The 144,179-nt window shown below is 41.2% G+C and overlaps 3 long non-coding RNA genes across 3 annotated transcripts; 2 read left to right on the top strand and 1 right to left on the bottom strand.

Moving 5' to 3' along the window:
• The first annotated feature begins 12,114 nt into the window (after nt 1-12,114).
• Nucleotides 12,115-25,772, top strand: LOC144583319 (uncharacterized). The gene is made up of 3 exons (XR_013537043.1): nt 12,115-12,447; nt 12,929-15,599; nt 18,113-25,772. It is a non-coding gene; the product is annotated as an uncharacterized LOC144583319 (long non-coding RNA).
• Nucleotides 25,676-47,485, bottom strand: LOC144583317 (uncharacterized). Its single transcript, XR_013537039.1, has 2 exons — nt 30,607-47,485; nt 25,676-27,170 (listed from the first exon to the last, which is right to left on the bottom strand). It is a non-coding gene; the product is annotated as an uncharacterized LOC144583317 (long non-coding RNA).
• A 12,972-nt stretch (nt 47,486-60,457) lies between these two features.
• On the top strand, nt 60,458-126,204 carry LOC144583312 (uncharacterized). Its single transcript, XR_013537033.1, has 2 exons — nt 60,458-67,413; nt 94,710-126,204. It is a non-coding gene; the product is annotated as an uncharacterized LOC144583312 (long non-coding RNA).
• Nucleotides 126,205-144,179: the final 17,975 nt, after the last annotated feature.

The following is a 144,179-nucleotide window of genomic DNA, read 5'->3' as shown; positions in this document are numbered from 1 at the left end:
AGGTTATTGCCTGATGGCGGATTTTCCTAATGAAATATTTTCAGCAGTCACTTCAAATTGTACATGTGGAAGTTGTCCGAAATGGGAAGCATTTCCACTTTTAATATATCTATACTGTACATTCTAGTACATTCCTCATAAAATCCATCTTTTATGTTGTACGGAAGCACTAACATACGCACCCTTTCTTCCTTCATCACCCCACACATTGCAAGTAACATCTGTGATGAAATGGCTGGAATGGTGAACCTAGAGCTGTTTTTGTGTGTGTGCACTCATTCTTTAATTAATTGTGTTACAGGCCGCAGTCTGATTGCACTCACTGATTTACCGTAATGGATGGCATGCAAATTCGTCTGTGTATTCTGAGAATCTCACCTGTTATTTTAAACTAACTGCTAAGTGCCTAGTCCTCATGGGAATCCTAAGTAGGGTGCTCAGCTTTCTTTGGAAGATGGAAATGGAAGCAATATATGAGCTGATCCTTTACATTTTCTGAAGCTGGGACTGATCAAGAATTTTAAAGCAATAGGAACAAGGACCAAGAGTTATCTAAGAAACTCCCCAGTATTTCATTTTTCTGGGGCTCTGCTACTTAGGCCTTCAGCCAAGATACAGTTGATCATGCTCCACCCAACTAAAAAAGAAATCTGTTAAGTGTCTGATGAACCTGGGAAAGCTATTTTTTTAAAACAACTCCTAAAATCCCCCAGGGAATTCTGGGAGTTTTCATCCAAAATGAAACTTTTTCAAGTTCTTGCTTTCTAAAGCCTAGGGGAAAAAAGTAACGAGATGGAAGGAAAAAAAAACTACCACAGGCCTGTCATAAAACTGACTGCAAGGTTTGTGTCAGTCATGCCTCCACAGGGAAGGCGATCGGACCGTTCTCAGTGGGTGTGCCTGAATGTTGGGATGCATTCCTAAAGAGATGCTCCTGGTGCCCACTTTGCCATCTTTCTAGCACCAGCTTAAGATGTTTTGCTTGCTCCTGGCATTTTTATTTGTATAGTTCCAAAGTCTGCCTTGTGATTTTGTCTGCTGCCTTTCCTTTTTGTTGCTAATGCCAATGTTCATTGTGTTACATTTGGTTTTAAATATCATGTTGGCCAGAATCCTACGGGTATTCCTGTAGGGCTTGCATAATTTGCTGTGGCTAATTGTCGAGGTGCTGGGGCATGTCTCGGTTGCACGCCTGGTCATGCACCCAATTGTGTGACTGAGATGCTCTCCAGCACTTGGCAATTAACTTGCGTTACACAAACACCAGGAGGATTCCAGCTGTTATCTACAGTGTATTCATTTACACAGGTTGGGTTTTTTTTAATGTAGAAAGAAAGTATCTGTAATCTTCTCTCTTTCTCTGTCAAAGAAGATAAAAGGGGGACAGAGCCTATTGTTGTATATTATAAAATAGTTAAAGAGAAAGAAACCTTGAAAAAATCACAGCCTGAATATATGATGTTAAATGAGCTTCAACAGTTGTTTTATATCCCTTAATTTTTCAGCTATTCACTCCCCTCTCCTATCTTTGTGGGGCCTCTTTCCTGAGCAGACACTTAGCACTTACGCCAAACTGCCTGACTGTTTTGTGATATGGATAAATTTGTACTCAAGGCATTGAACCGGTTTTCCTTAAAGCTTTAGCTGGATTTTAATGCCCTGCCTGTCCAAAGGTGAAAGGCTAATGAGGACAAAAGAATTCTTGGATGGGAACAGGACATTTGGGCCCAACAAGCCTGCCCTTTTCATATTTATGACAACACACCTCTCTGCATTGTTAGTATATCCTCTGACCTTGCCCTCCCACATCAACATGTGTAGCTGGCTCCTTACATTCTTGCTTGTCTCACTCACAGAAGGCCTTAATATATGTTAAGAACTCTGCAAATGAAACGTTTCTTCTGGAATGTTTAGCTTATTTCTGCATTCCTGAGCTCGTGCGTAGGATTTTAACTTATATAAGGCTTTATACCTGTAACTGACCCTGTTTAACAGGGGACAGAGCTTGGAAAAATTATTTTTTGGGAGGCAGTTCCCAGAATGCTCCAGACAGCATAAACAGATAACGACGGAAATCCTGTCCATCTTCGTGCAATGGGAAGTTACACTAGTGTAAGTCAGGGATGGGAACTTGAGCGATATGACTTGCTGTCGAATCTGATTAAGCCACGCCGGCAACTTGACTTGAACTCAACTCAGGGATTTCGGGGGTGGGGGGCTCGTGACTCGACTTGCGGCTTGAACCCATTTGTCTGAGTTGCGTTGCCAAGTCCCTGTGGGCCTCCCTACCTGCCACCACTCACTGCCATCATCTTCAGCGACTGCTGCCAGCTGCCACAGTCTTCAAGTTCCAGCTCCGGGAAGGGAAGCTGGGCCTGCTGCCTCCGCCCACGCATGTGCCACCCAGCTGATAGTGCAGCGCATGCGCAGAGCCAGGGACCAGCTCCGGGAAGGGAAATTGGCCCGCTGTCTCTGCCCATGTGCATGGGCCAGCTTGGCTTCCTTGTCTGTACATGTGTTCCCAGGGAGGGGGTCCACGTTCTCAAGACTTGGACTTGAAGCTTCGGTCGCAGGAATCCAGTCTTGCACCAAAGACTCACACTTGGGATTGGGGCTCAGACCAGAGGACTTGCCAACATCCCTGGTGTAATCATGCCGAGTATTATGCTAGGCAGTCTGGATTACACAATTGGACTGAGCAATCAACTGCGTGATCCACGTTTCACCTGTTCTGGGCCACCCATGCAGAAATGCTTGGAGCAGCACTCCCACCTTGCTGCTCTTTCCCCCCCAGTTTTGCTGAAGTTTTACCTTGAGCATGTGGAGCTGTGCAGTGGGATTTCAGCCACTGTGGCCACTGTTATCCAAAAAAAGAGAGCATCTTTTCGATGCTCTCAGCATGGCCAGGTTTCAGAAATTCGCTGCCTCCATTTAGACAGGCTCAGAAACACCCTTATCTTGCGTGCTCTAGAGATGCTACTGTAATTCACACATTAGCCTTAAAATTTATCATAGTCTCTACATTGCCAAATGTCACACACAGAGAACATTTTGCAGTTGCTGCTGAAGGACCTGCCCTGTGATCTCACAAAGATCCACCCCATGCGGTTTCATAAAGGGCTTTTGGTCCAAAAATGTTAAGGAACAGGATCCTGCTGACTTTCTACTGAACATACCTGAACTTGTCTGATTCCAGAAGCTAAAATGAAGTGAGCTGGATTAATGCCTGGACGTGGAAACAACTACCTCATGCGAGGGATCTCCAGATAGCTTTACAAAAGCATCCTGGATGAAATCACAGAGAACCACTAGCAGCTTGAGTTGATCACCCACTTGTATAAAGCAGCTTCCTGTATCCCCGTGCCTCTGTTTTAAGCTGCTATATGCTGGAGTCTCTCCTCGCTTTTTTCCCTCCAGATCAAAAATAGGATTGGTATAAATTCTTAATCTTCACTCCCTGAGCTAGATTTCACAAGAAATGTGTGGCAATTTTCTGGCTCTCTAGGAGCAGAATCTTAGGGCATATGGTGGGTTGCTGGAGGAGGTAAAGATTGTGGAAGCACCCCATTGGATTTTGTTCTCTCACATAACTACTTCGTCTCTACTAAAAATAAATCTGATGAAATATTTAACATGGTCAAATGTGAAAATGGTAACATTCTTTCTTCCTCAAAAAAAAAAAAAAAAGTGGTGGGAAGGCTTCATAGATGCCAGTGGGTTGTCACAAAGCAGGAATGGCCACTTTTGTTGAAGTTTTATTTGCAGCCTCATATATTGCTTGTAGTTTGTTTGACCGGGAAGGACTCTCCTGGGCTGGGGATGATTGTCCATCTGGCACTAATTAATCATTCTTTTCAACCTTTTCATTCAAACAGTCCTGTGCGGAGTGTTCCTTTCCCTCTCTTTCCTTGGTTGGACACAGTTGTTTGTTTGCTGTTGATCTCTTCACTTGGTTGCTAAATTTGTGTACAATAAAGAAAGCAGTATACACGAGTCTGTAATTCAAAGTAACTGAAACCAAATGAATGTTCTTTATCCTTTTTCCTACAAATGTCTCAGGGTGAGTTATAAAGATTTGAATTGCCAGTTAATGAGAAAGGGGAACTTGTAGCTATTCTCCTCTGTGTTTTCCCTATACTTCTGTTGTGTTGCACAAGGGATTTTTACCAGAAATTCAAAACTCTGCAATAAATTTTGGGCCTTCTGGAGTTTGGATTGGAACCCTCATCAGCTCTAGCCAGCAGAGCCAGTGATGGAGGATGATGGAAGTTGCAGTCCAGCATTGCAAGCTACCGTTTTCCCACCCACGACCATTCTCTCTGTCATTAGTTCTTTAGTATTTCAGGGACCTACACATGATATGTAAATACATGTTTTCTACACAAAATGTACATCTTTTCTGCTCAAAATGTCTTTTACAATTAGCTCCTCCTGTAGCCATTTAACAACTGGTCATCTCCTTAAAACATTTCCCCTTCCCACCAGCCCTATTAGCCTGGGTTATTTTGACTCTAGATTAAACAGCATCCTGTCACCAAAAAATTTCTTGCCAAAAAACTCCAGCCAGGGACTGATCCTCATGATGTCACAGGGGATTGGTCATTGTGATGTCACAGATGCACGGTTTGAGGAGAACCAAGCACAACAGACATGCAAACATATTTGTCCCACTTGATTTGAGCCACTTGATTCCTGGAGGCAGCTGGGAATGGATGGGGATGGCTTTAACTTTAGATCACATGTAAAAATCAGCTTAGCTCCTTTTGCAGTGCCGTTCACCCTGAGATTTCTCTTTCCTCCTGGAGACTCAGAGAAGCTTAGCAGTTCCCCGAGACTTCAGCCAGTACCCTGAGACCTAATGCTGCCACGCCAGCTGGTTCATCCAGTGTCTTAAGTGTGCTGAATTAACTGTGACCAGAATTGTGCAGAAAGCTTGCACAGGTAAACACTTTCTATGTGGCCTATATTCTGCATAAAAAAAGCAGGCCTTGGCAGCAGGAGGAAGTAAATTCTTTCAAAGAAGGAAATGCCAATAGTTTAGGGGCCAATTAAAAATTCCTTTCATATTGTGTCAGCCAAGTACTTCTGTCTTGTCTGGGCCTCTTGCGCTTCTTTGTTGACTTCCATCTGTGTTGCCCTTGATAAATGCTGTTCCCTGGCTTACTTTTGTCCCTGATTTCAATCTCTGTCCCTTCCTGTTTTGATCTTCCCACCCTCAGCAATGAAGGAAAAGGCCCTTTGTTTGACCAGGTCTGAGCTTTAGCGACCAACCGGTGCCTATTCCCAGTGCTGCTGATGGTGCATTTTTGACACAGATTTGGATCTTGTATTTATAGCTGGCATTAAACCACCACGGCTGCCGGGACCTCTGTAATTCTGATGTTCTCAGCAGCTTCCAGTATCCTACCTTTGATATTCTAATCTGCATGTTTTACATAGATTACACAAAAGGCCCTAACCTGACTGGCAGTCTTGTGGACTTGTGATGATATTCTGCCTGAGATGGTTATCGGTTCATTAGGGGTTTTTTTTTTTTTTGGTTGTTGTTTTTTTTTAATATCCTTACCTGCTACTGAGGTTCTTATCAAATGCTGTTTGAGGATTCTAATCATACCTATCAAGCCAGAGCATTATCCGTGGGAACAGCTGGCAGAAGAATTCCATTTTATAAACCCGGGATGGCTGGCTGGGAATCAGGGTGCTCAGATTAGTTTTTTTTAATAGGCCAGTCCTGGAAAGAGGGGTGTGTGTGTGTGTGTGTGTGTGTGTGTGTGTGTGTGTGTGTGTGTGTGTGTGTGTGTGTGTACCAAATGAAAATGCTCCCGTAATGCACTGCCATAAAATATGACATTACTTTGGTTTCGCTGGCTGATTTTTCTCGCAAAAACACTTAGCATCTGGGTGCTAGCGTGCGTCCTACGTGGTGGACTGCTTGACAAAAGCAGAGGCACTACACACCGCAGTGTGGTGCTTGCGACAGAGTAGACAGAATTCACAAAAAGTGGTTTGTCAAAGAATGGGTAACCAAAGCACATTTCTCCGTTGCTGCCGTTCCCATTAATGCTCGCATTCTGCAAGCACGCCTCACCTGTACGCACAGCATTCTATGGGGAATTATTTCAGGCTCTGTGCTGCTGCTAAGACATGTGGAAAGGCCCATTAAGGCTTTGCCCCAGTCAGGCCCTGCACTGCTGCTTCCAGGGCTGAAGTAACAAAAACACTCATGACTCGCACTGCTTGTGCTCTACTCCCTGCCCAGCATTCACATGCCTTGATGGGCCCAAGTGCAGGGATGTGCCCTTTGGCAGGGATGGGATTTTCAGAATTAATGGACTCGCACTCCCATCATTCGGTTGATGCCTTCCAGGATGAATTATGGGTCCTCAAACTGGTGGGAGGTAGATCAGCTCCCTCACATCTATGCTGTTCCCACATGGCTTTTTTTTTTTTTGAACCATTAGAAAAGTGTCCCTCTGCACTGTGTGAATTCTGAGGATTCGCTGCAACACTTAAAAGGTCCTTGGGTGACAGAGGAAGCCTCCATACACTCTATATAGAGGCAGCCTCCATTGTTCTGCCTCCTTCTCACATAGACCAGTTTCCACTAGTCTGATGTGACCAAGAAGCAGCACCAATGGAAGGCCCCTGCAAAGAATACCACTGGGCTCAGGCAAACTGATCGCACACTCTGGGATACAATAAGTGTGTGTTTGTGTTTGTGTTTGTGTGTGTGTGAGAGAGGGGGGCACTGGAGAACTCCTCCTCATTTCAGGCCTTGGGACAGCCACAGGCAAGGCTATATTATTCATGACTAGACTGAAGCCTAGGGACCCTGCAGAGGCTACTGGTCCGTCAATTTTTATTTTATTTTATTATGATCGTTTTTTTTTTGCTGAGCTGCTTTCCTGAAGCATTCTCATTGCACACTAAAAATATGTTGAAAGTTGTGAATAGAGTTCTTCAGGAGACCCTCAAAATGGAGGTAGGGCTATCTACTGTGGTCTGGTACCTATTGCACCAGCGTCAGGCTGTTAGCTGTAGTAGGGTGAAATATTGAAATGCTAGAGGGGCCTTGAAATATATACCTGAAAGCCTAGGGGCTCAGCCATGGGTTAATACAGCCCTGGCCACAGGGGGATTTAAGATGCTCTCCATGGTGCCTGTTGGCCCTGCAGGTCTTCCTATGCCAGCAAATGAAGTTCATTCATTTTTTGTGGTGTAGGAGATATGTCACAAAGAATTGCTGCAAGAGAAACAGAGACCCTTTGCCAGGATCTAGATGGCTCATCTGTCCCGACTGACGCGATACCTCTTCAACCAAAAGGTAATGGGGGAAAGACAATATGGCATCCTGTGGTGGAGTGGTTAAACTACAATACTGCCGTCAAACCTCTGCTCATGACTTGAGTTATGGTTGGCAACATGATGGTTGGTAACATGAGCACCCAGCTTGCTAGGATGGGGGCAAAATGTTATCTTCATAAATGTATCGTCAACTACCCAGAAAATGCTTTAAGCATTGTCTGCCCCTTCTCATCAGTAATAATCAAAACGTGCCAGTAAAGAGCATTGCCTCTTTCACTTCACTACCCCAAACAGCGGAGTGTGTGTTCATATGGAAATTTGTTATCCACATCAGGGTCTCACAAGTGAGCTTTAGAAATGTAGGCCTGCCCAGTACTTGGGGGAAAAAAGTGTTTTTGCTTTGGCTTTTAAAAATAAAACTACCCAGGATGTGTTGGCCAGGAGGATTCTGCATGTGGCAGTTGGAAAAGGTACCTTTCCCAAGCTCCTTGCTCTGGAAGAAGAAGAGGCTTGATGGCTGGAAATAGTAATAAGGGTATGTGGTTGGACAACAGTCTGAAACCCTCCACCCATCGCCCTCTCTCCATCCTGGTGAGGTTTTCCCTGGAATTAAATGATCAAAACTTTTCCAGGACTTTGAAAAACTTTGGCTTCTAGATGGTCTGCTTTAAGAAAAGAGAAAGAAGATTAGGCCACGTTTTTAAGGAAAGGTTTCTATTTCCATACATTCACTTCAGCATCCTCCAGTCAGTTTTCTTGCCAAGCAACACATGCTGCGCCTTAACTGGAGTTTTTGTTTTGTTTTGTTTTGTTTTTCAAACATAGAACACTGCCTTAAACAAACCTTTGTAGGATCACTATGATCATATTTCATTACTTTCCTCTTTTCATGTGCATAAACATCGGCTTTACACTGGCTTTTGAGTGCTGCTCCCCTAGTTGAAAATGACATGCAAGGTTGGCACAATGTTCCAAACCATACTGGTAGGGCACAGGAATGCTGAGCCGGACCAAAATGTGAGGTCAAAGAAGCTGTTCTCATAATAATAGTGCTTATCTGTTTAATGTGTGATCTGGTGGCGACTGCATGTTGACCATAAGCAATTATGCCTGCTTTAAAAGAGGCTGCCTAGAAAACTAGAGTAGCCGTAGACCAGGCAGAGGACTCAGGCTGTGAGAAAGGGCAACTCTATTTCCTCTTTTAATTATCTCTTTGATTTGATTTCATTCCTTTTAAAAAAGCATCACCAAACTGCTATGAGGAATGCTGCTGAATGTGACAACTGGCCCAAGTTCTTCCCTATATATGGTTGAATGTATGCCAAGAGTATGCAGAAGGCTCAGATCTCTGACAGAAGGAGTGTAAGCAGCAATGTTCTGGCACAGCACCAATCCACTGGAGTCGGGTATGTGCAGGAGAACTTCTTGGCATATAATTTAAGGAGGTAGCTGTGTTAATCTGTTGCAGTAGAAATCAACAAAGAGTCCTGTGAAACCTTGAAGACTTAAGAAGTTCTATGTGGGGGGAGCATTCATGAACTATAGCCCACTTCTCCAGATGCATAGAGGCGCTCCATGCATCTGAAGAAGTGAGCTACAGTGCACAAAAGGCACCTCAAAATGCTTTGTTCTTTCTGATATATCATGGCATCATACTCATCTCTGGCATCAACACTGGCATCACCACCACCACCACCATTACAATCTATTAATCACTCCTTTTGGGGAAAAAGGCAACTTACAACAAGTAAAATATGCAAAATTAAAAACCAAAGTAAAAACAAACAATAGCCAGTGACCTTCTTTAGCTTCCATTAGATGGACTGTCCTGTCAACATGATAAAGATAGGTAGCTCTGCTTGCACAAGCAGGATGAAGCTTATCTTCATCAGGATCCCGGCTTGCGCAATAGCAACACTTATACAGTTGTGCCTTACTAAACAAGGTAACATTCAGCATGATACCTATAACATGAAATTTCATGCACCCTCCCAAAATAACTCCTTATAATGATAAACAATTAGGATAATGCCAGTATTTAAAAAACTGATGAATCACATTGTGCAACATGATAAGCAGTAAAAAGAGTTGGGAAGTCTGGAGTTGAAGAAAGGAGAAGGCAAAAGTATGTGTTGCTCGAAAGAAGCTTTATAGAGAGCATAAGGCAGGTGTAGAGCTATGGAAGTACTGTAAGTAGTTACAAGCAACGTAACTGTACCGAGTTATTTTTGGAAAATGACTAATGTAGTTAATAGCTACAAAGTCACTTTTGGATGTACCTATAGTGCAACATTTGACCGAACTCCAGGAGGCAGTGGAAGACAGGAGGGCCTGGTGTGCTCTGGTCTATGGGGTTGTGAAGAGTTGGAAATGACTTAATGACTAAATAACAATAGTGCAACAAGTAATAGTAAAGTTAATTGTATGTAAGAAATAACACCAATTACTTTTAAATAACATTCATAGTAGCACTTTGATAGGAACTTCCTGGGTTTTATATGATTCTCTTATCAATTTAGACTAGCAAAAGGAGTATTCTTTGCTTTTGTGTTTTTATAAATACTGTATTTCCAAGGTACAACATCAAAACTGGCCACTACGGGGAACCAAAAATATTTCCCATGTATTTTTCTGGCCTATTGGTAATGACAACATGGCACCTTAACAATGTGCAATGAATCATTGTGCAGCTGGAGTAATGATAATGGCAGCTTATCAGTGGCAGCCTCCAAGTAACGAGTAACAAAAGATCCATTTAAAATGTACCATTTGCAGTTAGGGGTAGGAATCAGGAGTGTTTGCTTTGCTGGCAGGAACAAGACATACAAGTGGAATTGTTGCCTGGATCGGCAAGCAGACCAGCAAGCTTGGCCTGCTAGATTCCTTAGCAGTGGTAAAAGGGGAGGAGGAAGAGGAGGAGGAGAAGGAGAGCTACTCTACCAGAATTCCTGAGGGGGCAGTGAAGCCCAGGCTGTGGAGGAGAATGGAGCTTGGAGCAGCCTAGCCTGTTGATATAAAGAGACAACTCCTTCACTGGTTCGTGCCTTTCAGCTTCCAATTTCTTCTGGTTGGGCGTATCTAGGATGTGCTCCGGGGCCATAAAAACAGAACTGGAGAGCTGCATCTTGTGCCTTGAAAGGCATGTAATTCTCACAGGGTGTGCCCCTTATTCTAGACCAGTGGTCTCCAACTTTGGGCCTCCAGATGTTCTTGGACTTCAACTTCCAGAAATCCTGGCCAGCAGAAGTGGTGGAGAAGGCTTCTGGGAGCTGCAGTCCAAGAACATCTGAAGGCCCAATTTTGGGGACCACTGTTCTAGAAACCCTGAGAAAGGGGTGTAATTTGGGTTCAGACTCTGGGATCTGACAACTTAAAGGCAAGACAGCTCTGGCCTGGGTTTTCTTTAAGCCCCATACAGCCTCCCTCAGCAGGACAAAGGCAGGAACGCTCAGCACTGCTTTGCCTCTTGGCTTTTACAGTAGCTTTAGTTTTGTTGCCTTTGTGGTGCAGTAGCAGCAGCTGGGCAGACAGAGCACAGAAAGCCAGAGCCCTGCCCTGTGCCTCCCAATGTAAAGAAAGGCCATCATGTACGTAAATTTGGCTGTCTGGATTTATGTAACACACATCAGTATTCTGTCTCCAAAATGTCCCCAAATTGTGCAAGCTTTTGAGTTAACCAGAACTCTGCCTCAGGCAGTGTGCGTGTGTTCTGTGTGGTCAAGTTGGAACCGACTTATAGTGACTCTAACAGGGCTTTCAAGGTAAGTGAGATATCTGAGGAGTGGTTTTACCAGTTCCCCAGTGAGCTTCCATGGCGAAGTGGAGGGTTCCAACCCTCTTCTCCAGAGTCCTAGTCTGCATTCTATCCACACTGCATCAAGCTAGGTGCTGCAAAAGAGTTTCTGCAAATCACTTAGAAAAAAAACTGGACTTCGAAAGCTGTATCCTTTTCAATCACTAGGACCTTGTGACCTGGTCACACTCACAAGTGGGTTCATTTGTTTATCTAGTGCAACTCTCTCTCTCTCTCTCTCTCAAAATATGCTTATACAGAGAGATCATGGTTGTATTTTCCAGTGCCTGTCTTATGCCAGTTTAGGAGTGTGTCTGCTTTACTCAAAACAAGGCAGGCGCACATCTTTCAGTGCTGGTGAGCGTTTGTGTTTTCAGGAAGTGAGATCAGTTCTTTGTCCGAATACGCATTGTTGGGTGTAATCTGACCCTTGCAGTTTGCAGATCCATTCAGTTTGCAGTCTCCATCTTAAGATGGCAGGCCTCGTGGTCTTCTCAGTTGTGGACTTTTCTGTTTCTTCTCTTATCCCCATCTTTGTGTGTGTGTGTGTGTGTGTGTCACCTAGCAGATGAAGCCCTCTGGCAAACTGAAAAGTTTGCGTACTGTTTGGCATTTTGGATGTTCACTCTGCAGTGAATCCAGCTCTCCCCTCCCTCTCCCACCCCCATGGCCCAGCACGGCTGGCTACCTTTGTTTTTATTCTGGCAAAAATATGCCGTGTGAATGGTGCTGTGACTGTGGTCTTCTTTACCTCCGTTTCGTAGCAGCAAACCTAGGAAACTGCAATGTGGGTTGAGATGTCACCAGAATTAGGCTCTGGTTTTACCTGATTCTGTACTGTATTTAAAAGAACTGTAATGTAATGGAAGATAAAATTGCCACTAATGCTCTTTGTATGCATTAGACTTGGGAGGGTTCAGGAGAGGGAATGGGAGGGAGGGAGGAAGAGAGGCCTGGCTCATTTCATAATAAAATGTAGATATTTTGTTTATTTTTGAGTTGTAACATCTTAGACTAGTAGGTGAAGAGCGCACTTGATTCCCTCGGCTGTTTATGTATTTATGTCAAATCGGTGGTAGCAAATGCACATAAGGATCTATCATATTAGCGCAGGAGAAAATGACTATTATAATACTTTCTCCTCTTGGTTTCCTCTACAGTAATGCCCTTACACCTTTTCCTTTTCAGGCTTTTTGTAGCATCCTAAACAGGAGGATATTGAAGGGGAGCTGATGCTGCTTTGATCCTTACGCTTGTTGTCAAAGCGCTTGGGAATGAAGAGACTGTTGGCTACAATTGACTGTGACAATTAGGAGATGATCAGAGCCCTAGAGTGGAGCACTTAAAGGGTAATTTACATGTCAGTTTGTCGAATAAAAAAAAAAGATATTCAGCTAAGATTTCCCCCCCCCATCTCCCCCTCCTCTCTGTGCCTTGTAAACTGCAATTTGTGCTCTGGTAAAGGAGGGGGGGGTTGAAAACACAACTCTGGCAGAGGAGTTAGGATAGCCATTTCCATTTGAAAAGAGGCAATCATAAGGCCACTGCTGAGCCTATTGTCCACTGAAAATGCTGATTTGCAGGCAGAGAGTGAAAGGTGGTGGTGGGGAAACCCTCACTAAAGGGCACCTAAGCACTCAAGGTAACTCTCTCCTCTGTTTTGGTAGCTTTAAAATGGTGTGTGTGTGTGGGGGGGGGGGAAGGCTTGTGGCACCTTAGTTCCCTCATTTACCTATTATCATAGCAGTACTGCTAGCCCCGATTGTCCTTTATATCCTATGAAAACTGGCAGTGGAAACCTGACCCGTTTATTTGTCCTCTGTTTTACAGATGTGCTCTCTGCAGAGTTTTCAAGCATTTCCCACGTTTAACAACACCAAGGGCAGGAGCTAAAGTAGCTTTGCGTTTGGAGAATCTGCCGCTTCCTAGCCAGCAATGGTTCCGATCCCTCCAAGGTCTCTTGTACCTACCCCCAGCAACACCTGGTGTCTGGCAAATAGCTTGTGAGAGGAGGCTGAGAGGGTAAATATAATCAGAATCCACTTGAGTGATGCTGAACCTGGTTTTGCTTGTTTGTCCAAACTGGTCTCGTAAGAACTTCAGCCAATAAGTGTCCCGAACTGCACTTATTTCTCCAGTTGTTTAAACCTTGTATTATCAGCAGAAACAATTTCTACACTCAGTTTCTTATTCTCGTTTTCTATCAGTCTCCATGTTATGGGTTTCTTGACTTCTTAGCCTTTTGAAAAAAAAACTCAGCTTAGTACTTCTTCATTGACCACCCTCTAAATCTAAGACATCTGCATTTCAAGCGCTTCTAACTGTTTGTGTAGCTGTTTGTGTTAAAGATCCATGATTATGTAAGATACAACAGAGTACATTACTCAATCCACCTTCCTAGAGCAAGATTTAAGTTTATAGGGTTTAAAAAACAATGCATTGTCCATCTGAAGCATTGGATAGCTCAATAGTTTAGGCAGTTGGGAGTTGGGATTCCCCACTGTGCCTCCTTAATAGGGGCTGGATTTGATGATCCATAGGGTCCCTTCCTGCTGTGCAGTTCTAAGTATCAACATCATCTCAAAGAAGCTGCTCCAGACTCTCTCTGTTCTGACTTTTATTGCATGGATTGCATTTTTATTGCCAGGAAGATGGAGACAATGTTCACAAGATGTGAACATTTATTTTGTTTGTGCCAAAATAACTTAACTGGCTCAGGGTTCTGGGCACTTTTGCTTGTGAGAGGACAAACATTTGCTGCTGTGCCTCAGGCAGCAAAATGTCTTGAGCTGATCTTGGGCCGTTCCAGATGAACTATAGATGCTGCAGGGTCTGGAAGAAGTGCACCAGGATCTTTCTATCTAGCAATACCTGGGTTAAACCTGGACATCTGCAGGTGCATGTCAGGCTGAATTGCGACCCCACTCCACTGCATATTGTACCTTGGTTGCCCCCGCTTGGCAATATACAGGGAAATTTCTATGCCTTGCTGGTAAATAGATTCTTGCTATATACCCGCTGGCTACTAACCCAGGCCCTTGGAGATGAAAAGTGTGTCCCTTTGCTGCCCCGGACTAGCCCTCAACAGTTGTATTTGGGAGTGAGACTTCAAGGGAACAAGCAGAAATAGGCTAAAAGGAAGGATTGTGCAGTGAAATGGCCTTGCCGCTTAAAGGGTCAGGCAAAAGAGGAAGAAATGGTTCCTTACAGAATGCCTTTGGAGAGCTTGGAAGAATGGGCAAGGCGAGAAGAAATGGTCTTTGGAGCACACACGGCAAGCCCAGTTCTGTCCTCGGCATGGTAACCCCACGCCACCCTGTCTGCTCAAGCAAAGACACGTTTGGCTTAAACACAGAGACCTTCCAAAAGCATCCTCTAAAAGAGAGCATCATGGGCCAGGCTCCTGCACACTTGTAGTCAGAGCTTGGCGAAGGTTGTTGTTGTTTTTTAACTCCAGCTCCCAGAATTCACCAGCTAGTAAGGCAACCAGCTATTCTGGCTATTGAATTCTGGGAGCTGAAGTTCAGAAATGTAACTCTTCCGAGTGCAGCCTATAAACAGGAATTGGGAGCAGCAGCGATAGAGCAACCCTCTTAATCACCCAGCTCAAACTTGACAAAATGGCACACGGGTTTTGGCCTTCTCTAGGGCTTCTCATCACGCTACTAGACAGTAAACCAAGCCGGAGATGATGTGGCTATGGAGATGGATGGTGTGGCTCTTTCTTTCCTGCCAGACACAACTCAGAAATTGGCAGGATGCTCGAGAGAGCCACTCCAGAAGATTTTAATAATCTGAGACTTCAATGGGAGAAAACAGTCCTTCAGGCAGAGGTAGTGCTGTCTAGTGCTAAGCCATTTCAGGCTTCAAACGCATGCATCGTGGGGCATGTTCCCGCATCCTACACTTGCACTACACTGTATACAATTAAGATGTTCATTTCAGTTGCTTTGTGAAGGAGGGCTTTTTTCCCCTGCTTCCCAGCCTGTGTTTTAACTTTTGAAATACCCGTGTGTCTCCCCCAGCGCTCCTATGCACTTTCTGGATGTTTCATACTAGCAGACAAAGAGAAAATGATGCATATAAAAGAACCAGCAGGCACATTAAGAGCAAACAATATAATGAGGGAGGGAGTATGGGATAGCTTTTGGCTTAACCAGTATCTGCAGAATCAAGGCAGAGTAAATGTGTATCAGAAATCAGCCACAGTAGGAGGTATCCGTCTCCCAGGTAATGGCTAAATGACAAGCAGATGAGCCGCCATCATATTGATTTAAGCATTTTGTTCCAGCCAGTCACAATTAACTTTGATTTGTTTTTACTTTCCTCTTACAGGTTTGCATTTAAAGCACTCTGAGAGCACTAATTGTATAAAATTTTACTAACTGCACATTCTCTTTCTGGAGAGGTAATGAGTGAATGTAAAGGCTGGGATTTATTTGAGATTCTAGGCAGGAGATTCTCCCGGCACTTCTGACACTGTGTGAAACTGGCATTGAAGGTAAGCAGCATTTGGAAATTGAAGGGCTTTATTAAAACACCACCAGCCCACTGGAATCCAGTTTTGGTGTATAGCAGGGGTGGGCAAACATTGGGAAGCCTAGGGACCAATTTCCTGTGTCCCCTCCTCCCTGGACTGTTTGTGGGTTGCACAGATAGCCAAAAATTCCAGGAGACACATACAAAAATGAAACAAAAAGTAGCTAAAAGTCTGCTTCTTGATTGGAAAAATGGTTATTCAGATATGTTTTTGACTTGCACGAGCAGTGGTAGACTGAAGCTATGCTTGCAAGGTCAGAGCCCTGGGACTTTCTGACCAGCAGGAGCCATGACATAATCGGTAGCGCCTTTCATGCTGGCTTGCTGACTCTAAATTTAGCTATAATCTATTCAGTAGCTCTGAGGTCAATGCATTTCCCCAGGAAACTTCTCATTGCATGTTGTACTGACATGTATTTGAGAGTGGTTTATTCTTGAATGGGCAATTGGAAGCCATTAACTTTACAAGATACCTGTTCCTCATTTGTTTACATGAACTGATCCAGGGACCTCCCTTTTTATACCCTCCTGATTGGCTGCAAGATGGGGGTAAGGTGGATGGATGGATGGGAGGGATTTCTTATGGAAGCTCTCAAGAGGAGCATGTACTTAAGGGGTGAATCACAATTTCTGAAATCCCTGGGAATTGTGGTTCTCTCTCTTTTTGCCAGCAAAAAGAGGAGCAACAAGAGTGCCAAGAGCCACCGAAACAACCTTGGAGGGTTGCAGGTGGTCCTTGGGCTGCACTTTGCCCACCTGCTACATAGGTCCATAGAGAGATGTGCCATGTGGGTCTGATTTTGTGTAAAGTACCTTCCTGTGTTCATTGGGAGATGGTTCCTGGAGTCCAATATTGCCAATGCTGGCAGGGTGCAGCTCTCCACGTTTTTTCTTCCCTATCTGGAAATGACAAAGGCTGAATGTAGGACCTTATGCTTACAAAGCCCATGCTCCACCACTGAGCTACAGGTCTTCCCTGAAAATTATATTTGGGAATTGAAAACACTGACATGTCTTACCCATCATGCACCACAGTAGAAGGCAGGGAAGCACACAAACACATTGCCAACAGAGAGGAACCCTGCCTCTGCCTCAAGATTAGGTTCTTCTAACCCATGTTTGAGGGTACCTAGGGAAGGGTCACCTGCCTAGATTGTGTGATCCCTCTGAAAATATATATGTTTGTAAATACAATTTTGGTAAATACATTTGTTAATCTTCCCCACTCATCTTGGGCCAGAGGCAGTTTGTGATCTGTGCCTGCTTGATCATGAGCAACCCATCTCTATCTCTTTCTGTTTCTTCTTACTTTTCTTTCTTTCTCTAGGACTTCCTCTCATTTTCCCAGAAGAAAATTGCTCCAACCTCACTTACCTCACTTAGGAGGTAGGGGAAGAAGCTTCCTACTGCAGCATCAAAAGCTGTTTAAAACCCATCACGTTAGGAGACAGGCCACAGAGGAAGCCTGGCACTCTGGCTCTCTAGCTGTAACCCTGGCAAGGCCCCAACCTGCATGGCAATTAAACCTTGAGGGTGGGTGGGGGGTAGAAATCTGACATTGGCATAAATGGTAACTGCCTCCTCAAAGCTTTATGGCCATGCAGAGGTTACCCAGCTGTAGTCCTTGAAAGTTTTTCTTCTACATTGTCAATGGAACTGAGGAAAACCTCTTTCCATTTCCATCAGTGGATCCACTATTTTGGGAACATGTCTGAGTCTCTGAAAAGTAGGAGCAGTGTCTACCATCCCTGGGATCATTAATCACAACAAAATTTAATTCATTAAAAAAATATCTGTTTTGTGAATGTAGGATATTGTGCTATTGCCCCCACAATTCAAAATGCCAGGAAATGGCCCACTATTGCTATACAATATCATGTCTGTATTGCCAGCAAGAAAAAGAATGCCAAGCTTTGTGTAGCAAAGGGCAGCCTGAATGCTGATAATGGCAGCAGTCAAGATGATCTACAGCCGGGGTCCCCAACCCCCAGTCCGTGGTCTGGTACCGGGCCATGGCCTTGGCAAGATCGGGCCACGGAAACAGATCTCCCACCTCCCCTACAGGTACACCCCCACGCACACACACACACGCCCCTCCATGCATGCACGGGTGCCCTGCCCACTTACTCACCCACCCACACCACCCACTCGTACGCATACCCCGCCCACCCGCGCATGGACCCTTCCCCTCCAACTGGTCCGTGGTTCGGAAAAGGTTGGGGACCACTGATCTACAAGACTGCCCTTTGCTATGTAAAGCTTGGCATCCTTTTTCCTGATGGCAGTGTGGGCACTATATTGTGCAGCAATATTGGGCCATTTCTTGGTGTTGTGAATCAAGGATACAGAAGCACAATATCCCACATTCATAAAAATGAATTCTTTTGGATGAATTGAATTTCCTGACTTTTTAAAACAGAAGTTTAAGTATACATACGCTACACATAAATCCCAAAAGAAACTTTCCTTTTGTAGAATTACCTAGTGCTGGAGGATCCCAGAAGATGAGGCCCCCCCATCTGTACTATGGTTGCTGGAAAAGAACAGAAGCAAGAACAGCTTGGATGTGACTGCAGTCCCTCTATGCTAAAATATTTTGCAGGGCTGTTTTTGGACTTAATGAAATGGTGAAGCAAAGGTGTGAATAAATGCAACATATGTAGTGGATTAAAATACACATCCTTTAACCTCTCAGGTGAACTAATGTCGCTATGCCTACTCCACAGAACACAGATGAGAAAGCTATGTTCCAATTTCCAAACCCCTGCCTTGGGCTAGGTTAACTGAGGAAAAAAACCTATGTTAGACCAAAAGCTCTAAAAATGTCTTGTGTGCATGTTTTCCAAAAGATGTCCCCTTGTCTTTTAAAACTAAAAAAAGGGGTGAACTGGGAGTTAGCAAAGATTGTCACCAGAAACCAAGACCAAAATCATCTATAAATATGTGAAAGAAAGTGAAGAAAGATGGGGACAAAATCAATTCATCTGAAATATAGTGTTGGAGGAGATCCTTACAAATATCACAGGGAGGCAGAAAAGTGGGTGCTCAGTCAAGTCAAGCCTGAACTCTCACTAGATGTCAAAAATGAGTCAACCAAGGTTATCCTACCACATACATAATGAAAAGACAGAATTGACCAGAAAATACAATATTGCTGAAAAGGGGAGAGCAGTAGGGCAGTAGGAAAAGAGGAAGGCCTAACATGAGATAGGTTAACTTAATAAAAGAAGCCACAGCTATTAGTTTGCAAGACGGAAGCAGAGGTTGCTAGGAAAGAAAATATTGCTAGGAAGGGGAGAGGGCAGTAGAAAGAAAAGCAACCTTTCTAACATTTCAGATGTCAGTTTGAAAAGTCTGAGCAGAGCTGTTAATGGTATGACATTTTGGAGCTCATTAGCTGAGTCACCACACATCAGAAGTGACTTGATGACACATAACATCTTTGGAGTTTTTTTCTTAATTACCAGACAACTGTGTAGTGACAGGATGGGTGGAAAGGTTGAAACTATGATAGGATATAGGCATCAAAGCTTTGCTAACTTCAAGTAAAGATCATCCCATCCACAAAGTAAAAAACAATAATTTCACAGTTTAAATGAATGAGCTTTCAAATATTTGTTCTCTTATTCTTTTTTAAATATATTAAAACTATTTTTACAACGAGACACAGAATCCCTTTGCCATCCACAAATGCCTGTTTGGTCAAGAAAGAGTGAAAAAGTTCTTCTGAGAGTCAGCTAATTATGACCAGACTGGCATGGTCAAAAATTCAGATTTCCCTTCCTCGCTCACAAGCTGCAACAATGTTTGTAAGTTTGGAAAAATCTTTGCTTGTAAGCCCATTTCACATAGTTTATATGAATGTCATTGTTTTGCCTTTTCAAACGGCCTTTTTAAAGGATCACTATTTCATCTTCTGTAGCCTGGATTCCTTCCAACTGGAAACAAGCAGCTGGATCCAACCATTCTCTTTCGAGATAAGCAAATCTGTCTTCATATTATTTGATCTGTTTATTTGATGTATTGACAAAAAAAAGATCACTGGTGTCTGCATGGAGGATGCATATCATGCCTATAAGTTAAAAAGTCCTAACGTTAAACCCCATTGATTAAATATCACCCAATGTGGTACAAGGCAACATTATACTGTCTACTCCTACTGTGCCACCTTTGGTGCTGATCTAAAGTCTAGTTTCTAAGGTACAACATTTTGTTTGGGCTGCCTCCATTTTTAGAATTGCCTTGTAGAATGCAGATTTGCTATGCCAGTACAATACCTACTAGTTTCTACTTAGAGCCTAGAACTCTTCCTTTTGGGATACTATGCCCAGAAGCAAGCAGATTGCAATGTCCATACTGGCTAGAAGTTTCTGGGAGCTGAAAGTAATGTTTTAAAGTTTTGTTTCTACTGCCCACTCATGTTCTATGGTGTCTAAAGGAGAAGCCATATATACATGGTCTAGGATGTGGAAATGTTCACCTGGCTACAATTTGCAATACAGAACAACAAAGCATGAAGGAAGGCGAAAGTCTAGTGAGCCGTCCTCACCGATAGAACCACAAAAGGAGGAAGGAGGAATCAATAAGAGTGATGTAAGAGAGATAGAAAGAGTTTTGATAGAGGAGAAAAGGAGTGTGGAGGTTTGTCTGGTGGAGGAAAGAGAGGTAATAAAAGGGGAGGAGCAAAAAATCTATGTGTGGGAGGAGGATATAAAAGAAGAGGGAGAAAGGAGGTTTAGTACTAGACTGGAAAGAGAGAAAGGGGAGAAAAGTGAAGTTGGAGAAAGGAGAGAGTAATGCTGAATATGAGAAAGCACGGGATCTTCTGAAGGACTTCCCAAATTTGAAAGTCGGAGACTTATTGCCAGACCCAGAGACAAAAGGTGTGGATGAAACTACCTTCGAGACACAAGAATGGAAAGTGATAGTCTTTCCCAAGGTGCAAGGGCATGGGAAGAGAGTGATACACCCAGATGCGACCTAACAACCCCACCGAAGGCAGGCGATTGGGCTTGACACCCATGTTGTGGAACAGTTTGTGTGATGTGGAGTCCTCCCCTATGCAAGGGGACAGCGAACGGTTTGGGCCAGGCCCGCAGTGAGTTGAAATTGAGAATGACGAAAAGTCATCTCTGCCTCTTATTCCCTCCAAAAAGGAGGAACTGCCACAACTTTCAAAAGAACCCAATCACACAAAGCTAGAAATACATTGGTGGAAAGAAGCTCCCCAGTGAAATCATAATGAAATCCTGTTGCTATTAGTGTAAATCCACTAAAGTAAGTTACAGCTAGACTAGGCCAATGTGAATAAATGGAACTTAAGGAGGAGTAGACTCACCAAATCCAAAATGGCCCTACTCTATTGTGACTTATTATACTAAGCAACAGGATTCCAGCTATTTATGACATTGGCTCCAGCCCTATTTATTCCCTTCTGTAATTTCTTTCTTTCTATAATCTAGAGCTGTCTTGATCATAATGTCTTCATTCCCTCAGGAATGTCTTCTTCTTTCCACACTGGCAACTGGAAAACTTAGCCTTTTGCCACTTACTACTAAACGCTTCATTTAATTTCTCTGTATTTTCCCCTCTTGCTATATGGATTCCTTTCTGGATTGGAGATGGCATTTCAATAGAGAAACGACTGAGCCTCAGTAAGTGAGCATTGGAAGACGTTTGATTTAAACAGATTAGGAAACAGCTAGAAGCTACTTAAGAACTAGAAAGTTGGGAAGAACTTAGTAGAAAGTCTAACCCCCTGTTCACCATGTGCCACGGTTTCTTCTTAAAATTGAATTTAAGACAAACTTCAGAAACTCCTCCAACCAGTTTCCAGCTGGGACTGGCAGCAGAAGAACCTAGATTGAAAATGGCAGAGCCCTGTGAGGAAAGTCTGTTCTTGTTAGATTTCCAACAGGGACTAGAAGCTGGAAAACTTAACATCTTAGCACACAACCTGTTCTTATGAGATTTCTACCCAGTTTCACAGGCTTGGGTCCAAATGTTCATATACTGTAAAAGAGGTAGAGGGGGCTGCCGTTCCTTTTAGGCCACTGCAACTAGAAAAAATTTACATTACATCTTTAATTCAAGCAAATGGCTTTATTTTGATTGAAACAATTTCAGACTTTGTTTGTTCACTTCTCTTTTAATCCTTACCATCTCTGGTGAATGTCTCTTTTGACCGACCTTACTTACCTCCTGAAATTGTGATTAGGAGTTCCATTTCAGTTTTATAGAATATTCCGGCAAATGACAGGGCTAGATCCTGCTTTTGATTATTTTCTGGTTCCACAAGCCATAATCCTGGTGGAGGCACCAGTTTTATTTCCTTGTTAGATCACCATGACTTTACATCAGATGAGGAAAATGCAGATACCTCAGCCTAAATGGAAAAAAGATGATTGGTAGATGTGTCTGCCATAGCAGAAATCAGGTGATTCTACAATGATGTGTATGTCTTTGCCCTGTCTGTCTGTCCATCCATCCAAAGTCTCTCTCCCTCTCTCTCTCCCTTTGAGTGCAGAATGATATCAGACTCAGTCCTAAATCACTTAATTTTACAACAATATATCAATCATAATATCCATCACTCTTTTCTGGCCAAGTTTACCGGCAGAATGCCAAGCCAAAATGTATAGGACATCTCAGGTTTCACAGCATTCAACCGGCTGCATATCTCCACACTTACGGGTGTTCTTCACACACAGACAGCCCCCACCCAATCCAGGAAGGCCCATAAACTAGAATAACTGGGGAAGAACACAAGACTGAGGCAAGAGAAAGAAGACAATCTATGGGAGGTCTGAGAAGGGACAGAAGGATGGGGCTTTCCCCATGAAGCATTCCCAGTCCTTGGATCAGGGATGCTCATATGAACCTGCTTTCCCTGTGAAACCCACCACCTAACTGCTAATAGTGTCAGCCACATTCTCTTGGTCCCTCAGTCCTAACATAGAGAGCCCAAAATTACAGCAGACCCATGTATCTTATGTTATTTTTTTAAAAAAATATTTATTTACAATATTTTTTCCTTTAAAAAGTGCCCAACGTGGCTTACATCATTCAAAGACAATGTTTAAAAGCTAAAAAGAGTTAGTGTACAAATATTAAAGAGGAATCAAACACCACACTAAAATGGTAAAAAAACAACAACACGAAAAACACATTCAAGGCAACAAAGGCACATACTATTGCAAGTTGCAGGCCCAGGAATCTTGGTGGCATCTTCCATCCATGGTCCTGGGAACCTGTCCTCCTACCGGCCTCTCTAGCACTATTCTTGCTGCTTTCTCAGCCGACTAAAAGTAAAGCCACCCAAGCTGAGAAAGGGGCTGCTTATGTGTTGGACTGCACGCTATGCTAGAGTGGCATTATGTCATATTTCAGAATTGACTAGTGGCACAATGAAGGTTGGCCCCCATTCCATTGTACTAATCCTCTTTTTTTATGCATACTAACATGTGGGGAACATAAGCTGCACATAGCTCACTAAGCTCTGAAATCATGGCGATTCTACTGCATTGGAGGGCTTTGGCAGTGGCACTGGGCTGGGTGGTTTCCAAACCATAGGCCATAATCTTTTCAGTATGGGATCCGCAGAGTCAAAAATAATAATAAAAAATAAAATAAAAAAGGAGGCAAGGACAAGGTTTATACCTTTGAAGCAGCATATGGACATGTGGACAATTAACACATCTTTTAAGAGTATGGGCCAGTATCTTGTCAAAAACAATCGTATCTAATTTTGCAATAAGAATTCAATAACAGGCAGAAATAATCTTCAGTGATAGCTTAATTTTTTTAATATGGCAAACCACCCTGAATTAAGTTTTCTCAGATGCATAGTTCACAGATGACTAAGTGTAAAGTTTAATTTTTGTTTGTTTGTTTGTCAGCTAAATGACAAATGCAACTAAAACATGTTACATTTTCCCAGGCTCTTTAATTAAGAACATATTTTTCTTTTCACTTACCGCACTGAACAAATTAATAATTAGCTGCAAAACAGTTTTAAGGGCCCAGATTTCAGCTGGTGTAAAATCCACTCTTATATCGCGGCATCAGAGCTGTGGCATTATCTTTAAGATGCACTCTGCAAGGGCCAGAACATATAAGCTGTAGTCCCACATTTTGAAATCACAGCTCTGTTCAGTTCTGTGCATAATCCACAGGCCATGAGGGGAGTGCACTAGTCCCACTTCTGTATCCATTTCATTCCTGATATCAGACTGTTGTCACATATGGACATTTATGTCACATTAAGCTAACCTTTAAGGTACCACAGCATTCTTTGGTCTACTTGTAAACACTCGGTAGACCCTACATCTGAGAGTATGTCAGCATGTGTACTTCTGAAAAATGGAAGTGCGGGTTCGGCTTGTCCCCAGCACAGGCATTTCACACATGATTGGGGTGGTTTTCAGAATTGCAGCAGGTCAACAATGGGTGGCTACATATGATCCCAGCAGGGCCATGAATGTATTAGCAATCCCTTTTGAGAGAATTGCTGGGTTGAGAGCGCACTGGATGTATGAACTGGTCTTTTGCCACCATAGATTTTTATTTGTGTAGTGGTGAATCCTTGTAATCCAGGAAACAGACAGCTGGACCTTGTAGTCACTTATATAACTGGAGGAAGCCAGTAATAGGATTCCTATTTTTTGACAAGTTGCATGAAGGTGAGAAGCATTTAAAAAAAGAAACACGATTTCTGCATTTTGAGCAAAATGTTTCAGTGCAGAACTAGTTCCTTTTCCCTGTATGAAAATAAACATTTGTACCTAGCAAGCAAAAATGACAGGCTAATTGATCAGAAAGATAGAAACAACCCATTCAATATTCCTACATCTGCATGTCCTAAAAGAAGGCAACACTTGCCACATTTTTAGTAATGAATATTTTACAGAAACATCTTGAAGTGCACATAATCATTGTGAAATTAACCAAGAAAAATGAACAAACAGGTAAAGGCATGTGGTGCTTGCATAACATAAAAGCAAGGGCAGGTAATGCCTTTGTTAGATCATTAAATATATATATTTTTAAACAAAATGCTAACTTTTGATGTTTACCAGTCTTCAAGCTGTGCATCAATATATTGTGGATAGTATAGGAAGAAAAGCATATAGAAGTCCCCAAAGTCATGACTGATGTCCATGCCAGATCTGTTTCTTAAAAGTGAGTTTCAAAAAGCAGTCTGAAAACATGTCAGGGTGCAGGTTTCAAATTCCACCCCTGGTAGCCATTGGTTGGATTCTCTTTCCCATGTCATCAAACAAAGGGCTGCCAAGTATGTACCATTTCCTTTCCCCATCATCTTGAGTCATCTTGTGGTAAGGAGGAGGGGGAAAACATTTTCATCTTTACTGCATAAGGATATACCAAGTTAGGATTTACATCACTATGAATAAAATGGTCAGGAATTAACGAACTAATCATGGAGATGCTGAACCTTATGTCCGCAAGGAATGTCTAGACTGCACAGCTGAGAAGACCTAGGAATGATTACGTAACACAGAGTCTAGGGACACCTTAAAAACTGTAAGTAACATCATGTTGGGAGAAATGCACTGTCAAACAGTCTGTTCCTCTTTCCTCTCTATTCACACAAGAAGGCATCCAGCAATCCCTCGTGTGAGTGTGAACCCCCTTTGTCATCAACGGAGCAATCACCGACTTGTGTAACTAAAAGCTGAAGACTGCCAGGGCAGACTCTGAACACTCCACCTGAAGAGCTGCTACACTCAGCATTTCCAACAGAGTGCTAGCCTACAATATTTTTATTTGGCATACGTTTCCATGGACACTCTGTACATCTGATAAAGCGGATTAAGTCCATTCAGTTGCAAACCCCACACCTATGATAAGCAAGACTTGTTAGTCTTAAGATGCCAGTTGACCAGTGATGTCCATAGGGTTTTTTTGGTACAACAATTCCAAGAGGCCCTAACTAGTGCAGTCAACAGTCATGACTTCTGGGAATTGTAGTCTAAGAACATATGAGGCCCCCAAATTGGGAATCTAAGTATTAGATACTTTGTTGTTGTTTTTGCTGCAACAGAAAGAAAGAAAGAAAGAAAGAAAGAAAGAAAGAAAGAAAGAAAGAAAGAAAGAAAGAAAGAAAGAAAGAAAGCCAGTCAGTATAGTCACACTGTTGAAATGTAGCCTCAGTTTGTGAAGGTTTGGGGCCCTTTAGTCACCCCTGTTTGCAATTCTTAGTTAATATTTAACTTGAAGAGTAAATTAGCTTTGACATTCTGTATCCATGCTACAAGTGTAAGGTAGAAAGGAAGATTCATTGAACTATTAATAATCACCGAGAGAATTCAAGTATGTAAATATAGTCTTGGAATTCTGAAGTGTTCCCATTATTTAAAGTTTTAAACCTACTGTGGCTGAATTGCTTTTATGTGAGCTCTTCACACTTTAATGTACATTAATTTGTTCCCCTTCTCATTAATAGGTAATTGTTTCTCCATTGCTCCCCATGCAAGGTATGCATCAGAATGTAAAAACTGAAAATAGAGTCTTCATATAAAGCTGTTGAAGTCAAATACGCATGCTAAAAAGGTCAATCTGTAAATTAATTGTATTGTTTATAATTCATGTACAGGTTTTTTGAATTTACCAAGTATCGTATTAACTAAGCTATATGTTTGTTCAGATACTAGCTTAAGTGCCTCATCTTTTTTAGCAGAAAAGCAGGATATTAAAAATAAATAAATAAATGCTTCCATGGGGAATGTTCCCAAGAATGCATACATAGATGGTGCAGGTGAACAATAACAATATGCTTTTTTCTTATTTACATGTTGCTATGCATTTTACCAAAAGTGGTGTACAAATCCGAGAGTATGCTAAGAAAAAATATACAGTCCCAGAAACAGCTAAAATTAATAGCTAATTTATTTATTTATTATTCAAATTAAAATCAATTCACAAAAAGGAAAACTGGGTGCCAAGTACATAATTATTATAATAAAAAAGTGTCAAAAATAGGACAACTATTTATTGAATCAAACATTTCCCAGGGCTTTTCAACAGTAATATGTACACAACTAGATTGAAAGGCATCGTATATACATAACATCTATGAAAAATGATGATTAAAACAACATTTCTAGACATGTAATTATATGTTATTAATTACCAGTGATGTCCTGAACTCAGGACACTTGGATATATACTGAAGAAATAATGCCGCTTATGCTGTTGTGATCTTGTACTGTACTGTCTTTTTGGAGGTGAGGCATGAGGACATGGTGGACTCAATTGCCTCAGAGAGGATGGTATCGTTCAGGATCCATCTGCAAAGTATACACGTGTCGTCGGGCTTTATTTCTATATCCAAACCACTCCCCACATTTATATTTGATTCTCAAGTACATCTGTGCAGTGACTGAAATCCTCCCAACACGGCTGAATGCTCCTGTTTTAAAGTTTGCTGAAGAGCTGCAATCTGCTTTTCCAACACAGTCCCACTTCCCATTCCTCGGCAACCCCAACAATTGTGTCCGAAACACATGGAGATCTATTAAAAAGAAAAATAAATGAGAACACTAAGGTGGTTTGGGTACCTACCTTTAGCATTTGCTGTCATTTACCACCATTCACAGCGTACACTATGCACATGTTTATAGAGCACATTTCAATACTTCTGCTTGAAAATGTTAACATGAGAGTACATACAATATGAATTTCAGGGCAAGAGTTTGATTTGCAGACTCTTTTTAGTATATTTAAGGAGAGAATCAAGGCGTGTGATAACGAAGGACTTCATGTCTTAGAAAATACATATCCACATATGAGTGACTGTGGCAACGGACATTTTTCTCATAAATGGTGTGTTAATTTCCAGTGAAAGTTTGATGGGAGAACACTGTAGTTTTAGTTGCACTTAATTATATGTTTACCTCCCACTCTGCCTCCCTAAGTTTTTTTTTTTCCCAAAGTTACCTTAACTGTGAAGCTTTGCAGTCGTCTTTGCCTGTCATTTTTAATCAGGTTGTTGGAGGTAATTTTTGTTATGCCCCCTCATTACTGCCTTGTTTATCAATAGGTGCGCCAAGTGTCACTAGCTTTTCTCATCAAGCCAGGTCTGACAAAGAGCTGCAGCGCATGGGAAAGAGGCAGCTAGGTGAAACTAATGCCATAGATGTTTGATTCATTAGGAGCTTATTGTTAACGGGGATGTCTGATTGTAAAGGCTCAGTCAAGCAAAAGAGTGCAGAGTAATCAGTCGGATTTATAGTTTGCAGGGCTAAAAAAAAAAAAAGAGAGAGAGAGAGAATGAGAGAGAGAGAGAGAAAAGAGAAAATCAACATAAACCTTTTGGATCTAGCAGAAACACAGGAGGGAAAAAATCCCCTTTGGGCAGCCCGAACCTGAGACCTGCCAAATAAGGTCATGCTACATGAAGGTTGCCTGTTAGGTGATGGAAGATATAGGAGGATTAAAGCCATATGGCACGGCCTATCATACCTTCTGACTTAAGATAACAAAGCCAAGCCTTGTGCTTAGCTGTTTTTGACTGACATCATCAATTTTATTTTATGTTGGTCACCTCCGGTAACAGGAAAAAAAAAAATGGCCCAGGGTTGATAACACATGCTTTTTTTATTTTTGTACTAAGACGCCTTACAGCTGGGAGAGGGTGGTGTTTTTGGTCTGTTTCCCTATACTGTATGTCTCTCTCTCTCTGTGTGTGTGTGTGTGTGTGTGTGTGTGTGTGTGTGTGTGTGTGTGTGTGTGTGTGTGTGTGTGTGTGTGTGTGTGTGTGTGTGTGTGTGATGCATAGTTTCTCTCACACACATATTCTCCGTACATATCTCAAAGAATTAGAGGTTTGTTCTTCTATCAGCCATCCTCCAGCAACTGTCAGCCTCCTTTTCTCTCTCTCCTCCCCACCCCACCCCCGCCCCCACCTCCCTTGTTTTCAGTTTCTACCTTGCAAATGAGAGGCAGACTTATTCAGAACCAGATGTAAGGCTCCTAGAGAATGAGCGTAAGCTGTTGTACTTTAAGCCTAATGGGAAGTTTTATATGCAAGGGCCTTGAACTGATTAGTATAATTCCCTCTTTAATACAGCTGTCCCTCCAGATTAAGGTAAACCAAATGTTGCAATCAGAGATTAGTGTACCTTGCCAGTTATTAACATCCCCGGTTGCTCAGTAAGCACGTCAGACACTAATGCTGTGTATTTATTTGCTACTTCCACCCTGTAACTTGAACTTCTGCACCTGTCAAAGCATTCCAGAGTGGAGAGAGAATGAGAGAGAAAAGCAGGCTGTATATATTACTGGAAAGCAAAAGTTTTATACCTGTACACCTGTTTTCTTTTGTCAGAGTCTGAAGATTCCCCCCCCCCCTCCCGGTTCCTTTTCCCTTTGCCAAAACCACCAGGTGGTTTAATCCGTTGCTCTGCCGGGTTTTTATCAAGGAATACATTGTATGCAAAATTGCATTTGCTACTCTCATATGCCATCACCCCTCCACCTCCCAGTATGGAACTAGTCCCTTAAAAGGGCTTTCTTTCTTTCTTTCTTTCTTTCTTTCTTTCTTTCTTTCTTTCTTTCTTTCTTTCTTTCTTTCTTTCTTTCTTTCTTTCTTTCTTTCTTTCTTTCTTTCTTTCTTTCTTTCTTTCTTTCTTTCTTTCTTTCTTTGGGATTTCTTCTGCGCCTAAAGGATGCAGCCAAGGACTGAAAGAACCAGCATGTTCTCCTGCTGGGCACAAATCAACGAGTAGTGCCTCTCTTTACAAAGGTGGCTCACACAGTTGTCTTATTACATTTGGCAGGATATCCTCTCCATCAGCAACACAGATGTCAAAGAGGACAATGTCTTGGCTATTGCAGAACAATCTTTGCTTCTTCCTCCACCCAAGCAGATTTTGCAGATACACACAATGTTTTTTAAAAAAACAACAACAATGAAAGGGGCTGAGATTAGTCTCTCTCTCTCTCTCTCTCTCTCTCTCTCTCTCTCTCTCTCTCTCTCTCTCTCTCTCTCTCGTCCCTGCCCCCCCACCCCATATATAAAAGCTGGTTGCAGCTAGAGTATCCCCTGTTCTTTTCAACCAGAAAGCAATTTACTTGGCAGATTACATTAAAAATCTGTGGAAACATGAAGAAAGGTCCATGTAAAGAAGAAAACAGGGTGGTTTGTTTGGTTTTTTTTTTTTTGCTTCTTTTTAAACATTTTAAAAAATATGTGTCATGAGTTTGTGTTTATATGTGTGTGTCTGGTTGAGTCTTATTGCAATAGTAACAGTGAGAACAGATGACAAGTATGAAGAAAATGTGCACATGTTTTTTCACAAAGACAACAATTTGCGCTTTTTAGAAAGCATATTAAAATGTACCATTGTGGCTTCATACATTACTCTTTCTGCAGCACACTACATTATTTAAGACATTTGCTCTTGCAATACTATATTGAGCATGCTTCCTCAAAAGCAAGTTCCACTGAATTCAATGGGACTTAACTTCCTAGCATGGCATGACTGAGCACAATCTTGCTGCCTGATCTTATGCATACTTACAGAGAGTTAAACTCAGGGTTTGGTTCATTGAGAAGTAACACCTGGTCAAGGGAGGTTTACCTGCAGACACAAAAGAATATGCTCCTCAAGTGGGAACCTCTCCTGAAATACAGTTAGAAAGGTCCTCCCCCTCCTGCTACATACAGTCTGTATGTTGCAGCTTAAATGCATACTGTACATTCTTTTTTGCTGAAAAGACAAAATTAAAGTAAAAATAAAAAAGGGTTTGTATCTCAGGAATTATGCTTTCCAGGCTACAGTACTGAATATGTTAATGCAGTCCTAAGCAGGGATAAAGTTCTTGCCATACCACCAAACAGTTGGGTGGGATATGTTGCCAAGTTATTGTTAATTGTTCAGCAGCAGCAGCAGCAGTGGGCGGCCGTGGTGGCAGCTTTTACAATCCATCTTAATTGTCATACTTACTTCAGGTTTGGTGATAAGGCTCCATGTTCAGTTTAAAAGTGACAGCGTTGACAAGGGAGGGGGGAGGGTGTGGGCCGAGGCTTGTGGTTCTGGAAGGGTTATGCGCTCTGACCTGCTGCACGTTGATAGGGGCAGTCTATAAGGGGATTTGAGTTGTCATGGGGTCCCTAGGCAGTTGAATAGAGCAGAGTGTCTGTCCTGCTTTTTCCTGTTAGGATCCTGACACGTGGAGCATTGATGAACTCAGCATAACACTGAATAGGAGCTTTTTGGCAGCTGAGACACAAGGGCTAAGCTGCAGGTCAGAGATAACACCGCTGCAGATCTCCTTCTGCACACCCATTACTCGCATGCTGCCTACCCTTCTGAGTGCAGGAAACAGCTCATGTTTTTTAGTGTACTGACTTTCAGAGGGCTCCCTGATCCCAATTTATCTGAAATGGAATTTAACAGACAAGGATGTTCAACTCTAATCATGTACCCCTTTATTGTTGTTGTCGTTATTGCTGTCGTCCTCATTGCCACCACCGCCACCACTTTTGCTTTGTACCTCAGAAATCCTTTCCAGGCTGGAAGTGATTATCTTGATAAGGAAAAGTTAAGGGGACATTTGGATCCCCCCCTTCATTCCTCTTTTTTCTCTTTTCTTTTCTTTTCCATTTTTCTCTCAAGAAAAAACAGAAGGATGTGATTGCCTGGTCCCTTCAGAGCAACCAGGGCCTCTTGAATTTTTTCCCCGCTTAAGGTTTCCCCTTGCTTTTTCCTTTCACATCTCTTAAAGCTGAGACTTGCCACAGAACTACTTTGGGTGTGGGAGATTTAAAACATATACACACACAATTTAAATAGCAGCTGAGAAAGGAAGGAAGTGTTGAGAAGGTACATTGATAAAAACAGTCCCTCTGTCTCCGCAGCACAATCAGGTGAGTTAAGTTGCTAATGTTGAAAAAACAGAAGAGAATTTTTGATGTCTTCTGGTTGGCACAGAGTAGCGTCTTTGAATTCCTTTCATACTCAGCCAAGTTTTTTTTTCACAACTTCCAAATGCTAAATAACAAAAGCGAGAGTGGGAGCATTGTCTTCTGTTAAATGATGTCAAGCCAGCATCCTGTGTTAATGAAGACAATGTAAAAGTTTCTCCCTGGTTTTGGCATTAGGATTAAAATGACATTCTTCCTTCAGATATTTTGGGTCAGTCACTCAAAGAGGCTAGACTGATACTCGGAAACAGAGGGATGAAAACTCTGGTAACTGTATGTGAGAATCCAGTGGGGAGCCAAGCAGCCAGATACAAACAGCAACACTAGAAGACAACCAAAGGGGCAGATCAGGTTGCACAGGTAATCCAGTGGACCATCAATGTGAGTTGCAGCACTTTGATGATATTTGACTTTTTCAAGTCTCTTCAAAGAGGGAAAAGAACCAACCAACCAACCAACCAACCAACCAACCAACCAACCAACCAACCAACCAACCAACCAACCAACCAACCAACCAACCAACCAACCAACCAACCAACCAACCAACCAACCAACCAACCAACCAACCAACCAACCAACCAACCAACCAATCACATTTGCTGACAGGTATGGCTTCTAGCATTGCTGCATCAGTCCATGTGGAAAAACCATATTTATAATTTAGCATCATTCTTAAAGGGTTGGAAATCACCCTGTCCACATCTGGATCTAAGAAATACAGCCTATTTGTCCTTTAGGGATTGGGTTCACTGAAGCAGAATATGTGCTTGCGGTGCTGGAACTAGGACCAAACTAACTTCACAAGGAACCCAAGCAGAGATTTGGAACAGCTTTGTTCTTAGCAACACCAGTTCACATGACCCAGCCAATATTCTTTGCAATTTTCAGTGGGAGGCTGGCAGAACTGCATTTTTCATGGAATGTACAGTGTACCAACTTAGGTCTACCACATGACTTGGGTTGACTCTGATTAGAAATGCCTGTAAGAAAATCTAGAGCACTACCGCAATATGCAGGTGAGGTCAACAAATTTGAAAGTCCTCACTACTTCGACCTAACTAAATACGCATGCCTTCATATTAGATGTTTGATCACAGAAGACTTTGTCCTTGGGCAATGAGGAATACACTGGAACAAAAGAGAAACAAAGGTTACAAAATGAAGAAATTACACAAAGAAGTTTGGGAGCTGGCTGCATTCAGAAAACACTACTTGTGCCCACCACATACATGATTCACTACTTAAGAATGTTTTCATAAGAAACCTAATAGCACACATGGAGTAAATATGTTTACTTTTGTACAAACTCTCAAGAGGAGAAAATCGTTTTGTCAGCTTCTGTGTGGATGCCTCAGTTTCCCTTCTGCTTATACACTTTACCCAAAAGAAACCATTATGGAGAATGGTTAGCCAGAGAGGGGTTGTAATGAGGACACATTTCCAGGGACAGAAAATAAAATGTTGAATGCATTTTTATTACGTTGCAGTGCTTTCACTGTTGACTCTGGATTTCTGGGCTTCCTTAGTGCCCAAGGACCTGGTAAAATATAAACCCTTCCTACTCAGTTACAAAGAGTGCTTCTTTGACAGATGCTTTGGATGAGAAGCTCTTAAACCTAGAAACTCTTAAAGAACAGACACAGATAAACACAAACAAACATTCCTTATTTATATGATATTTGGCTGGCTGTTCATTTAGCCCAATACTGTCTGGTCCACATACAGTAACTCTCCAGGAACCTATGGAAGGAAGAAGACTTTATGTTTGCACTGTAGGCTTCCAGCTCAGCTTTTCGTTTCTTCGTGATGTTTGGCTTTAAAACTCCAGCCAACATGCCAATGGTTGGGACGGTGGGAATTGTATAAAACATGTGGAGGGCTCCAGATTGGCACTGAATATTTAAACTGGAGATGCTAGGGACTGGTCCTGTGACCATTTCCTTGGAAATCACAAGGGCCAGCTCAGTGGCTTAGATATCTGATTGGGGAGCTTGAGGTTGGGAGTTCAGTTCCCCACTGTGCCTCCAGAGAGAAGAGCTAGCCTTGGGCAAGAACACCCCCGGAAGGAGGGAATGGCAAACCACTTCTATATATTCTCTACCTAAAAACAAAACCAAACAAAGAAAAACCCTGGAAAGGGTTGCCATAAGTTAGAATCAACTTGACGACACACAATGATTAAATTACTACTGGGCTGTGGCCTATATGGAAGATGAGGATGATTTTGCTCAATAAACCATGAACTTGCCTACTTGCTATATTACATTTTATTTTGTAATATAGTTGTCATTTTCAAATAACAAAACAAAAAACCAAAAAAAAAACACACAAAAGCTTTGGCTTTTTTTGAACTTCAATTGTAGGAAGGCTTGCCTTACTGTATACAGTATATTTTACAGTATATTTACAGTATGCAGTCTATACGGTATATTTTTTTCCTTTCACCATTAAAACAAGGGTTCTTCTGACTTCCCTGTTGCAATCCTGCCCCTGAGGCAGCACAGTTCTTCCTAGCCTCCATTACATTTTGTTCTGTACTCACATTTTGCCACCAGTGCTGGGAAGGATGGTGGTGGTCAGAAAGAGAAAAGCAATGGCTGTCTCATTTGAGCTCTGTGACAGGGAAGCGTGGCAATATAATGACAGTATTTCTTTTCACTCTTTGCAATCTGTGTCATAGTTATACCATCCTGTATCTCCCGTTGTGCCTTTTCACCATAATGTTTGTTTGCATAGCTCTTCCTGTGTTTGTCTGAGACATCTAAAACCTTACATAAACTATTGGAATGCTAAGAGGCTTGGGTTCTGAACAAACCAATGCTGGACTGACCATCTGCGCTGCTGTCCAGAAGAGGCATGGATTATTTACAGGACAAAGGAGAAGGCCCCACAGAAAAGTTGTATTCGGACCTGGTTTCTCAATCAAGAGTAATGGAAAAGGAGGATGGGCATGTAAGAAAACAGGACAAAAATAACAGCAATGCATTACTATGATTATTATTTCTCTGTGCACGTTGGCAATTAAACAGTACAAAGATAAAGGCAAAATCCTGTTGTGTAGTTATGCTGGCAGAAGGGAAATGTTGTAACTTGCAGCAACTTGCCACTAATTAGCAAGTGCCCATTCAGATTATTCAGCACCAAGACACTGAGCCAAGTGGCTTAGCAAATGACCAGGAATCCAAGCAGCAACTTGTTCTTTAGCAGAAACTTCCCAGTACAAGATATATTGTTTCCCTTCCACCAGTGTAAATGCGCAATAGGATTTTAGCCCCAATTTTTCAGGGCAAAAATTGTGTTCTTTCATTGCTTGATGTTTTAGTGCCCAAGAAGATGGCATAGGTGCTTATATATATATTTCATTTTATCTCCTGTGCATTTATTTATTGTTTCACGGTATGTTAAGTTTAGATTCTTTCAGTACTGTCCAGTGTGCCCAGAGAACTTGAGTTACTAAGTGCACTAAAACATATTAAATAAAGTAGCCACATCTTTTTGAATGAAGATTTTTTGGGTTTATTTTAAGAAGCAAGAGTGCAGTGACTGCCTGGGGCTATTGGTTTTATATGTGTGTGTACATACTGTATGTGTATTTGTGTGTGCTGTGTTGTCGAGTCGGAACTGACTCTAGCGACCCTAACAGGGATTTCAAGGTGAGATATTTGGTTTTACCAGTCCCTTCCCTGTGAGTTTCCATGGTCAAGGGGGGGATTGGAACCCAGACCCCTAGTCCATCACTCTATATTTTTGATTTATTTATTTGCTTATTCATTTATTCAATAAAATATTATTTATTTATTTAATTTGGGAAATAGGAGAGGTCCATGGGGTTTTTTTTTTTGGTTTTAAGTACCCAAATAATTTAACTGCCTTTGTGTACTAAGTGCATCCCACCTTCTTTAAGTGAGGAGAAAGATGCTCACAATGAAATGCAAGGTACCTTGCCCCAAAGATTACTCAGCCGAGTGCTTTTAAAGCCTTCGTTTACCCCTCTATATGACAACACAGAGCTCCGTAGGAATGTAACAACTGTGCATAGCATGGTACTTCTCAAAAGAGTTTGAGGTGGATCTGACAAGGAAACCTCACCCACCCACAAAGTAGAGGTGGAGGTTGCAACCTGTCTCTTAAAGAGATCGCTCTTGCTGCCTATTGCACGACTCTCTCTCTCTCTCTCTCCCTGTCTCTTTTGTTCATTCTATGGGTAGAGGGTGGGTGGCAGAGAGGGAGAGGGAAAGTGACTTCTTTTCCAAAATAGCTTAAAATCTTGGGACAGTCCTGAGAGACCTTACATATATACATACTCCTAAATTAGTAGAAACTTAAAATTGTCAGTAGAAACACACAGGTTTGTATGTGTCATTTTAAAAAAGGAGTTATAGATTCTGCTACTAAATAGAGTTACCGATTTCTTCTCTCTCAGGTTGAGCGGCTTCTTCGCCATTCTAATCCTACCACTAGAGAATCTGGACAAATTGTCCCGCTTGTACACTTTCTGCAGAGAAATGTGCTGTAGCTGGCAGGATACATTTTCCAGCTGAGTGATCTCCTCTCTCCATCTGTGTCAGTTCAGCTGGGTGGCCTGCTTTTCCCATATGCAGTCTGGGCATGAGGTAGGGAACTTAATGTGGCCCACGGAGAACTTGTGATTGGAATGGGAAGTTAAACCCCTAAATGGCACAACACGAATGCTCCAAAATGGCACAACAATGGGAAGAAGACATTTCTAGAGCGGTGGTGCTGGTGTGGAGAGAGGTCAATAGACATACACCCCAGAATAGAATGCTGAGCAGGAGCGCTGCAATTTTGGAGTCTTTCTGGGCTGTCACACACATTACCCTCCTGTGAGGAAACATATGTATTTGATTCTGCCTCGGCCTGTTCTGTAATCCACGAGGGGGGATCATATTTCTTTCCACCAGTAAGCCAGAACAGGCAGAGAGAGAGAGAGAGAGAGAGAGAGAGAGAGAGAGATTGCAGGATTGCAGGTTTTAGCATTGCTCACCATGAGCTCTGCTGGCAGGATCTGTAGTGAGGAGCCATAGCGCAGCAACGTCTGGAGGGCCACATATTGCCCATCTTTGTCACAAAGTCAATGCGCTATAGCCCAGTGTCACACAAGGGGATAGATGACCTGGGTCCTCACTCAGCAATGGCTGGTCCTTGCCATTTAATCTAAAATGCATTAGACTTAAAGGCTATTAAGAGTATAAAATCACAGGAATTATGTGTGATACACTGGAATCCTTAGAAGAAGAATAGGATAGAAATGTAGTAAGCAGCAATAGCAATAAGAATCAGTTGTATCTAAGGTCAGTGCCAACTTATGGGGTGACACTCTGGACTAAATTGGAGGTGCGCAAAGCACAGCCCAGGGCAGCCTGCCAGGACCCCTCAAAAGCCTCTGACCTCTTGTATGTTGAATTTTTTTTCCAAATAAAAATTACCCATCAACTCCTCTGAGCCCTCTGAAAGTGCAGCACCTTTTAAAGGCTATTTCTCATCCTCAAGCTTGTTTTAGGAATGAAAAAAGTCCTGAAAACCCTGAACAAACTAGAACTGACCTGAAAATGAAAGAAAACAAAACAAGTCTGTCTTGTAAAATACCCAGAAAAAATTGAACAGTGTACCTTTCTGAGACCTGGGCAGGCCTCTAGACCTGTGGGCCCCTCCCAGTGAACCCACTGAAATGAACGGGATGAATGAGTTATATTCATATAGGTCCTGTTGATTTCAATGGGACTATTTTGGGTAGGACTAATGGTGGATTTATCCCTGTGTCCATATCTCATAGGGATAAGCTGTAACTACACAAAATAGCATGTGGCCAAGCCTGCCTTTCTCAGTAGAAGTACTGCACCATCCAATCTAATCTGATGATGGGATGGGGAAAGGGAGATAAGTGCTTAGCGCTGCTTTGAGTCAGACATTCATCCACATTCACACACACACACACACACAGAGAGAGAGAGAGAGAGAGAGAGAGAGAGCGAGAGAGCGAGAGAGAGCCCTAGGTAAAAAGGAAGAACATTTAGAACATGGTCAGTGTAGTACAAGATGTAGCACCCTCCCTTGCTGTGCCTGGATGTGAAATGGCTGCTCAATTGAATAGACAAGAATATAGAGAGAGTGTGGTGAGGTTGGACTGAGTCCTCCAGAGGGGCTCTGGGATTGGAGCTTTCACAGGAGATTTTTCGTTTCATTGAGACTTGAGTAGTCAGTCTCCTGCTTTGGTGCTTCTCTCTTTTGCTACAACCACCGGTGCCAAGTTGTTTGTTTGTTGTTTGCTGCTCTTGTTTTTTACTTTCACCATTTCTAACTCCAAAAAAAATACAAGATCAAACTTTAGGGATTTGTAGGAGTGCACAAAAGTAATCCAGGATGACTGGGGACTGTATAGTTAGGTCTATGTAACTAACTGTTGGTTTGGAGCAAGCTTATTTATACGCCTCCTAAAACACTGGCTGTTGCTCAAAAGGCCTCATGGACAAATGTTTCTGCATAACCCTACTTCTCCTTGGAGTTTGTAGATTCCTGTAGGCCAGGGCAAGGCATTACAATGCATGATCCCTAAGGAACAGTCAGAATGCATGCCTATTGTGGACAAGTTCAAATATAAATAGGGAGTGGCAATTTTCTTCATGCCTACTGTAGGTTGTTCAAAGGAGAATTACAATAGGCTAAAAATAATGACTCCAGGTGGCTAAGTATCCAATTTTCCACAATCAAGGAGAGTTTCAGGCCCATATTATTATGGCTCAATGCCATGTTTTGGCATTTAGGGCTTGTCTGCCCCTTTTAGGTTTTGGAAACCACTAGCTATTGAATGACTCTGTGGGAACACTTGTAGGGAATATGTAGGATGTTTGCTCCATAAAATGTCTTTATGATTGTTTATTTAATCAAAACTAAATGCTGTGAGGAGAATTAACTCAGAATTGGTGCTACTGGTGTCTTCCAGAATGATAAATTGGGCTGATCTTCTAGTGCAATGGTTTCCAAATTTGGGTCCCCAGACATTCTTGGACTGCAGCTCTTAGATGCCCTTGCCAGCATAGTAGTGGTGAAGGCTTCTGGGAGTTGCAGTCGCGGTGAGATAATTTTAGACCTTGGATGTAATGGTCTTATAGGGTTCCCCATCTTTAGATGGTATAATGTAGGTAATTTTAGACCCTGGATATGATGGCCTGACAGAGTCCCTCCCTTGTTTAGATGGTAATGTGTATCACTTCACTCAATGCATGGTAAGGTTGCCCTGCTGCCTTTTTGTGTGGGATCCCCCTGCTCATTCTGTATGGGCGGGGGGCTTGGATGTCTGTCCCAGAGCCCTGCCCTGCTGACACTACTGCCAACACATTTTATAGGACGTAAATTGTGGTGTTCATTTAGTATGAAGCAGGTTGTTTCCTTTTTTTATATATGTTTGGCCCTTTGGGGCTTTGATGACACATTATGTTATAAGATAATGATATTATTTTTATATAATCCCTAAAATTTACCTCAGTTTTGTTTATTTACAATGGAGAAAGCTAAACGAAAGTGCAAAAAGAGAAGGAGAAATTGGGGGAGAGAAAAAAATATTCTCATTAATGAAAGATAAACAAATAAGAGGTAGAGGGAAGAATACCCTTCCCTCACCTTAAAAGTGTTATTCATCTTTGAAATGGACATTGAAATATTCTTCTACTAAAAAAATAAATTCTCTACCCAGCTTCTGTGTACAGTGTTAGTTGCCTTGCCAGTCTCAAGCTGGCACTGTGGGTTTTCTGTAAACACTGAGCTGAAAAGAGAGCGAGAAAGAGACATACAGTGGCCCGTTATTTTAGACTTTTGTTGTTACTGAGTTGAACAAGACGTGCACACATCACCCTCCTTGTTATCCTATCAAATCAATCTCTTAGATACAGAATTTAAAATATGTGGCCTCTCATCATAATGCTTGCAGCTTTACAATAGATAGCTTCAAACACCACAGTTTTTGCACACGAAAAGCACAGTAGGTATGAAGTGTGACCTCCATTTAAATTAACACATGCAACAAATATATGTATATGTACTTAGCAGGTCCACTTGAAAAGCCCTGGGCAAGTGCAGCTTACCTGAATGCAGCAAAGCACATGGACACATGACTGTCAACCATAAGAATCTGTATGTTTGTTTAATGCCTTTTCCTAAATGTAGATGCATAATGAATAAGGAGGCAGTTGGATAAGGGAGCAAAAAACAGTAGGACTAGCTTTGTAAATATTACTTGTTTTAAAGTTGTTTTCCAGAAAAATCAAATGTAGTTGGAATGTCCCGTTCCCTGTATCTCTTAGAAAAATTGTGTGATATATTGTTGTTTCTTTGTAATTGTTTTGCCACTGTTGGAGATTTTAACGGATGAAAAATGTACAATGTTCAAAGTCCTGGATATGGCCTGCCACACTTCCCTGCCACTTAATTATCTTCTTTTTGATTTTTTACAAGTGCTTTTTACAATTGTGCAGACATATAAGGGTTACCTCTAGTGCATCTTATAAAAGTGAGAGGTTCATAGCAGAAGTGAGCATCTGAAGGATAGTCAAAGCATTTGGTAGGGTTAGATTTTTTTCCTGCCCAACAATGACCATACCCCCACATACCATCATTAAATAGTTAATGCATAAGGGAAGGGATAATTTTACACAGAGAATTGCAGCCTTTGGCTGTTGAGCAGTGACCTCAGAGCCTCCATAATGATGACCACCACTCTCCAACAAGAAGTTTTAAAAATAATAATGAAGAACTAATCTTTATTTTAAAAAGCCTCTGTTGTCACCAACAGGGTTCTTCTTAAACTCTTATTGTAGGATGTGATGATGGAGAGAATATCTTTTATCTTCATTCTCTAATTGGGGATAAGGACAGCAGGGAAACGGGCATGAAGGCACACACATCTTGTGGACAGTCTGTGGCCCAAATTTTCATCATCTTTGCAAGCCCTGCTCAACACTGTCATCAGCTCACTAGAGATCGGCCCTTTTTGTAATTAAATGAAAGACCCACTGTTCTTTTGGTGATTGCCAAAATAGAGCCTCTAAAACACAGATGATTCATGTTTATGAAAGAGAGGTATATGAAACTGTTGTGCTGCGTAGGTGGCACTGAACTCACATTACTGTTTTGAATGTGATCATATATAGCAGATAATATATAGCAGTGCCTGGATAGGGTCTGATAATGATTTTAATTTTTCACTTTTGCCTGCTTTTGGAGTACTGTAGATTGATTCTCCGTTGCCTTACCTCTTCTTTTTTGGAATATAGTTTTAAAGGATTCTTTTGCACTTTTGGACTGCAAGAAGAAATGAATCGGGAAGCCCAAATGGGAAACCTGAAAGGGGCTTTTCATTTCATGTAAAAGGAAAGGGGTGCTACATAAAAAAAATACAAAAAACAAAAGAGGCACAGCTGAAATGATCCAAAATGGAAAAAAATTTGAAACATTTCACCACATCTGGGGGCTGCTAGAAAGGGAAAGTAACAGCACTTGCTCCCATAAATATGCAAGGTGCTGCCTTTTTTCTTTTTGCTCCTTTTGAGACCTTGGTCATGTGTGCAAGCCCCAAGATTTCTGTGGCAATTGTGGCTTAGTGTATCATTTACCTCTGAGAAGGAGGTGCCACACTGATTCCTCTATAGCAATATCTGATGTGCAGAGTCTTTTTCCACCACAAAATTTGGCAAAAGGTGGTGCTCCACAGAGTGGAATCAAAAAACTGGGAACTCTTCCAAACAAAGGAAGGCCTCACATCCTTAAATCTAGTCTAAGTCTTCAATATCTGAATATGCCTCTTTGGAAGTATTCATGGTGAATACATTGACTTACTTCCAGAAAATCATCCAAAGAATTGTGCTGAAAGTTTATGCTCTGTCAATCTGATTATTCTACTACTGGAGCAGGGAAGAGTAAATTCTCACATAACTTAAGCAAGACAAAGGATTTTATGAACAAGCTCTCCCTGTTGTCCAGAGAATATTGAAATATCATTCATACACAAGCACATCAAAATAATAAAGCAGTATTAACTGAGCTATATAGGATAAGATTCTGTGTTCAACAGAAGATAAGGATCTGAAAAGTCCGTGTTGGCCCATGGGTTGTTAACATTTATTTATGTATGTTTTAGCAGCCAATGTACTTCCATTCTTCAGACGCATTCCAGTCACCCTCAGAGATTATGTCTCAGCGAACAATAATGACCACTGCCGTCCAACACGTTGTTTTAAAAATAATCGTCTAGGAGTAATATTTATTTTAATAACTGCTATTTTTCCTGCCTTAAACCTACAAGATGATAGACTTTATTGGCCTAATTTTATATTTACATGAAGTAATTGGTCGGAGAACTCTCGTGGGTGGAAGAAGTGGTTTTCCTCACAGCAGCTGCATCAAAAGCGGGTGGCGGGGGGGCAGAGAGAGAGAGAGAGAGAGAGAGAGAGAGAGAGAGAGAGAGAGAGAGAGAGAGAGAGAGAGAGAGAGAGAACCATTAGAACACTTTGCCTCACGTTTCCTCTTTGGCACATAGGTTGACCAAAAGTATTGGCCCCTTGGTATCCAGGTCACATTCCTCAGGCAAAGTGAAATGCATAAGGGAAACTCAGTAAGAGGACGCGGTTGCAGCCTTTTGGGAAATGTCTCTTCTTGGTGGAAAAAAGAAAAGAAAAGCCAGTTTGAAATAATTTTACGGCTCTGTCTAATCTAGCTCTCTGAAATATATACTTTTAAAAGTCTCTGTTCCACAGCCTGAGAGACCTGTTTCCTTTCTGCCAGTACCTTAGTATCTGCTTTGCCCAGGAGTCTGCTGATGAAGACTTCCTGTTTGTTTCGAGTCACTGTTGGAGTGATAAATATACTTTCTCCTCTGAGAGGAAAGAAACCAGCTGCCCTGAACAGGGAGACGAAATCTGTAGAAATTCCACCCAATAGCCCTCTTATCATGGAGCCTTTGTGGAGGCCTACAAAATAAGCAATAAAAAGCTATGACAAAGGCAACTGTTTATATATTGAAATGTTCCCAAACATGCATACACATCATTTTCTTCGCCTTTAAACTGGTCTGTAATTTTAAAATAATTCTGAAATAAATAAATTCATTTGACAAAAAGTCTACAAACTCCTGTCAGGCTGTAATACTTGGCTGGATAAACAAACTGTTTTAGTTTTGGTTTCTTGATCTGACCACAAGCTCTAAATCCTGTTTGGGTTTACATGGTTTTGCATGAACCTCTAATGCTTCTGGATAAACTTATATTTATGTTGTCATCAGCATCCAGTGTGGTGCTGGCTAATTTTTCTATATAAGCTTTACTTCCAGGACATGGGACCTCCCCACTCAACATAACATTACTGGATAATATTTAATAAAACAATCCTTCTTTGGAATTTTTCTCCTTTTACTTCATAATTTTCAAAGATGCAATCGTATCTTTAATGTTTTTGCCTTTATCTTTTCATCTCTTTTTATTATCTCTTTTCCTCCAGACAGAGCCCAAAGCATAATCCTACACCCAGTCCCACGAGCAAGGCTCAGATGCACATTTCAGATACAAACTCTTAACAATTAAGTTTGGAATTCAACCTTTATGCTCAGGAATATTGAATTCTGCTATGAGGAATGGATGCATGGTTATCTGTAGTGACTGGGCCGAGATAAAAAGGTTTCACACACTTTAGCTTGGAAAAATGGCAAGCAAGGGAGATATAAAAGAGGTGAATAACATTTTGTGTCTTATGGCAAAAAGGGAGAATTATTTCTTCATCTGCCATAGTACCAGAACCTGGGTTATCCATTGGAACTGAATCTTTTCCTTGGATAAAAGGAAAACCACCCATGCACGTCTTTTGATAGTGCACAGTTAAACTGTGGAATTTGCTTCCACAAAATGTAGTGTTGTGCACCACTTTGAAGGTTTGAAAAGCTTATCAGACAAATTCATGGAAGATATCGTGATCAATGGCTAGTAGTTATGATTGTCAATAGATCATTTCAAGCTAAAAGACAGTATGCTTCTGAATGGCAGCTGCTGAGATGCACAAACTGGAGAGTGCGAGAGCATGCATGACATGTTGTGGGCCTCCCACAGACGCCTGGTTGACCATTTTGGAGACCAGGCTGGAAGGAACCATTGGAAGCAACGAGACCAGACTGGAAGGAATTATTAGTTAGTGCTGTGTAAATAACCACCTCAGCCCAGAAGAGTCTTTCCCAGTCAGCACAGACCATAAGCAGTCTGTGAGGTTGCAAATAAAACTCCAATAAAGGCAATTCATGTGATTTGTCACATGAATTGACAATTTTACAATTGAATGATAAATATAATTTCTCCTCTGAAATATAATTTTGTTTACAATCCAGCTGCTCTGAATGGTAGGCAAAATATGTAGACATTCCATTGAATAGCCCTCTTGTAATGGAGCCTTTATGGAGGCCTACAAAATAAGCAATAAAGAGCTGAACAAAGGAAGCTGTTGATTATATTATATTAATCTAATATTTATTCTTTGGCCATCTCATGAGAAGAGAAGACTCCTTGGAAAAGACCTTGATGTTAGGAAAGTGTGAAGGCAAGAGGAGAAGGGGACGACCGAGGATGAGATGGCTGGACAGTGTCTGCAAAGCAACCAATATGAAATTGACACAACTACGGGAAGCAGTGGAAGATAGGAGGGCCTGGCGTGCTCTGGTCCATGGGGTCACGAAGAGTCAGACACGACTAAACGAACGAATATTTATTCATTAATCTAATATATAAACTGCACCAATATTTAGAAGGCAAACCAACTAATTTGATTAAAAGGTAACCTGAACTAACAAGAGAGGGGATGTTTTGAAAATGTCTATTATCCTGGAGGTATATCCTTAAAAATCTATTTGTGCTTCTGCCTCTTCCTCCTCTTCTCCTACGAAGGAGAATGACTTCTGTTAACAAATGGCTTCTTCTTTGTTAAGAAATCATTCTTTTCAGAAATGAGAGAATGCCTCCTCTCAAGAGACTGTGGCATGCTGTGGCTGTGTCTAAAAATGAAAAAGTTCACTTTATTTTGGCTTTTGATTCACATTTGTCATTCTTTAATTTCTGAAATATGTATACTGCCATGTAGTTTCACAAAAATGTTAGAATGGTTTCATAATCAATTGCACAACAGTAGAACACCATAAAACAAATCTCATATTTAACAATGGGAATCAATTAAAGAATTGAAACCAGGATACAACCCCAATCCTGCGTGAACCTTGAATAAACAAGGGGATAATATGTGAATAACTGTGTGAGGGAGCATGGATGAGGAAAGTGTATCTGAATTTATGCCTAGAGTTCCTGAACATGCATTCATAAGCTTTCTAACTGTGGGATTTCCTTCTGTCCAGGAGTGTCTGATACTATGAGTTTGATGCAGAATTGGTCATACTATGAAACTTAGAATTCAGTGGGGCTTAGATTAGCTACAACTAGGGGAGTTTTCTTTATTATATTGCTGTATGGATGGCATTTTTAGCAGTACTTATCAGATTTACTTTTCAGAACTTGATAATGTTAAGGTAATTTCACTGTTTTCTTCATCAATTTCCATGATACTGAATTCCTTGTTTAAAAAACTTCTTTAAGGTCTGCTGACATATGTCTGATTTTTCTTCACCTACTTGTTTTACTATTGAATGTGCCTTTGATTGTCATTCTGCATATGTGTGTTATGGCGGATAAGACTTTTCATCCCTGATTTCTCCAGAATCCTCTTTTATGCACCATTTCAGCTTCCAGTTGTCCAAGCTTTCTCCCTTCCTCTTCTGTCCAAAGAGATGTTCTCAAAACTTCCAAAATTTACACGGTGGTGCTTTTTTTTTTTTTTGCATTTGATTGATCTAGTAGTACAACATCTTCCTAGAGTAGGGTAAGGTTTCACTTTGCTAAAATGTAAAAGCATTTCACATGGGGAAAGTGATGCTCATGAAACAGTTAGTCTTGAGATGGTCTTAAAGCAAGGGATTCAGTTTGAAGTGTTTTGGCTGAGAGGACTCATCTTGTACCTGCTGGTTTAACACGATAGCAGTAACCAGCAATGTGGGAAATAACAACTGAAGTGAAAGACCAATGCAACCCCAGGTTTGGGAACTGAGTTTTGGGATTATGGAAAAGTGAAGCTTTCTCTCCCACTTACCCCAAGCAGAAGGTCCTCAGGTTTCAGAATGTGCAAAAAACACCCCTTTAGGAAGAGTCTCATGTTAGGATCCACTGATTTCAGTGGTTCTAACATAAGTTTTATTGTAAGTGACTTAGTCTAGATGCAACTCAGTATGTTATGCAACCATCACCATATATATTTTAGAGTGGGTTGGTTATTGCCTTATTTGTGGCTTACCTCTGTTCTACCCTATTAAAACATGATCTGTTCAAAAAATGATAAAAATAGTTCCCGCTTTAAAGTAGGATATTTATTTTTGTTTAAATAGTTTGTTAGTTTAGCTATCTCTGTTAGGAGTTAATTCTGAGTCACAGCAGTTGCAAACATCAGTTTATAGCATTTACTAGGCAGCTGTAAAAGTGCATTCCCTTGTGTTACGTTAAACACGAAAAACTACACCTCAGTATTTTCATTATTTAGATATATATTCACATTTTACTGTTTCTGATTCAGGCATGTAGCTGTACGTGAAACAAATAATTGCTATGGAAATGAATAATATAGTAGTCTATGTCTCCCATGAGAGGAAGAATAACCCGAAGGCTGTGCTTAGGGGAGAGGGAAAAAAAACACCTGTAATGAATTATAAAGAGCTGGACAAATTCTTGTCTATTTTATTTTCCGGTGCAAAAGTAATGCTTTCTTGGGGATGAATTGAAACCTTTAATAGTTTTCTATGGTGGCATGAAGCTATTCAAACTGACCACTGATGTTTCTCTCTGCTGCAGGTTTGGCAGCATCCGCTTATCTCCTTTCTCTTTCTCTGAGTGATCAAGTGAATCCATCATGGTGTGAGGTAGCCAACAGATTTGGCTGAATTCATATCAGCCACAAAGTCAGTCAAGACAGATGGTAATACATCCTGCATGTTGTCTTTGCTAGAAGTATGTCAGAAGGTTTGCCCCTGCTGATACAGTTCCAGCACAAGAGTGTTGTTTTTGACAGCCCCAGAGGTGTTCTGGAGGTTCTGAAGTCCTCAGCTGCTCCTGGCCAGATTATCTGTTGGTAACACATGAGCTTTGGTAGGCCTTCATATTCTTCTAAGAAAATATTTGATGGCATGAACAATGATTCCTGGAAGGGGGAGTTGTCTGAACTGTATGTGAAGAGTTTGGGTGGTGGAGATTGCTAAAAAGGTTATGAAACAACTCTACAGATGGGTTTAGCAAAGGTATCAGTTTCTAAAACAGCACACTGGATAATAATGCCATTCCTTTTAGCCCTACCTTGTTATTTGAAGGATCCTCAGAAATTCAGAGACAGAGTAGATTTCACTAAAGCTCATTAAATCTAGTGCTGTCAGTGGTGTTAGAAAGAATTTACAATAATATGTCATCTTCTGAGCGTAAAGGATAAGGGTGCCTCTGAGCACATTCTCAGCTGTAGAATTTGTTCTCAGTACGGGAAGGAGTGAGCAGACAGTCTGTTCAAACACAAACATCCAGCACTTTCTGCCCCCACTTCCCATTATCGCTCTTGTACATGGAGGACAATACATGTAGAAATAGAATATGAATCCTGTAAAATCTCAGTGTTTTCCCAAAGGCAAGCAATATTTGTGTTTCCCAGTCATAATGTTTTGGGTTCTCTCTCTCTCTCTCCCCCTCTTCTTAAAAAAATTCTCTTTTGTAGAGACAGCAGCTTGTCTCTGTGTGATGTTCTTCTCAAACTTTCCAGCGTAGCAAACTCTTGGCTGTAACTAACAAACAAGCTAGGCAGCAGGTCACGGGCTGCTGCTTTAGGTTTGCTCTGGTGGTTGGCGGAGGGGCGGGGGGTGGAGAGTAAGAGGGGAGTTCAGGTTGCTGACACAGCTAAAATCAGACAAAACATTCTGGCTTTGTACTTCTCAAATGCCTGTTTTAGAAAATTGCTCAAGTTGTTCTTAACATCACCACCCACCTTCCCCTTCTGGTCCTGACATTGTGTAATAATAGATAATGTTGACATATGCTCCCCGCTGGTCAGAAATACTATACTTCTGTGAAAGGTAACATTTTCAAGAAATGACAAAATGTATTTTGCTTGGACAAGACATTAATTATTTGACGAATCACACAATGTGGGATATTATGGGGGTAAAAGGTTTACCGTCGGAGTTGTGGGAGAAAGTTTGTTGGGACAGTAAAAGCAGCAACCCTGGGTCTGTTTAGTTTTTTTGCTAGTTCAAGAGGTCCTGGCTTGGTCTCAAAACTCGTGTGTCCTCAGGAATTTAAAAGAAACATTTGCAGTATGTACGAAGAACAGCTGTCTCTAGTAGGAGTGAGAACACATTTTGAAAATGACTATTTTAACATTTTCTCAAGGAGGGATCATAGAACGTAACCATGGGGTGGTCCCCCCAATTCCACTGGCTATTTTTATAGATTAGATTTACATTTTGGTAGCTTAAAAATGATAAGAAGGGAGGAAGGGGGAGGGAGGGAGAAATATAAGTATATTTCCCATTAGACAAACATGTACAAAAATAAAAAACGAGGAAGAGGAGTTAAATTGTGGTAACTATATATGGTCTGAAGAAGCATCTGGCTAGGAAGACAGAATCAAGGAGCAGCAAGTTTGTACAAAGGATGGCCAAATCCTAAGTTTGGAAGGACTCTTCTGTTTTTAAGAACTGGAGTAACGAGCTTCTCTCATTCTGTGTATTTACTATGAGTTGACTGAGGGAATGGAAAAAGCAAACATTTCTGGTCCACTCTGCAAAGCAGTCCTTATTTTTGAGGTGTTTGTCTTCGGCTGGTATTGGTTTGCCTTTTTGTAGAGAAAAATCCAGATATATTCAGAGGTGCTCTCCTTTATTGCTACTATCTTATGTATTTCAGAATTTATTTAGCCTTGCAAAAGAGACGAGAGATTGAAACGATGGCTAGAATTCCATTGCATAATTTTATGCAGTGTAATTCTGATGATGCTGTCAAACATGGCTGTTTGGATCCCCTGAATCTGGAGGAAGGAAATAGAAAGCTTTCAAACCCCCCCCCCCCCCCGAGTGTGCTTGCTGATGCCATCAGAATTGCATGGCATAACACTGTGCAACAGGAGTCTGGCCTGTGTGAGCCCTGATTTAAGTTTAAGTCATGAAATATAACGTTGTGTGGTAGGTGGGTCTGCATGCAGACACACACACACACACACACACACACACACACACACACACACACACACACACACACACACACACACACACACACACACACGGGGGGGGGAGAGAGAGTTGACTAAGGAGAAATGTAAACAATCAGATCAGGTGGGGGGAAGAAAGAAGTCAGGAAAAAAGAGTAGTGGTTGCAACTTCTTTCAGTGAACCACAAATATAATTATGTCAGATCATAAGGATAGCACATGTTATTGGAGAGACACAGGACAGAAGCAGCCTTGCATCCCTCTGAGGTCTTCTTTGGGCATGAGTATCTGGAGCCCAGATACTCATCCAGACTCTTGTAGTGTCAATCACCATGTATGTTTCTTTACAGTAAAGGAGGCTGACAAGGGAAAAAATGATTTGTTTGAAATGTGGTGCTTTGCTGATATCCTGGACTGCTAGAAAGACAGACAAGTGGGTCCTAGATCCAATCAAGCCTGAAATACCTCTGAAGGCAAAATTGTTGAAACCGAGGCTGTCCCCCCATGGACATATCATGAGGAGGCAGGATTCTCTGGACAGGTCAGTAATTCTGGGAAAGATGGAAGACAGCAGGAAAAGAAAAAGACTAAATACAAGATGGACCAACTCCCTAAATGTAGCCACAGGCCCGAGTTTACAAGAGTTGAGCAGGGCAGTTGAACACATGATGTTTTGGCCATTGCTAATTCATAGGGTTGCCATATGTTGGAGGCAACTGGAGGGCACATAAAAACTGTAATCTGGAATCCTGAGCTTGCTGGATAGCTCAGCGACTAGGTATTTGGCTGTCGAGCCAGAGGTTGGGAGTTCAATCCCCCACTGTACATCCCAGAAAAGGCAACCTGTGTGACCTTGGGCAAGCTGCAGAATCCCAGGATGTCCCCAGAAGAATATAAATAATAATTGGGTGTCACCAAATCAATTCTGATCATAGTAACCCTTTCCAGGGCTTTCCAAGTAGAGAATACAGTGCTCAGAAGTGATTTACAGCTCCCTTCTTCTGGGGCAGCTCTGGGACTGTGTAGCTTGCCCAAGGCTTCCACAGACTGGCTCTTCCCCTCAGAGGCACAGTGAGGAATTAAACTCCCAAGCTCTGCCTCCACGGCCAGAGACCTAAACCACTGAGCCATCCAGCCAGCGTCATTCCCAGAAGAAGGGAATTGTAAACCACTTCTGAGCACCAACGTAGAAATCTCTGAAAAGGATCACTGTAAGTCTGAAATGACTTGATAACACACTATTTTTTATTATATCTGGAGCCCTAGATATATGTGAAGAAACACAGTGTAGGGCCATTCCAAGATATGGTGGAGCAAATGCTCTTCCCCAGGCACAAAAGTGAAAGAACTGGAAAAGTTATTTTGTTCTCTGAGGCAGAATAATCCCACATGCAACTCTTCCCCTGCCCACCTGACAATAAAAATACAGACCTTTTATTCACACAGTCAGGCATATGGCTCATAACACGAGCAGCACCTTGTTAGTTAGTGGCCATTTGCCACAGGTTTTATGCACTTTAACTTAGGCATGCATCAATCACTAACAGGATTCTGGCCAAAAAATATTACATTCAGTAATGAGCAATTGGCTGCCCATTAGTGATACCCCAAATCACTTCCTGAGACGGTTGCCTCGCTCCTACTAATGGTGAGGTCGGCTAATACCAGGCCTGTCTTTTGGCCGCACCACCCATATTCAGAAGAGTTATTCAAAGAAAATCAGGACAAATTAATTTGTTTGTCCTGACAGGAAATTAACATCAGTGTTTCTGCTAATAATAGCTGATTGACCAATATGTGCCTTTCAGATGCCATGTGAAGGGAAGGGTATGTTTAAAATGAACTCTGACATTTTCAAGGGGTGAACATACAAAGGTTTTATTTGGATGAACTGTAGCTGAGACCAGAATGGCTTCCTTCATTTTCAGCTTTATAGCTGACCCTTTTCACTCATGAGTAGCTTTTATGTTTGCCAAGGAGACAGGGAAACAAGCACGGGAAGATTGTAGCTTTTCTACCAGCATCCCCCCTCGCCCCCACGCACACATAATCCCCCATACCAAACCCTCATTACAACACTGCCCTCAGTTCTACCTGAAGAGCCAGGGCAGGTGTTTGGCTTTGTCAGAATGAGATGCAGGGATGCGCATCAGTTGGCTGGCACATTACAATAGGCTGCTAGAGAAGTTGGCAGGAGATAATGTGTATGTTTTATGCTATGCAGCATTGTTTTGACTCTTGCCTGAGGGAACAAATTTGGATGAAATAAATTTCCTTTGCACATGAAAGGGAAGGGGAGAAGGAGGAAGAGCAGGAGCAGCACCAGCAGAATTTTGAAAAATAAGAGTCATGGAGACTGAGCACTGTCTAACCGTGATGAGATATAACTTAAAACATGTTGTTAATTCCCAAGTGCTGCTCGATGATGAGAGATATTTTGTGAGCTGGTCAGCTGGTTATGTAACACCAAGGCTTTCACACTAAATTTTAGTTTACATTTGAATATTCAGAATAGGCAGGGAGTCAGAACATTTAGGAGAATAGCTGAGAAGCTTGCTCTCCAAAGTAAAGACTTGTATTCTCGAAGGTTTGAAACCCACAAACACCAGCAGAGATTAAACAAAAAAGAAGAAAGTCTAAAACTCAACAAAGCCTGGCTCCCACCACTGAGAAACACAACCTGCAAAAGGTCTATCACAGTGACAGATCATCTCTCCCTTATCACAACAGTACATCTACACACAAAAAAACACGCATGCTACTCACCATAATCACCCAATCTCCTGAAAAGGACAAAAAGCTGATCCCACAGCTATAAATACTCAACTATCCCAGAAACTGCACCAGAGCACAGACAGAGTTCTGACTCCTGTCCTCTGAAGATGCCAGCCACAGAGACTGGCGAAATGTTAGGAAGAAAAACCTCAAAAACACTGCCAGACAGCCCGAAAAACCTACAACAACCATAAAGAAAGATTCCTTCACAAAACCTACAAAGTCTCTCATCTACTGCTGTGCAACATAAAAGCCATCATGTGTTTGCATCATTATTGTGGGCTAAAGCTAATCACCAGAATCCTATTGGTGCCTGTGCAAGGTTTGCATCACTTGCTACAGCTATTTGTGGCTAGTCAACAAGATGATGAGATGCATCCTAGCAATGCACTGCTGGATAGCTCAGTGGTTTAGGTCTCTGGCTGCAGATGCAGAGACTGGGAGTTCAATTCTCCATCGTGCCTCCTTGAGAGGGGCTGTTCTCGATGATCCATAGGATCCCTTCCAGCTCTGCACTTCAAAGATGATTATTATTATACTTATGTGGCTTACCAGGCACATAGCTGAGGCATGCCCCAACATGTTGCAATTAACTTCCATTAGCCATTGATTCCCACTGTGGTGTAGTGGATAGAGTGATGGACTAGGACTCTGGAGAACAGGGTTTGCATCCTCACTTGGCCACAGAAACTCACTGGGGGAGTAGAACTCATAGAACCACTCCTTACATATCTCAGTTACCTTGAAAGTCCTATCAGGGTTGCTGTAAATCACTTCTCATGGCATGGAAAACACACACAACAGCCATGGGAAATCACAGAAACCTTACATGAACACCAATGCTATTCTGGCCAACGTTTCATTTAAAAGTGAGTGCCAGGCACTCATGAAATGCCTATCACAGCATCCCATTACACTTTTCAAAAGTTCAGTCAAAAATAGAATATTCCAATGAGAATAATTTGTTGGGGGAGGGAGGACTCAATTGATCAGCTTTTTTTGACAGGCCTGATTTATTTCACACTCCCTGAGTCAAAGTGTTGCACAAAGAAATGTTTTGTGAGGGACATGTCCCCTAACATGATGAGGGACATGTTAGGGAAAATTGCATACAAAATGCCTATATTACAAAAAGCTGTATATAAAACTGCATATATTGGGGACAGCTGCATATGGAATGCACTTGTTATTGAATTTTGTGTATGGAAGTATATGTGAAACTGGGTGCAGTTTTTTTTTAAATTGCAAAGTGAGATGTTGGGCAGAATGGACTTATGACTTATGTTCATATGAGAAACAGGTTCATGCAGGTTCCTGGTGAAAAAAGCATGTGGAGATAGCAGGCAAGGTCTGTTATTTTATCAACAGTAGCCTGTCATGTGGATGGACTTGAGCATGTCATCTGCTTGGTGGCATTAAATCCACATAGACATGCTTCTTTGTGTTCAGAAGCAAAGCTATAGATTTGCATCTACCAGGCCCCAAAAAGTATTCTGATTTTCCTGCCTTCATTGGATTTTACACTGAATCCAGGCCAATTCTCTTGAGATGCATTGAAATGCACACAGGCAATCCTAGCAAAGTTTATATGCTGTTCTGCTTAGAGGCCCAAACCGGTCCAGTAGGACATTGTTGGGTTGGGCGGCATGTAGTCTGCTTAGCAAAGCATGTCACAAGGTACCATACATAAGTCATGCTGAAAAGAAAAGGTAGCAGGTGGCCATTTTAAGTCTGTTGAATAACCAGAAACAGTAATGTAGCACCTATGCGACTATTTTAATTTTTTCCCCCTAAGCTTTCATGTGTCAAAGTACACATCTTCAGATGAATGGACTAGTCTTGTCTCTGGAGAAAGTATAAGCCATGATGGGTTTGTGTGTGTGTGTGCGTGCATGTGTGCATGTATGTGTGTATGTGTGTGTGTGTGCGTGCGCGCGCTTAAAAGCAAACTTTGTAAGGGACAACAGTAATGCATAGCATTATGAAGTTATTTACCAATGTGCATGCTCCATTAGGCCTGATGAACTCAATTCATTTCAATGGGACTGACTTGCATAAAGAACAATTAAGAAGATATGCAGATTGTGCACTTACAAGAGTATATAATAATACTGTGTATGTTATTGTAAATAAAAAGATATCAGATTTGTTTCTTTAAAAAAATGCTGTCATTGAAGTAACATTCTAAAGGGGGCTGTTTCATTCCTTGTAACATTGGTGTGAGCAGCTGAGAGGAAAATACATCTCTGTCTGGTCCTGTATCTCACCACTCTAGAAGAGAAGACAAGTTTGACCAAATTTCCAGAAGTAAACTTTATTCTTTGAATGTTGTTTCTATAAAAGAAATGCTTTTCTTTCTTTTTCTTCTTCTTCTTTAAATTGCAGGCTCTTCTGATCAGTTTTTCCTTACAAAATCAATTTCATACAGTAGGGCAACAGAAAAGGCCATGGCAAATGACTATATGGCCATTTTCTGGGCTGTCTTTTGCATATATGTTATTCATACACATTCTCTCACTAATTCTCCTTAGTGAGATATCTTCTTCGTGTTTCTTGTATGTGTGTGTGTTTTTTTTTAAAGACTTAAGAGTTTACTTTGAAGAAAGAATTGAAAACTTGCCAAGAAGCCTTTGTATTTTGAAAGTCCACATCAAGAAAGTAAATAGTCACTGAGGGTTAGGAAAAAGGAAACTATTAGCATTGTTTTCTTTTAAAGATAAAACAAGAAAAAATGCAGTGCAAAACTTCATCAGCTATGAAATGTATATTTGTTATTTGAATTCATTTAAACTAATTGTCATTGGTAAGTTCACAGAGCTGCCTTCTGAACAGTTTTAAAATACCTCTGTTGAACAAATAGCTGGCTTCCTATACATTTTGTTCATTTGCATTTCTTCAAGTTTCTGTGTTAAAATATTCTTATTGCATTGCTGAGTTAGAAATCATACTATGGCTTTGATGGGGGTCTGGACAAATCAACTTTTTTTAAAAAAAATTGAGCATGTCTCTTAGCATAGATTTGCATGCAACAGCAGCTCTTCAAATCTCTTTTGCATGTGTTTCCTGTAATATGCTAAGATGAGATACTGTGCTGCCTTCTCAACAATTGTGAGTGAACGTTTCCCATAGAAATCAATGAAGTTGCCCTACTGTTTGCCAGCTGAAATAATATTACCCTGCACATTGCCATTAAAGTGGTGGTTTTATTTGTTTAAAAACACAGCAGACTTTCTTATAATGCAAAAAATGCTGAAATGGGCATGTAGCTGATCAGCCATGCATTTAGAAGGAAGTACTAAAAAGTTTTATCAATGTACTGCTGCTAAGGTAGAAGTTTTACTGACTTCAGTGCCGGATAGAGGTTCTTTAACACTGTCTAATTATATGTGATCGAGTCGTTAACTTGCTTTTTACTCTTGATAATGCAGGTTGTACTTATGCATATATTAATTGCAATGCCATTAAAGCTGTCCCATGTGTAGGGTAGTAGTACGAGTGAACTGCCTGTTCACTTTAACTTTAATAAGTTCAATACGTGTTCAGCTAAAAAGGAATCTGTGCTGCATGCAATGTGAAATATTATGTGTGATACTGCACACCATACAAAATGGTTATTTTAATACCAACGTGAAGTCTGGAATTCAGGCACGAGACAGGTGAATAGGTCACAGGGTTTCCAGTGCCAATATAAAATCCCTGCAGCTGTGATCTAAGGACTGACTTGTCTTAGGGTAATAGCAGATGGTTCTTGTGGGGCCTAGAAGTGCAGATATTCATAAAGGGTATAGCAATCATGTTTGTCTCCATGATTGGCTAGAAGAATTATGAGATGCATCTTCAGCAAGACCTCCCACTTTCCTCACTTCCCTATGAGGCTCCTTTGTGCTCTTCAGGTTTATTGCTAAAATGATGTGTTGGGGCCATTAGAGGTGTCCTATTGGACTGTGCTCTGATACTCACCATCTACATCAAGATTCTAGTAAGAAAGCACCAACACTTCCTTTTGCTTTTCTTTAACTCCAAGTCCACTACTACTTTATGTTCCTTGGCATTTAAGGCAAATCATGATTTCACAGAACACATAGAGCAGAATAGTACTTTCACCACAAATCATCAGGTACAGTGGTGCCTCACAAGACGAATTTAATTCGTTCCGCGGTTAATGTTGTCTTGCGAAAAATTTGTCTTGTGAAACGTGTTTTCCCATAGGAATGCTTTGAAATCTAATTAATGCGTTCCTATGGGCAAAAAAAAGTCAGAACAAAGTCAAATTTGGTTTCCAAAGGGTTTATTAAGTGCTCTTTAAAGCCACACATATTGTGCAGATGATTTTAAAAATTTCAATCAAAAAAATTTTACCTTTTTAAACATCATAGAAAAACATTTAAAAATCAGCAAACATGAGGCAGGAACAAAAAACGGAAAATATGCTTCTTGTGAAGCACAGCCATAGGAACATTCGTCCTGCGAGTAATCAACCTCCCATTGCCAAAACTATTTGTCTTGCAAGTTTTTTTGTCCTGCGAGGCATTTGTCTTGCAAGGCACCACTGTATGTCTTTGGATTAATTTGTTAGGCAGTTATACAAAGGAAACAATATTGTGACATTTCTGAGCTGTTTCAGGTGAAATGCCTTTGAGCAGAGCCACACTGTCTGTTTACTATTTATCTGTTCCTACCTTTTAGATGAATTTGATTGCAGCATTACCCAACCTGCTGACTGGAGCAAAACCCAACCTGTTTTCATAGTGAAAACATCTGGAAATCAGTAAAAGCAAGGGGTGTGTGTGCGCTTGAAAGGAAGAATAAGGCAGAGGTCTGATTAAGGAAGCCTGAATACTTTAGGCAAGACTGAAGATGTCTTAGACTCATGCAGTTTCACTATTTTGCTTTGTATATTTGTATCATTTGCATTCCGTGTACATCTAGCAAATAGCTGGCAGGTTTTGGGGTTTCCACTTTTCTAGTGGTACGAACCATCAAGTTGATTCTGATTTATGGATATTCTTTTCAGGCTTTTCTAGGTAAGGCAGTATTCAAAACTGGTTTACCCTTCCCTTCTTCTGAGGGTGCTCTAGAACCATGGTGCCTGCCCCAAGGCTACACAGGCTGGCTCTTTTCCTGGAGCAAACAATGGAGAACTGAATGTAAACCTTTAGCTCCACAGCCAGATATCACCCCCCCCCTTGTCTATTATTTTGTTATTTTTGACCTAGACATTCAGTAAAATTGTACAGTAGAATTATTCTCAGATTCTAAGGGAAAAATCAAATTTTCCCATGTTACCGCTTTTAAAGTCACTCCAATGACACTTTCCTCTCTAAAGGACTAATTTTGCATGTCCAGAGAGCAATTAAAAAGGTAGGTTTATTCTTTCACTTCATCTCCCACCCCCAGCCGCACTGCAAAGCAATATAGAAAGAATGTTGTCAAGGGGTTTTTGCTGAATAAAGTTCTGCAGCATTTGCCACACATTGTTGAAAAGAGACAGTAGTAGAAGAGATGTGCTGGCGATGACTAAAAAGGGAGTCAGGACCCATCATCTGCAGAGAGCCCAGAATGACTTCTCCTGTTCCCATAAATTTTGCTACGAAATTTGAAGCAAGGGCAGGCGAATGCTGAATTCAAATTCAATGCTGAATTCAAATTCTTCACATTCTTATTGTGAATTCAGATGTCTCTGAATTCATCCACAGTCATAGAAAAGCTGAAACATGATTTCAAAGTGTTCTCAAATATATGCACTGAGAAAAGCCGCTCTCGTCCCTCCCTTCCTAAAGCTGTTTTTCCAATAAAATCCCAGCACTGTAGAATGACTCATAGCAGACAACATTCCAGAAAGAAAAGGAATTATGCCTTAGCTGGAATTGATATAATGGTGTTTTTCAGGATGCTTTAATAGACATGAGTGATGTTTTGGCAGGCAATTGCAATAACTCTAGATATCTGATTGCATTACTGACTACTAGGCAAAGGGTGTCTCATGGGAAAGAGCATTACTTAAAGGTACTTCATATTTTTAACTTGCTGTAGTTATTTTATAACCCCACATAATGATGTTTTCTAAGAGGCACATATTAGAATGGAAAATATACATGAGGTGAACTCGAATCACAGGCATTGTTTCGTAGATAAGCGCAGGAAAATAATGATGACAATTTCTATGGTTATGTGCTGCTTAAAATAACATGTAAGTCTTGATTTAGTTGAAAATGGCTGCCAATAAAAAGAGTTGCAATATATTGTAATCATGGTTCAGGCTTAAGAAAATGTTTGTTTTTAATATTTTATATGTCCTAATTTTTACATGTCCTAATTTTACATGTCCTAACGTCATTTGGTTTAGTTCGCTTTGGCCACAGTCCAGACCTTGTTCATAATCGAGGCCTTATTAGACATCAGTGCCAAGCTTACCATTCCCTTTAATGGTCCTGAGTTCCACATCCTGCATTTAACAGTACGTTTACAAATTGGAAAGGGTGGTAGGTGGGGAAACCCAGTGAGTTCAGGATCCAATTCTCATGCTTACTTGTGAAGATTCACACTGAACCCTCATACATCCACCCTGCGGTTGGGTTTGGACCCCTGGATGATGTAGATCACAGACAGAATTTGCATCACTTGTCTCTGAGCAGATGGATTGCAGCCTATGAAAGGCTCATGCCAAATAAAACTAGCTAGTCTTTAAGATGCCGTGAGACTTTGTTGTTTTTGCTATGAGAGATTAATAGGGCTGTCCATCGAAACACAGAATTTGCAATTTGATGCTCCTGCATAACAGAGGTCCATAAGCCTGAGAGGCCTGTCAGAAAACCTTCCTTTTAAAACCTATTCCTATCCTTTCCTTTTCCATTTGGACTACCCCTCCCCTGAGTTTTTTCCTAAGGGCTTGTTACCATTTATGTCCTTTCGGGATGAACACGGTGTTCAAAATTACTTGACTGGATATAGCAGACGGTACAGAAAGAGCCACACCTGCTTCTGAGATTTATTAAATGTTTTCTCCTGACAACAGGCAGGACAAAGGGGTCGAACATGTTAAGCTATCTTTATTATCCAAGGGTATATGTCCACTAGGCATGGGCAGATCTGTCAGGTCCTTTTCTGTGGATGTTTTCATCTTCTCACTTCAAGCCTTGTCTGTGACAGTTCTGTGTGGATGTTATCAAAATAATAATAAAAAAAAGGCTTTAGGTTGTTGTATATTTTTGTGGGGATCTTCTAAGAGGAGGCATTAACAGATGCCTTTATGGGCATGCATTACCAATGTATCGCAATATACATAGTATCTTTAATGCATTTTTCAAATGGGTGCATGTTGTTAAACACATTATTTTTTCTTTCATAGAATGTATTTCAAGTCAGGAAATGTACAGCCTTCCCTCTTCAAAGTTTAGTCCAGGAGATGCAGAATCACATAAATTCATTTAGGAGAAAGGTGGTGGTGGGGAGATAATGTGACAAATTTCTCACACATCCCAAATCAGATGTCATGCCATATTGAGAGATAATCTCAGGGGTGCCGGATAGCTCAGGAAAAGTCTCTGCATGAAAACTTACCCCAAGGAAGTGTGTTTTTCCATAAATGTTAACATATACAGATGCTTATGGGAATGTACAGGAATGTGAGAGTGTGCAGTGGTTTTGTAATCCATTATGAATCTTGTAAACCATCAATTATATAATTTATACATCCATACTGACAATTTTTGCAGCCACCATGCTGGATGACAGAACAAAGTCCCTGTGTTACCCCATAACCCCCAAAGGCCATGTCTCTCTGAGAGTGTCGCATGTTTTCATAGAAGGTCTCTATGGGAGCTGCTGAGCATGTGAACTAGGACTCTTGTGCAATGGAACACCGTGCTCACCAATGTGTTGTTCTCAATAATCAGACCAGACTAAGCTATTCCTCAGATTAATGCCTTTGGCGAGTCTTGGATGTCATTACATATGATTGTAAGAGCTATATGGAAAATTGCAAGGTGTAAAGCTATCTATGCCCTTCATTTTTACCTCTCAAAGCCTTGCCAGTCACTTCAGGTATATAAGGTCTTTTCCTTGCATTGGCACATTGACGCTTCTTCGCACTTGACTAGGCCCGAGGTGCATTTGTGCAAGGCCAGATTGTTTTAGTTAACATAATAAGTGAACTCGCTGTTCTACCTGCATGTCTGGGAGAATCGCCAGGAGATTTCCCAACATTTCAATCAGAGGCATAGGGCTATAAAGCTGTCACTTTCCTTGTAGGTTAATTTCCCTTTTCCTTGGAGTTGCCATTCAGTTTATTTCAAGAGGAATCAACCCAGGTTGCAGGGAGTAATACTTTGTGCTGATTTCATTGTGAAGACTCCCTTTCCGTCTTCTCCTGTTTTTGCTCTTTGGATGATTGCAGATAAACTAAAGACTGATTTGAAAGGGGATTTGCAAGGGTGATACTATTCTTGACAATTCATTAAGAAGCCCACCTTCCTTTCCCCTGCCTCACCACTTCAGCACCTAAAATAGCAGTAGTAACAATAATGTGCTGCCAAGTCAATTTTGACTTGTGGTAACCATTTCCAGGGTTTTCTAGGTATCGAATACTCAGACATGGTTTACCGTTTCCTTCTTCTGAGGGTGCCTTGGCACTGTGCAGCTTACCCAACATAGGATATGACTTTTTCTGGATGGCACATTAGGGAATCAAACTCCCAACCTCTGGAACTATAGCCAGATACCTAACTCACTGAGCTATTCAGCCAGCCTCAGAGGCTTGGGGCCATTGTGTGTGTGTGTGTGTGGGGGGGTTCCTCCTCCCATAGTGGGCCTTCACAACACTATATTTACCCTTCAGGAGAGCTCCCCAGCCTTCTTGAGAGGATTGTTCTGATGGTTGGTTGGTTGGTTGGTTAGTTAGTTAGTTAAAGTCAGGAATCTGAAGAAGAGAGGATTGGAAGTGTGAGTCACTCTCTGCTTGTACAACTACAGTAGTACCTTGGTTTGCGAAACGGATCTGTTCTATGCAATGTTACTTAGTATGGAAATTTTGCAAACTGAAATGTCAATTGTGCTATGAAAGGGGCGGTGCTTTAGGTGCAATGCGCCCTGGGAAAACCCTTTCGTAATGTGGAAAAAAAACACCAATGTAAATTGGGGCTTTATTTCTTATGGATTTTGGTTTGTAAACCAAAAATTACGTAAACCGAGGCATTTGCAAACCGAGGTATTACTGTACTGCGTATGCTCTTCTATTGTAAACTAAAAAATAGTAAAATGAAGATTAGTTGTGTTTGATGGTGACAGAGAGGGCACCATCCTTTCCATACATCCTTGAATAAATGAACATACAATGCCAACCTTTGGAAAGTTAATGGCCACAACACCTCAGAGTTGGCCTGCACATGTCTTGAAGCCAAGCCCTAGATCTAATGTGATTGCTAATGCCTCTTTGTTCCTCTTTATCCAGCGCCCAGTAGACCAGCAAGGAGTTGGGCTTAGTGTGGTTGCATAAGTGATGTAATCTGCAAATTTTGGAACTTGCCTTTTAGTTCTTTTTCAGCTACACAGTCTAAGACACTGATCTACTTCCCTTCAACTAAGAACTATCAGCTGCTTTGAAAAGAAGCATGGCCTTCTCAGTGCTTGCCTAAAAGGAGTAAAATGGGCTTCTTGCCAAAATTCATGAAATGTGTTTGTTTTTCTTCATGTTTCTTTCTCTTTCTTTCTTTCTTTCTTTCTTTCTTTCTTTCTTTCTTTCTTTCTTTCTTTCTTTCTTTCTTTCTTTCTTTCTTTCTTTCTTTCTTTCTTTCTTTCTTTCTTTCTTTCTTTCTTTCTTTCTTTCTTTCTTTCTTTCTTTCTTTCTTTCTTTCTTTCTGGTAAACATTGCAAACTCTTCCTCATTTCCAGCAATCCAGTTTAAAGGGTTTTCATGAAGCAAGCTGTTGCTGCTTTATTCTTATGGTCTCCTTGCTGAGTTTTATGGGGTGTTTATTGTGTGTTTCCCTGCTTATTGCCTTTCATGATTTGGGGTGGTGGTTGTTTTTTTGGGGGGGAGGTATATTTTGGTGTTTTTATATTTTAGCAGTTGTCTTTAATGTAGTAAAGGGAAAGGCAATATGTTTATAAATAAAACAAATGAAGGTTGATTTATCATCTCCCAGCAAGTAGCTATTTGGAAGAAAACACTATGTTCCAGGATGTGGGAGAAAGGTCTGATTTAGCATGATCTTTCACTCAACCTATTTGTTGCTCATCCAGCAGTCCTTGCTTTAGGTTGCAATCCTATACTTGCTTGCTTGGGAGTTAACCTTATTGAACTCAATGGGATTGAACTCGTAAGCAGAAATGTGTCAGATTGTACAATTAGAAAAGTGAGTCACATGCATTTAGATAGGAAAAAAAATCTCTCACCTTGCTTTTCTGTTGCCTGATGGTGACCAAGCACCTAGAAATAGCCTTTTTTGTTTGCATTTGTTTCCCCAATGTATAATGTATACTCTATAGCTCTGTTCAGAAGTTACCACCATGGATAGATTCAACAAGCTTCAAGGGAACTCAGGGTTCTTTCTCACATGTGAGCAGCAACCTCTCCTCTGCAGACAGTTAGAAACCAGTGATGGAGAGCAGAGTGGCTAGGTGCTCCCTGAATGTGTGATGAGTCTATCCATGAAGATAAAACCAAATAAGACTTACGTCTATATTTGCAGCATTTTGCTCTTGCAACAGGAGTAAGTAAATCTCATCTTAAATTAATAAAGGGGGCTTGTCAGGTTGGGTGCTCAGAAAGATATTGGTCTGGGTAATTACATATATGAAATATATTAAATTACCTAGGAATAATTTATTTCACTAGCAAAATATACCTACAGGTTTATGGTTTGTGGGGTCATTGTCTCACAGTCTGTTTCTACCTCTTATAATAAATTCTGGTGAAAAATCTACTGCCATGGATGGAGTTTGAAAGTAATCTCCCTGGACATTCCACATCCACAGTTTTCATCAAGCTATTTCAATCAATGGTGGGACTCCTTCGTGGAGACACAGAGCCACGGCCTCTTTGATTCGTTGGCATATCTCATGAAAAGTTTTCAGCATTCATTTTCTCAAATGCTTCCCTTCATTCACAGCGTATCATCCTGTGTGATAGCAGCTTTTGCTGTATGCCTCCCTTAAGAGCTGGTCCTGGTAATAAAAAAAAGGAGGGGGGAAGGGAAATAGTTCAACGCATTGTTCAGCGATCTTTTAGATTTCACTGAACAGATGACATGAGTGACAGAAATTGAGAGAGTGCAGCGTATGCAGGCTTTGCGTACAGCAAGCCTGCAGGAAAGGTAAGCAAAGCTATCAAATACATTTTGTAAAAGCGCTTCTTTGGTTGGAATGATTTTTGAAGTTTTTTCGGCCTGCAGGTTCACGTCCCAGGAACATGTCGATGCAGCTGAGAGGCAAGAGTATGAACCTGGAAGATAGAGACAGACAGGTTCTGTGCAGAGCGGAGATGAAACTAAACAGGTTAAGAGCTTCACCTGTCACAGAGAAACTACCTCCACAAGAACGTGGATGTTGGAAAAAGACAGGATCCACTGGCAAGAACTTCCAAATATGCTGGGTGAACAAAACGGAATGGGAAGAAGGGGGTGGGGGTTAGGCTTGGAGAGAAAGTCTACTTTGTAACCCAAGTAGAAAATATTCCCCATAAATAGCAGCTCACTTGTAGCAAGACTTATGTTAAGGCTTGACAAATTCACCTGTCTAGGGCCTCACACACATTTGATTTATATGACTGGGCAGGTGGAAAAGTGCTGAGCCTTTTTTTTCTGTGAGAGAAATGCAGTTGTTAGTGGAGTAACACAGAACAAATGCCATCTTCGCTGGGAGACAGTGCTACAAATCAGCATGCCCAGATGAGGAAATTAAAGGCACTTGATGCAGAAAGTGTGTCCTCTGGCTAGTGTACATACCAGGGTACTGGCATACTTAGCTGGTTTAGGAGTACAGTGCTCTTTAAAAAATGACTTCGGTAACCTTCCTGGGATGGGTGAGTGGCCCTTCTGAATCTATCAAGGCAATCTGGTGCTGTAGTGTTTCTTCCTCCCCCCCACCCCCAGGCCTCTGCTAGTCGTCATCATCATCATCATCATCATCATCTTCTTCTTCTTCTTCTTCTTCTTCTTCTTCTTCTTCTTCTTCTTCTTCTTCTTCTTCTTCTTCTTCTTCTTCTTCTTCTACCTCTTTTCTCCCAATCTGTCGAAGAGTAATGTGTACAGTATAAAGGGCAAAGGAATAGAACAAGGTCTGATCAGTTCTGGTAGGTCATACTGGCTATTTATGTATGCAGAGCAGGAAACAAAAAATAAGAAGTTTATCTCGTGCTCTCAGGTTTCCTCAGAGGAATCTCAGATTGAATTATTTAAGAGGCAGGTGTATGTGTGTTTGAGGGGTGGGGAGAAAGGATGCTCTCTTTTTCTTCCAAGGTCTGCTTTCCATCCTAACATTCCCCTGAACTTACTGAAGTAGGGATGATAAGGAGAAGGAGGTTGATAGCAAAGGCCTCAAATTTCCATGGGAACCTGAAGATGAGACATTTGTTCTCTCATATATTACTCATTCTTAATAAGGTAACGCCTGTCTGGAAGTGGAATCATCTGACTTGACCACACGCTTAATACACCAGGTTGAACTGAGTGACCTGGGCTGCATTTTATTTCTCTGGCTCAAGTGATGGTGTTCTCCAAGCAAGCAAGGTTTTCTAGACTGATAAGGCTTTTAAAAAGTGTATCTTACCTGTAAGTGAAGCAGCCAGCGGTGACAGAAGTGATTTTACCTCTGATTATACATCCGATTTGATCTGCAAGCAAACAGAACCATCTCTCTCTCTCAGATCAATACTGAAAGACTGCCAATATCCTTTGTCACCATCAGATCAATACCAAAAGCTTGTCAACTTCAGGCTAAGCACTCTGATCTTAAAGAAGGTGTTCATTTAGAGACATGGGCTGGCTAATTGGAAGGGTTTAGAGTGAGTGAAAAAAAAACCAAGAAAAGAAATCCCCTAAAAACCAACTCCAAGGAAACAAAATACATTACATTAATTTATCAGTAAAAATCTTTTCATATTTTAGTAAGATTTTTTTTATTATATCTTGATTAACTTTAATTTGATTATTACCAAACATCTTTTCTAGCTCATAAGCTGTCCCCTCTTAAATAACCAGATGAATGTTCAAATTTTGGGAAGAGGTGGGAGAAGAAACAACAACAAACTTGTATCTGTTATATGATACCAGTTAATGTTTTTATAATTTTGATTGACTGTGCCTGGTGTTTTTTAATAATAATAATAATAATAATAATAATAATAATAATAATAATAATAATAATAATAATAATAATAATAATAATAATAATAATAATAATAATAATAATAATAATAATAGCAACATATTTTTGGTCAGGTAGAGAACATGGATGGAAAGAGACCAGGTAAGCATTTCTAATAATATGTGCTGTTAAGATGATTCTGACTTTTTCTGTCAGTTTCCAGGGTTTTCTAGGTACTCAGAATTGTTTGCCATTCCCTTCTTCTGGAGGGAGCCATGCAGGTTTCTCAAGGCTTTATGGGCTGGCATTACTCCTGAGAAGCACAGTGGAAAATTGAACTCCCAACCTATGCTTCTGCAGCCAGGTACCCAACTGATTGATTTATCAAGGAGACATGTATTGGTAGAAACTGAAGGAATGTGACCTGCAGCCATCTTAAGACTATGTAAATTGGATGAGATAGCAATAGCCTTCCTTTTTATTCTTTGTTCTTAATCTGTATCCTATTTATGTATACAGTGGATAGAATCTTAGTTTGTTTTCCCAATGAAAAGGGATTTGTGGATGAGAGGAGAGGAAACTTTTCCTTTGTATCTTCACTTTCTGCTGTACCATCCATTACAAGCCCACAACATTCATTCCTAGCTCATAATCATCTCCCTTCCCCACCAGAGAAACTTATCTTTACATTCTTCTAGAACCTACTACTATTTAATTTGTTTATCTGGGAGACATTGGGAACTCCATCTGTAAACCTCTGAAGTGGCCATGGATATTCTGTATAAAACCAGACCTTTGTCATTGTTGACTCCTTTGTATGAGTCCTCCAGATCACATACACCTCTACTTTTGCAAGTGGTAAGCTTGGGGAAAAGAAAGAGAGAGGAGCTCCTTCAGAATTGGCATTTTGAAGCTTTCTTGGAAAGTCCCTGAGCTCAGAAAGGATGAGATATTATGAAGTGAGTTTGGGGAAGTTTACCCATCACTAGTCAGGGCTTCCTGTTTGCCGACCCAATCCTGAGTCCAGATGGCCTGCCCAAACAAATAGATTTAACTGCACTTCCCCAAAATATTCAGCCTCATATTTTGATGAATCTGCAGGATACATTTTATTTCGTAAGTTGTGTGTGGAGGCATGCGCATGGTTGAGTGAGCAACTGAGAAGGCCTTTTAATGCTCTAACCTGAAAGTGGACCCTCAAAGGGTCATATCAAGAGTGCTCCTATTATTATGTCAACACATAAGATTTTAGTCTCACAATCCTCTCCCAGCAAGTATCTGAGCAATCAGAATGCAAACTGAGCTGGTGTTTAACTGCTAATCACCAATCACCAAACAAAGCAAGCAACAAGAGAGCAAAAAAGCTGGGATCATTATCCTATGGCTTTCAGTGCTTAAGGAATTGACTGTCATAACAAGAGAGTCTCTGTAGTGTTTAATTTGGCCCTCAACAAACTGTAGTCATGATCTGAAGAATGGAAAATGTGCTGAAGGTGGAGAGTTACTGTCAGTTCTTTCCAGTGATGGGGGATAAGAGGCGGGTCAGACCTATGAACAGCTAAAGTAAATTTCACCATTTTGTCTGCCTGGATATTCCCCTTGCCCCACATTTTCCCTATAATTCTGCAGAGTCTGTCCCTGTGGTTTGCATAAATCTGGGATGTTTTTTTCTGCTGAGGGCATAGCTACAGCTAAGTGACTTTGTAAAGAATGGTCAGTCACCCATCATTCTGTTTAACAGAATCACTCAGCAGTATTAAAAAGCTGAAGGCATTTATCTGACTATCGTGAACACTGTTGTGGATGTGTTGCTTTTCATGGACAACCTCTGTGATCCTGCCAGCTGACAGCCCCTGTTTACAGGGCCACTTTTGAGAGAAATTTATTTTACAAGTAAAAGATGTCAGACACAGACTAACTCTATAATGAAACAGAATGTTCTTTCTTTCTTTCTTTCTTTCTTTCTTTCTTTCTTTCTTTCTTTCTTTCTTTCTTTCTTTCTTTCTTTCTTTCTTTCTTTCTTTCTTTCTTTCTTTCTCCATTCCTAATGTGGCACATCAGCTTACATTAGCTGACTTCGAGGGAAAGTCAAGGCAATGTAAATTTCACAAAGTTTTGAAATATATGCTTTGTTTTTGCAGTAACTGTGACATAGAATGTTGCAAGAAGCAGCAAGGAGACGTTTCTTAGAATCTGACTGTGTTTATGTCAGTAGGGTAAATGGACTGGCTGGTGTGCCAAATGATGAGTAAATGTACAACTAAGACTAGACAGTTAACCATTTGCAAAGGATCTTTACCTGTTCACTACTCTTTCTTTTGGAAATAATAATGTGTTAGTGGGCTATCAATGCTCTTACATGCAGGTATTTGAATACTTCTAATAGAACAGAGAGAGAAGGGGGAGCGAAACTTGAGATGTACAGGTAAGATGTATACCTGTGCATTGCATCAGTTTGAGTAAGTGGACTTGTCCACGAAAACTCACATTAAAATGTAGCAACAACTTTTTTGTTCTTATTTTTTTCTCGTTTGTTTTTGACGTGCTATGCCAGCACGACTAACCTCTTCTAAAACCAAACTCCTTAGGAAAATCTAGAGAAGATTAAGCATGTAGTATGTCTCTTTTAGTTAGGGGCACTTGTGTGCTTATTGGGTGGTTAAATTAAACCGATTTTAATTGGACTTGTGTACTTGGCTGTTTCTGGATTTCACTTCTTTTGGATTAGGAATGTACACTGATTTAAATCATTAAATCTTGTTCTGCACAGATTAAAAAAAAGGAGGTGTCTCAAATTGGATCTGTGATCTTCCTTCAGGTATATCTGGCAAAAACGTGATCAAATTAAGCATACAAAGCTCCCGTATGCTGAAGCAGGGCATGGGGCTGTCTAATCTAATGCTGTCTATTCTGAATAGGAGTGGATATCCAAACTTTTGGATAGGATCTTTTCTATCCAAAGAATCAGGGCATCTGAGTTCTTTTTGAATGGAAACTGAATTTGGGACTTTTTGCATGCAAAGCATATGCTTTGCTTTGTGATATGGGGTGAGAAGGAACTGACTGTTATCACCCAGTGATCAAAATCCTGTTGCTCAACATAGTAAACCACATTGTAATTCAGTTTACTATGTTAAGCAATAGGATTTTGGCCAATGTATGTAGATTCCACCCTTATACAAATCTGTAATTCTTGACCATTTTTAATCTGTCTCTCTCTCTCCCCCCCCCCCGGTTATCATCATCTGGTGTTTTTTTATTCCAGAGGTTAGAATCCTACTGATGTTGGCCTAAGGTTTGTGTGACTTATTGCAACTAATTGTGGCAAACTGATGGGGTCCCGGGCTGCATTTCAGTCATGTGCCTGGCCATGTGTCCAAATACGCAGTCAACATGCACCCTGGCACCTTATCATTTAGGTGCAATTATCTACAGTAAGTTACACAGATCTTATTAACCACTAATAGGACTTGGGCCAGAGTCTGGAATTGACTAGGTCCAAAGAATGTCATTACTCATAATGGATTATTGATTTAGGTAATGAAGATGTAATAAGATTACATATTAAAAATAATATAAAGAGGTAGAATAAAGTCAATTTATAAAGGATAATATTTTCTAGTTACTTTTTGAAGTTTCTTTTAACGGTCACTTCAGGCATCATGTAGAGATGTTTTGGCTGTGTTTCCCTTTGACACACAGAAGCTTTATGTCATTCTTTTATAAATCCCAGCATGTTCTTTTAAATAACAAAAAAATTACTTAAATCCTGTTGCTTAGCATAATACTGTAAGTCACAACTAGGGTAAACTCATTGAATCAGTGGGGCTGACAAAGGAGTTGACTCACCAAATCCCTGCTGATTCAATGGCTCTACTCCAGTTGTGATCTACTGCACTAAGCAATAGGATTCCAGCTGTCAAGTAATGTAATACCTTCCTTTTTGAACATTGGAGTAACAACTTCCTTCCTTCCTTCCTTCCTTCCTTCCTTCCTTCCTTCCTTCCTTCCTTCCTTCCTTCCTTCCTTCCTTCCTTCCTTCCTTCCTTCCTTCCTTCCTTCCTTCCTTCCTTCCTTCCTTCCTTCCTTCAAGGGATTCAAGGCAGCTAATAGAGATTAAAATACTAATAAGATTAAAAACACAATAAATTAATTAAATATTAAACCAAGAGTCATATAAAAGTTAATTGTCTAAAACCACCATAAAAAGACATTTAATGTACAGAATCCCCAAGATCTAAGGAGAGTCCAAGCTTTAATTCCCAGTGTAGCTAAAAAGCAATGCCTATACATGCCAAAAAGACAAAAGGGTGGGAGCCAACCTAGCCTCCTGGGGGAGGGAGCAGACATAGAGAAGGCCCTTTCTCATGTTTCCACCAGACATTCCTGAGTGGGTGGTAGGACTGAGGAAAAAGGTCCCCTGAAGATGTTGGGAGCCAAGAAAGCACATATGGGGACATATAGTCTTTCACACAACCTGGATGCAAGCTGTATAGGGCTTCATAGGCCATAATTTTGTCCATTCTTCTGGATTGCTGTTCTTCAACATTACAATATGTATCATGGCCTCCTGTCTGAGATACATGAGTGCTTTCTTCTTGCTCTGCTGTCTCTTTGCAATCAAAGGAATTCAAATATAGTCCATGGTGATGCAGCCAATCATCTACTGTACTCTATTAGTTATAAAATCCCTGATGCATGATTACAGTGAAGATTTCTCCAGCCTTCCCCCCAAAATGGATTGAATTTACATTATCAAATAAATTAAGATTTTCTTCTGTTGTCAATGTATGAATAAAAAAGAGAAGTAATAGCATAGAGGCACACACAATAATGATAGAAACCCTGTACTACCCAGAATTTGATCCTAATGAAGCTGGAGATCTTTGGCTGCATGGAGCAACCACATTTTATTCATGAGATGATTAGGACACAGCTGCACAGTAACTGTAGCTCCAAGTGAAAAATTAGGCTCTGTACATATGTGTGTAATATGGGAAGGGAGAAAGGTTGTATATGTGGGCGGGTAGCCTTGTGGGAGAATGCATACCACGGCAGCCCAAAAATGACATGAACTTTTCAGAGTCATGGATCCTCTAGTGAGTATTGGGGAGGAGGGGCGGGAAGAAAAAGGATACATCAGAAGTACAAATAGGATTTTGAGCTGGGTTGCAAAATAAAACTAGATTTTGAAAAACGTACTGCACAGTGCCCAGAATCACCCTGACACAACCTCTGTTGGTTGTTTTGGCTATGGTGGTGTGGATCCTGGATTTTGTTAAGTCTAAAGATGTAATGTTTTCAGGCTCTGAACATTTATTTATCTAAAATATTTTTACCCTGCCTTATTCTTCTTAAAAAGGACCCATAAGTAAATGACAGTATTTAAAAGCAAAAACCAGTAAGTATACAAACATTTAAAAAGAACCAAATACCACACTAAAATGCTAAACAAATTCAACACCAAAAAGACACACAAAGCATCAAGGCACAACAATCTATTTAAAAAATCTCTCTCAAACAGTCACGAGCCTGAAGAGAAAGGTCTTTGCCTGCTTGTGGAAGGACAGTAAACATGGGGCCAACCTGGGTTCCTGTGGGGGGGGGGGAGTCTGGAAGCAGCAACAGAGAAGGCCCTCTCTCCTATGTCCCCACCAAACACATCTCTGAGGGTGTTGGGATTAAGAGAAAGGCCTCCCCTGATGATCTTAACACCAGGCTCATAAAGGGAGATGTGGTCTTTGAGATAGCTTGGGTCCAAGCTGTTTAGGGTTTTGTCGGTTAAAAACAGCACATTGAATTGTGCCCAGAACTGGATTGGCAACTAGAAGACCTGTTGTAACAGGGGGATTGTAGTATCTCTGTAGTCAGCCCCAGTTAACACTCTGGCTGCAGTGTTTTGGACTCACTAAAGTTTCCAAACACTTTCCAAAGTAAGGATTTAGGTCACTAGTGGGATGTAGTGGATAGAATGATGAACTAGGACTGAGAAGATCTGAGTCTACGTCTCCATTCAACTATGGGAACTCACTGTGGGTTGAGGTGGCACTGATAAAAACCATTCCTTAAATATCTTGCTTACCTTGAAAACATTATTAGGATCAGTGTAAGTTGGATGTGACTTGATGGCAGATAACACAGAGAAGGATTTAACCTCTTTGAGAAGTAGCAGGCATTACTAGCTATCACAAGTTATCCTGTGGAAACAAATAATTAGAAATTATCAAATCAGTGTATAAAGTGTTGAAGAATAGATCATATATATTTCTCAACAACATATTTCTTTTGTAGTGAAGGAAAATCCAAGCATATATAATTGTTTTACAAAATTTGTAAGTTTTTGTAGTTAAAATTTGATAATTATTCAAGATTGCTTCCTTTATTTGATGTTACGTTCTTGAACTTTTAGAAGTTGTGGGACCCCTCCATCCCACGTGCATACCTCTTTACCTTATTATGTACAGTATTGGGTGTATCTCTGTCCTGTCTAAGACGTGCACTCCAGTTTTTCTTATTACTGGCTTCCAGGGGTTTTTTTTTGTTTATTGTAAATGTCCCTTATATTGTAAATATAAGTGTCTTTCTCCTGTTTTTGCACTTGGGTGGGGTGAACATTATAGGGAATTAACATGATAGGGAACATTCAGCCCCCTGAGAGTGCTGGATGCCCTGTTTCTGCCAGCTTTGCCAGCATGACCAGTGAATGGTAAACTAGAATCCCTTAACTTCTGAAGGACATCTGGTTTCCCACCCCTGCCTTTGACTTTGCATATTTATACTACATGTAAAAAGCTAGATAATATAGCAATAGGAGTAATGTTTTTGGAGTGTTTTGCAAAAATGAAATGCTTTGCCATGATAACTAAGAAGCTCTCATTTTCTTAATGTGTTTTAATATTAGTTACCATTTTAATATAATACATGTTTAATTCTTTTTTCATATTTGTATACTTACTGTTTTTAGCCTTTAAATACTATTTTAATGATGTAAGCTGCCTTTGGTCTTTTTGGGGAGAAAGGCAGAATAGAAATATTTTCAATCCATCCATCCATCCATCCATCCTCCCTCCCTCCCTCCCTCCCTTCCTTCCTTCCTTCCTTCCTTCCTTCCTCCCTCCCTCCCTCCCTCCCTTCCTTCCTTCCTTCCTTCCTTCCTTCCTTCCTTCCTTCCTTCCTTCCTTCCTTCCTTCCTTCCTTCCTTGGTTACTTCAATTAGCCTTAGGTTATCTGGTGTGCTGTAGCAGGCATGCAACGTATTCGTTGTTGAACTTGGTAGGGACCAGGGAGTCATGGGATAGCCTTGAGGTACACTTAACCTTGTTTAATTTCATTCCAGTTTTATTGAATGCACATGGGTGGAACCAGAATCTGTGACTCAGTTCTTCCACCTTTTAAAATGCCAAGCACGACCACATTCCTAAATCAGTGAGATGCTGCCATGATTACAGTGCCGCATCATTTCTCCAAATAGCCTGAAAGACCATTAGAATAATCAACAGCCCAGATAAACAGTGGTTCTATTTAGAAAGGCTTACCATGAGTCAGCCACATTGGTGGGGTAGAGGGACAAAAGATGAAACTGAGACACCATACTGCAAAAGAAGAAGTGTCCTAATTTTCCTTTGAATGTAATAAAATTGATGATTCTGTATTTCTACATTGTATGCATTCCTGAACTGTAAACTCTGCAATATCACACAGAATTAAGAAATCTTATAAATGAATGCTCAGGACATTCCTATACATGGTTGACATACATGTGCATATCATTTGATTTCTCAGCCTTTGATGAATGTACTGCGGCTGACTCACTTTTGTGGTGACATGAAACAACATGGAAGTTCCATCTATGGCAGTGGTTCCCAACCTTGAGCAACCGAGGTGTTCTTGGACTGCAAATCCCAGAAACCCTGGTCAGCACAGCTGGTGTTGAAGGGTTCTGGGAACTGCAATCCAAGAACATTTGGCTTACCCAAGGTTGGGAACCACTGGTCTATAGCATTTTGCCTGTGATGGTCCACATCACCATATGGTGCCACAGTAATAAAATCTAGTCATGGTTATCTGTGTCTGGGTAACTTCTACAATAAGGGCATTGCTATAAAAGTGCCACTGAAGATTGTCTGGCAACATAAATTGGTCCAGAATGTAGCTATTCTATACTCACTGGAGCTGGGCACTGGGATCATATTCTATATGAACTTACTACAAGACTTTATTCTTTTCCAATTGCTGTTGCTTTTCCTACGCAACCTGGGACTTCAGTCTATGAGGCATCTATCATTAGGCAAAGTGTAGGTGAATGCTTTAGCCAGTAGCTGCCAAGGGAGCAGCCGTTGGGAATTTGATGACAGATCTATATTGCTACGCAGCCTGCTTTGCACCATGTAAGCTAACCTGCTGTCATCAGATGTGCTGAAGAATATGGTGGAGTACATTGTCCAACAGTGTTGAGGCAAATACTACTAACATGCTGCTCACCTCACTGTGATGTGAAGGAGAAGGATTTTCTCCTTCACCACTAGCAGCAAAGTATCCTGGCTGAGCTCTGAAAATTCCAGTCAGTGAGGATGAAGCCAGCTTAATTCCAGTAGAATCCAGCTCACTTTGTCCATGGGTCTCTGTAGTTCAAACATTTTAATTTGTCCATAAAACATTCTAGTCTAGGACTCTTCTCTAGCATTTGAGTACCTAGCCTCTATACTTCTAGAGATGTGCACCTGATTTACATGGTAGGGCTCCAGATGTATTCCCAGCCTCAAACTCCTTTAATAACAGCAGCACTGGTGGCTCAGTATGGGAGTAAACACAGTGTCATTGATGTGCTTTTGTCTTTGATGAATGATTTTTCTGTTGTGTGGCTATTTATAATAATGGGCATTCATTATCCAGAGAGAGTCTTTTGCTGAGGAGTCATCATGGTGCATGCTGTAAATGAATCTTGACACAATTTTGCATTCGTGCATTAAAGACTCCTAATGCATGTTTATTTGTGTAATTCAGAATGCACAGTCAAAAGGAAGCACACAAACAAACAAACCAAGCTACGGATCATACATAGCAGATGCTTCTGAAGTATCACATCTTAGCCAATTCTTGTTTCTTCTTCAATTTCCAGATATCTTGGTGCACATTTTAAAGTAACAGTTTGCCAGATTTGATTTAAAAGCATAGCCAAGTCTCAAGTTACAGAAGCACAAAGAGCAATGGAATGCTCTTTTTGCTAAAGGAATTCCAGTAACTTTTTATAGTTTTGCTACAAAAATCTGTGAAAAACATGCTGTCTGAAGTTCTGCCTCCGACACATGTTTCCACACTATGATACAAAATGCTTTATTGCATTTGTATAAGTGCAGGTTACACATTTTTAGAATATCCTATCATTTGGTTTAATTTTTGAGAGGAAGGTTAGAACTGAGCAGCAAAACAAGCTAAATAATTCTGCAAGAAACGTAGGTAAAAATGTTTTGGGTGAGGAACCAAGAGAGACAGTGAGCTGTTCTGTCAGAAGATCTGTTTCTTTGAAGCCTAACAAAATAGAACAGAACAGGTTAAAATGGCCTCTGAAAGACAAAAGCTGAAATTTGTTAAAATACATAGAGTGCATATTTTTAAGATTTTATATTTTCTAGGGACATTAGGAAGGGAAAGAGTGAAGTAGATTAGAAAAGATGCAAATATTAAAGGAGTATATAGTTGATAATTTTCAGTAAGGATCATAAAAACTGAAATTACTTGGTTTATAAATATTATATAATATATTGTAATACTTGCAAATATTTGGACTATTTCCTGCCATTTGTTCTGCATATGATAAAGTGGTAAGTGTGCCAATGAAGTCTCTTGCTCTCACCCACACTCTCTTCTTCTTTCTTTCTTATGCTTCTCAAACCCTCACTTCAATGTATTTTATTTATTCAGAGTACAGCTCTTGGCCTGCTTAACCAATCAGAGAGGCTTTAAGGGCCCAGGACTAGCCATGGTGCTGAGCTCCAAATGTGATTCCAGCCCTGACAGGAGGATTATAGGAAACAGATGACTTACGCTTCTAATTTGTGGCCTTAAATTGCAAACAGAATTTCAGGAGTCGAGCAGAGTAATAAATGGCAATAGAGAAAGCCACACACAGCCAAATCAGTATGTGGTGGTTGTAGGTTAAACTAAATAGGAAGAGACAGGTTATGATGGTTTAGTGTATTACAGAGAAGAAAGTCTTAAATTACTAGTGCTGAGAGGTATTGCACTATGGCAGACAGTATTCCATTGTGTAGTCTGCTGATAGCATGAGCAGAACAATAAAAAGTCAGGTTTAGTAGAAAACCTGTTGCTGGACAAATCCTCCCCTCCCACCAAGAAAAAGCCATGTTTGCTTTGACCTTAACTATATGTTGGCCCCTTAACATCTGTTTTCTACTGTTGCAGTTTTTCACACCAAATTAACTGTCAGGGAATCAGATAAAATAAGTTTAAAATCCTTCCAAATTATCTTTCTTGACTTTATCCAAGCTCCAAAAAAAGAGAACATTTCCCACACTTGGCTGTAATGTCCTGGACCTCAAAATTTGATTTTTTTTAAAACACACACACACACACACACACACACACAGAGAGAGAGAAAGAGAGAGAGAGAGAGAGAGAGAGAGAGAGAGAGAGAGAGAGAGAGAGAGAGAGAGAGAGAGATTACTGGATTGCTCTGTGGTGGAAATCATACAGTCTCTGTGATTCTCACAATCTCTCATAACACAGCAGAGCACAAATCACAGTTATAGCCTATGCTTTTAGACAAATTCTATTACTCCAGTGCTTGAGAACTGGGACAGTTTCTGGATGGCATTTTGAAAACAATATTTGTGGACATTTGAAAAAGGAATCTCTTCTCTTTTGTCTTCTTTGGTAAATTTCAGGATGCAACATGACCGGTGATTCATTTCCATAGTTATTGGAACTACTGTTATTTTGTGGGTATCTGCTTTTCAAAAGCTGAGTTGAATGAGAATTTCGATACCAATCATTTGTAAACTGCATCATAAAAACACGATGGTCATATTTATTTCCTAAATGTATTTTCTGTGCTTTCAGTGCCAGTTTGCATTCTTAAGGCCACAAAAGAGAACAAGGAATGGAAATCAAGTGCCTGTTTTCTTATGTGTGTGATTAAAAAACAGAAGAGGGAAAGAATGGCCGAGAAATCAACCCTACACACCCTATACATTCATACAGTATTTAGTCAAATATAAGTACTGTAATGCTGAATACAATGGACATTACTTTTCAGTAAATGCATGTCGGATTGGATCCTTGACTCTTTATTCCATGCTAATGCTGATTTCACACAAGATCTGTACAATAACTAAACAGACTTAGCAAGGGTGAAGCCTCCTTAGCTTCTCAGTTAGAGGTATGAGAACTTTTTTTCCCAGGGTACTGTGTACTGGTTACTCAATTGTGTGTGGAATCGCTTTGGAGAGAGACACACACACACACAGAGAAAGAATACCCAACCAAATATTAAGCAGCTACTGAGTAGCTAGCTAATGATTTCTAATAAAGAGGTAATTGTCTTGGAGAGATGAAAAAAAAACAGTGGTAGAAATAGGATAAGGTGAAAAAAAAGATAAAAAGAGAACAGATCTTTGCTGCACTGTGATGTTTGAACGCGTTGTGGTGTTATAAGGGTTTAAAGATGCACATATTTAATCCTTGAGCCATGTAATGCCATTTTCTTGGTCAGATAATTCATCATGTTAAAAACTTTAGTCGTTGGAAGCACTGTGTTTTATTTCAAGCATCAAAGCCCGCTTACATCAGAATGAAGGAACCGTGTTGTCATTGCCAAATGGTTATTGTTTTAAGCAGGTCTGTTGATTATCATTGGAAATGACTTGCTAAATACATTTTGATTAATCGCTTGCAAAAATTATGCTTGTTAGAACTGCTTGGTATTCAGTTTTCCACATAGGTTGAAGCTTTCTTCCTTTTTATAACTGGCATGTGCAAACCTCCCCTCCCCCTGCCCTTTAAAGTTACCTGGTGAGAAAGCAAAACAAATCTTAGTCTCAAAAGCTTTTGTCTGAAAAATCCTGACCCCCCTTTTACACACACACACACACACACACACACACACATACAGAGACACACTGACACACACACACACACACACAGAGTTAATAAAGCTCAATTATTGTCTATGCCATACAAGGAAGAATGGAGTCTATATATCAGACCTGGACGTTGTCAGACAGGAGATGGCTTTTGTTTTTGCACCCCATCAACACCGATCACCTAATTAAATCTGATATCTCTGGCTGCCACAGAATGATTTGTTAATAGTTCTTTGGGAATTTACTTAATGAGTTTAGATGTCTTTTGTGTGGTACATGTGGGGGCATTTTGGAAAACAGAGGTGGGGAGAAGTGGGGCAAAGCAAGGAGGAGTTCACAATAAAACATAACAACCTCCCCTCCTCCATCCCCCTCCCGGGCACCACAGAGATACAACCGAGCCAGCTGCATTAGGTGTAGTCTGAACACATATGCTTGCTTGTGGACCAGAGTCATTCATTAGCAGAAAAACAGAAAGCAGATCTGAACTGCTAAGGGATTGGGGGGGCAGTTTAGCTACCCACAGAAAACCTTTCTCTGTCAAATCCAACCATAGACATCTGTCAGGGATTCAGATATTACACCTTGATCAGGCTGAGACAGCGGTGGCACCATTTTCTTTAACAAACACCAGAAGCCTTTCTTGCGCCTTGATTTTAACATTTCTCAGGGGTTAGATTCCCTTTCTTCTCCTGCTCTGTGGAGAGTAAAAGGAGCTTGTTAACTTGCTTAGATATTTTGACTGCCGATGCACTCTGGCCATTTGCCTGTGGTAACAGTGTCAAAGCGTTACTTGGGATAATTGCTGTATTTGCAGTCCGAGAAGTGCTTCAACTTCGGTACATGCAAGCAGCTGAATTAAAAGGGAAAGAAAGGAAAGCTGTGTGTATTGCTGCCTATTGTTTTCCAGAGAGTAAAATACCTTGCTTTCTTGGAGAAATGTCAAAATGATCACAGTTTTGGGAAGAAAAGGGCAAGGGAATAGAAGATAAAGAAGAATTTCACATTAATGTATAGGTTTTTCTCCTTGTTGCCATAAATCTTGAGATTAGCCAAAATGCTGATGTATTTGGTGGAACTGATAAGTATTCTGTAGGAACATCTACCATACAGTAGCTGATGAGAGTTCTGTGGATTATGTTTTTGTGAAGGAAGTGCATTCTTCTAGGGAGTTTATGCCAGCTCACACAACTCTAGTTCCCATTATTTGCTGGGGCAGAACAGCTGCCTATTAAACCAGTTTAAATCTAAACTGGAGATAAATGACTTATATATGAGGAACAATCCAGTAGCCTCAGTAAGGAGATCAAAGGTTTTCTATCACAATCGACTTTAGACAGGAAGCGGAACAAGCTAGAAACAGACTGGCCCAACTTGAGTCATGCCAACCTGAATGCAGTTCACCTGCCTTTTACTGAATAGACCTGAATATAATATCACAGGGTCTAGCGAGGTGTACTTTATCTTCATGTAGAAGCAGGGAGAAAGCTGCCCAGTGAAAAGGCTCCTGGGATGACTTTTAGATTTTCAGTAAAATTATCGCCAACACACCCCCCATCTTAGTAAATATGTTTTCTTTTCATCTGTTGGTTGTGTTTCCAGTCTCATGGAAACTACCTCCTTTTCTCCTAGAATGGATGAGGCCCTCTGGTCTGAGCCTAGTACTGTATTAACATTGTAGCTCAGAGAAAAGGATATACAGGTAGAATTCAGGATTTTGCTTTTAGTACTAGAACCAAGCTTACAGCTCCTTCACAGAGCATCTAACTCCTTTTAGGTTTCTTTTCAATTTCTCTTTGTTCTAGCAACTTCCAACAGGGAACTGGGAGATCTTTTTACTCTAGCATTTTTTTTTCAGTGACAGAAGGTCAGGCCCTCTTGCGTACCGATATATAGTCCCCTCAAGAACCTCCCACTAGACTCCTTGCATTTCACTGCCCGCTTCCATGGAGGCTGGGCATAAGGGGTCCAACTATGGAGCTCAATTGCTTGTCGGTGTGGGATCTGTGTGGCATGATGTCTAAAAGAGCAACGCCTTTGACCTCATTGTTGGAGTGAAATCTCTGAACTGCAATTAAAGGAGTGGGCCTGAAGTGGCTCACCAGGCTATATTTTCATTTCAGAGTTAGGACAAGTGCTGTAAAACATTGGAGCTCCTCTAATTAAGAAGTAACCAGAGAGTATTAAAAATATTAGTTACATTGTCAATTGTGTCACAAGTCATATCCAGTATAGATTACATGTGACAATTTTTGATAGCCCTTCGTTTAGTAAAGAGGTGAATAATTTATAGATGCTCTTATGACATCCATTTTCCAAATGGAAATTGAGAATATAATGGGATTTAATGTTATTAATATGCAATAATAAATGGCAATTTAAGGAAAGATCAGTTATAAAATGTACCTTCATGATATGAATTGCACTTTGTGCTTCCCCTTTTGTTATCAAGAAAGACAGGACGCATTTTTAAAAAATTATCTTTAAAAAATCAATATTTATGTGATGCCTATGGATTAGTTCACTGTGGACAATGTATGTAGAACCAATATGGCAACTTTGATGCATTAATGTACTTGCACCAGGCTGTGTGCATATGTGGCAGCCCCACTTAATGTTGTGTGGAATGAGTTGGCATCAAGAGCTTTTCTGTGACAGTGAGTAACCAGTTGTGAAAGATGTGTGTGAACAGCTGTTCCTGGTTTGTGAATCTGTGGGATTATTAATTCAGTGTATCTGTATTGCTGTTATTGTCCAATGTTCATTTTTATCCTGCTGTATGAACTACACTGAGATCATGTGCAGATGAAAGGCAGCTTATAAATCTTGATAATAAATGAATGAGTGTTGCAAATAGCCATATTTTCTGTAGGATCTTACTAATGCGACTCATAATATTTGATTGTTGTTAATCACTACTAATAATGAACTCATGTTATGTTAGTGTGGCCAAGTCATCTCCAATTTTTGGCAACCCTCTTAATGAGTGATCTCCAAAATGTCCTGTCCTCAACAGTCTTATCCAGTTCTTGTAATCTCAAGACTGTGGTTCCTTTAGGAGGAGGATCCATCTTGTATTTTATCCTGTTTTCTGGCTGTCTTCAATCTTCCCCAGTATTTTGTCTTTCCCAAAGAACCTTGCCTTCTCATGAGGTGCCTCCAGAGATAGTTTAGGCTCCAGGAATAATTCGTTCACCCTTGTGGCAACCCAGCGGCCCAATGATTTTCATGCCTGCTCATTGATCACAGAACATTGAGAGCCTGTTGAGGAAAAGGGTGAAAACTGGGGATGACCAATGGACTGACATTTGCTGGCAGGAATTCTGAAAGGAACCATTCCCTATGCCAACATTTTCCCTCCAGCAGGTCCCACCTGTGAAGAATGGAGCATCCTTGAAAAGAACATGATTCCTGGGATTCTGACTGGAAGAAATCCATGTTACAGGTCTCACTTGTTGTTATTGCCTTTGCTACAACAGAAATGTAAGTTCTAAGAGTAATAATAAGAACAATGATGGAGATGTCCTCTATTGGCTGCTGAGGTGTGCGACCAGCAAATGGGTGTGCCAACAGATGGAGCACTTTTCTGTAGCCATGTCTTTGCCTTCTGTATTGTTCAATAGCTGACCTATTTCAGTACAGTCATCTTTAAGGGCCATGTTAGATGGGAGAAGAAAGAGCCATCAGAAATATTAACTGCTTTCCTTTGCTCCTTATGCTGGACTTTGTTACAGAAGTGTTCATACTGAAATCGGCTATGGTGCAAAATCGGTCCCCTGCTTCCCTTTCACATTCATCTAATGTTTTAAAAACGGTGCCCTTTTGAGGGGGTCAAAAATCTTTGCTAGGTTTATGCTATTATCATCTCTCTCTTTTTTTTCCCTGCCCAGAAGAGAGAAAACGGAAAAGAACCTAGGGAGGGCTGCAGGCAATGACAAGGCATTAAAACATAATGGGCCCCAATCTTGAAGTGGTGTAAATCAAGGCAGCTCCAGTGCTGTCAGTTGAGGATCTAGCTCAGGAGGTCAAATTGAGCATACCAGACCTCTTGACCTCCCAAGATAAATCTCTCCGAAACCCTCTTTCCCTTCTCTACTCGGCTCTGAAACCCAGAGAGAGGGATGCAGTTTGCAAACACACTCCCCTGAAGGCAATTCTCCATTTCCTGTACGATAGTCCTATTTTTCTGTCCTCCTGGGTGGTAAAAAGGCAAGGAAGTAATAGAACGTACTAAGCTTCGCAGGAGCAAGAACTGAAGTCAGTGAAGCTCTGAAGGAAATGGATGGATCCCAAGTCTTTATTACTGCTTGTAGCACAGGCTTCAGTGCACTCCCCTTCTAATGTAAAGTGAAGTCTACTTTGTTTTTCCGCCTCCAGATACCTTGCAAGAGAATAGCTCATGCAGCATGACGTGCATTTTACCTGGCAGATAGGAGTGTTTGTTTAATGCTGGACATCCTGTAAGATGCTGAACGCTAATGCTGAGCATGCTAATGAGTGCCCTCTGCTCCCACAGAAACCATTAGGAACAGAGAGGGCTTTCAACACATGGCAGAATGGTCCTCAGAGCAGTATGTCAATTGCTCAGGGGAAACAGAACAAAAGTGTGTGTGTGTGTGTGTGTGTGTGTGTGTGTGTGTGTGTGTGTGTGTAATCCTGCTGAATTTGTAGATAACTCAGTTATTCATTAGCGATTCGTCTGAATAAAATGAGATTGAAAGCCCTGGTTCCACAGCGTGGTACCAAGCTGGCCCTACCATAAGCAGAGTGAGGCAGCCACCTCAGGTGGAAGATGCTGGGATGTATATGTATGCCACCATCATGCCCCCACCTTCTACTTTCTAATGGAAGACAGCTATGTGTGCTGCCTGGCCTATTCTGCCCCCCCCCAAAGCCATTTGCTGCCCTAAGTGGTGCCCTATTAGGAGTATTCAGTGAAAGTGCAAATATTTTTGAATGTGGATTAGGACTGGGTGATCTGTGCCTTTTTCCTTAGGCAGCAACATGTAACAAGGTGCTGGAGGACACAGCCTGCATGCCACTTTTCGTGCCCTGTGGCCCTAAGCCAACCTGCTTTTCTCAGCGGTGGTGAAAGCCTCTTCTGTGTTGCCTGTGCTGGAATAAGTTCCAGTTTCCACTCTGGTCATCTGTGACTGGGGATGGGTTGTGGTTGGGAGAACACCCACCTCTGGCAGTGAAACGTCTTGTCCAGCCCAAGAGCAGGTCGGAGTCTTTCTATAAGCCCTATGCAGGCACTTTTGGAAATGTTTTTATGCTTGGAGAGAAGGCATGTTTGTCCAGCCTTCAATCCTGTTGCCCTCTACACGAGGAATGCAGCACTCTGAACCAGAGGCCACCTACTATCTATGGAGGTTCTCCATGGATTTTCCAGGCTCTGACTCATGTGGAGAGTTTCTTGGGGCAGCAGTGACCCTCCTCTTCAGACCTGCCACCTTCCATGTGCAGAGAGAATGACAGAAATCCTACTGGAAGATTAGTGCTAGGCTACTCTCCCTTGCAATAGGGATGTGGTGCTGCTGCGAGTTAAACCACAAAGCCACATGGTGGAGTGAACTCCCATCGCTTGTCCCAGCTCCTGCCAACCTAGCAGTTCGCAAGCATGTAAAAATGCAAGTAGATAAATAGGTACCACCACAGTGGGAAGGTAACGGCGTTCCATGTCTACTCGCACTGGCCACGTGACCATGGAAACTGCCTATGGAGAAATGCTGGCTTGACGGCTTGGAAATGGGGATGAACACTGCCCCCTAGAGTCAGACACAACTGGACTAAATGTCAAGGGGAACCTTTCCCTTTACTCTCCCTGGCATGTATTGATGAAAACACATTTTTGACCAGAACATGGTTTGCACGTGAGATTGTAGAGATTGTTGATATGCTGCTGCTGCTTCTTGGCTTCTTTTCTTGCCTGTTTCAGCCTTATGGGAAGAGTATATGGTGCAGTTATTCCCTACAGCAGTGGTTCCCAGCCTTGGGTAACCCAGGTGTTCTTGAACTGCAATTCCCAAAAGCCTTCACCACCAGCTGTGTGGGCTGGATCTGTCTTGGAGTTGCACTCAAGAACACCTAGGCTACCAGAGATTGGCAACCACTGCCCTACAGTGACATTATTATCTCACAAGGAGGGGAAATATGGGACAGGCAGCAAACTACCAGATCAATCAACACATCGTATGAAAGCAGCCATATAGCAGTAGCAACTCAAGCTGCTGTGGTTTGCATCATAGGTGGACCATTTATGGGCCTAGTCAGCTCAGGCAGTGGTGGAGGATCATGGGTATTGCAGGGCAACAGCACAAGTCTGATCAACTGAGATCAAAACTTCATTCTAAATCATTACAAACATACTACATTGTCTTATGTTAGAATATACTAATTTAAGAGTGAATATCACACAATGTTAACTGGATACTGAACCGGGGAAACCATAGTTCAGAGTACAGCCGTTGGGTGTATGTAAGCCAGTTTCAGTTCATACTCATTGTGGCGGAACCCAAAAGATGACGCCATTCCTGCATGTCAATCAAGGGATAGAGCAGGAGGGGCGGAGTCAGAGTGGCAGTTGGAGAGCTGGTAGAGGAGTTGGAATGAGATAGGGATAGAGAGAGAAGTAGGGACAGGAAGATGTGGAGAGAGTGCTAGGGTTTAGGAATAGCTAAAAAGGGGTTAAGAAAGGAAGTTGAAAGAGTAAAACATATTGAGCAAGCAGGAATGAACTCTATAAGCATAATATAAGAAAAACCAGTGATTGAATACATGATTTGTTATACATGAACACCTGAAACAGTTATATATATTTGATTCTCCTGATGATTTGTTCATTAATAAAAGAATGTTTAATTGAAAAGCCCTGATTCCTAAGTTATATGATCAGCTCCTATATGTGTGTGGGATTTGAATTGGTATTAAGATAATACCTGGTGGCAGCGAAAAGGGCGTATTTACCTTTGTAGAGCCCACAGACATAAAAGGCACAAGGGGGATCGCCACACTCATATTGTGTTATGTCCTGCAAAAGAACACGACAATACGAGTGTCTTTGCATAGTTGTTACAATAACTCCATGTGCTTTAACACAAGGGCTGTCCAAAGGTACTTTGTTACCTGAGGCCAAGGACAAGATGGTGTCCTCTCCCTATGCACTGAAGCTGATTGGACTGGCACCTAATATATCTTACCTGTGTGTGTTCCACAGCACTTGAGTAGTCATCCAGGTTAGGGGCTGTGAATTGGCACACATGAGGCACGCATAGCACTGTCCTCCAGGAGTGAAGCATGGCTGGGAGGCTTAGGAGTTACATCCAGAGGTTGGCAATGCTGCCTTCAGTGTCTGTTGCCTAACGCTAGAGCCGAGTATGATATTGCTTAAAACTAAAAAGCATACTTTCAACCACGTGGTTACTTCAATAATAAACATAAGGAATATGCTTCTTCATATTTGTGTCCACTTCTGGTCACCTCAGAAGGTTTATGGTGCTTAAAAGCATGACATATTTCCGTCTTTGACTTCCCCAGTTCATTGCCTCCATTTGTCAGGCATTCCAGGTCAGAAATCAATGACAGACAGGTGTTTAGGCCATAAGCCTTTTACTACTTAGGCTGAACTTGCTCCTTCTACAGGTGGTGTTCTGTGAGTTCTACCTTTCTCCTCATCACATAGTATTCTCTTGTCTTTCTGTGGGCCAGAGATGACCAAGATGGTACAATAATGTGTGAAAGAGGTAACTGATGCTGCTACAGTATAATAACATTATGAACATTGATATTTGCTATGAATATTTTTTATTAGGAAGAAACCATCACATGAAAAAATTGTAGTGATAATAATAAATACAGTGGACCCTTGACTTACAGACGGCTTGACTTACAGACTTTTTGAGTTACAGACTTCTCTGGCCGCAAAATTTAGGTTTGACTTGCAGACTGAGATTTGACTTACAGACCAGAAAAAAACCAAAATGGAACAAAAATGGGCTGTTACAAGATTAATCGGTTTTCAATGCACTGTAGGTCAATGGAGACTTGACTTACAGACTTTTTGACTTGAGAACCGCCTTCCAATACGGATTAAGTTCTCAAGTCAAGACCCCACTGTAATACAGACCTAACATTTCTATATCACATTTTAAAAGGACCACAACATGTTACCCATTGTTTCTTATCACACACATTGCCATTGATATTACTGATGCTCTAGTTGCAAAAGTAATTTGTTGTGCTTCATGTTATTAACATTGCATTCCTGTTACAGGCAGACTTGAAAATACATATGGAAATACAGTTTTATTCCTTCTAATGGCCAGTTCTGATACTGTATGTTGGAAATATTTATATTAAAAAAAGAGAGAAAATCTAAAATAATACCTTGCCACTTTGGATTGAAAAGGGAATAACATGAAACCTGAAAAATTCCTGTCAGAATCACTCTAAAAAGGCCTTAAAATCCCTTCAAAAGTAACTTCTGAAAGTAACTAGATCTTACTTGTTACACCTAAGTAGCCTATGTGCCTGTCATTACACCTAAAAGCAATATTGTAACTGCTAATTACATTAGCAGTTACCTCAAAGTAACTAGTTGTGGGTAATTATGTCACTTTACTAGTTACTTCCACACTGCTGAGATGGAATGGCTTACCTGGGTGCAGCTGGTGAGTATAATGCAAGTTACAACATATGAATGTAACTCAGTCCAACCCCTCCTCCCCCCAAAAAAACCCTTGTATTTAAAGGATTTAGCACTCTATCCCATCTCCCTCGCTGGGGACAAACTATGATATTTCATAACCTGGTGATGAGGCTCTTATTAAGATATTAAACTATCCTTATCTTTTTAAAGGAACGTCCTTTTTAAAAGGGTGATTCTTGGCATCCCATAGCATATTTGAAGTGAGTAAAAGATAGCTATGAACAGGTACAGTAAGTTAAAGAAAATTATTTCATCAACAGAGGCTTGTTGAGGAGCAAAGAACTGACCCTATTACATGAAACTGTAATGTGAGAGCCATTGTTTAGAGAAGGTTATTGTCTTTCCTTCTGTTTTCTCTCTCCCCCCCCCCCCAAGCAGGATGTGAATATCTCTGGTGGATGGAGGTTAGCTAAGTAAGTCATGCATAGATGGAATTTATTAAGTTTGCACGGTAGTGACAGCTGTGAGTGGGAACAGTAACTTTGAGTGTGCCAAGGGCTTGAAGAGAAAGAATTTTCATATGTGTGTCTTAAAGGAAAACTGTGGTGTAATTATGAAAGCTGTTCTAACCACTGCATCCAATTACAGAGGGAATTCACTAAATATGATTTTTAAATTGTAATAATTTGACAGAAGGCTGCCATTTTGAGTCTCACGAGGCAGATTAGGACAGAGGAAAGTCAAGTTTCATTAAGAACCACTGGAAATCAAACAATTTAAGGTAAATTCATTTAATTAGAGACAGATATAACTCTATCTGTGTATTATAAAATACTGCTTTAAGAGTACTGTAAAAAGGCTTCTATAAATATATATTTCCCAATAATAATTTTGAAATATTTGATTGGAAGAATTCTTTAAAGTCCATCTACACCATAAACTCCATTAAACCCAAGAAGAAAGCAATTCTGATGGCTATATCATTTTTAAAGTTTTGTTTCTTTTAGTAAAGAAGGAAGAGTGTAACATTTTAAAAGTTATCTCGCTCATGAGATTTGATCCAACATTCTTATGCCCAGCTATCTAAATCAGGATGTTCGCAGAATATGTGAGAAGACAACAATCACAGTGAGTCATGTGATCTGTAGTCTTTGATGATGTACAAATAGCTTTGACAGAAATTGCAGCATAGGATGAATAATAACAGATTCTGTAACAGCTAGATTTTTTTGAGCACTACCCTGCCTTAATGGAACTGTTTAACTCCACATTTTTGCAGGAATAAGTGGTGACTCTGGGAAGAGATGACAAATGCAAGTGTACAAGTCTGACCCATGGCATGTATTAATATTGGCTTAGCCAATGGTTGTACTTAGGCAGCAGGATGACACAAAGGCAATACTCTGGAGGTTTAATTTGCAATCCCAATTTCCAGGGCTAAAAAGTGAAATTGGGAATTCTGAATAGAGGAAGGTTCAGTAGTAGAAGGCATAATGGTCCCAGGTCAAATCTCTGGTATCTGTAGGAGACACTGAGAAAGATTTCTGCAAACTAATACATTATGCTGCCTAAGGTGGAGACCACATGACCTCCTTTTTTTTTTTTCACATACAGAGGATCATGGACACAGCAATTATATTCAGAGCTTGCAAATGTTACTTTTTGCAACGACAAGTTCCAAAATCCTAGCCAGCATGCCATGCCCCCCGGGGATGCTGGAACTTGCAGTCCCAAAAAGTGAAGTTCCTAAATTCTGGTTGTTGTGGGTTTTTCGGGCTCTTTGGCCATGTTCTGAAGGTTGTTCTTCCTAACGTTTCGCCAGTCTCTGTGGCCGGCATCTTCAGAGGACAGCACCCTGCACTCTGGTGTAGTAGGCTTTGGGGGTGCACTATTTATGGCTGTGAGATAGGCTTTTGTCTTTTTCTGTAGATAGGTGATTAGTGTGTATTGTTGTGGGTGCATTGTTGTGCTAAGGAGAAGAGATTATCTGTCACTGTGGTTGATGGGTGTCATTAGCTGGTCTTTTGTGTGTAGTGATCCCCTGTCCTTGTGGCTGGGTAGAGTTCGTTGACCTTTTGCATGCTGTATTTTTGAGAGCTTGGAGCCAAGTTTTGTTGAGCTTCACACTTTCCTCTTTTTTGTTGAAGTTTTGCTAGTGCTTGTGGATTTCAGTGGCTTCCCTGTGCAGTCTGACGTAATGATTGCTGGTGTTGTCCAGTATTTCAGTATTTTGGAATAGAAATTCATGTCCAGTTTGTTTTAGGGCATGTTTAGCTACTGCAAATTTTTCTGGTTGTTTTAGTCTGCAGTGTCTCTCATGTTCTTTGGTTCTGGTGTGGATGCTTCGTTTTGTGGACCCAATATATATCTGTCCACAACTGCTAGGTATCCAGTATACTCCTGCATTGGTGAGGGGGTCCCTTCTGTCCTTTGCTGACCGTAACATTTGTTGTATTTTTGTGATGGGCTTGAATACTGTTTGTAGGTTGTGTTTTTTCAAAAGTTTCCCCATGCGGTCCGTGACCTCTTTGATGTATGGCAGAAATACTCTATTTGTGTGTGGCTGTTTTTCTTCTTCAATTCGGTGTTGTTTTCTTGGTTTGAAGGCTCTTGTGATTTCATTTTTGGACTAGCCATTTGCCTGTAGGGCCCAATTCAGATGGTTGAGTTCAGTGCTAAGAAATTGAGCTTCACAGTTCCGATTTGCATGGTCTACCAGTGTTTTGATTATGCCTCTTTTTTGCTGTGGATGTTTGAGACGTATCTTAAAACAAGGGATGGGTCTGTGCCCCCACTGTACCTGAGGACACCAGGCTAACTCTGGAGATGCAGGGGAGGCTTTGTTGCTGGTCCCTCCTGGGTTCTGGACTTTTCCCACCAATTGGGCAGACTCTTCTCTCCTGTCCACTAGCACATAAAGATTTCTAAATTTGGGTAGACTTTTGGCAACTAACTGATTGCTGAAGACAGGATTGTTTTGCGCTTAAGGCTATATCTTGTTGTTGTACTTAGTTATACCTTTTAAATTGTACTTTAAAGTTAATTTTGTTTAATATTAGATCTCTTATTCATGATTATAATGAACTGCCTTGAAAATGTTGGGGACAGGTGGTATATAGAAACAATCAGACAGACAGACAGACTGACAGTCAGTCAGACAGACAATCTTTCTTCCAAAGCCTTAATGAGTTCTGCTTCCCTGTATCTGCCACCTGGAATTTAAGAAGACATTTCCACCTCGCTTTTATCAGATACTTTCCAAAAGGCATCCTGCTTATCTAACTCAGCCTCTTCCTGTTTTTGAGAGATTTTGACAAAGAATTAAATTATTTCTGTTTTTGCTAAGCTCTTAGGTGGCATCTTCTAATTTTCACCTTTATTGGACTTTTGTTGCACTGTTAGATTTTACATGCAGCAGGTTAATTCCACTTGCTCTAAAAAAAGAAATTACTTCTTTTTCTCTCTTTTTGGTTCTGAGACCACATGGGATATGTTCTCTTGATGTGTGGGGAGTTCTGATTAGATGAGAACATGCATCTGAGGAAGCAAACATGATCACAAATGAAGCATTAGAAGCAGGGGGGGAGAATGATGCAAAACCAGTTGGGAAGTTTTTTCTGGTATTCAACTGAAATTTGGCTTCCTGTAACTTGAGCACATGGTTGCATGTCCTGCATTCTGGGATGATAAAGAACTGATCCTGTCCCTCCTCTGCATGATAGACTTTCAAATATTTAAAAAGTACTGTCACATCTCCCATCACTCTTCTTTTCTCAAGGTTAAACATGTCCAGTTCTTTCAAACTTTCTTCATAGGTCTTGGTTTACAGCCCACTGATCATCCTTGTTGCCCTCCTCTGAACTTGTTCCAATTTGTCAGTATTCTTCTGGAAGTGTGATGTCCAGAACTGGACACAGTACTCAAGGTGAGGCCTAACCAGTACTGAACAGAGGGCAACTAGTACCTCACAGGATTTGGAGACTTTTGCTTTTTTTTTTGGTAGCTGCATCGCACTGTTGGCTCATATTCAACTAGTTATCTACAACGATTCCAAGATCCTTCTTGCTCCTAGTATTGCTGAGCCAGATATCTGTTTCTGTTTTCCAGGGTATTAGCTATTCCACCCAATTTTGTATCATCTGCAAATCTGATTAGGATTCCCTCTACTCCTGATCCAGGTCAGTAATAAAAATGTCAACAAACCCTGGGCCCAGGACTGAGCCTTGGGGTGCACCACGCCATCCAGTTTGAAAAGGAGCCATTAATCATCACCCTCTTAGTAAGATTCTGTACACCAACAGTGTATCCACCCCACAACTTGTATAAATTCCCTCTAAACAATAAAACTCACTGGCTGACTTTGGGTCTGTCACGCTCAGCTTGAGCTATTTCACAGGTTAGGTATGAGGGAAAAAGAAGAGAATAACAGCCATGGTTGCTGCCTTGGGCTCATTAGAGAGAAGTAAGACTTAGAAAAGTGGCTTTTTGACACAACAAAGTACATGGCGATTTCATATAGCCATGTTGGCTGGGAGATTTGGGGGTTTGGAGTCCAAATGTAACATTATGTAGCATTTTACTTGCAAATATATAAGATGGTGTCACACAGTGTTAAGAGTGTGATTTATAAGCTAAGCAATCTCTGTTTTGAATTAGGAGACCATAGCAAAGACAGATTCTACTTTTTCGCTTTGGACTGGTTCGATGTGGCCCACCTGAGACATGATCTTGGGTCCAGAGTAGAGCCCAACATCAGAAAAGATGAGGCTTTTTGTGTTCCATGACTGACTCACATGGAGAAATGTGAGAATTGTCTTATTCTTGGACAGACTCATGCTATTTCCCCAGACATACTATGGATTTCTGAATGGGTGTAATTTGCCAGTTTTAGACAAACAAGGACAGGCTCTTCTGTGTGAGGCATCTTTGAATCATGGGCTGTCTTTTTTTTTTAAGGGACACCTATGAAGCTTTTATATTTCTTGACACAATCTGCTAACTTTGCATGTACAATGCTTCTGGTGATAGAGTCCTGTTCACAATATTCCAGACAGATAGGCACAAGTCGGCCTTATTGGAGGTGCGGGGTGGGAGTTGGGAGTAAAAGGAATATGTTCCCCCATCTTCTGTGGGAAATTTGTATGAAAATATACAACATACATAGTAATTTCAAATAGATAGATGCAAGTTTTTTTGAACTGTGAAAATTTATATCAAACTTTCTGCTAACCATTAAAAAATGTTAGTTTGGAGGTTTCAGCCTCACTTTATCATGTCAAAGTACAGCAGAATACAAAATGCAGAAGTAAAACATGGTTTCTGAGGTGACAGAGAATTTGAAACAATGAGCTCAATACAGGAGCGATGGCCTTTTAAATTATTATTATGTAGGTGTATAAAGATACAAATCTGATTCCTTTACTCTCTCGCTATTTTCCTGAGCAGAACAATACCTCAGATGAAGAATGTGTTAACAGATAGTGATAACTACATACCAAGTGACTTTTTGTATCAAGTATACAAAATATAGCAGATTTGAAATGGCATAGGTTTTTTTCTTATTGATGCCATGCTTCAATCATTTATAAAATGGGTTACCTTTCAAAACATGTCTAAATAGAAAGGTATGATTGAAATATGAACATTTCTCACTCAAACTGCCTAGTGAGGGATAATTAAATGGAAATGCCCCGATTCATACTCTTTTTATGGGCAGAATCATTGAGGCTTTATCAGAATGTGTTCTTGCTCCAATTAAATTACGTTTTCCACAGAATGCTAGCTCGAGGGTAGTCTTGTGAGGTTCTTAATGTACTTCCTCTTAATTTCTGGGTAATGTGGTGCTGACAATCACTTAAGACAATATAGCTGATAGGGCAGTCTTTTTCCCTCCAGAAAAATGTTTTTGTAGCATATCCCAGTGACACTTCCCTCAGATGGATGTCTTCCCCTGAACTTGATTAATGTAATGCAATAAAAGAGATGTGCACTAAGGTGTCTGAACATGTCTTGTTAAGTATGTTTGATTCATTATATTTAGTTCTTAGTTCCCTTCTTTTTCTTCAGTTCATTTTTTAACATTTCAATAATATATCTATAAATATGAAAAACTTGGCACTTTCAAAGTCCCTGACATATATGGCTACTAATTCATGGCTCTAAAAATTGTATCTTTCAACTTGTCATTTTAAATGTTGTACATTTTATTGCTGCAAGTAACCTGTGTTAGAAATTAAAGGTTGAACTTTAGCAAGGAAATAAATAAAATGAGTGACAGAAAGGCTACATGGGAAGATACCTGGATGTAGCACTAAAATAAAAAATTCTGACCTTCTCCCATCTTGAAATAACCAGTTGATTTTTGACACTTGTCAATCGCTTGGTAAGGCACTAAGTAAATAGAAATGCATGAGGATCAAAATAGAAACTGCACTTAAAAGGAAATTATTAATCATAAACCATATGCTTATTAATCATAAACATCCATACCGTATATAGGACACCTAGACTGTGCGTCGTCTTGTACTATAAAAACATAGTTAAAGTATACAGCAATGCAATGTGATCAGTATGTGGTCCCTGGTTGGCTGAGATGAATCTACAGAAGAAAACCAAGCACTTAGGCAAGATGGTGCTGCAGCAGGAGGATATGCAGTCTTCGGGGGGGGGGGGAAGCAACAACCTTGAGAATTCTTGATAATGAAAGTCTCCCCCCCCCCGCCCAGGCACTATTTTGTTTCTTGAAAGGAGTATTTTCAGCCTCCAAATTATCCTTAGTAGAGGATAAAAGATACCTCATGGTAAAAGAAAAGCAGCTGACTGAAATTATGCTTAGCTAATGGGCAATGTAATATCACATGCTGAAAGGATTCCAGTTTATTTTTGTCTTAACACTGATTTCCTGTAATAAAATAGGCATCAGGGTTTGTCTCCTGATTAAAAAAAGAAACAATTCTTGAGATTATAAAGAGAGTTTCAAGAGGGTGAAGAGTTTGAAGTTAAGAGTGTGGCATGGCATCAAGCTCTTAAGTGTCGCTTTATTGGCCAACTGAAAGTTTCCTTTATAAGTTGTCTTGTTTGTGTGAGAGGAAGGCGTCTTAGATTTTTAATAAACAGAGAGCACATGACTTTGTATCAGCATTCTAGTACACATACACATCATTATTGCTGTGATACTATCAGGGCTCAAGTTCTGAAAACCCTTCACAAACATTTATGATATCAATGTATAGCCATGTCTTTTGTGCCATATCTTGGTAAGGCAACAATAACTTGCATTGTCTCAGTGGAGCATATGGAGACGAATAAAAGCCTCATAAGCAAAGACACAAAGCTGACCACATGAAAAAATAGGCGGTTTGAAGGCTTCATGCAAAGTGCAGTGAGAGATGGGTGGTGGGGTTTGTTGGCAGAAAAGAAAACAGAAGTCATGGTGACTGATCCAAGAGCAATGGGAAACCACACAGACTAACTGCCAAATATGTTTTCAAAAGCATCTAGTATTTGTGGTGGTTAAGAAAGCTAGGATTTGGACTATGAGTTGTGGGCAGAAGTGCAAAATCAAAGCAATCAAGTCCAAGCACAGAATCCAGCCAAAAAAGATACAGAGGAGCGGAGCTAACAGGTTCTAATATACAAAGCTTGTAATGTGTAGATTTTCTCCACTACCAGGCCTTTTCTTTGCTACAAGTCTTGTCTCTGTGGAAAAAAAGGAGAAGCTTTTCTTTTCTTCTTCTTTTGATGAAAAAAACCCACACACAACCAGTAGTAATGGGAATACTGAAACAAACATGTCTTGTGTAATGGTTAAACAAGTAAGCTATGAGCTAAGAAATCCTTGGTCAAAAATCTGACCTTGAATGTACAGTACCTATGAATTGATCTATGAATTTACTAAGTGGCATCCAAAAATCTATTGGGTGCTACATGAGACTTTCACTGTGCAACTGCGTTACCTCAAACATGGAATTTCAGGATCCATTGAGAGGGTGTACTCTATCATTGTGTAATCCTCCTGTGTTTTCTTATCGCTTTTTCAGTCTTTTAAATTTTTTTTATTTATTTATTGTATTTATATCCCACCCATCTGATCAATCGACCACTCTGGGCGGCTAACAACAGATAAGATAAAACAATTTAATATATAACAATAATATACAGTACAGGTAATCAATTGCTCAAGATGGAAAAGAAAAAAGAAAAGATAAATCAAATAGTGGCTGGAGGGAAGGTTGGCTTTTGAAAAAATTCCCTTGACCAAAACATTTGTTGAGGAGAGAAAGATGGAATAGTTGCACAATGCACTCTGAGTGGTAGTGCTTGGAGCGCTCTGTCTGGAAGTGGCCTTAACCTCTCCCCAGCTGCAGCTGAACTATGGGTTAACTAATACCAAAAGACCTGGCGTACTCTGTTCCATGGGGTTACGAAGAGTCGGACACGACTTAACGACTAAACAACAACAAAATACCCAATGCATGAACCTCACAAGACATTTTGCTGTCTGAGTTGGAGTGGCAAATCGGGCCTTTCCCACCCCCAAACATCAAGGAGATATGTGGTACCTAAAGCAAGCTAAATAATTTTGACACATGAGGGAGAAAATCACCAAAGCACCCCTCTTCTGACCTGCCAGCCAAATTAGAAGATTAAGAAGCAACTGACCATCTGTTTTCTTGTCATGATATCTAAAATCTGCAGCCTGAGGCAGTCCCCTGTCTCTGCTTAGTGGGAGTGCTGATTACGCACTGAAGGTCCAATCTATATGTTGAATTGCCACACTGACATTTCAATATTGACATACACCTCATGGTAACCTTTGTTAGTTTTCACTAATTCCCAGTTGTTCTCATAAGTATTTTTTAAAACCTATAAAGGATGAACTAGATATTATGAAATACAGGGAACTGTTTCTGCTATGTCTCTAGTCTTTTTGTTTATTTACTTCATTTGATATTCTTCAGTTTGTTTCCAAAGTGCCTGTTGAGATGGCCTACAAGCAAAGCGTCCAGAGAATAAGCCAACATGCATCAGTAAAAAGACATAAACTAAAAGAAGCAGAATGATAAGTAAGAACTTCAGTATATTTCAAACAGTTTGGCATCATCAGATGCTTTCTTGAAAAGAAAAGCCTTCTCTGCTGCTCAAGGTGAACAATGAGAGGGCCAGGAGGACCTCTTTTGAGGAGAAATTCTACAACTGCAAAATGTAAATGGGGATACCCTGGCTCTTGTGTCCACCTGCTTCATCTCTGAAGGAGGTAAAATACCAAGAAGGACCTAATATATTGACTGCAGTGTAAGAGTAGATAGAGGTGGTATGAGGTTTTTTTTTTTTCCAGTTCCCAAGTCTGTGATTTTACATGGCTGAATTTTTATTTTATACTTTATATATTAGCTCCAGGATCTTGAATGGATGGTGGTGGTGTGACAACCCTGAAACCCAATGGCATAAAAAGCATGCTGCTTATATACTGCCCCATAGTGCTTCAAGCACTCTCTGGGCGGTTTACAAGTTAATTTATGCAGGCTACACACTGCCCTCCCCCCAACGAGCTGGGTACTCATTTTACCAACCTCGGAAGGATAGAAGGCTGAGTCAACTTTGAGCCGGCTACCTGGGATTGAACCCCAGGTCGTGAGCACAGTTTTGGCTGCAGTACAGCAGTTTAACCACTGTGCCACGAGGCTCATTTAGAGGGCCAGGAGGACCTCCTTTGAGGGGAAATTCTACAGTTGCAAAATGTAATGAATGCTATAAAGTCGGAATGATATACCCTTTTAAGAAATCAGGGTGCAGCACACGAACCAGCCTTCGTCCAGAACTGGCCTTGGAGAGGGAACACTGGGCAGTCATCTGGGGCACCAAGATAAGCTAGGAGTGCCAAGCTGAGCTAAGTGGTCATCTTTTTCATTAAAATGCACTGTCTGCAGTGTGTGAGGATAGTCCAACCCAAGTGTCTGTACTCTGTTCCCGCCCCTCCCTAGGCACTACTGGTTGTTTAGGTACTAACTACAGAAATGCATTTCTTGGCTCCCAGAAGAATAATTTTCTGTAACAGTTACCACAGGAAAAGGCATGGGGGTGATATGAGGACAGGCCTTGAGGGAGCAGTTCTTCCTGAGAAGGATGACAGCAGGCCACAACCAGAAGAGCCATGAGACGGAGACCTGAGGAGGAGAAAGAAGCTCTGCCAGGAAGGATTTGGAATTCACAAGTGGTACTCAGGAGTAGCATGACATGATTCCATTTTGCTGATCCCAAAGCCAGAGGGAACAAAAATTAAGCACATCTATTATTCTACTTGATCCTAGGGCAAGAAGGAGATGCAAATAAAAATTCTCTAAATAGTCTATCTCTGTAATGATCTGTGCATGTGATCCCTAGCTTTGCGCACACTGGCATGAGTCCTTAATGTGGTAGGGCAGAAGCCAAGCTAGCAACATCACTCTTGTGCCATGGTCTATAAACTGTGGGGTTCTGCAGGGCTCGATTATCTCCCCAATGCTGTTTAATATCTACATGAGGCCGCTGGATTGGGTCATCAGGGGGTGTGGGGCATCATGCCATCAGTACGCTGATGACACCCAGCTCTACGTCTCCTTTTTTCCAATTGCAGAGGATGCCGTTCTGTCCCTCCAGCGCTGCTTGGGGGCCGTACTGCAATGGATGCAGGAGAACGGGCTGAGGCTGAACCTGGACAAGACGGAGGTTCTGAGGGTGGGTGTCCCCACCGTCAGCGGTCTGGGAAGCTCTCTCTCATTTGGGGGAGTGACTCTTACCACAAAGAGTGAGATTTGCAGTTTGGGGATCCATCTGGACCTGGCACTCACCATGGAAACTCAGGTGGTGTTGGTGGTCCTTACCGCCTTTTTCCATCTTCGGCGGATAGCTCAGCTGCGTCCCTATCTTGATATTGGGGTGCTCACTACCTTGGTACATGTGCTCGTAATCTCAAGATTAGACCACTGCAACACACTCTACGTGGGGCTGCCTTTGAGGCTGATGCAGAGACTCCAAGTGGCGCAGAACGCGGCAGCCAGACTACTTAGTGGAGTGAGAAAATATCACCATATCTCCCCCACTCTGGCCGCTTTGCATTGGCTGCCCATTTGGTTTTGCATTGACTTCAAGGTCTTAATGCTAACGTACAAAGCCCTAAACAGTTTAGGGCCTCGATATTTGGCAGAACGCCTACTCCCACCAAAATCTATCTGGATCACTCGAGCGAGTCAGGAGGTGAGGCTGAGGAACTTGACGCCGAGGGAGGCCCGGAAGGAGAAAACAAGAAACCGGGCCTTCTCGGTGGTAGCTCCTTGCCTCTAGAATAACCTTCCTCCGGAGATTCGTGCAGCTCCTTTGCTGGGCACCTTTAAAAACCAGTTTAAAACTTGGATGTTTACACAGGCCTTCCCTCCAGTGAACACTTGATTTCTTTCTTCTTTTTATTTTTATTTTTCTTTTCTTTTCTCCATCTAGAAGTATTTGTCTATTAATGTTTTATTTTATATTTTTATATATATTTTATATTTTGTTATGTATGTTATGCATGCTGGAAGCCACCTAGAGTGGTCATCTGACCAGATAGGTGGGGTAAAAATACAATCAATCAATCAATCAATCAATCAATCAATCAATCAGTCAGTCAGTCAATCAATCAATCAATCAATCAATCAATCAATCAATCAATCAATCAATCAATCAATCAATCAATCAATCAATCAATCAACCTCTTGAGTGGTTCTGGAAAGTTGACCTAGGGCAAAGAAGGCATCTAAAGGCACTACTTAACCCAGGCTAGCCCAGCCTCTGCTTAATGTTAGCTGTTGGCAGTTGGAGCTGGGCAATACACAAGTTACATTAAACTATATTTTTTAAAATGAAAAAACAGAGGAAGTAGGGAAAAATGGGTGTGGCACTAGTTTCTCTGACTCTTACAAGTTCTGTTCTCTGGCTCTTGTAAGTTCTCTACTGTATTTCCTTAAGATAAGTGACTAAAGCACCAGAGGCACAGCTTTGCTCAACCCATAGGGTTAAAACAAAACAGATGTTATAGGTAGCCCATAATAAGAGCTGAAAGCACTTTACTATTGGAGACAGAGATGACCGAGGTAGTCTCTAGGGTTTGCAAAATCAGTCTTCAAAGGAATCCATATTTAAGATGTGAAGGCCAACCCTCAAACAAAGCAAGCTAATCTGCACACTCCCAAGGTGACAAAAACTCTTTGTGACATTCACTTTCATTTGGTAAGAATTATCCTCATCTAATTATGGGCTATCAATAATGTGCTTTCTTCACCTGGTGAATGAAAGTTAGATGGCCAAAGCATAAAGGTGAAAGGCTGAGTTTCTGACACTACTGTATTATCACTTCTCATTCATTAAGGAAAGAGGAAGTATAGTTGTTGTAGGTTTTTCAGGCCGTTTGGCTGTGTTCTGAAGGTTTTTCTTCCTAACGTTTCACCAGTCTCTGTGGCTAGCATCTTCAGAGGACAGGAGGAAGTACTTTGACATGGTATTGACTTTAAAGGAAAGTTCTGTGAAGTTAGGCTAAGAGGCCTCTGGAAAGAAGCAACGGCAGATTATATTTCCCCAAGGACCAGCATTTCTCTCAGGAGATACTTCAGTCAAACCAACTGCAAAGTAAATGTGTTCTGGAGACATTTTCTCTTAGGAAGACTGAAGACACATATTCAGCCTATGTTTAGGTTTTGTTTGTACAGTTTCATTCTGTGTTGCTTTATCAAAAGAAATATGGAATGTGAGACAAACCCTGCTCATGCCTGGACACATGATCCTGAAGAGTATTTTCACCTAAGAATTCTGTGGGCATCTGGTAGCTTGCAAGATGCAGCCAAAAGTAGTAAGTGGCAGGTCAAAGAGTGATCGAACAGGAAGAGACCTTGGTGCTTCTGTTTTTCAGAAGCTGAAGCAGGAGGTTGGCTACAGTTCTATGGCTCTGAATTCGTATCTGCACCTCGTGGAGTGCTATGAAACTATTAGGTCATACTAGTGGCTCTTGACTTATACAGGGCACTGCCCCAACTTTTCTGACCTTTGCTGTCAATAAGTGATGGGCAAAAGCCGCCTGGTATCCTTGGTTGCCACAAAGCAGGTGAAACCTCTTGCTCCTGCCAGACCTGCCTCATGAACTGAAATTGGTCTCTAAAGCTTGAGAGGTATGAACTATACAGGGTCACCCTACCACTAGACAGAGGGAAGCTGCTGCTTCAGGTGATCAAAGTTGAGCTAAACTCACTGGACATATTTCCTGTGCTACTGGGACATGCCCCTTTCTCCTGGAGGATAAAGCTGTATGTCTGTGCCATTGCCACATGGTCCATACAGTAGCCCTAAAACTAGCTTGGGTGTGGTAGAGGATGCTCCCTATGGGTCTCATTGGCTCATGAAGTAACTGCAGTGCATGTTTGGCTTGTTTAGATAACTATTTATTTATTTGCTGAACTCAACATGTGGTCTTTGGAGCTTTCTTCAGTGTCAGGCATGGCAAAGTGTAGTGTCTATTACACACAAGCCAAGTAAGCACAGTGCTGAATCTAGTGCTTATGGCCATTCAGGAAGTAAAAGATCAGCATGAGGGAATGATCCAGGAGAGGATCGCTTGCATGAAACCACTGCACAGATTGGTGCCACTGGACTTTACTTTGGGGGATGAGATGCTTCGCAGTGGCGGAACACATGCCGAAGGTTCCAGGTTCAGTCTCTGGCCTATGTATTTATTTAGCTTTTATTGCATTAAGTGTTGTCAAGTCACATCTGACCTATGATGATCTTAATAGGTTTTCTGAAGTATGTGAGGTATTCAAGAGGTAGTGTTGGCATTGCCATTCCCAGTGAGTTTCTATGGCCGAGTAGTGATGTGAACCAAGGCCTCCTGAATGCCAGTTTGTCAGTCTATCCACCAAACAATACTGGGACTCATTTAGCACTTACTAGCTGATTGAAAAAAACAACAACACAAACCTGTTATTTGAGTGGTATATAACTTACAGGAAAACAGTTTAAAATTCAAAAACAGTAAAATTTCAAGAGATACTTAAAACACTGGGATCAAAGAATAAACCAAGAATGCCAAAACAGAGTTATCAAATAAACAGATGCTTGCCTTTCTCTGTTTTGGATAAAACCATCCCACCATTGGCGATTTTTGGTAATCAATGACTTCCTCCTCCTGTCCCACAGTCCTCATGAGTTCCTGCAGTGAAAGGAACCGTAACTGCCTCAGGACAGACATAGGAAATGTTTACTTTCTGATAAGTACTTTCTGTCCCAGCTCAAGTTGGCATCAGACTTATGCACCATAGTACATAATTTATATCATTTAAAACCAGTTTAAACTATTAAAAACAACAAAACATCTGCTATTAAAAGGTCCTGATTAATAATCAAAGGTCTGTTCAAATACAAAAGACTACTTGCTGCAGAAGAACAGTATTGAGGGGTTCAGTCTTGTCCCATCTCACAAAAAATGTAAGGATACCATGGTTAATGGTAGTGAAAGCAACTGAGCAATTCAGCAGAACCAACATGGACGTGCTCTTTCTGTCCAGTTCCTGGTAAAAGTTGCCCATAAAGGTGACCAAAGCTACCTCTATCTCAGCAAACAGATGAAAGCTGTAAAAGATTTCAAAGACCTTGCCATTTTTAAAAGCCTCCACCTTGCTGTGAAAAGACAACAATGGGGATGCAAGACAACCCTCTGTGAGGAAGGCATGTGACAATCTGAGTGCCACAACTGCAAAGGACTTTTCCCTATGAGTCATTAACTGTAAAGAAGTTTCTGGATAGCAGGGAATGGTCTCTGCTCAAAATGTTGGGGAGTTGCTACCAGTCAGAGCAGGAAACGCTAGAGTAGATGGACAATACTGTACATCTTACATGATGTGAGGCAAGGCTCCCTTCTGACCTTTGGAGGAAGATATAACCTGGACACAACTAAGCAAGACAAGTGCCACTTCAGAAAACTCAGAAATCAACACAACAAACATATTCACAACACAGCCAAGCTGCTGCTGATTGAGTGAAATTGAAGAGAAGCAACATCCCCCCTCCTTAGCTTTATCCTGTCTCTCACAATTGCTTTCCTTCTATTGCTCATTTGAAAAGAAAGCAAGATTGGGATCCTGCACATTTCAGGTGCCTACAGATATGCACAGAGCACTGATCTAACCCCTTTTCATCTGTTCTGGCTTCATGAAAGGAGACACACTTTTCACAGGGGTGAGCTATCTGACCTCCTCTGTTAAAACTAATCTTGATTTGTCTGTGACTCCAGAGAGGGAAATATGATCTTTCCTATTATTCCCAGGACATCCTTCCAGGAGCAAGAAGGTAGCAGCTTTTTCATTCCTCCGGTTTAAATAGTTTTTAGTCACTGCTGTTTATGTGAAGTGTAGAAGTGGGGTGTGGAAGATGCCAGAGGGGCATTTGTCCTGCAAATGAGCATTGTCTCTATAAAATGTTTTGCATCTGTATCACAAAGCTGCAGAATAAGGAAGAGCCATTGCAATGCCATTGGGAAGGGCAAACTCATCCTCTGTCTTGTTTTGGGGGCATTGCTCTCAACATTCCTTTATCTATAAATATGCCTATGATGTCATATGAGACTCTTGTTTTCAGAATCATTTTTTAACTCCCTGACTCTAATACAATAAATAAACAAGCAAGCAAGCAAGCAAGCAAGCAAGCAAGCAAGCAAGCAAGCAAGCAAGCAAACAAACAAACAAACAAACAAACAAACAAATAAATAATAAAGGGATGGTAGACAACAGAAGATTATTAAATGACCTTTGAGGACAACGGATTAAGTTCAGAGCCCTCATGTTCAAAGAACTGCATCCTTTTAGAAAATATGACCAAACTGTTAAGTCAAGAAACAGAGGGGGAAAGAAGGTGTAAGGGACTGCAGTGTTCCTCTGCTATTCATACTGCAAGGACAGTGGCTACCACTGTTTGAGAGAAAACATGGTTAAGCTAAACTGCTCATTAATCAGAGGAAGAAAGAGGAAGAATGTTTTTTTCTTTGCTGTTTATATTAGGATGTTAAAATGTAAGACTGTAAGCAATAAGCCCCCTCCCCCACAAAAAAAAGGAGGAAGGAAGGTTTAGGGTGTGGATTGCATGCTGGAGGCAGAAGGTAAGAACATCACAAGATCCCATCAGGGGGAAAAAAAGAGAGAGAATATATAATTTACAAAGTAAGCACTTTTGGACAAGACAGTTTCCTTCCCTGTTTCTTGTTTGGTGCCGAGACAGAGATTGTCATTTTTAAAAGCAGTTCTTGTAATACGTGCACCATCAACTTGGACTGAACTGCCCTCCCCCCTCTGCCTCCCTCTCTCTTAGCACTAGATCAAAGTTTCAGAAGCAAGCAACACTGCATGGCAATGGCATTTGTTGTTCAGTGGAGGCTTTTCCAGAAGTGTGAGATGCTCTTGGTGCTGTTATGGAGTGGGATGAAGAACACATGCCCAACTGTATCTTGTTCTTATCCATGTAAATATATGAAAATGCCTTCCTCTCTCTTTCTTAGCATTGAGGGTAGGAACACAGCAAGCAGGAATAACCCTTGCTATTTTGATGCCCGAGGCAAAGGAAAGACAACATCCCCTCCCTAGTTGATGGAAAGAAGTTGACTGTGGCTGATTACACTGGCATTTGTCCCACTGTTCCATTCTAGAGATACACTGGTTCACTGCTTTTGCCTGTGACCACATGATGTAAATTTCAGCATGAACCAGACCAACTCCATTTTGGTTCATTTCCAATGTGTGTGATTGTTGATATCAAACCAAACTGGCTCACTGTCTGTCCCTTTGAAGAAGCCTCATGGCGATCTTGAGAAATAGAATCCTTTTGCATGGCGATCCTTTGGAGGGCAAGGGAGACAAAGTTTTGAATTTTGTTTTCATTGTTGTTTATTGTTTTGAAAAGGTTTTTTGAAAGCCCTATCAAAGCATCACCGATGTATTGTATCAGTTAATAATAATAACAACTATGTGCCCTCAAGTCAATTCTAACTTATAGTGACCCCTTTCAGTGTTTTTAAGGTAAGGAGTTCTCAGAAGTGGTTTACCATTCCCTTTTGCTGGAGGTATCCTGGGACCTCTACACAGTCTTTTTTGGGGATGCACAGTGGGGAACTGAACTCTCAACCTCTGAATTTACCCATGTCAAGACATCCAACACATATAGTAATCGAAAGTTCACTTTCAATGAGAGTATCAATCTGGCTACCTCAACTCTGACACTCCCACCATTTTGTAAGTCTCACAGTATAAACATCTAAATAATCAAAGGTTAATTGGATTGCTATGTTTGGGGAGCGAACGTGGCATTTTTCAGAGGGTTTAAAGCAGGGTTGGTGGGCTATCTTTATTTTGCTTTATTTAATCAACAAAACTAAATACTTGCTGTGCAAAATGCACCCATGAAGATTTTACTGTGGTCAGTTATTTTTAGCCCTAAAAGAGAGATTAAATGAAATCCGGGATTATTACGGACAGTGTTAGAAATGAGCAATAAAAAAAACTTTATCGCTGGGATCAGCTTGACCCAGTTGGGATTTGCTAAGCTCAGGGTGCTGCTTTTTGGAATAACCCATGGAAGCTAAAATTCCTTGGCCACAAGCTTTCTTTGAATTGGGAAAAAAGTTTGGGAAGGGGGGAATAAGAGAACGTCACACCTTTTTATTTCATAACCAAAAAGCCTTCCTAACATCATGCTGAATTCAACAAATTTGAAAAGCCAGTGAAAAGCAGCAGTCCATGACCCTTTCTCTGGGTGCTGCTTCCTATGCTCTGTGAGATGGTGGTGTGATTTAATCCTAAACTGTGGATTAAAACCTGGGTAGTGGGGAGAGAATTAGATAGATAGATAGATAGATAGATAGATAGATAGATAGATAGATAGATAGATAGATAGATAGATAGATAGATAGATAGATAGATAGATAGATAGATAGATAGATAGATAGATAGATAGATAGGTGCATGCACAAACTACACATTTCTTTAGAAAAACAACTGAAATTGCAAGAGATCTAATATGGGTTCAGAATACAGTATTGGACTTAGTACTGTGGGTCTTAGTCCCATCAAGCCCATTTTGTCTGCACTTTATATTGTCAAAAAGTGTTCATTTAAATATAAAGAGCAGTCAAATGGTGCCTGACCTAGGACAGGACCACAGACAGGGCAGATGTATAAATCTCTTACTGTTCTGCTGCCCAGATCCACATCTGGATTGAGAAGGGTCTGTTGGCAAGTTCTTTCTGTAGTTTCAGTGGGGCTTTGAACTTGTGTCCCTGATTTGATATTATCTATAACCAGACCGTGCTAGCCCTATAATAGTAGCAGAGAGTGGCAATGCCTTTTGTTTCTCTACAAACCTGTCCGACTCAGAAACAAACCATATTAAAACTTTTTCTCAACCCAGAGAGAGAGAAAGAGAGACAGAGAAAGACAGAGACAGAGAAGGCAGTAGCATGAGACATGGCTCTCTTTCTTCCTCTTCCTCTCAGAATATTTATGGATTAGCAGATTTGGGAAGCAGAGAAACGAGGCAAGGTGAGAAAGTGCTTACTGTATATACTTGAGTATAAGCCTAGCTTTTCAGCACAATTTTTTTTGCTGAAAAAGCAGCCCCTTGACTTATACTCGAGTAGTGTCAAAATCGCATGTTCTCCCCTGCAGTGGGGGTGTTCTCCAGACTTCCCCGCTCATCTGTGGATGGTCTGATGACCCGGATTAAGTACACTGCATTTCCGGTTCCAGGACACTCCCATTCTCCTCCTCCTGTATATTCTATGTACCCACCTTCCTTCTCCCGCCTTCCTCCTCCATCCTCCATCTCCCTTCATCTTGTTAAGCAGCAGTAGAGCAGTGGATAAGCACAGCATCCAGTATGAATCCTCCCTCTGCAGGCAGTGAAGTGTGTCTTGCAGCTCAGAAGGGCAGTATCTTCAAAAACATCTAACCTACTGATGCCAATTAATGTAATGTTATTGATATCTATTTTTATCTTTGAAATTTACCAGTAGTTGCTGCATTTTCCACCCTTGGCTTATACTCGAGTCAATATGTTTTCCCAGTTTTTTGTGGAGAAATTGGGTGCCTCGGCTTATATTCAGGTCGGCTTATACTCAAGTATATATGTTGTTCCTTTGTTGATCCTCAATAGTTTTTAGTTTCTACTGAATTCCATCATGTGAGCCTTGGTACTGTATTTTGTCATTAGTCTAAGGTGGGCTAAAATGGCAGTGCTGGGTTCTCCCCTTCCTTTTAGTCATCTGCAGGTCATCCATGATTTAAGAGGGGATTTCAACTCAGTTCTCCCCAGTCCAAGCCCAACACTCTAACCACTATGCCTTGTAAAGACGAAAGTGAAATACAAATGAAAAACTAGCCTTTAAATATGAAATGGCTTAGAGTGTTGGATAGCACCATGCAGATATACCTGAATGCTATGGTTTGAAAACTTCTGTATATGCAGTTGCAATGACAGGGACTGTTCAGGGATTTGACTATTGGCAATTTCATTTTCACCTTATTGGGAAATACAGTGGAGTATAGCATAAGTGGGGCAAAAGGGCAACTATATTTAACAAAAAGAAGGAGGTCGTATAAAGTGAGGTTCAAATGAAATATCTTAGGTGGATAAGTATATGAACATTTCCTGGCTTGCCACTTTCAAACTAATACTTTTAATTCACTTCAATACATTCACTGAAGTACTAGTGGAAAGAGACAAATATGTGCTTTGGTATGCTAGATTAACCCTTTAAAAAGGGTTTGTGTGTGCTATTTATAATGCAAGTCTTTGTGTATGCTATTTATAACGCAAATCTCAAGTTAGCGGTTCTGGGCTCACAAAATATCTAAAAACATGAAGGCTCTAATTCAGGGAAGATCTCCAATGATACTTCAAAAGAGGGTTTTAAAGAATTTAAATTCATTTTATTTTTCAAATGAAATAAACCACCCACCTTGCATGTATACATGTGTCTGGGAAAGAATGCTGCTCTGTTGATACATACTCCCAGCAAGCTATATGTCTGCACAACATTGGTTTTATCAGCTAAGGCAGTAGTTCTTAACGTGGGCGATAATGCCCCCTGGGGCGATTTCATTTTTCAGGGGGGCAGTAGAACGAAAAGGGGCGATGTGGGGGCGCTGGAACAGAAGGGGGGCAGTAGGGGGGCATTGGAGCAAGCTAAACCTGTGAAGATGGCTGAAGCCTTTTTACAGTGTGCATGAATATATATTTTCCTCCAGTCTTAATTTAGTTTCAGAGTTTTTGTCTTGAAATTTTTAGTTCCTGCATTGCGGTTTGTTTTTATGCCCTTTTAATATTTCTTTTTACATCTTAAAATTTGCTTACAACTAAATAATTAAATGTTACTTTTTGGGAGCATTTCATTTTCTTGGAATTGAATTTTGTTTTCAGTGGTCATTGGATTTAAGTGTCTTAAATAAATAAATAAATAAATAAATAAATAAATAAATAAACAAACAAACAAACAAACAAACAAACAAACAAACAAATAAATAAATAAATAAATAAATAAATAAATAAATAAATAAATAAATAAATAAATAAATAAGATATCACCGTGGGGAGGGGGGCGATGATAACTTCTTCAATGGCTCAAGGGAGCGTTTCTTTCAAAAAGGTTAAGAACCACTGAGCTAAGGCATGTAGCTTGGATGGGTAGGATTTCTTCTCCCTTTTGGAAAGGGAAAACGAAACAGTATGCTTGCAAAGTGAGCACCTGAGTTGGTTGCCTGATTATATTGAGCAGGAAAGATTTTCAGAGCCCAAGTTCCTAAAACATCTGCTAGGTTTTAAAATCTCTCCATCTTTATTAACTAAAGGTGAGGGGAAAATGTGTTCTGCAGTGTTATATTGAGGAAATGGATTATAATATTTCTGTTTTAGGATTTAGGCTCTCCCCTTTGCTTCACTTTTTATGCACTGTTGTATCAAAATGCTGTTTTCAAAATTTACAGTGCAAGCTCTTGGCAGACAGGCCAGGCGTCAAGAAATTTGAAAAGGGTAAATTCTACTTGGTGCTCTTAAAATGCAAAACAATTTCTTCTAATGGTCATTAAAAGATTTGAGACTAAAACATATTAGACTCAACCGAACTTACTTCTAATTAGAGTGGACCTACTGGATGAATGGGATTTCATAAATCAGTACTGATTGAAGTTCCATTGATTCTATGGATCATCTCTGGTTGGGACTAACAATTGGTTTTTGCCATTAACACATTTTTAAACCAGCAAAACAACCTATAACCCATAACACAGTTAACTGTTAGGGGGTGTAGCTAGCTAATTTTAGACCCTGGACTTCATTGTCCTACAGCATCTCCTTTCTCCACATATCTTCATCATCATTTTTCTCAGAATAAACTCACTCATTTCCATTCTTCTTACAGGTAGACTGTATTGTCTAATCCAGTGTAGGCTGGTCAGGCTGATTTGGAGTTTAAAAGGTCCCATAGTTTTAGTTTCCCATGGATATGGTGGGCCAGATAGGCGGGGTATAAATCAAATAAATAAATAAATAAATAAATAAATAAATAAATAAATAAATAAATAAATAAATAAATAAATACATAAATAAATATTATCCTGACATAAAATTCTGTCATTTCCCCATGCTTTGAGTGATCCCTCAGCATCTGAAATCCTAAACTATAGCAAATTTTGCTTATGCCTAAATCTGTCACTGAGACTGGTCTTTGAACCTTACTTTCTTTGTCCATCCACTTGGGTTTCCTCAGTTCTTCGTAATTGCACTGAGTCCTATTGAATAACTATGTATTATGGGTTATGGCATTTGTGGGGGGAGGGGAGGAATCACTTCAACAAGGAATAGGGGGTAGAATGTTTTTGATCAAAGCCAGGGAGACTTGAGTTCAAACTGTCATTTGGGGATAGAAATTCCAGCATGGCCTGTTTAATTCATGGGAATGTTGTTGTGGGAGGAATGACCCTCTGAAGTTCCTGACAAGAACTATGTGCACCACTTTGAGGTCTGTGGAGAAAGCATGGGATAAATGTGTCGCAAATGAAGCAATTTAAACGAACATTTTGTCTGTCAAATGGGGAACCAGGGCGTTTGGAAGCTCTTGAGTCATGCCACAGCTTGAAGGAAATATGTAATGAAATCTGTGATGATAAATCTTTTCTGCCCCGGCCCAAGACTGTTGGTAGAGAGAAGGTTGGCAAAAGTTAGTGTGATACATAAGGAGTGTTTTTTTTTTCAGTTCCAGTCCCTCAGTGAGGGAAACATGTGGGGATTTGAACCCTGATCTCTGGATTCCTAGAGTTCCAGTGAGTCAGGTATCTGGTTGTGGAGCCAGAGATCGGGAGTTCAGTTCCCCACTTTGTATCCCAAAAGAGTCAATATCTGTGGCCTTGGGCAAACTGCACAGTACCAGGATATCCCCAGAAGAAGGGAAAGGTAACTCACTTCTGAGTACTCTTTATCTAGAAAACCTGGAAAGAATTGCTGTGGGTCAGAATGGATGGCATACAATGTGTCTGTCTGTCTGTCTGTCTCTCTCTCTCTCTCTTTGTGTGTGTGTGTGTGTGTGTGTGTGTGTGTGTGTGTGTGTGTGTGTGTGTGTGTGTGTGTGTGCAGTACAAACCACTGATCTGTACGTTAAGCCTATTGGCACAAGCAGGGCAATTTTATTGCATGACCTACTGGCTAAAGACAGCAAAACCAGAAGTCAAATCACTTAAAGAACTGCTGTTTAGTGAGTTAGAATGAATGAAGTCTTTCGTGAGTCTGTGCTCACAATTTCAGCACTGTGTCTGTTGCAGTCCTAGCCTAGCTGAGGCTCTGCTGCCCCAGGCAGTCTTTTTGAGGACACTTGACCTGTCAGTCATATTTCAGAAACTACTGATATGGTACTTGCTGATTTAGTTTAGATTCCAAACAGGCTAGCTGCTGGATTACAGACTAATGACCCATCCAATGCTAAAGGCAACGGCTTAGAGTGCGGGAGTGAATTAAGCCTCCATGTTGTCTGTAGGGGGAGAATTTATTATGTCATTAAAGTTGATTCAGTAAATTTTCTTTCTTTTCAATGCATCCCAACATATAAAATTTGAAAAGCAAGAAACAAATTCCACCCTGAGCCTGGCCATGTGTAGTTTATTCTTAAAATTAATGCAGGTAAATCATTGCTCTGGTGATGTGTAGAGAAATTTCAAGGGGATTTCAGCAATATCAATAAGAATGATAGGCCGGGAAGACTGCATGGCTGATTGACCAAGTCTGGATGCCTACAAATCAGATTCATTTGAATACATGCTCCAGTTAGTAAATACATAGGGAAACAGAGCCTTTGCTTTCCTTGATGATCCCTGAGGTATGGTTTCAAGGGGATCTGCTATGAAATACCAAAGCCTCCGCAGTGTAAAGATATTAGCAATAGGTTATAGATAGCACTCACGATCTAATGTGAGGAGGGCAGCCAGATGAGTTAAATGTGGATGCAGGCTTGTTTAGCTGAAGAAGGAAGTTTACAAATGTAGAGACTACAAAGATAATAAGAGAATCTTCACCATTTGGTGTTTCATCTGCCTACATATGTCTCAGGGTTGTTTTATGGCAACAGATAAGACTGTTTATAAATAATAACAAATAGATTTCAGGAAAAGAGTAGCATGATTTTGTTGCTGTTGCCGTTTTTCTATATATAGAGAGCATCCAGTAACAATATATTTAGGGAATTAAGGAATATTTATGTATGTCTAGGCCCCATTACAAGCTGGGCGGGTGCGAGGGAGAAGGAAAAGGGACAAGAAGAGCTCGCTGGTGGACTCGAAGGTAGAAATCTAAGTTTAAAATAACACTCAGCGATGAAGCTTACTGGGTGACATTGAGTCGGCTGCCATCTGTCAGGCAGTCCCATCTCACTGTGCCGTTATGAGGATCAACTTGGGAGCAGAGAGATGCAGAATCCTGAGCACTGCCCTGGCATTCGTGGGGCAAAGGTGAACTCTGGATGTATTTGAAGAAATAAATGAAGCCCAAACAGACCTTCAGATTAATTTTGGTGAAAGGGAGCTGCACATGTGGATATCCTTGTGCTTGCTCAGCTAAACTTTCCATTGAGTCCAATGAGCAGTCATTGCAGAGGGGAGAATTTTTTTTTGTGCCATTCCAGAATCCTATAAAGGAAGCCTAGAGGGTATACAATACGCGACAGTCTATGTCAATGCAGCTTCCTCAGTTTGTGGCCTATTCATATCTATTGGGGGAGGAGGATCGTGCTTTAGACTGATGGTCTGTTCCCATGTGTTCTTTCAAAGATGGAAGCCATTTTCTCTAAACACATTTTTAAAAATCACAGTTAAAAATAATTCTGATTTATGACCATAAATGGCTCAAGCATTCTTTACAAGCTGAAAAAGACAAAGGTCACTCGGACTTTTACATTCAAACAATTTCTCTATTGTGCTTTGGACTACTAAGAGACATTCCAGACTGCCTGCCAATTATGTCCTATTAGTGTAGTAGCAATTTTATAGCATTCATGTGACAATCGCACTTCATCCCGAGCAAACCATCATGATTACAGCAGCACCACAACATTTAAAAAGAACTCCTTGCACAATATAGTATGTAAGACATTTGAAAAGAAACAGAAAAAGTGTTGCTAATCTAATTTAGTTATTTCTTACCTGATGCCTGAATTTAACTTCTTTCAACTTGTGTTTTTAATTTATTATCCCTTAATTTATTTTACATTTTGATTGTGTTCTCCCTATTCACTAGAATGGACCAGAATCTCATTCACTGTAAAAAGAACAGAATATATGGCAAATAAAGAAATAGATAATTACAAATAAATAAACATCAGTTTATGAAGTATAAAACTGGAACATGCTTTTAAAATTGAAGGTTGTTTTCCACAGGTTTTTCTTGGGATTCTTTGAAGATTTCCAAGTAAGCTTGCAGGTCGAACGACATTTAAAAAGGCATATTGTCACAAAGTCTACGGCCCATTGATTTTTGATGCAGACATTCTCAATCCAAGTGTGACCAACAGATGAAAGAGGGAGTACAATCAATTTGGTAAAACCTGATCTGGCTTTGTGCATGGTGCCTGTGTATGTCTACCAGAAAGCTCCTTGTGATGGAATAGAGGACCCTTCCAATTCCCAAGTGCGACTGCACCTCTCAGTGTCAATGTGTCTCCTAATGAACATGTATGAGATCTGTACAGATTGTTCAATAAGAGCACTATCCTCCTCCCCCAACAGATATGAATACATATCTGACAGGGGAAGGCTAACCCTACCAGAATGCTGACCAAGGCTACTATGTCAGCTGACTGATGCTGTTGGCAGCCCAATAACCTGTTATCATGCATCTGCTGTTGGAGGGTACGGCTGTTTCTGCCTGTTTTGCCAGTCCAGGTTGCCTCTGAACATGGATGTGGAAGAGAGCATATTATCTTATCTTTTGTTTCAGGCACAAAATGTCTTGGGGCATCACTGATCTCTTGAGTTTACTTCAAGTTCCATTTGCTGAAACTTCAGAATGAGATTGGAAATGAGGCATAACAAACAGAGCCAGAAATTATTGTTCCATCCAGAACTCATTATGCTACCACTGGAAAGGTACCAGTGTATGTGAGCAATCCATTTTGATTTTAATTTCAGAATAGCCACTGTTTTGTTGCTATGGGTTTTGTGTCATAGATCTGAGATAGAAGTTGAAAGTCTTACTCTGCTAAGCAGATGCAAATGCTGGGTGACACTAAAATGTTCATCATCACTTCATGGTTGAAATATCAAGTGATGATTTGTACATAAGAAGGGATGATCTCTGGTATGATATCATAGATCAAGCAATAGGCTTTTCAATGTTTCTCTGTGCCTTGTTAAATAAAGTTGCAACCATGTTTCCTACTTTAGACCTTTCCACCATAATTCCAGTGTTGCCTGCTCTAGTTATTGTTTGAGTTTGGGGTATGTGTGTGTGGAAGGAGGGAAATATAAATCAACAGGTTTTTAGTAAGTGGGAGAGTGCTTTCTGTTTGCTGTGGACGTGCTCCTCAAAGATGAATCTTGACAACTATTACCAATAGTTTCAGACCTTTTTCAGGCTGTAATCCTAAGCATGAGTGCCTGACTATAATTCCCAATGAAAAAGAGGGTTACCTTCCAAGTAAGTAAAGATATTTTGAATATAGATTCCAGGTCTTGTTTTGCCAGTGACAGTTGGTGCAATGTAAAGGCAAAGTTGGATTGGGGGTGGGTTGCTCTTTTTTCAGTCTCAGAAATAAATCTGTAAAATGGGCATACACATATGTCATTTTGGTGCTGTGAGAATGATCACCATCAAGGTGATAAGCTATTGCATATTTAAAGTGTCTCTACTGTTTGTGATTCTTCTCTGTGTACAAACAAGGAGAGAAGGAAAGAAACACTACTAGCGGTAGATCTTCCCTGTTACTGTAAAAAGCAAGGGAAACCACATTTCACCTCAAAACCTCAGGCAGCCATAGATAAGCACATGTGCTCTTCAGCCATAAAACTCAAGATTTGTTCATACAGTAGGCACAGGCAAGCTAAAGGAGTACAGTGGTGCCTTGCTTAACGATTGCCCCGCTCTACGATGAAATTGCTGTACAATGAGGTTTTTGCGATCGTAATTGCGATTGCAAAACGATGTTTCAAATGGTTTTTTTTTTGGTTTAACGATGATCGGTTCCCTGCTTCGGGAACCGATTTTCGCTTTATGACGATCAGCAAATAGCTGATCGTCGGGTTTCAAAATGGTCACCGGCTGCTTAAAATGGCTCCCCGCTGTGTTTTTGGACGGATTCCTCGCTTTACAGGCAGCGAAAATGGCCACCCCTGTGGAGGATCTTATCTTCACTGGATGGTGAGTTTGCAGCCCATTGGAATGCACGGAGGGGTTTTCAATGCGTTTCAATGGGCTTTTTAATTTCGCTTTACGATGTTTTCGCTCTACAGTGATTTCGCTGGAACGAATTAATGTCGTTAAGCGAGGCACCACTGTAAATGGGAGAGGAAAGGGAGAACTCTATTGATTAGAATACATGTCTGGAACTTGGGAGATCCAGGTTCTAGCTACGAAATACATTGAATGACTATGGGCGACTCATACTTTCTTTCAGCTTGGCCCACCTCCCAGCCATGGTTGTGAGAATAATGTTGAAAGGAGGAGAGGCATTTATGCTGCTCTTAGAAATAGTGCATGTGGGTATGCTCCCCGGGAGAGGCCCTTCAGCCCTTGAAAGTAAGGAGACAGATTTTGCTCAGCCGTCATAGACCAGTATTACTATTTCACCCTCCTGGTAGTCTCTGTTCATGTGGAAGGGAAAGCAGGTCAAGGGAAGGGTGTGTGTCAAGTGTTTGGGTTAAAAGCAGAAAAAAGGGGGGATAAGAACATGTTCCCTAGCATATACTCTAGAGGTGTAGGACCAGTTCAGGCCTCTCCTACCTTTCCTGGCTCTTGCTTACTAGGGGTTATGGGAGTTTATTAGGACGGCTACAGGTGGCTCACTCTGGTCTAGGTTCACTTCCTTGAAAGACAAAGAGGCCTATAGAAGTGTCTTCCTGCTCACCAAAAGCTTACAAGGTGCTCTGGGAACTGTTCTTTTCTTTTCTCTTTTTGGACACCAACTCCCTGAATTCTCATGGGGTCCTCACGAGTGGGAGGATTCTGTTCAGCTGTAGTGCAAGACACGATGGCACCTATCTGGTGTGAACCTTGGAAGTGAGAGCAAGAAGAGGAGAGAGTTCAGTGAGGTCGGCTTTGTGTCACAGCTGTGCTGTCTCTCCTTGCCCGGTGAACCAGGAGAAAGAGCACATCCTAAACCCTTTAAAGCTAAGAAGGAGAGGCGGCTCAGCCCCCAGGTGGCTGCTCTGCTGCCTCGCCCATTTTGGCTGCCTCCAACTACACCCTGGACGTGGAAGATTCCTGCAACTGTATGATCCAGATAAGCGATTGGGCCAGGATGTGGGGGAAGGAGGGAGGGCAGGGAAAAGGAAGAAGGATTGGGAGTCAGCAGCCATGGCAGACTGCTGTGAAGATGACTTTGCCTATACCTTGGTGAGTTTGAGTCATGGAGATTCAGAGCACAAGGGCATAAGAACACTTGGATGTTCTACACGTAGCCAGGCATTTGCTGCCAGGCATAATCTGGTGCCCTTGCTTGAGTTGGGGTGGGAACCGTGTGCTCTCCAGCTGTTGTCACCCTGCAGTTCCCCCTCATTCCTCACTATTGTCTCTGCTGGCAAGGACGGATGGGAGATGGCAGCCCAACAAAGTCTTTGGGGCCAGTCATTCCTCTCAGGAAGTCTGTTGTTGATCCAACTGGCTTAACTCAGTCCCCCTTCTATTCCTTTATGTGTGCATGTGTGGGGAGGAACTTGAGGAGTAGAGGAATAATTTCCTCAGCCTCATTCCTGAGCACTGCTTTAGATTCCCTTGAATATGTTCCGTGACGTTCACTGAGCTCCCACAGGTTTTACAAGCCTTGGGAGCCTATATAAAAACATTGCTCTTAATTGTCAGGTGAGTTATCTTTCCCAGCTCCACTGCACTTTGCTGACTTTATTACCTGTCAAGTCCTTAGTGATGGGAGGCAAACTAAACATACACTGAAAGAAATACGTGTCAGCAATAAATGTGTTTTTCATAGTGGATGGTTTAAGTTTCAAAGTTGGGAGTCTCTGTTACCTATTCTAGAATGCCTCGCTTCATCACAGGTATTTCAGGTAAATTAATGGCTCACTATACAGTGCCAAGTCAATGATGCAGGGACGTTACCTTGGATGCCACAGGTACAAGGTACAAGCTGTAAAACCTACAAGCTCCTTATTTTTTCCTCCCTTTTGTCTTTGCAGGAGAGCTTACCCTGTTGGTAAAATTTAAACAACCTTTGCAAATCCAGCACTATTCGTAGAGCGACAACAACCTTTTCTCTTCTGCCAGGCTTCAGACCTGTGGGTTCTGCTTTGTTGTTTACAAGAATTATGAGGTGAATCCAACGGAACTTGAGGCAAAGGGTACTGAGGGTCAAAGCAGACAATACAGTTACCATGTTGTTAGAAACAGAACTCTCTTCAGAGATAAAGGTAATCCATTTATCCAAGCACAGGTTTTCCTCAGTTCTATAGGTCACAGTTTCATTTGTGATTTGTCCCTGGGAGATAAACATTCGTTTCACTTACAAGTCTGCTTGCTGAGACACGGAGCTTGGAAGAAGTTACATCTAAAAGAAAACTTTTATAATAACAACAAATACACATTCCCCTTAATATGTAAGGCGGCCCTCTGACTTGAAAGATTTTGTGCCTGGGAACTTCTGTGGGGTGTCAGAAGAAGACCCTGCTGATGATTATTCGGTACATCTTCCAAACATGCCTAGATGCTACTTCCTTGCAATGGACTGTGACTGCCATGCTGCAGAGTTGTTTTAATCGCTGCCCCTATTTTCTTAATCTAAACAATGTACCAAGGGCCTCGTTTCCAGCAAGAAACAATGTCAAAAAGCAGAAAAGAAGACATGCTGATCAGGCAAGTTGCAGATCCTGCGGAGGAAAACCGAACTGGAGAAGTGAAACTGATTTTGAAAGAAAACTAATTTCCCACATTTCTTGCAACTTTTTGGGGGTACCTTTCTGCCTCAGAAACTGCTAAAAGTGCAGTTTGGTTGCTAGCTAGCCACTAGGAAATGACACTGTCAGAAGGAATCCTTAGCCATACAGCTGCCCCACAGTGTTGATGGGGTTAGCACAATTTACTGACTTGGTTGAGGGTGGGAGGAAAAAAAATACATTCTTAATATATTAAAAAATGCAACAAAATAAACCAATCCATTCCAGATCTTGGACAAAACGAGTTCCAAATAATGTAGTCACCCTACAACCTGTTACTGTAGAGAGGACAAGTCGTGTAACCTCACAGGCCCTATAGCCCTAGCCAGCAAAGATAGCTGACGGCTGGCTCTGCTGAGGCTGTGCTGAACCCACAACCCTCCCCTCTGAGGGAGGATGGAAATTACTTAGACCTACCCTCACTTTGTTCTGGCATGGTGAAATCTGGGCTGGGAGGGTTTCAGTTTGGAGCATCTCACTTCCTCCCTACCCTTCTTCTTCTTCTCTGCCCCCCCCTTTTTAGCTCTGATTGATTGATTTCATCTAGCACAGCATGGCCAGCACAAGTGGGCTGTGCCAGCAAGGAGGAGGTCAGTTGAGTCAACCCAGGGGGATTCTGCTCATTGCAAACCTACTGCAACTGACTTATTGTTGAGTTTGGATTGTGCTGAAACTTACCGGTCAAAAATAACAAAACAAATGGGAACATTGCTAGGGGAGGAAGGGGCGATAAGTAACATTTTCTAGTTACTTTTTAGTTGTTTGTAAAAACATTCGTAGGCATTTTCAGGGGAATTTGAGTGGAATTTTCCAAGTTTTATGCAAATCTTATCAGTTTTTTTTATGATGACAAAAATGTATTAAGTAAGGGAGAGGAGTTACTAATTAATGTATTACTTCTAGAACTGTTAGTAGCAGTTATTTTGTGGAGTTTTTGAATATGAGTTACATGATTTGTTTAAAAATGTCATGTTTCAACCAAAGATTCAGCTCAACAAATCCAGTGCTTAAATTGTGCTTGTGGAACTAAGCAAACTGGAAATGTTCCATGATACAGTGGTGCCTCGCATAGTGAGGTTAATCTGTTTCGGATTAACCCTCACTATGTGAAAACATCGCTGTACGGAACGGGGAAGCCCGCATCGTTTAATGCGTTTCAAATGGGCAAAAAACTCACCGTTCAGCGATGTTTCCAGGGTCCGGCAGCCATTTTCGCGCCCTCGGTAAGTGAGGCAGGGTGCGAAAACGCTGCGCGCGGCCATTTTGGGGCTTCCGACGGCCATTTTGGAACCGCTGATCAGCTGTTCCCCCGACATCACAATGCGAAGATCGGTAAGCGAAATGCTTACCGATCTTCGCAATGCGAGTTTTGCCCATAGGGGCCATCGCTATGCGATCGCATTTGCGATCGCAAATACCTCATCGCTATGCAATTTCGTTGTTCTGCGGTGTGCTCGTTAAGCGAGGCACCACTGTATTCCTGAACGTCTTGTTATTTTGACGTGCATATTGCCCCATAGTGCCAGAGCACTCTCTGGGCCATTTTACAGCACAATTATGCAAGGAAGAACTTGCTCCCCAGAGAACTGGGTACTCAGTTTGCCAACCCTGGAAAGACGGAAGCTTGAGTTAAGCTTGAGTTGGCTACCTGAAAACATTGGGATTGAACTCAGGTCATGAGCAGAGGGAGGCTTGGCTGCAGTACTGCAGTTTAGCCACTGCATCATGGGGGTAGCTTTTGGAGCTTTTTAGGGAGATGTAGTTTGGAGCATACTATGTTAACTGGGTCATGACAATTTCACTTTATGTTGGTTCTTTTGCCCTCTATGTCTTCAATCCTTTTTTTTTTTTAACCTTGCTTTCATTTCTGTGACTTCAGTTCATGTTATCTGTGCCACTTTAAATAGAATTTGGCCTTGGGGTACAAGCCATTTGTTCTCCATTTGCAGTTTATTATTCCACAGTTTGGATCTCAGACGGCTGTCTCTTATTCTTGGATTGTAAGTTGTAAACCAATAATGCAATAGATGAGTTAATTAGAAAACAAAGAAAGGTGTGCAGTGAGCAGCATTTATTTGCTATATAAAGGAGCAGGAAAACAAAGTGCATTCTTGGAAGGTAAAAGATTTACACTGTGCAGTAAATTATAAGTAAACAATTAGCAAACTGTTGCATATCTGCTGAGTATGAAGTACCACCTGTGGTTTTCTTAAACCGTTTAATTTGTAGAATTGGCAAGGTTCCTTATGATGATACCTGGTGACACATTTGTACCAGATTAAAAATATGCAGTTCTGTTTATAGGAACCAGACAGACTGTGAACAATCTATTAAGAGAAGAAGTGACCAGCTACTTTGCAAACCATAACAAGTCCACTAATCACATGAGTGGTTTGTAATAGCTTTGAAGTAGCAGTTGTTTTGAAAACCTAAAACATTGAGACTAAAATGTTATGGACACTTATGTGATAGTAAGTCACACAGAACACTGTAAGACTTACTTTTCTTTTAACAATTGTTGCTAGATGTCTCTCTTTTTAAAATTACCACATTTAAAAGGTTTTTTTAAATGGTTTATGCATTATGTTTTAATTTTTTTTCCTTAATAATACGCGAGCTGCCTTGAGTCCTATCACGGGGAGAAAGGCGGCATAAAAGTGAAACAAATGAATAAATAAATAAAAACGAAAGTACACTTAGGATTGCAAGCTAAAACAAAACAACAGAAACAGTTCAGCGCCTTGTAACCTTCCCCACATAAAGGAGGACCCTGAATTTGATGAGATAAACCTGGCAGATGATACAGATCCAAAGCAAAGGAAGCCAGTTGGAATCTGGCTGTGTATCTCAATGTGGGTCATGTGTAATATTCATTTATTTTAAATAACATGTGCTCTTTGATTCTGTAATATATTGTGGTACTTGGAAACTCTTTTAAAAACACTTAAAAAAAAAAGTCTAAAACTACACATTTAAAGTTCCAAAACATTTTCCCTTTCTTTTCATTCTGTCTCAGATTTGCTATAGTAGTAAAAGGAGGCATTCAGCCCCAAATACAGTTTTTGTAGTGCTCCTTCACTCACCCCCCCCGAAAGGCTTGTCCCCAGTAGTGGCCAGAATCCCATTGGCTGTGCAGCACACACTAACAATCTCACAACCAGTGTGCATAATGGTGCCAACTGCTTGGACATACACCAGTTGCCCAGTTGCACACCCAGTCACGCAACAGATTTTCTTACAATGCTTTTGAAATTCCCCCCACATGTGCAGTATTATGCAATAAGGCTCTGGCAGTGCAAATGTGTCTGTTCCTTTTTCATTGACATTTGGATTTTTAAAATTCTCAAATTCTTAGCATTGAATAAATTTCCAAATGCTGGTAAATTCCTGTTAAAAAACATGTAAAGAACATGCCTAACCATCTCAACTGACGAAATTCAATAGGTATAGCTATTGCCATTATGGAGGTGAGCATACTGTACAAATGTTTAAGAGGAAGCCCCTTCCTAAGAAAGAAGACGCCAGCCCTCATTCAGCACCACAAATATGATGAAGTCCCCAAAGATTGAAAAACTGGACCTTTAAGAACTAAGCACTCAAAGCCCTGGGCTTAGATGGGTAAATCTTTGGGATTTATATCCTCCCACATTTGAATGGTTTCATTCACAAATCCTTCCAGATGAATTTCAATTTGCTATTTTTGCATAGCTCTTGAGAAAAATGAACCAAAGGGAGCTTGTACTGTACCCTGTAACGGCTCCTTCTTCTCACATATTATGCAGTTTGGATGACATTTCTTTCTTATATTCATTTTATTTACTATATCTTGGTAAATATTATTTTTATTGTACTCCAATATGGGTTATGGGAATCTGATTCTCACAACATCTTGAAGAGTGTAGCCAATAGAGATGGGAGTTTTGTATTTTTTTCCCTGGGATGCCACAGAGGTCCATATATAATACATTGCAAAGCTTTGAAATGGCCAGCATTTAGCAAAGGTATTCCAGGGGCGCACCGCCTTGCACTGATCTCTTTTCTTTTAGTTCAAGCATGCATCTACAGTACATCTCTTGAGTTGTTCATTCATGATTATTCTCCCTTCCATGACTGCTGGCTGATCATGTAGACTGAATCAACAGAGAAATGTTGCATTTGGTTTCAGGTTCCATGAAAGTGTTACCTGCAGCACGTTATTTGTGGTAGTACATTCACAAATACAAGTCACAACTTCATGCAGCAGTCTTCAAATATCCAACATGAATTTGTGCACTGGCCTAAAGAGTAGAGGCTAATACAACTACAAATCTAGCTGTTCACAGTAGTATCTCACTTCCTTCATTTATCTGGAAATTTTAAAAGCCACGTAGCTACAGACGACACCATCCTGATGAGCTTTGAGGTTTGGATCACTGCAAAATCCTGCACAAACCGACAACACATGGCATGTGTACACCTTGCAAATGCTATCTGTGTGATTTTCCATCCTGTATACTTGCAATGTTCTGATGACAGCAGTAAATAAATAGGCATGGTTTCAATTAGAAATCTGCATAGTCTCCGACATTTTTTAAAAAATCTAACTCTTGCCTTTGCTGCTGCACATCTTTTGTAGTGTAACTTGAATGATTCTTTTTTTGGGTGGCACAATGTGTTCTTTGCCTCTCTCCTTGCCTGCTCACCCTTCCACTCTATCTGTACACCAGAGAGAAACCCCCTGTCTCTCCGTGCTTTTGCAACAGCAGCAACCCAGCCTGCAAAGGTAGTTTACCAACTTGGGTTGGCTATTGAAGAGCTTGTAAACAAATTCATAAATTTGTCATGCTGATTAAAGTGTTGGCAAACACAATGGCTGATCATGTTATAAATGTTTATCAACACCCGCACTCACCCACCTGCTAAGAGGTGCTACGCTTTAATGAAATTGTTTGACTATCAGGACCGGTTGCTAAGATACAGTGTTCTCGTTACTAGGGATGTGATGCTTACAGATTTCTGTTATCAAATAATGATTAGAGATGCGCTAACCTCAAGGTGTTCCGTGCTGCGAAAGGTTTGCTGAGCCTCAAATTAGTAAACTGTCTGCCTGAGCAGACACTTACAGAAGGCGCGCACGAGCATCAGAGTTGCAGGGCTGACATTTTAAAAGGAGACAATATCGGTCAGAGGAAGCATCCCCTGCATATGATGAAAGACTCTCTGTGAAAATGTTTACATGATCAGTTGCCAAGCACAATGTCTTTATGACATCTTTCCAACTTAGGATATTTTTGAGTCCCTGTGTTAAATAATTGCATTTCCTTTCGGTTGCATTAAAAGCTCCCTAACACCCACTCCTTGCAACTGCCCAGCGTTTTGCAAAGATCAGAACCCACATTTTTACTCCAGGAGATAATAGGAAAAAGACAAAATCAAACTAGCAAGAGAAAAACCACATATTTTAATGTTTGCAAGCAGGAGATGACATATTCCTGGACAAAGCAAGTTCAGAGTTAGGAGTGTTATTCAATAATAATAATAATGAAAAACACCAGGCTAAACATCACAAAAGAGGACAATATCCAGTATTGACAGCATTTTGCCTTCTACCTTGGGTCACACTAACTTGCTTGTAGGCCTCTTCAGAAGGCAGCATAAATATTACACCTCATTTTGTCATCTCTTAACAAGTGCATTTCAATCCGTTTAATCATCAGACAAGATAATGAATGGCACTGCATTCATTCTCACAAGGATTGTGTTCACACTGCCAAAGGAGTAAGTAATCTTAAGTGTAATTGTTGAGCTCATTATTGAATTAAGGGTTCAAACAGTTGTTACAGTGACAGCATTAGTGTGAATCTGAGTTGAAAGTTAGCTGTGCTGAATAAATCTAAATCACAAGGGGGTGGCTCCTCTCTGGCTGTTGGGAATATGTATCTTAGAGATGTCCAGTTATCGTCCATTTCAGTACTGCCTAAAATAACTGTATTCGTTCTCTGGGGATCCTATTTCTGCCACCGCACATAAAACAACAGCACCCTTCTGTGACCATACACCACAGAACTGTGGGCCACTAAATAAAATTCCACATTGCACTATCTGTTCTATATACAACAGAATGTTTTGTAATTAGTGCAAAGGAGTGGAAAGGTGTCCAATATTATACTGCTTTCCAGCAATCAGTTTTGGAAAATCTGCATACAATATAGCACTATCAGATATGTTAGGTATATTAATTGCACAGCTATTTCACTTTGTACACCCACCATATCCTGTATTTGTTGCAGAGCTGAGAGTTAGAAAAACTGCTCCTGTAAGTTTCCAGAAGAGGCTAGTAAGCATGACACTGATTGCTGAGCAGCTTTGCATTGCTGCCCTATTGCCCCTGTTGCCCTTTAAAAACATTCAAAATGGATAACATGCTCATGTTCTTGGGGTGGAGAAGGGTGATACTGAATTAATGTGAAATTAAACAGTGGTGGGTGCTGTAGCTGAAAATAAGTAAATGAACAGATAACTATAGTCCAATTGAACCGTGGGATTAAGAGAACAAGACTATTAAAATCACTGAGAAGGCCAATTTGTAACAAAATCAAATGCTGGAGCAAGCCATGCTGACATCATGGAAGGAAAAGTTGTTGTTGTTTAGTTGTTAAGTCATGTTTGACTCTTCATGACCCCATGGACCAGAGCACGCCAGGCCCTCCTGTCTTCCACTGCCTCACGGAGTTTGGTTAAATTCATGTTGGCCATCTCATGAGAAGAGAAGACTCCTTGGAGAAGACTCCTTGGAAAAGACTTTGATGCTGGGAAAGTGTGAAGGCAAGAGGAGAAGGGGACGACTGAGGATGAGATGGTTGGACAGTGTCATCGAAGCAACCAACATGAATTTGACACAACTCCGGGAGGCGGTGGAGGATAGGAGGGCCTGGTCCATGGGGTCACGAAGAGTCGGACACGACTAAACGACTGAACAAACAAACAAACAAAATGTTGGTTGCTTCAATGACACTGTCCAACCATCTTGTCCTCTGTCGTCCCCTTCTCCTCTTGCCCTCACACTTACCCAACATCAGGGTCTTTTCCAGGAAGGAAAAGTAATGTTGACTAATTTCTCACTATATACCTCTAAAGTTATCACCATAAGTGCAATTGTTGGTCGCTGCTAAAGTAGGCTCATTGAATCAACTGCTGAATTGTGAGATCACAATTATGTAAATAACATTGATTCAGCAGAACCACCAAATGAACTGAGGACATTGTGATAGTATTCAAAAATATCCTGACACAAAGTGGAGAATTCAAAGAATTAAGTGAAGGCAAGGGAAGGCAAGGGATCCTAACAATTCTCATTCAGTTATGTTGCTCAAGTGTGGACTTGGGCTGCCTACTTTGTGGGGAACCATACAACAGGACTGTATAACGCTAACATGGATTTCACTTTCTTGGGCTCCATGATCACTGCAGATGGTGACAACAGCCCTGAAATTAAAAGACCCCTGCTTCTTGGGAGGAAAGCGATGACAAACCTTGATAGCATCTTAAAAAGCAGAGACATCACCTTGCCAACAAAAGTCCGAATAGTCAAAGCTATGGTTTTTCCTGTCGTGACGTATGGAAGTGAGAGCTGGACCATAAAGAAAGCTGACCGCTGAAGAATTGATGCTTTTGAATTGTGGTGTTGGAAGAGGCTCTTGAGAGTCCCCTGGAGTGCAAGGAGAACAAACCTATGCATTCTAAAGGAAATCAACCCTGAGTGCTCACTGGAAGGACAGATCCTGAAGCTGAGGCTCCAATACTTTGGCCATCTCATGAGAAGAGAAGACTCCCTGGAAAAGACCCTGATGTTGGGAAAGTGTGAAGGCAAGAGGAGAAGGGGACGACCGCGGATGAGATGGCTGGACAGTGTCTGCGAAGCAACCAACATGAATTTGACCCAACTCTGGGAGGCAGTGGAAGACAGGAGGGCCTGGCGTGCTCTGGTCCATGGGGTCACAAAGAGTCGGACACGACTAAACGACTAAACAACAACAACATGGAATGAAGCAGTGTGCATCCACCCAATGGTAGACACAGAGTATGATGCTCAAAAAGAGGAAGAAGAGGAGAAAGAGCCATTTTTGCAGTGTTGCAATGGTAGGGAAGGCTATGTAGGTGGCCTGGTAGGTGAGTGAAGAAAAGAAGGGAGAGTGAGAGGGAGAAGAGGGAACAGTTATCCTCTGGCTAAGACTACATCCTTAGCTGGAAAATGACAAGGAGGAGATTATAATGCACATGTTGTTATTATGCTAATGTTTCCATTCCAACCCCCAAAATCCTGAAACTTGCTAATATAGCTGATATATCTGTTCTGCCCCCAGACAAGGAAGGAAGGAAGGAAGGAAGGAAGGAAGGAAGGAAGGAAGGAAGGAAGGAAGGAAGGAAGGAAGGAAGGAAGGAAGGAAGGAAGGAAGGAAGTTGTTACTCCAATGTTCCAAAAGGAAATCGTATGCCTCCTCCGTCATACGATTTACGAATGCTATCTCCCAGTGCGTTTCAATGTCCAAGCAAGGGTTTCAACCCAAGTCTTGAGTCCTAGTCTATAATTCTATCCACTCCACCACACTAGCTCTCATATAAAAGAGAGTACTTCTGCTAATGTTTATGGGAATATTAGACATCAGGACTTCTGTTTTCAGTAAAGTAAACCGGGAGATTAGGGAGAAAGTGAAAGGTAAACAAGAACTGGGAAAGATGGAGTGTTGGTAAATTTGTGTGTGTCAGCTTAAGGGGTCATAGTGCAGAGCTTAGAAAAGTCACACTTTTGGACTAGAAGTCCCAAAATTCTCAAGCCCTCATGGCCATTGGATTCCTGGAGTTACACTTCAAGACACTATTCTGCCATAGCAGTTGTTACTGGAAGGCAGTAACGATGGAGTCAAAGCAACTGAAAAAAGCATCCCATATGCATTTAAATAAAATTAATGAAATTGAATATTAGTCCTATTTTGGGTAGACCTACTGATATCAGTGGGCCCTGATTTAGATTTTATGAAGGATAAGTTCCATTAATTTCAATGGGTCTAATCTACATAGGACTAATGTGTGATTTTTAGCTTGTGTTATTTTTATATCTTTTACCTGCTCCCAGCATGTCATCCAGTCATCCAATGTCATGCAGATGCAGTCGTTAAAAACAAGTTGACACCAATGCAAACTCCACCAGCATTGCAGGACAGTTAATTCAAGATGTGTCAGAGGTATTGTGATCATTGTGGCTCAGTTCACTTTTCATGTACGTTTGTGCAATCTTCTTCTTCTTTACCGCATGCTTAATGACTAGAAATAGAATTCATGAACCAAAATCTACTGAAAACTATTCAAGGCACTTTGGAAGTTTCACCCATGATGGTCCACTGTCACACAAGTGGAAGTCATCACTTGGTGTTGCCATCACTGAATGATTGTTCTACACATGCAAACTGGGTTTTAATGATGAAGAAAGGTACTCTTCATATGCTCACTGCCATTCCATTCTATGTTCATATGTTAGGCGGCTCAGCTCCAGCTTTGAAAGCCAGTTCTGGAAAGAACAGTTATTTCTGATAATAAGACAATAGGCATGCCTCTCTACTTACCTCCATCACAACACTATGATATAGGCTAGGCCACTGGTTCCCACACATTTTGGACTCATGCCTCCACTGGAGACCATAGAGATGGAGGAAGGAGAGACAGGCACATGGCCTTCACTTCTGGTTCCTGTTTGATATAGAGCTATGAACAGCTCCTCTACATAGAACTATGAACAGCTCCTCTAAACCTTCATAGCTCTATGTTCTGTCCCTTTCTCCATGGTGCCTCTGGCTTGATTGCCAGGCATCCCACAGAGATGCAGCACACTGTTTGGGAACACCTAGCCGAGGCTAACATAAGCCAAGGAGCTTTATGGCTATGAGTGAATTTGAACAGAGATCTTCCCAATCCTACTCTAAATTGCCATCCCCAAACCAAGTGGTCCCCAGATGTTTGAGATAAGTCCCATCTGCTCCAAACAACCATGGCAAATCAGAGATGATGATGACACTTGACACTCTAAAATCTGGAAATCTGCATCTTGGGGAAGGCTGCTATAAGCCGCATGCCACACACTGGGTTAGTAATTCTGGGGCTCCACAAACATGGTATGAAAATGTCTCTTTACATTAATGCACTGGCTTAAAAAAAAACACACACAATCACAATACTCTGAATGGATTTACAGTAGGGAGTTAATACTGTCAAGCAAAACCATCTATTGTTAATTCCGATAATATCAAGCCATGAATACCTGTCCATGTGGGATAATACAAACACTTTATCTACAACAGCTGTTGTCTGTTTCAGTTGGGTGGGGGAAGCTTTTCTTCAAATTTATGCTGTAGTGAGTGATTTGCATTGCATCAGATTATGCTGGGATATATTGTGTCATATGGCATGACCTGGTATAACCTGACTTAATGCAACACACATGTTTGTATTGTATTACACATTTTAAAAAAAGAATCTCTGAAAAGCTGTTGGAAGCAGGTGGCTTCTGTAAATGGAAGACACTTTCCCGTGGTATTTCATAGCAGCAAATACCCAAATGTGTCTAAAACGTTCTGCAAAAGGATCAGAGAAAATTGCAGACAGAAATGTTTTTAATCTGCTTTTTACTCTTTTGAAAGGGGAGCACTAGATCTCCTTTAAAGTCCAGAAAAAAAATTGGCTATGCAAGTTCAAACATAGCCAGCGGGAAACAATGCAGAAATTAAGGAATTCTCATTCATTAAAAAAAACAAAAACTATCCTCCACTTTTATACAATGGCTGTCCACTGTTCACTACCCTCCCTAATTCTACCATAGGTCTCTGGGCTGAAAGGCAGACTCGAACACACATTAAACACATTCCCTTAACTAGCAGAAATTCAATTGGCTATATGAACTACACTTTCCCAGAGTAAGAACATGGAATTTCCTGCTTCTAAATCTTTTATACAACAGAGCGTGGAAAAGTTACATTTTTGAACCAGCTCCTAGAATCGCCTTGCAATCATGGCTCACGGCCACGCTAGCTGTGGGGTTCTGAGACTGTCATCTAAAACTCTACATTTTCCAAGCTCTGATGTAGACAGTGGGTATAGCACAGAAGTTCAAAGATTCTGGCATAAATTGGAAAGTTCTGTTCTTCACATATCTCTGTTGATATGAAGTGATCAAGCTGCCTGAAGTAATTTGCCCTCAGTTTGGCATGACAGTAGCAATGTACCCCGAATACTAATATGTTATACTGAAATATGTGCATGGGGTTTACAGAGCACGCTTTGTATAGCAGTGTGTTGCCCACTCAGTGTACTGAATATTTTCTGAGGTATGACATGGCGTAACTGAACTGTATTTACCATTTCAGACAAGACTGATGTTAGCCCTACCATTAGGCAGACTGAGGTGGCTGCTCCACACACTGGCTAACACCAGGTTAGAAGAGAGCACTGTGGCTGCAGTATGACCTGTCTTGTGTCTCCTGAACTATTGCACTGTGATCTGGTATGGTGGAAGATGATGTTCTCTTGACAGCATTGTTTCTGGCAGCAGTACAGTTCTTCTGCCTGCCTGTACTTTGACTAGAGTGGCACTATCTTCTTTTTCTACTCACTTAGCAAAATGGCTTGAACCATCTATTGATTAAATGCAACACAACTCTGTTGGTCTGATTGAAACAAATTGTCCTTCAGAAATTTCGTCTGCTTTAATGGTGTCAATAAACCAGTACTTTCTCCACCTGCTACCATGACTGTGTGCTTACCATTGAGATAAACCACTGATGAGCAGAAATCCTTAGCTTGCCTGTACTGATCTTTTTTTTTTTTTGCTACTGTTGTTTCTTCTGCATTCTTCACTTGCATAGCCTTACTGCCTTCTACATACCTTTAACATACCTCTTCTTCCATCCATCTCTTGTGGGGAATTAATGCTAGCCAGCCTTGTCATGCTAGGTTACATCAGTAATGCCCCTTTGGCCTGCTGCAAACATTTCCCCTTCAGGAAAAGGAGTCATATATAGCTGTTCACTCAGCACGCACATTTACAAACTATAGGCATGAAATACCTAAGTGGAAGACAGGGACATCTATAGGCAAGAAATACCTACATCTAAAACAAGGGCACCTTGGGATGACTGATTGGTGAACTCTTGCTGTTATCTCCCCCTCCTATGTTCATTCTTGTTGCCAATCTGCACAAGCCAGTTTGCTTATCCTCTGTCTTTTAATTAGAGGTCAGGACAGTTACTTGTAGGACTAAGCTCCTAGGATCCCCAGCCAGCAGAGCCACTGAATTCTGAGAGTTGTAGCCCCCCCCCAAAAAAAAGCAGTTTCCCACAGTTTGCATTTTGATATCCACCTCTAGCATCAAATGAAGAAGGCATCTCCAAGCTTCTTCTCCAAGCTTTGCAGACATAAACAAAAATCTTAAGGAAGAATAAAATCCTAAGGGTAGGGACTAACAGCCACAAGCAGGCGAGGAACACTGAGCATGTTCAGTGGCCATGGGATGCTGGCTGCTTGAAGTCTTGGGAAGACGGGAGAACATTACGATGGTGAGAAAGACAAGATGGAACTGAATCCTGAGCAGATCCCCCTTGACTTGTTGTAACAGCCAGCCTCACATAAAGAGAAGCAACATTGCAATCAGCCATTCAGAGTTATTCCCCTCCTGCCCAAATTCACAGGCCATGAAGTATACCCACAGAGGCTAAAGAATACACACACAGCAAGAAAAAAACAACCACCGTAAAACAGGCCCCAGTCAAGCTCTCTTCCCCCCACCCTGCCCCTGGTTAGTTAAACCAGTTAATGTCCTAACCATAGTCCATTACACACAGGTGGCGATACAAGTTTGTGGGTCACTGAGCACTGTTCATTCTCCCTGTAAATCACATTTTCTGAGACACATGTTCTAAATGCCTTTGTGAGGTCCTAACACAACAGAGGCAAGATAAATAGACATTTCAAAACCTCTCCAGAGGCTCCCCCTATTTTTATCTGTCTCCTTTTGATTGTGTTGTTTTTAAAGTTTGAGAAAAAGAAAACTATAGGGAAATGTGACTGCTACCAGAATCTCCCCTTCTTCAGGGAATGCTGGAAGAAGCACCTTCTACAGTGAAAATGAATGTGTTTAAAGAACAACATGGCATAAAGACGACAATGTTCCAAAAAATTCAGGGAAAGTTGGGCATGAAGGGCTAAGATGTCATCCAACTTATTTTGATATTTTATTGATGCCGACGGGAGGAAGTTAAGGGTAATTGGGACCATGCCAGCTACCTTACCTTTGAAAACCCGATTCCATTACCATTTCAGCATTATTTCTCTATATTATGAATTTGTTCCTGTAGTGCATTCTGTGCATTAGGGTTTTTCAGAAGTGAAGAAGTCTGGAGTGAGGAACTACCATATTTTTCCGTGTATACAACCCCCCAATGTATAGGACGACCCCCTAATTTTTACCCATGCTGGAGGCAGAGGAGCAGGCAATGGGCAGCTGTGAGAGGCGGCCGAGCATGGCTGGTCCTTTGCCTGCGCCTCCTTCTGCTGCTGCTGAACCCACGAGTGGCACTGGAGGAGACTTCAGCAGCAGCAGGAAGCGGAGACGGAGGCAAAGGAGCAGCCGCACTCGGCTGCCTCTTGCAGCTGCCCATTGACTGCTGTCACCGGATCGCCTCCTCCAGCGATTGTCTCCTTTGGGCAGGGTACAAGGCAGCAACGTGAGCTGGAGGTAAGCCCCGGCAGCAGGAGGAGGCAATTGGATGGCGGCGGCAGCAGTCAACAAGCAGCCGCGAGAGGCGGCCAAGCGCAGCTGCTCTTTTGCCTCAGTCTCCACCTCCTGCTGCTGTCTTCTGTGTATAAAACGACCCTCAATTTTTCCTCTAATTATTTAAGGAAAAAGTCTCATTTTATACACGGAAAAATATGGTACCTCATGTTTGGACCATTAGTGCTAGTTTGTGTGTGTGTGTGTGTGTGTGTGTGTGTGTGTCTGTGTGTCTGTGTGTCTGTGTGTGTGTGTGTAAACTTCACATGAAAATGTATTTGTCCTTGTCACCCTTAAAGATTTCTATTTTTTTTTTAAATATTTATCAGAATTTGATTGAAGAAACATATACATGCTTTATGCTCAGAGCCCCAGTGGTGTCTTAGAAACAATTCTAATGGAAGAACAGTTAATCATCACAATAATATGTTCATAGCTCAAGATCAACATCAAAGGGCACTAGCATTCTGGCAAGAAAACCCAGCAGATAAAAATTAAGTGCTGCAAATTTTGCCGCCACCCCCTTCCCACAGTCTACTTCCCATGCTTCATTCCAATATAATCTTTGATCATAGCAATGCCTCATGGCTGTCATTACTGTGGTGTATTTGTTTTAATGACCATTGCCAACCTGGGCTAATTATGGGCACTTGGGTGGCTTGAGAAAATTGTCTTTCCAAGAGGGAGTAACTAAAGGCTTATAAAGATGTCATGCTTTTCAGGCCATAATAGACACCCCCCACACACACACACACTTTCCCATGTACTTGAGTACACCTTTCTTGTTACAGAATCATATAAGAAAGGATTGAGGTGCTGTGCTGTATATGGATGGAGGCGATTTCACTGTTCTTAATGGTATCGTAATACCCAAATGTGAAATAATCTCAGCTAACAGCCTCTATAAAATATTTTTAAGAGTATGCTTTATGGGGAAAGCAGCTGAGTTGGAATGAGCACACAGACCAAGCGTTGCTTTGTATACTAATTATCTACATCAATGGATGTGCGAATGGGCTTGGAGCGCTTTACCTGCTGGGTTGAACAACTTGCTTGGAGTCACAGAATGTTGACGCTTCCTGTGGGCACCTGACTCTTCTGTGCATCACATCACATTGAGTTATGTCACGTTCTGTCACATCATAGACAAGATATGACCCAATGTAACCTGACACAGTGCCAAGGCAGCATTGCAGAGGATCCCAGAGCCATGTGGGCTGGTAGGCTGTCTTGTCAAGGTCATTGAACTTAACCCAGCTAGCCAGGAAGCTACACATCCTCGTATTTGTCCATTTGACTTGAATAATTATCAAAAGGGTTGGCCTATCTGAGAGATATAAATCCAAGATTTTTCTTTATTTGTATTTATTTACAGCGCTTATATTTTTTAAGAAATTTTTTTTCTACTACTTCATCTAACGGGAACGGCAATGCTGCTAACTACATTGCAACCACGACCCAGAAAGCAAAGGCAACTCTCTATTAACAACAAACAGTTTCCAAAGGTATCACGATGTCTTCCTTCCTTCCTTCTTTCCAGTGCTGTTGTGATGTTATCTAATAGTCCAATCCTAGCTCAAAGATGGTGCCTGTAAGTGGTTGGGTGTGGGCAGAAGCTTCCTCTGTTGGCAAAATTCTTTTGTGTTGGCAGAATACCCTTCTGCCAGCTGACCTCAGAGATCTGCAGCAGAGAGATCTGCCAGCTCTGCTTTGCAGAAGAGCCTAAAATGAATGGAAGAGAGGGGCAGAGTAAAAAAGGATCTGAGCTATGCTAGACCCAGATCACCTCCAGTCCGGAGATGTAGCTACTGTACCAGCACAAAGTGAGACAAAAATAAGAATAGTCCTAAGTAATTTGGCAAGAGTGATTTTGCATTTAACATGGTTCCACCTGGCCAAGTATGAGTTCAAGTGACCGTCAGCCATCATAGCTGTAGTCAGAATTATACTCTTAAAAAATAACTGTAAATATATATGCTTGTTCAGTTCTTGGAAAGCCGCCATGAGATACCCATTTTAGTGTGATTGTTCCTGAATCTTGTCTTGGATACACAGCCTGATACTATCTTGGATACACAGCCTGTGAAGAGAGTGCTCATTGAGTAACATCTGGCCATCTGAGTCTTTTCCACATGCTTTCACTCACGCTGAGAGCATTCTCTGACAGATGGGCCCAAACTGGGGACCTCTTAAGGCAACATTAATAGGGTGAGAATTTTAAGCCTCAAAGCCAGGCAAAAATTCTTGATGAGTGGGAACTGGACATGTGAACTGACCCCATTAAAAACATTGAGGTAACACTGGACAGTCTGAAAATGATGCCTTTGGAGTTAGAACTTGGATGTCTCTTGCACATATGCAGGTGATTTCTTGAAGCTACAGTCACATTCTGATGATGAACATATGTGGGATTACTCGTTCACATCTATTACATACAAAAATACTATAAGCAAGAGCAACTATAGCAAATATTACACACAAGGCTGTTGCATAGGTGCTATATATTTTGAATGACATAGCTTACATGTTGAAGGCAATTAAATTATGTCCACTACTGGGTAGTTAAGTAGCAAAATTCCTTATGAGTGGGAATGATTATGCTGAGACTCAGAATGCCTTGCCATTGTACTTGTTCACCTCTAGATATTTTTAAAGGCACATGAGGTGTATTTCCAATTTCAATCCCTCCATTTTCTCATTGTTGAGTCAGTAGAATACTTTTACTTCATGTCCAGTCAGCAACAGGTCAATTCCCCACTTTTAATGGGGAGAAAAATACTTGCAGAACAGACATACCTCTATTACAAAGTGTACGCCATATACATGGGCACATGTAGATAAAAGATCTTCCAGGTGAAACCTAGGGAATGCTGTTACTGACTGAATAAAAATAGATGGTAGCAATTGTCAATCTTCTAATCCCTTCTTCCCTCTTCTGTATATTGTATCAGAACACATGCATTTTTAGTTACTGCACACTGAGGTCAGCAAATAAAATCAGGTTCATCAGATATGGGACAATCTAGATATAATACTTATTGTGTCACCTGCCAATCTCCTGTTACCTGTGGGTGGATTGTCATGTTCTTCCTGAAGAGCAACTGTGATGTCCAGCTTTAGCCTGGAAAGCTGGAGATCTTCCCTGTTTTCAAAAGGGTGCCAAACTGTACCACTACCTGGGACTACCGTCTCACTGTTTCCTCCCTGTACCTCCACTTGTAGCTGTTGTCACCTTGCCTCGCTCCAATCCTTCTACAGACTTCCAGCTCTGACCTGGAAGCAAGCAACATTGTGGGGAAAGGATGCAGATAGGGGAGGATACTGGGTCTTTTTGCAAGTCAGTGCTTCTTTTTGCCAGCAAAAAATTACAGATGCCTTGTCTTCCTTCCCCCCTTTTTCATATTGCTGTTGTCATTTTCTTCAGCTTCTAGGAGTGCTTGCTTCCACAGGATGGCATTGGACTTAAGCTTGCACAAGGAGGCGTCAATATCTCGTTGTAAAAGCTTGCACATGTGTACAGCTGTGTACCCCCTACGGTACAGAACTAGTAGGATTCATTACTCTGTTCCTAGAAAATCCTAGCAAGGGTCACCATAAATTGAAATTAACTTGATGGCACAGTTATTGGCTGAAATCAGGTAGTAAGTTGTGACTAGAGTGAGCCAACTGAATCAGTGGGGATTTGGTGAATTGACTCCTTTGCAAGTTCTGCTGATTCAATGGGTCTATTCTAGATGTGATTTACTGTTGGAATTCAGCCATGATTAATTAAATAACTTTTGCCCTTGCGCCCTCTCTCAGTTTGAGTGAGCGTGCACGCTGGAATGTGTGTGGATATATATTCAACCTCCTTTGCCCGTATCTTTTCCTGTCATCTTTGATTCCACCCAAAATTGGCTGCTATGCCTTTTGCTCCACCATAAAAACAATGGCTAGTTGCTAGTGTTTTAAAATGCACTAGAGTAGTGCATGTTGCTAGTGTTTTAAAATGCACTAGGGTAGGCCCATTGAATCAATGGGGATTTGGTCAGTCAACTCTTCCCTAAGTTCCATTGATTCAAATGAATCTACTCTAACTGTGACTTAGTTTAGGATAATAATTAATAGTTAGAGTAGGCCCATTTGCATCAATGGAGCATATGGGAGAGTTGACTGACCAAATTCTCACTGATTCAGTGGGCCTACTCTAGAGCAATAAGCAACAGGATTTTGACCATTGGGTACCATCTGCCACTGGGAATTATTACTCTCTCTACAACAACACAGTCAAAATTTGCTAGTAATGGGAGATTTAGAGAAGCAATCTGGAAACTATGGCATGGAGAGAGAGAAAAAATAAAAACTTTCCCTGCCCATCATTGCTCAGCTTCCCCCCGGATGTTTTCCCCCTTAAAATTCAAATGCAAACTGCTTGTTCAGAAAGAACAACACAGATATTAACCCAGCCATTGAAGATGCTCATTTGAGGATTCTAAAGAGTCACTTCAGAAAAGTAAATTTTCCCATTTCTAGTTCTAACTTAGAATGGCAGTTTTGACATCTGTTTTGAGATCTTCCTTATTGCTTTCTTTCACAACTCTTAATAATCTGGTTTTGTAAATGAACATGGCTGCCTCATTGCTGACCTGTCAACCCAGATGATGTGTCAACAAATTAATTAGGTTCAGATATACTGTAGCATGCCAGAAGACTGCAGGATGGTCCCAAGATCTTTTTCTGCCTGAGGCAAAGGACAAAATGGTGCCCTTCAATCTGTCCATCTCCAGAAGCTGAATGGACCATAATCTGAATCTCACCTCAATAATTGCACATTTCAGCAAGCACACACAGAATACTAATGTTATCCATCCTACCCAAGGGCAGAAAACAGTTTGTGGGATACAGGACGGCCTGTGTCAGTTTTGTGCCCTATCACAATGAATCCCAACCTTGGGTAATCCAAGTGTTTTTGGACTGCAACTCCCAGAAACCCTGGGCAGAACAGCCAGCGCTGAAGGCTTCTGGGAGGCAGTCAAGGAACACCTGGGTTATTCAAGGTTGGGAAACATTGCGCCAGCAGACAGGCTAGAGGGAGGTTTAGGAGGGACATCTAAAACAGTGCTGCTACCGTCTGTGCTGATCAGTTCACTTTGCCTAATGAAGAGCCAGTATGATCTAGTGCCGTGATGGCAAACCTATGGTACATGTGCCGCAGCTGGTACGCAGAGCCCTCTCTGCGGGCACACGAGGCATAAGTCACTGGATCATTACCCCTGGCAGCCAAACCTGAGGAGGCGGCTGCAGCCACGGTACTAGCACCCCAACTGGTGGCAGACCAGGATCCGGAGCAGCTGGTGCTGGCAGTGACAGTCTGGCTGAGCTACTATAGACAGTGGCAGGGTTGGGAATGACTGGAGGTGGATCTGGAATGGGGTCTGAAGGCACTTCCGTGCCCTGGATTCCCCCTTCTTCTGCCACTTCCGCCTCCACCGCCACCCACCACCTGCTGGGTTGTTGTTTTTTCAGTATGGGCACTTGGGCTAAAAAAGGTTCACCATCACTGATCTAGTCCATAGAGTGATGGACTAGAAGACCTTGGTTCAAATCCCTGCTCAGCCATGAAAAGTCACCGAGGGAAGTTACAATGGTAAAATAAATATTCCATAGACTTTTAATACCCTATGATAGTTGCCGTATGTTGGATGCAACTTAACAACAGATAACTCAGGAGGCCAGACTAACTCCCATAGTTACTTCTCTGAATGCTCAGAACTGCCCTACTGAATTTCCTACTGAAATTTCCTACTGAAATCGATGAACAGTAACATTCTGTGCACATGTTACAGACAGTCACATTCTATTCAAATACAGGATTGCAGTTTCAAATGTACTGAACTTTGGTTGGATCATGCCCTGAATTTGTATCCAAGGTAACAGATTTGCTTGAGATAATTTTATTTAGCTGTTTAAGCACAGGATGTGTGCACCCACTTCTTTTAGATTTCACCAGCCAGACTCTGAAGCAGGTAACTGCAAGAGACTTGCTTTCTCCCTCCCCTTTTGACAGCCGAGCTGATGGTGTGCTGCTAGCTTCATTTCCACAATTTGGTGTCCAATATGCAATTTGATCACACACCTCGAGTTTTGTGAGTCGTAGTCATGGCGTTAAATTGAATCACAGATCCTACATTAGACTGACATAAATCTGATTTTGGCCTGAACTTGGAGTGTTTGAAATACCAAAACGCTACTCACTGATCCCTAATGAGAAGTAATCAAAGAATTTAACGAGCAGTACAAACACTTACACAGCGCTACAGATGTAGCCAAATTGAGTCAAAGTGGCTCTCTTTTCTGTCTGAAAGATGTGTGCAAATATACCTTACTGACATTTACTCTGTTCTAATGGAATCTCTAAAGAGGAAGCGAAACCGTGGCATCTTTGTTCTCCAAAGGGATACTTGTTCTTTCAAAATACCCTACTCCTGACCTTCCACAATAGCAGAGCATGCTTATGGAATGTGATACACAATACTGTATAATACAATATAGAAATTAACCGAGCTGCAGGAGTACAATATGGAACGCTCCCAGCTCGGCTGCTTTTGCCACGTTCCAAACACCCATCGTTTGTTTGAGGTTCCTTTCTCTCGTCTGTTGCCAGAAAAGCAGCTTGGCAATGTGCTGCCCAAAATGATCCCATCTATCTGCTCAGAGCTTGTGATTATGTTGTCTTTTTTTAAAAAAATATCCACTTCAAAAAGCTGAAAGACAATATAATTTAACATAGGGTTTGGTAATGACATGCCCTGGGAAATAAAGATACCCAGAAAATCAATGCCTTTTCTCCAAAGTAGCGGGATCAAGGGAGTGTGCACAGGGAGGGAACTACAGCTGATCTCAACTTTGGCTGCCTTTGGTAAGTCTGTATAGTGACTACCGCTGTGTCGGAAGAAGCCGACAGATAGGCATGTTCAAGGTGTGTAGAATTAATAAAGGCAAAGAAGTTGCTCCTTGCCTGATGGCTCTCATAGGTGTCATCAGGCAAGCTGGCTTATCCGTGGCAGGGGTAGTGTGTGTGAGCTGCACAGCTCAGTGTCAGAACACATGTTTGGCATGCCAAGGTCTCAGGTTCATTCTTTGGCATCTCCCGACAGGACTGTCATAGGCCTGGAAAGACCCCCTCAAGCAGTGCACATTAGACAACACTGAGTTAGTTGGCCCAATGACTTAGCGTGGCATAAAGCAGCTTCCTCAGAGCTTGCCCGACACTATTCTGCCTGACAGGATGATGCCTCCCTCCCTGTCATATACAATAACTAACTAGACTGCCAGTTGACCAGATTCATTCTAACCAGCTCTCTTTCCAACACTGGGAACAGGGTGGTGCCTCTCCACTTGCACCTGAGGGCAGGAGGGTACATTATGGGGCATATGAACCTACCCAGCAGTTAAGATCTAGCCAGGGGGCCCTTTTGAAAGAGCTGTCCCTCAAGGAGGTAAGAGGGACGGTTTGTAGACAAAGGGCCTTTTCGGCAGCTGCCCCCAGACTATGGAATGCCCTCCCGACTGAGATTCGTCTGGCGCCGACACTGATGACATTTTGGCTCCAGGTCAAGACCTTCCTGTTCCAGAAGGCTTTTAATTGAAATACTATCAACTGTGGGTCCTGATGGCAATTTTAATTGTATCTTAATTGTATTTTAATTATTTTATCTTTTACTGTATTGAATTTTAATTATTGTAAGCCACCCAGAGACCTCTGGGTAGTGTGGGCGGCATATAAATTGAATAAATAAATAAATAAATAAATAAATAAATAAATAAATAAATAAATAAATAAATAAACAAACAAACAAACAAACAAACAAACAAACAAATAGGCCAGACTTTAAACGTGAGCAGAAGATCTTCTAGATGTGTTGTCTTCCACAGCAAGAAAGCAACAATGGAGAGGGGAATGACTAGTTGCTCAACATTCACATGACAGGTAAAAGCGGGGTAGAGCAATGCTTGAAAATGGCTTAAATCTTTTATGAAACTGCATATCTGAATCATTTGTTTTCTTTCATTCTCCTCCTCTGATAAATAGACATTCTCAGCATTTTAAGTCTCCTCTCTGACCTGATTTTATGGTGTTTTGCTTCATTGTACACCAATGTCATTATCCCAGCCAATCACAATGTAGCAAAGCACCATAGTCATTCTAGCAAAGACTGACTTTTAACAAGTACTGTAGTTAATTGTTTAAAGGGCTTTGGGAGTGTCAGTAGAGTGTAAACTACAGAGGAGTTGACACACTGAATTCTTGTTTCAGTCATGCAATAAGGACTGTACCTTTAAATAGAACCTCTCTTAAGCTTTAGCCTTACAAAGTGTTTTGAAAATAAAACTTCTCTTATGGTTCTAGAAATTTGCCTTCGGTTCAACTGTGGGTGGTTTCTTGACCTTTTAAGATGAGACAAAGAAAATATTTTTAAATTTATTTTTATAACTGATGCAGCACAACAGTGATGGTCTGTTACACAGTTCCCACCCACTCCATCTGCCCCTCCACTGAAGAAGTGTTCGGTTTGTTGATAGCCTCAAGTGACTCGCTTATTAAGCTGCTTCATGATACTGGCAAATTCAAACTGGATCACATATGCTGGAACAGATCCAAATCACCCCAAAAGAGTACAACCCCCTTGACAGGGACTCAGAAAGGTACAGATAGGAGAACTTGGTGGGGGTGGGGGTGGGCTGGCTTACTCCAAGTCTGATCACCGTCTTTAAGTGCGAATCAGCTCGTTCCTGCAGCTGACTGAAAAGTGGGCTAAACACTCATCTAGTCAGCCTCTTAGTCTGGAAAAAAATCCAAAAGCATCTAATCTGGCCCTCTTGTTTAAGAAAAATATCCACCTCACCTAAAAATATCCAGAGAGGTAGTGGCTATTGTATTGGGCTATCAGTGGCAATTGTGAGATGCAGGTACAAGGCTTCATTGAGCAGTTCTGTGATTCTGGCCTAGTTCTTTTGTTTCAGACTCTCAGTGGCTCTTGCATGAACCACTGGGCAATCTTGGGCCGACCATTCTCTCTTTGCTGGGGTTTTTGTAGGGAGAAACTGTGGCATAGGAGGGCATATACTCTATGAAACAAAGACAGGATAAACATGCCCCTAATATTTAAGTAACAAAATTAAATAAATATCAAGGCAACAGTGTCAATATCCTATAATAAATTTCACCACCCTAAAAATCAGTGTGTCAATCAAAGGCATGAGCTGGATTCCAAAAAAGAGTCAAGTAGCGGTTAAAAGAAGTCCAAGGAATTAGGTGTGTTTCCCACAATAAGCATTGTCAGCTTATTCCTAGTTATTAGAACAATGATGATGCTAATTATATACTTTTTTTTCAAATTGCATAGCAAAAATATGCACACTGTATCTCAACATAGGGTGCATTCCTGGCCGAGGAAGGTCTGCAAACCTGCCAAAGGCCACCCAGGTATTTAGCACTCTAAACTTGCTGCCTATCAACCTGCTGGTCTCCTCTAACGTGCTGCTGGCTTCTTCTGGCACCACTTCTTTATTTTTCTTTTGAAATAGTAGCTCAGGGGTTAAGTGAGGAAGGTTGTTGATATAGAACTTGAAATAGGAAATGTGGTACAAACCTGCTCCAACCTACGTGACACAGGTGGTTACAACACAGTGGGAAGGAAGTGTTGTAAGACTGAGAGATGCAAGTCAGATGGTACATCACTTGGGAGGTGTGGTGAATCAGTGATAATGAGAAGATAACCTGGTATTGGGTTGCTAGAATGAGAGATTGCCAATGCCACCTGCCAAACAGAGGTTCCGATAATACTGATCTAGGCTTAAACCCTTATAAGATTGGTCAGGAGTTCTGGCTGACTGTATTTGAATGGGATTTTAATCCTCCTCTGCTTCCTCTTTAGGAGTATATATGTATCTCTTTCAGCAAGCAAGCAAGCAAGCAAGGAAGTAGAGAAGGTAGGTCAGGCCAATAGTTTAATCATCCCACCTTACTGGTTTCCTCTCTGGTCTGTTCAGGATGGCTCAGAAGAAAGCTAGTGACATAGTAGAAGCTCAATGTGGCCAAGGCAAGGATGGGGGGGGGGACTTTTCTAGGGGGCAACTGAGAGGTGGAAGGAGGCTGCTGCCACACCTCAACATTCACCTAGTCATTCGGCTATGCCACCCTTGCCCATTTTTAAACCTGTTTTCTCCCATCGGGGTTCTGGAAGGGGAAATGAGCTCGGATGCTTGTGGGGCAGATAGCTAAGGTGTACATATATTTCCTGAGGGAATCAGCATCTGCAGGAGGATAAGCTCATTGGACTTTACATAAGAAAGAAAGAAAGAAAGAAAGAAAGAAAGAAAGAAAGAAAGAAAGAAAGAAAGAAAGAAAGAAAGAAAGAAAGAAAGAAAGAAGCCAAATAAAAAACACACCCTAAACCTAAAATTAGACCCTGGATTTGAAGGTGGATGATTACCAGCAAGCCCATCTTGTTGATACTTGTGACCTGAGGATGGAGTCGCCATTCTAGTCTACCAATCTTTTTTTGAGTCTTGCCTTTGGAATGTTACTTTTTGAACCATATCCCCCCGAATTCTCCTGCCAGCATGACAGTTTCTTCTGTTTATTAGGATTTGATCAGGTTTTCATGCCTAGCAGTAATACTTAGCAAGGTATTGGGCTAGTTAAGTTTCCGGCGAAGAGATGACCGGGTTTTTAATCTCCATTTGAAGAGTCAGCCAGTTTGGTTCAGAGTCAGAGCTTTATTCAAATGCGAATCATATTCCCACTTGGCAGAGAAGACAAACACGTAAACTGGAGACCATGAGAGCTCTACCACACTCCCCCCCCCCCAACCTTTCAGCTTCCGGATAAAAATTATATCAAATCCCCTTCAAAAATCCAGTAATTAAAATATTAATTTTAATGGTTTTTAGAGTAGGATGTTTTATATGATTTTAATTTTTTTTAGTTAAATGTGATTTTATCTCTTTTTAATTCTTTTAAACATTCATCAACATATTATGGGTGCTATCTTATATTGGAATGGTGAGATAGAAATGGAATGGAATGGAAACAAACAAACAAACAAATGTTTATAAACTGTCTTTAACAGGCTTAAATCAGTCTACCAGAATTACCACTTTGCAGGCCGGACCATTTCTTTAAGCCAAATAAATATTCTAACAGGTTATGTTATATTGTTCTAACCAATGTAGGCCTTTCTGCGTGCAGTTTTTTTGTTTGTTTCATTCAAACTCTGCTTCTTGCTGTGCTTAGAAAACAGACACTTGAGGTAGGGAAGTTGATCCAACAGCATGTGTCACCTCTACCTCTCCCCATGTCTGTGATTTAGCCATGGGGCATTTGGGGAGTGATCTGCCACCTCCTGTGGTTTGCTTCCAGCCCCGAGCCATCCATAACCTTTCATGGTGGCAAACGCTGCCAATCAGTTTACGCTTCCAGCTTCTCAGACCTGCACTTCAGGTAGGGAGGTGAAAGCAAAGAAGTAGCTCATTGAGGAAGCTACCTGTTCCTCTCCTTTGCCCCCAGCAACCTGCCACAACGTTCAGAAAGTAAAAGAGGAGAAATGAAGCACACACTTTCAGCAAGTGAGCGAGCCAGAGTCTTCAAAGCCCCAAAGTAAATCAAGCAGGTGGTGTGAGGGTGATATTATAGGAAGAGAAGCCAGCTGTGGTTGAGACTTCTGATGTTGTGTAAGAGAGGAATATCCCTTCCACAAGAAGTGTGGGCAGCTCTGTGTGCCCAAATTCTCTCTCTTTCATAAATATTAAAAATACCAAAATCCTGCCTCCCTCCTCCATCTTGGACTCAATCACCTTAGGTAATACACCCTGTAAAAGATAACATTTCTGGGGAATTTCTCCCCACCCCCACACGAGAAGGTAAGATAGAAATAATTTAAATAACACAGAGGAAACTGACTCAGTGCTGTTTCAAATAAATCACTGCCATTGAAACAGCAAAGGCCAGCCCCTTCCATTAAGCAGAATGAAGCAGTCACTCTTAAGCAACAGCTGTTTCATGTCATGGAAAGGCAGAAAAATGTTGTTACCACCTTGCCTCCCCCTGGTTCATATTCGTAGGTTGGACAAAGACATAATCATACTTTGAAAAAACCTATTAAATCAATGGTATTCAAGTTAGTTATGACTAATTTAAGTCTCACTGATTGAAACGAGTCTGCTTTCAAGTCAGGGGCCAACTTGTGCTCTCTGTACCCCTGAGGAGAACAACATTGTAGAATTTTCTGCCACAGGTGCCATAAACCAGGATTGGCTTTGGTTGCTGTGCACTTTTTTTTTAATGACTCTGAGACATACAAGGCACTTCTTCTTGCCTGAAACCTTAGGGTAGTGCTGTTAATCAGAGTGTCCAATATGGAGATAGATGTTCCAAAACCATTCCAAAACACTTTGCAGAACAACAAATCATTTTCCAAGAGAGGTCCAGAAAGAAAAGACCAGAAACCAGGCTGTCACAGCCATTCCGCCATGCATGTGGAATCAACTCCTGCCTGGCCCTATCACTGGCTGTCTTTAAGAGATCCTTGAAAACCTGGTTATTTAGACAGGCTTTTGAGAATGTTACATATCAACAGAGCACTTACCAACTCCTAAGTCAGAGATACCACCACCCTGATTGCTTTTAATAAATATGGGTTTGTTTGCTTGTTTATTTGTTTTGGTACCATATTTCTTAGTTTTTTAATGTTTCTAATTGATGTGTAGTATATGTTTATTATTTTATAATACTTTGATACTATTTTATAATAATTTATTGTTGTTGACTATTGTTTTATTTTCCGTTGTGAACCACCCAGAGTGGCCTTGGTAGCCAGATTGGCAGCACATAAATTTAATCAATCAATCAATCAATCAATCAATCAATCAATCAATCAATCAATCAATCAATCAATCAATCAATCAATCAATCAATCAATCAATCAATTGTACCTTTTCCCTCTCCATCAAGGAACACAGCACCCAAAGTTGTAAAGGATACTGTTTGTAAGCATGGGCCACAGCAATGAGCTAAAGCAGAGCTTCAAAAAGACATATTTCTAACTTGAATGGGCCAGAATCCTACTAGTCCTCATAAGACTTACATAGTAGTTTACTGCAGCCAGTGAGTTGTGGCTAACCAATGAGGTGCTAGGGCACCTCTCAGTTCTCTGTCTGCTTACTCATACCATTGTGCAACCATGATGCATCCTGACACATTATCAATTAGCCAGCATCAGCTGCAGCAAGTCAATCCAATCTTAACTGTTTTTGACTATTAATATATATATTTCACCCATGAGTGCATGTTCCCAAGACCACCTAATGGAATAACTTTTGGATCAGCTTCTTGCCACATTTTAAATACCCTGCTTTGCATACAATTTGAAGCCACTAAGAAGTGGCTGTCTTCACATTTGCAATGCACTGGTACCCAACAACATCAGATTGCCTATTTACTCATGCTCTGTAACAAGATAGAACATATGCAGGTCTTCCGAGAGCTCAGATGAGGCCTTGGCCATTTGACACTGAGTCCCTCTTATTTTGGGGGGGATAGAGGGGTAAACAATATTTTAATGTAAATAATGGGAGGTGATTTTTGTTTGTTTGCAGAATGCATGACAGTAATGCACCCTTGGTTGAGGTGAGGCCCAGGTCAAATGGGTCTGCTGGCCCCCTCTCTTGTAGGGAATGAGAACATGTGACTCTCCAAATGATGCTGGACTGCATCTCCCATCAACCACAGCCAATATGGTCAGTGGTGAGGCATAAGGGGAGTGCTACAGGTTCTCCACCCCAGCTTTGTGACCTAGGTCCAACTGACCTGAGCACGAGGTATCACACACCCATTGTCTTGAACACACTTGAACTCTGGCTGATCTTTAATTTCCACATCAGCTGAGGTAATACTGTCATGAGGGTTACTGCTGGCTGACCTGACGATAACACAAACACTGTGGACTTCAGATGGGAAAACAAGGACAGAAAATCATGGTCCACAGGCTTGTTCTGTCCCATTGCCTTTGCAAAGCTGTTTCCCCAGAAGGTCTTCACACCCATATCTATTCACATGCAGCCTTTTTTCTTAGAATATGTGATATACAGCTTTCTTTCTCTCCCCCACCCTTCTTCAGTGGAAAAGGAAGGGATCATTTCTCACTGAGAGAGAGAATATGCAGGCAAAGGGACAGCAGAATCACCCAGAATGTGAGAGGTGTCTGTACCCTGTTTCCCTGAAAGTAAGACCTAACCTGAAAATAAGCCCTAGTAAGATTTTTAGGATGCTCCTAATATAAGCCCTACCCCCAAAATAAGCCTTAGTTAAGTGAAACCTCTCCCTCCACCATTGTTTAACAACCAGAAGAAGATGACACGGCTGTATTTGAATAACTATAGATTGCTGTACATGAAAAAAATAAAACATCCCCTGAAAATAAGCCCTAATACTTTTTTTGGAACAAAAATTAATATAAGACCCTGTCTTATTTTCGGGGAAACACAGTAAGAACGCTGTGGACTAAATGTCTCCCTTAAGGAAAAAGCATGGAGATATTCTGGTTTGGGATGTTCACATCTTTGTTGTGTCTGTAAAGGAACTAGGGGAGGTGTTGCGTGCTTCATAAATTCCCTGAGTGATTCAGTTGAGATTCCAGCCTGAAAGTACAGAGAGCAGTCTCAGAAAAAAAAACAAGTTACAGTGTCCCGTTGCACATAGCTTGCTGCTCTGTGAAGAGTCTGGGATCCCCCTGGGATTCTGGCTTGTTTCCTGCCCAAGTCAATCTCCTGGCTGCCTGTCTGATGAGAGGGGCCTGTTAGGCAGATGAGCTGAAAGAGTTACTTTCCTCCAATGATTCAGGAGTTAACTCCACAGACTGTAAGACAGTGAATCACAGCCAGGTTCTCCCGCTTGGCACCCAGCAGACACGTAATTTTCCTGAAATG

Source organism: Pogona vitticeps, chromosome 1, assembly GCF_051106095.1.
Source record: "Pogona vitticeps strain Pit_001003342236 chromosome 1, PviZW2.1, whole genome shotgun sequence".
NCBI classification, from domain to species: domain Eukaryota; kingdom Metazoa; phylum Chordata; class Lepidosauria; order Squamata; family Agamidae; genus Pogona; species Pogona vitticeps.
Note: the sequence above shows the minus strand (reverse complement) of the source record. Positions and strands in the feature narration are given on the sequence as shown.